Source organism: Nicotiana tabacum, chromosome 19 (genome assembly GCF_000715075.1).
Source record: "Nicotiana tabacum cultivar K326 chromosome 19, ASM71507v2, whole genome shotgun sequence".
NCBI classification, from domain to species: Eukaryota; Viridiplantae; Streptophyta; class Magnoliopsida; order Solanales; family Solanaceae; genus Nicotiana; species Nicotiana tabacum.
The window spans coordinates 151492455-151636633 of record NC_134098.1 but is presented as its reverse complement, the minus strand read 5'-3'; the positions used below and the strand labels follow the sequence as shown (position 1 = coordinate 151636633).

Here is a 144179-nt window from a genome sequence, read left to right as displayed (position 1 = left end):
GCTATGTTCAGAATTATTTTCCAATTGAAATTATGTGGTAATAATATTACTGATCATGATATGTTGGAGAAAACTTTCACCATTTTTCATGCCTCGAATATGCTCCTCCAGCAGTAATATCGAGAGATAGTATTCAAAAAGTATTCTAAACTTATCTCACATCTTCTTGTAGCCGAGCAACATAATGGGCTATTAATGAAAAATCATGAAAGCAGACCTACTGGTTCTTGTCCATTCCCTGAAGTGAATGAGACGAACTTCCACCAAGCTAAGCGTGGAAGAGGGCGTAGCCCCAGTCGTGGTCATGGACGTGGTCGGGAAAGAAACTCTAATCATAGTAATAATAATGCACCAAAGAACCCTCCTCACCACCAGCGGTGGAAAAAGAAGGAACAAAAGCATGAAGCAGTGCAAGCATCAAAGGCAGAAAATGCATGCTATAGATGTGGAGGAAAAGGGCACTAGTCACGTACATGTCGTACGCCAAAGCACCTGGTTGAGTTGTATCGAGCCTCCCTGAAGAAGACAGAGAAAAATATTGAAGCAAATTTTATTTATGAAGATAATTTTGACTTCATGCATTTGGATGTAGTTGATTACTCTGCACTCCCGGAAGGAGAAATAAGTCATGTGATCGGTGATGAATCTGTAGAAATGTAAATATTTTAATTTTTATTGTTTGTAATAGATAGTATGGTTATATAATTGTTGTACATAAATAAAAGTTATGCTTTGACAATGATGTTTACTATCATATTTATTTTGTTTATGTCATTTTGAAGAATATGGATAATCCTCAAATTATGTTTAGATCAAAGACCAATCATGAAGATATTTGTGTAATTGATAGTGGAACAACTCATGCCATATTCAAAGATCAGAAATACTTTTCTTATTTGCATAAGGAAAAAGTAAATGTTTCAACAATTTCTTGTAATATAAGTTTGATTGAAAGCTCCGGAAGAGCCACTATATTTCTGTCTAATGGAACAAGACTTATTATAGATAATGCATTATTCTCCTCCAAGTCCCGAAGAAACTTATTGAGTTTTATAGATATCCGCCGAAATGGGTATAATGTTGACACGATAGATGAAATGAATATGGAATATCTTTGTATTACAAAGAATATTTTTGGCCAGAAGTGCATTATAGAAAAGTTACCAACTCTATCTTCTGGCTTATACTATTCAAAGATTAGTACAGTTGAAGCACACTCTATCGTAAACCAAAAGTTTACTGATTCAAATATTTTTGTGCTTTGGCATGCCCGTTTGGGCTATCCTGGATCAATAATGATGAGTCGAATTATTGAAAATTTGAGTGGGCATCCATTAAAGAACCTGAAGATTCTTACAAATAATGAATTTTCTTGTGATGCTTGTTATCAAGGCAAAATGATCACTAGACCATCACCAATGAAGGTTGGCATTGAATCCCCGACCTTTTTAGAACGTATACATGAGGATATATGTGGACTTATTCACCCACCAAGTGGGTTGTTTAGATATTTTATGGTCCTAATAGATGCATCTTCAAGATGGTCTCATGTGTGCCTAATATCATCTCGCAACCTGGCGTTTGCAAAGCTATTAGCCGAAATAATTTGATTAAGGGCACAATTCCCAGATTATCCTATAAAGGCTATTCGCCTTGATAATGCTGGAGAATTCTCATCTCAAGCTTTTGATGATTATTGTCTATCAATAGGGATAAAAGTTGAACATCTGGTAGCTTATGTTCATACTCAAAATGGCCTTGCAGAGTCATTTATTAAACGCCTGCAGTTGATAGCAAGACCACTACTTATGAAAATAAAATCTCCCACTATTGTTTGGGTCCATGCTATCTTGCATGCAGCATCACTTATCCGTCTTACACCGACACATTATAATAAATATCCTCCGTCACAATTAGCTTTTGGTCATGAACCAGATATTGCCCATCTACGAATTTTTGGATGTGATGTATATGTGCCAGTAGCACAACCGCAACGCAATAAGATGGGCCCATAGAGAAGGTTAGTAATATATGCTGGGTTTGAGTCACCCTCTATTACTCGCTATCTTGAACCATTGACGGGAGATTTATTTACTGCTCAATTTGCAGATTGTCGGTTTGATAAAATAAATTTCCCACAATTACGGGGAGAGAAAAAGGAAATCAAAAGAGAAATTGTGTGGAAAATTTAATCATTATCTCACTTTGATCCCCGTACCCCTATATGTAATCAGGAGGTCCAGAAGATCATCCATTTACAGAATATAGCAAATCAAATGCCAGACGCATTTACTGATTTGAAAAGGATAACTAAGTCACATATCCCAGCAGAGAATGTGCCTATCCGAATTGATGTCCCAGTAGGACCATCTACTAGCATGAGAGCTAGTGAACCTAAAGCACGCCTGAAGCGTGGTAGGCCTTTGGGTTCTAAGGATCGAAATCCTCGAAAAAGAAAATCAACAAATGATCAAAACGATACTATGAAGGGATACCCTGAAGAGACCCACGATCTGATTAGTTCTGAGATTCCTGAAGAAATCAATGAACCCGAGACTCAAGTGAGTGATAAGCTTTTAATAAGTTATACTGGTGAAGGAATTAATTTAAATCGATTTGAAATAGTGGTGGATAATATTTTTTCATATAATGTTGCACTTAACATTATGCAAGATAGTGAGGATCTTGAACCCCGAACTGTCGAAGAATGTCGACAAAGATCAAATTGGCCAAAATGGCAAGAGGCAATTCAATCAGAATTGAACGCACTTGCTAAAAGAGAGGTCTTTGGACCAGCAGTCCAAACACATGCTGGTATAAAATCAGTTGGTCATAAATGAGTTTTTGTGTGAAAAAAGAATGATTAAAATGAAATTGAAAGATACAAAGCTCGTCTTGTCGCACAAGGATTCTCACAACGACATGGAGTCGATTTTGATGAAACATATTCACCTGTTATAGATGCCATAACATTTCGATATCTCATCAGTTTAGCACTACATGAAAAGCTTGAAATACATCTAATGGATGTAGTTACATCTTATCTATACGGTTCACTTGATAATGATGTTTATATGAAAATCCCCGAAGGACTTAAAATGCCTGAAGCAAATCCAAAATCTCGAGAAATGTATTCAATCATATTACAAAGATCTTTGTACGGTTTAAATCAATCTGGGTGTATGTGGTATAATCGCCTTAGTGAATATTTATTGAAAGAGGGTTACATAAATAATGTTATTTGTCCATATATTTTTATAAAGAAAATGGCATCAGAATTTGTTATACTTGTTGTTTATGTTGATGACATAAATTTTATTGGAACTCCAGAAGAGCTCTAAAAGGTAATTGAATATCTTAAGAAAGAATTTGAGATGAAAGATCTTGGAAAGACAAAACTTTGTCTTGGTCTGCAAATTGAATATTTAGCAGACGGTATCTTTATCCATCAATTTGCCTATACATAAAGGGTCTTAAAATATTTTTACATGGACAAAGCGCACCCATTGAGTACACCAATGGTTGTTCGATTACTTGAAGTGAATAAGGATTTGTTTCGACATCCAGAACAGGATGAGGAACTCCTTGGTCCCGAAATACCTTATCTTAGTGCAATTGGTGCACTTATGTATCTTGCTAATGCTACAAGGCCTGGCATAGCATTTTCTGTTAATTTGCTAGCAAGATATAGCTCTTCTCCTACACGGAGACATTGGAACGGGATTAAGCATATATTGCGATATTTAAATGGAACACTTGATATGGGTTTATTTTATTCTAACAAAGGTAGTGTAGATCTTGTTGGTTATGCAGATGCAGATTATTTATCTGATCCACATAAAGCTCGATCTCAAACCGGGTACGTATTTACATATGGAGGTACTGTCATATCATGGCGCTCCACAAAATAATCTATTGTTGCTACTTCTTCAAATCATACTGAGATAATAACTATTCATGAAGCAATAGGGAATGTGTATGGTTGAGATCAATGATTCATTTTATTCAAGGAAAATATGGTTTGGAATGTGATAAAAGATCCACAATTTTATACGAAGACAATATTGCATGCATAGCCCAATTAAAGGGGGAATTTATAAAAGGAGATAGAACGAAGCACATTTCACCAAAATTATTCTACACACACGATCTTCAGAAAAATGGTGACACTGATGTGCAACAAATCCGTTCAAGTGACAATCCGGCAGATTTATTCACTAAATCTTTGCCAGCTTCAAATTTTGAGAAGATGGTATACAAGATTGGAATGCGGAAACTCAAATATTTGAAGCAGGGTTTTTATCAAGGGGAGTAAAATACGCACTATACTCTTTTTTACTTACTAAGGTTTTTCCCACAGGGCTTTTCTTATAAGGTTTTTAATGAGACAACTAGTTATGCATATTACTAAATATGTGTACTATTTTTCCTTCAATAGGATTTTTCCCACGGGATTTTTCCTAGTAAGGTTTTATGAGGCACATTATCTTTTAATGAACATCCAAGGGGGAGTGTTATAAATATATTATATTATGGATGTTCATTTAGTACTCCATTGTAAATAAGCTTCCTGAAGAAGTTTATCCATATGAGACTCCACCGTAAATATGTTTATCTATTTAGTACTATATTGGAAATAAGCTTCCTGAAGAAGCTTATCCTTTCGGTACCCCGTTATGGATAAACATCACCTCCGGTAGAAGATTATCTATATCTGGTACAATGAGCTTATCCTTTCAGTACCCCATTATGAATAAACATCACCCCCGGTAGAAGATTATCTATATATGGTACAATGAGCTTATCCTTTCGGTACCCCGTTATGGATAAATATTATTCCCGGTAGAAGATTATCTATATCTGGTACAATGAGCTTATCCTTCGGTACTCCGTTATAGATAAACATTACCTTCGGTAGAAAATTATCTATATCTGGTACAGTAGCAGCTTACACAACAGCTTGCTTTCTTCTATAAATAGAGGAGATTCTGTTTATTATGAAAATATAAGTTTGAATAATATATCAGTTTCTCTCTATACTTGTCTTTACTTTACAAACTTTATTTTATAACAGTTATAAGTATTTTTCAGCTTACTTGTTTTACTTTGTAAACATCAAAAGTGTTTATAAAGCAAACTAATCCAAAACTTATAAGTTGTTCAATTTTAACATAAGATGTTTTAGCTGATAATACTTTAGGTTTGGCCAATTTCCCATAATATTTTGAAGAACTCAATTTCATTTATGTCCTTCCTCTTTGATACTTTTTAATTTATATTTCTTGTAAGAAGTTCCAAGGACATCTTAGTTACTGTAACATAAAAAATATTTGTTCAAGCACAAACTATTTATTAACAGAAATGTCACGAATTAAACCTGGGAGGCATAGCTGGCACCAGGTGCCATATTTGGCCCAAGCGTACCACTCTGTAACTGTGAACTCTAGAGGGGTAATCTGTTAAGTTTTAAAGTTTCAATGATGACAATTCCATCTTATGTTAGTTTGCAGGATTGCAGGATTCGAAACAAGCAAAAAGGAAAGAATGAGATGCTATCCAAAGATATGATTGCTAAATTAATGGACAAGAAAGATGGACTTCATTGCAGCACATTTATTAGACCTAAATAAAAGGAGTTCACATTGCTAATTAAGGAAGCCTTCGCCAGCAAATATTCTGTATCCAAAAATAAGCTCTCAATCAAGGCTTGAATAACTCCTCAATACAAGCATGTGACAAGGATAGTCACGATCGAATTTGGGCTCTCCCAAGAGCAGGATTCGAAGAGGCACCCCTTGGGTCAAATCCCTTTGATGATCTCGTGCCTCTAATTTCGGTCAAGACTCAACGACCCTTTTCTCTCCTATAAGAAGACTGTTAAGATCAAATGGAAGGCTTGCGCAACTACACACATTGTCTTCTAAGTCTCTCTACTTCTTAGTCTAAACACTGTAATCCTTAGTTTATCAGTGTCTCAAAAGATAGGAAGAATTAGAACACAAAAGAGAGTTGTGTCAAACATTAAGAATTCACTGTTGCCATTTTTCTTTGGTGGAGAACGAGTCAAAACCATATGTATTGTAATACTTTCAATATCTAAAGGGAACCCTTGTGACCCAAGGAAAACTGGATATAAGTACCACAACAGTACCGAACCAGTATAAAATTATTATGTATTATTTACTTTTTAATTACTGTTATCTTTCATTCTGCATTGTGTTTAGTCAACTAAAATCATTGTTAGTCGACTAATTTTTAATAAACCACAATTCACCCCCCCCCCCCCCCCCCCCCCCGTACTTTCAATTGGTATCAGAGCAAGGCTCACAATCTTTGCTTAACAGCTTGTGAGAAAAAGATCATGGGATCTAACACTGTTGTTGGTGCTCTATTTCAAGAAGGAACCTCTCAGTTTCGACCTCCTTATTTCAATGGTCAGCACTTTTCTCACTGGAAAGTGCGCATGGAAACTTACACAGTGTCATATGACATCAAAGTTTGGTGTGTGATCAAAAAAGGAAATCTTCCAATCCCTCCTAAGAAGGATGCAAATGGTCAAGTCATCGTATCAACTGATCCTCTGGACTTGGATGATTACACTGATGAACAAGCTGCTGTCATAACTGTAAATGCCAATGTAAAAAATCTATTGTACAATGCTATCAGTGGAGAAGAGTATGAAAAGATATCAAGTTGTGAAATGGCTTACTTACGAAGGAACCAACAAAGTGAAAGAAACTAGGATAAATCTTCTGGTTCGGGACTACGAGTTATTTCAAATGAAGGATGGAGAATCAGTGGAAGAGAAATTCTCCAGATTTAGCAAAATTCGTGGAGATCTGAAATCTTTTGGTAGACATATCAATAGTGCTGAACAGGTTAGAAAGATTCTCAGGAGCTTACCTACCATTTGGCAGCCAAAAGTTATCGCCTTGGAATATCAAGATGTAGACAAAATATCCTATGATAAACTCATAGGTGATCTAATTGCTTTTGAGAAAACTCACTTGGATAGAAAAATTCAAGATAAGAAGAAAAATGTTGTTTTTAAGGCAACTGTGGCTGAACTAGAAAATGAAGAGGAAGAAGAAGGAGGAGAACAAGACGAAAACATTGCCATGCTCTCTCGAATTGTAACAAGCATGATGAGGAAAAACATGAATAGCAGAAGAGGGAAGCCTAACTTCAAGAAAGGAAGTGTTGCACCCTATATTTTCGTACGTAAGACTGTGTCGTGAGCAAACTAATGTAGGACCCAAAAATGAGATCATCTTTGAAAATATATAAATCAAGTTAATCATATTACCTCGTAAGTTACAAATATTGAAGATCATGAACAACATGTACAAAGAGGGTTGGAAGGTTCAGAAGCTAAAGGAATTAAAGAAAATAATGTTTCGTCGAAAGCCGATAAGTTGGGAATGCTATAGCATGTACTTTTGGGGTGACATCAGGGTGTTTAACATGATAAGGAGGTTATGTTATGAGTTATATTATTCTTATGATAGTCGTGTGTTATTCTTTGAAGTCAAGCGAGTGGTGGAACAAAAGTCGATGAAAGTCATCACAAGTTACGTTCATAAATTTTACTAAAACTTTGGATCAAATGTAACTGCGATTTTCTCCTAATATACTTAGAGTTATGGGGTGTTCCGCCCATAAAATTAAATACTATGAGTCTACTTTCCAACACATCAAACCATTTGTAAATACGATATCGGAGTAAAGAGATATGGGCATTTTTGCAAGACTGTACAAACTATCACCTACTTGCTTAAACGAGAATCCAAAACTGGGCCAGTTCGGGTCGTTCAAAGAGGACTTTTTAAAGGACTATCCCCTACATATATTAGGATGATAATAGGGCAAAATAACCAGACTTAATCTCTGCGAAGCCTACTACGGCCTAGTATATGTAGCGAGCCTACTACGGCCAAGCAGTTACACGTACCGAGCCTTATAGGGCCGGCCATTTATTTTACTTACTTTATTGAAGGAATTGAGTCAGTATCAACAGGTAAGTATATCTCCAGATCATATTTGACTCCCAATTACTTCCAGTTATTATATTATCAGTTCAGTTTCAGTTTTCAGTTATGTTATTGCCTTACATACTCGGTACATTATTTCGTACTGACGTCCCTTTTCTAGGGACGCTGCATTTCATGCATGTAGGTTCAGATAGACATACGGGTAGACCTCCTCAGTAGGTGTTTCCATAGTTCAGCCTGATCGGTAAGCTCCACGTCCTTCAGAGTTATCGGGTCTAGGTTTTCGTGTACATCTTCTGTATGTATGTATATATGTTATGGGTAGGTCGGGGCCCTGTTCTGATCACAATACATCCATCAGTAGAGGCTTGTAGACATATCCTGTCAGTTAGTGCAGTGTGTTGGGCTTGTACGCCTGGTATGTATATTTTGGTGGTTTGTCGGTTGTAGTAATTATGACGGCCTTGTCGGCCCAACTTTATATTGATGTTTAGTCAGCACTAGTTTCCATTCAGTTTTATATTTTGCTTCGCAAATTGTCTTGCAAGGTGGCCCCATGGCCAAATTATGACATTATATGTTCAGAGTCCCTTAGTTGCAATTTGGTATGCTAGGTTAGGTGAGGCACCGGGTGCCGGTCTCGCTCCCAGGTTCGGGGTGTGACAAACTTGGTATCAGAGCAGTTATGTCCTAGGGAGTCTACAAGCCGTGTCTAGTAGGGTCTTGTTTATATATGTGTTATGCACCACATTATATAAGCAAGGAACTATAGGGCATTTAGGAGTTGGTTACCCTTCTTTCAAATCTAAATCGTGTTGTAGAACTGAGTTATAGGAAATTTGAGTTAAACTTACGTGTTGGTGTTTGCATACACAGATGACGGTGACTAGGAAGACTACGGCTAGCCAGAGGGGAGATACAATAACAGGTGAGGGGGCCAGTAGGGTACCCCCAGTAGATAGGTCCCAGTCTGAGGCCCAAGCGAGACCCCTACTGAGCCATTACCGGCTCCTCCACCACATGAGGAGATTCCTAGGGATACCGCACATCTAGTCCCCCCTCACTTCCACCAGATCAGTACTTGAGGAGTGCAGTGCATTTGTTGACACAATTGTTAGCTACCCAGCAACAAGGCATCAGCTAGTGCAGGATCTTCTGAGGGGTCTGGGAGTTCAAGGGTCCGAACGTTTAGTGCTTGAGTCCCCCATAGTTCACGGGGACAGATCAGATGGAGGTCCCAAAGGATTTCATAGATCAACTTCACAAGATCTTTCGGGTTATGCATGCCACAGAGAAAGAGGCAGTTGAGCTAGCAGCTTTTCGACTCCGAGATATAGCCATCCTTTGGTACGAGGGATGGGAGAGGTCCAGGGCACGTGATGCACCTCCAGCAAGTTGGGAGAATTTTTCAGATGCCTTCCTTACCCAGTACTTACCGCAGGAGATCCGACAGGCTCGGGTCGATCAGTTTCTAGCCCTCAAGCCGGGCAATATGAGTGTTCGAGAGTATAGTCTCCATTTTGACTCATTAACCAGATATGCACCATCCATAGTTGCTACTATACGTGACAGGATCCACAAGTTTATAGCAGGGTTAGCCCCAGAGTTGACTGAGGCATCTGCCACTGCTGCATTGCCTGATAATATGGATATCTCTCGATTCAGGCATTCGCTCAGAATATAGAAAGGGGTAGGCGTCGACAACAGGGTATAGAGAGGACTGAGCAAGGGCAGAATAAGAGGGTGAGATTTCCCAGGTCTCAGGAGCAGTCTCAGGGTAGTTATAGGCCCCAGTACTTTGGACGGCCACCTAGGCCTCCGCCACCTCAGTTACTGGGTTACATGTATGACCGCTATACTTAGTCAGGACCAGGTGAGAGCTCACGGGCGTCGATTTTGCAGCGACAGCGAGGTTCAAGGCAAATATGGTCATTTCCGCCGCGGTGTGACATCTGTGGTAGAAGACACTTGGGCCAATGCCGAGCAGGTTCTGATGCTTGTTATACATGTGGGCGTCCGAGGCATATGATGCGAGATTTCACAAATAGAGATTCTGGGGTATGGCACAACCAGCAAGTTCAGCAATAGGATCATCTATGTCCGTGCATCCTTCAGGGCGCGAGTCTCAGTCTTCAGCTGGTAGAGGTCGAGGCAGAGGTAGAGGCTCCAGTTCAGGTGTTAATCAGAATCGTATTTATGCTTTAGCGGGTCGACAGGACCAGGAGTCTTCACCAGACGTTGTGACAGGTATATTGACCATTTTCTCTCACGATGCTTATGCCTTGATAGACCTAGGATCTACTTTATCATATATTACCCCATTTGTCGCGGGGAAGTTTGGTATAGTGCCTGAAATACTAAGTAGTCCTTTTGCAGTATCTACACTGGTCGGAGAATCGATTATTGCTAGACGGGTTTACCGAGGTTGTACGATGACAGTTTGTAGTCGTTAGAACTCAGCTGACCTAGTTGAGCTAGAGATGATGGATTTTGATGCTATCATGGGCATAGACTGGTTGGCAGCTTGCTATGCCACAATTGATTGCCGAGCAAAGGCAGCCAGATTTCATTTTTTGGGTGAGGCAGTCCTTGAATGGGTAGGTAATACAGCGACACCCAGAGGTAGGTTTATTTCCTATCTGAAGGCGAGGAAAATTATTGCAAAAGAGTGCATTTATCATATTGTGCGAGTTAGAGATGCAGATGCTGAGATACCTACACTTCAGTCTATTCCCGTAGTCAAAGAGTATGCAGATGTGTTTCTAGATGAGCTTCCAGGTATTCCTCCAGAGTGAGAGATTTATTTTTGCATCGATTTTCTTCCAGGAACTCAACCAATATACATCCCTCCGTATAGAATGGCACCAGCCGAATTAAAGGGGTTAAAGGAGCAGTTAAAAGATTTGCTGGAGAAAGGTTTCATCAGGCCCAGTACCTCACCTTGGGGTGCACCGGTACTCTTTGTGCGGAAGAAAGACGGCTCGTTGAGGATGTGTATCGATTATAGGAAGCTAAACTAGGTAACTATTAAGAATAAGTATCCACTTCTAAGGATCGATGACTTGTTTGATTAGTTGCAGGGGGCTAGATTCTTTTCAAAGATAGATTTAAGATCGGGATACCACCAGGTCAGAGTTCGGGAGAAAGATATTCCGAAGAAATCCTTCAGGACCCGAGATGGCTACTTCGAGTTCCTTGTCATGTCCTTCGGGTTGACGAATGCACCCGTCGTATTTATGGACTTGATGAATAGCCTATTCCGGTCATTTTTAGATCTGTTCATGATAGTATTTATTGATGATATTCTGGTCTATTCAAGTTTAGAGGATGAGCATGTGGACCACTTGCGAGTGGTACTCCAAACCCTCCGTGATCGTAAGTTGTATGCTAAGTTTTCTAACTGTGAGTTCTGGTTGAAGTCTGTAGCATTCTTGGGGCATATTGTATCCGATGAAGGTATAAAGGTAGATACTCAAAAGATTGAGGCTGTGAAATCTTGGCCTAGACCTACCACTTCGACACAGGTTCGTAGCTTTCTAGGCTTACCAGGATACTACCGGAGGTTCGTAGAGGGTTTTTCTTCCCTTTCAGCACCATTGATGAAGTTGACGCAGAAATCAACTAACTTTTAGTGGACGGAGGCTTGCGAGCGGAGTTTCCAAAAGCTTAAGAACAGGTTGACCTCAGCGCCAGTTTTATCACTTCCAGAGGGTCCAGAGAGTTATGTCGTGTATTGTGATGCCTCAGGTGTCGGGTTAGGATGTTTCCTAATGCAATATGGGAAGGTAATTGCGTATGCTTCAAGGCGGTTAAGGAAGCACGAGAAGAATTATCTAACACACGACCTCGAGTTAGTTGCGGTTGTCCATGCACTTAAGATATGGCGGCATTATTTATATGATGTTCATGTTGATATATTTGTAGATCATAAAAGTCTGCAATATATATTCAAGCAAAAAGAGTTGAATTTGTGACAGAGGCGATGGCTTGAGTTATTGAAAGATTACGATGTTAACATTCTCTACCATCCATGGGAAGCTAATGTTGTAGCAGACGCCTTAAGTCGCCGATCTATGGGTAGCTTAGCACATGTAAATGCCGAGAAAAGACAATTAACTAGAGAGATTCATCAATTGGCTTATTTGAGGGTTCAGTTAGTAGATTCTGATGATGGTGGAGTTATACTCCAAAACACTGCAAAATCATCTCTCATAGCTGAAGCCAAGGAAAGGTAGTACGAGGACCCAGAGTTGGTCGAGTTGAGCGAACGAGTTCCGCAGTAGAAGAATCCATTGTTAGAGCTCAAGGGAGATGGGGTTATCAGATATAGGGGTCATCTGTGTGTTCCAGATGTAGCAGGGCTACGAGACAGGATTATGTCAGAGGCACATTATTCATGGTACTCCATTCATCCTGAGTGGACGAAGATGTATTATGACATTAAGGATGTATATTGGTGGAACGATATGAAGAAAAACATTGTTAAGTTTGTCGCCCAGTGTCCTAGTTACCAGCAGGTGAAGGCAGAGCATCAGAAGCCTGGAGGGCTAATGCAGACTATAGAGCTCCCTACATGGAAATGGGAGGCGATAAACATGGACTTTGTCACGGGTTTACCTCGTTCTCATCGTAAGTTCGATTCTATATGGGTGATAGTCGATAGGCTCACAAAATCAGCTCATTTCCTACCGGTCAGATCTACATATACAACAGAAGATTATGCAAAGTTATATATTAAGGAGATAGTGCGGCTACACAGAGTACCAGTATCTATTATATCTGACCTTGGGGCCCAGTTTACAGCACATTTTTGGAGGTCATTTCAGAGAGGTCTAGGGACTCAGGTGAATCTCAGCACAACTTTTCATCCACAGACTGATGGACAAGCCGAGCGCACAATTCAGACGCTCGAGGATATGTTATGAGCATGTGTGTTGGATTTTAAAAGAAGTTGGGATGAACATCTACCTCTTATCGAGTTTGCATATAATAACAGTTACCACTCCAGTATCCAGATGGCTCCATACGAGGCTTTGTATGGGCGTAAGTGCAGATCTCCTATAGGGTGGTTTGATGTTGGAGAATCTGGGTTACATGGGCCAGACCTGGTTCAACAGGCCATAGAGAAAGTAAAGCTTATCCGGGAGCGACTGTTGACAGCTCAGAGTCATCAGAAGTCATATTCTGACATGCGGCGACGAGACTTAGAGTTCAGGATTAATGACTGGGTATTCTTAAAGGTATCACCTATGAAGGGCGTGATGAGGTTTGGCAAGAAAGGCAAGCTTAGCCCACGGTATATTGGGCCTTATAGGATCATTCGGAGAGTGGGCCAAGTAGCTTATGAGTTAGAGTTGCCCTCAGAATTGGAGTCTGTCCATCCGATTTTTTCACGTATTTATGCTACGGAAGTGCATTGGCGATCCTACCAGAGTGGTGCCCACACATGATGTACAAATTATGGAGGACTTGTCATACGAGGAAATTTCAGTTGCCATCCTAGACCGACAAATCCGCAAGCTACGAAATAAGGAGGTAGCCTCCGTGAATGTTTTATGGAGAAGCAAGAATGGGGAAGAGAGGACATGGGAAGCGGAGGAAGAAATGAAGTATAAATACCCCCACTTATTTCAAACTGAAGATATGGCTCGAGATGGGATGCTACAGCACAACTCTATTCAGGCCAGTAGGTCATCATCAGGTAAGCTCTTATTTCCTGACTTTCAGTATTTATGATTTACGACTGTTTGAGGCAAAGTGTTGTTATTTATAGACATTGGCCATGTGTGGCATGCATAGTATGTTTTCTGGCTGCATGCAAGTTGGTTATTGTCTAGTGTACAGAGGAAACTCTGGCAAAACTTTTCCAAAGTCTCTAAAAGTAAACATTCGAGGACGAATGTTCCCAAGGGGGGAATGATGTTACACCCTATATTTTCGTACGTAAGACTGTGTCGTGAGCAAACTAATGTAGGACCCAAAAATGAGATAATCTTTGAAAATATATAAAGCAAGTTAATCATGTTACCTCGAAAGTTACAAATATTGAAGATCATGAACAACAAGTACAAAGAGTTTGGAAGGTTCAGAAGCTAAAGGAATTGAAGAAAATAATGTTTCGTCAAAAGCCGACAAGTTGGGAATGCTATAGCATGTACTTTTGGGGTGAGACCAGGGTGTTTAACATGATAAGGAGGTTATGTTATGATTTATGTTATTCTTATGATATTCGTGTGCTATGTTTTGAAGTCAAGCGAGTGGTGGAACAAAAGTCGATGAAAGTCATCACAAGTTACGTTCATAAGTTTTACTGAAACTTTGGATCAAATGTAACTGCGATTTTCTCCCAATATACTTAGAGTTATGGGGTGTTCCACCCATCAAATTAAAGACTATGAGTCTATTTTCCAATGCATCAAACTGTTTATAAATATAATATCGGAGTAGAGAGATATGGGTGTTTTTGCGAGACTGCATAGACTGTCACCTACTTGCTTAAACGAGAATTCAAACCTGGGCCAGTTCGGGTCGTTAAAAGAGGAATTTTTAAAGGCCTATACCCTACATATATTAGGATGATAATAGGGCAAAATAACCAGACTTAATCTCTGCAAAAATCCTTCCAAACATTTCCCACAAACCCCAATTGATTTTCTCTCCCTTTCAAGTTCTAATTGGAGGTAAAGCCTAGAGTTTGAAGAACCAAGATAGGAGCTGAGTTATCCAACAAATAAGGTAAGTTTACTTCTCTCTTTCATCCATTCTTTACTGCTGTAGATGCATAGCAAGTTGTTCTATATTTGTAAGAACTCACGGGACAGTGATCAGAAGCCGTGAGTTCGAGTTATTCACTTGTAGCGGACTATTTTGTGGATTGTTTTGTGGACTGTTTGGCGTTGCTGTTGGGCTGCGTGATTTACTATTGTTTTGTGGAGTTTTGGAGGAGGAAGGGTGTGGAGAAACACCACATAAATGCAGGATGTTGGGCTGGTCATTCGTCATAACATTTTTGGGTTGTTGACACTACTACGGTAGTCGTTTTGTGTATGAAGAGATTGGGGTGTGTTGGACTGTTTTGTAGTATTTTTTGGTGTACATAAGGTTGGGAAATAATGTATATATGTTGTTATGGTTGTTTTTGGTGTTGTTGGTGTTATCTTGAATTTGGAGGAAGTAAGGATTATTGGGGAGATGCTGTCCGTTTTAATACAAAATAAGCATGTCGATCGTTATGCGATAGTTGTACCTTTTATAACTTAATGATAGTATTATTATCGTTGTTGTAGATTAAGGTGAGAAGAGGCGAGTTCAACTTGGTGATTGGAAAGATTGTGATAAGGTATGTTAAGGCTAAGCCCTTCCTTCATTTTGGCATGATCTCGTAGCTACATGTGTTAATAATGAGACATAAAGAGAAGTTCGTATTCATAAATTTATTCACATTATTCTAGTCTCATAAGTTACAATATTATTCCTTATCGGGACTTCATATTCAGTTTAGTTTGTCTTTATTCAGTCAAGAGAGCAGAGGGTCTATATATATATATTATTACAGTATTTTCACCACCATCGAGCTATAATCGGTGGGCAGGCCCTATTGGGCAACCTCTGATCAGATGGTTAGTTAAATATACCGAGCCTATTGTGGCCGAGCGCCTATGAGCGAGCCCAGGATGGCCGAGATACAGAGCCTAGTATGGCCGAGTGCCTATGAGCGAGCCTACTACGGCCAAGCAGTTACACGTACCGAGCCTTATAGGGCCGGACATTTATTTTACTTACTTTATTAAAGGAGTTGAGTCAGTATCAATAGGTAAGTATATCTCCAGATCATCTTTGACTCCCAGTTACTTCCAGTTATTATATTATCAGTTCAGTTTCAGTTTTCAGTTATGTTATTGCCTTACATACTCGGTACATTATTTCGTACTGACGTCCCTTTTCTAGGGACGCTGCATTTCATGCATGCAGGTTCAGATAGACATACGGGTAGACCTCCTCAGTAGGTGTTTCCAGAGTTCAGCCTGATCGGTAAGCTCCACGTCCTTCAGAGTTATTGGGTCTAGGTTTTCGTGCACATCTTCTATATGTATGTATATATGTTATGGGTAGGTCGGGGCCGTGTCCCGATCACAATATATCCATCAGTAGAGGCTTGTAGACATAACTTGTTGGTTAGTACAGTATGTTGGGCTTGTAGGCCTGGTATGTATATTTTGGTGGTTTGTCAGTTGTAGTAGTTATGACGGCCTTGTCGGCCCAGCTTTATATTGATGTTTAGTCAGCACTAGTTTCCATTCAGCTTTATATTTTGCTTCGCAAATTGTCTTACAAGGTGGCCCCATGGCCAAATTATGACATTATATGTTCAGAGTCCCTTAGTCGCAATTTAGTACGCTAGGTTCGGTGAGGCACCGGGTGCCGGTCTCACTCTTAGGTTCGGAGTGTGACAGGAAGGATAAGCAATGAAGCTGATAAAAATGATGGAAGGTTCTACGAATGTGGAAAGTTTGGTCACATTCAAGCTGATTGTCCTAAACTAAAAAAGAAACCCAGCAGAAACATGCAAAAGAAGAAATCCTTCAAAACATGGAGTGATGAAGAAGAGTTTGATCATGAGAAAATTGCTAACATATGTTTCATGGCTATGAATGAAAATGAAGATTCAGGAGAACTTGGACTAATGGCAGACAACAATGATGAGGAAGACGACTCAAGAGAACTTGGTCTCATGGCGGACGAAGGAACTAGTGAGGTACGTACTCCCTTATGCTCTAATTGTTATGAACTCCAAGAATTTGTTAATATTGCTCTTGCAGATATAGAAAGAGTCGTGAATGAACTTAGAAGAATCAAGAGAGAAAAGAAAGACTAGGCCTTGAAACTAGAAGTATGTGAGATTGAGCATGATATGCTACATGATGAAGTAAATGAACTTCAACTTCAATTGAATGGATTTCAAAAATCCATGAGTCACAGCTCAGTCAAATCAAATCAGACTGTTCATCACAAACAGAAAATTCCTGCATGTTCCTTTTATGGTAAAAACAACCATTGTACTAACCAATGCAGGAACAGAATTAGAACAGAAAGAGGCTCTGGTAACTCTAACAGTCCATCATGTTTTTATTGTGGTAAAAGAGGTCATACCTCAAATCGTTGCAGGTTCAAAGATAACCAGAGATGGGTTTGGAGACCTAAATCTTCAAATCAAACTAACACTCATCATTCTAACCATTTAGGACCCAAGCAAGCTTGGGTATCAAAAAACAAGTAATTTTGTTTTGCAGGAACACCGCAAGAAGAATCGAAAAGGAAAATGGTATCTTGACAGCGCGTGTTCCAGACATATGACTGGTGACAAATAATTGTTCAAATCAGTCACCAAACTAGATGGAGGAACAATTACTTTTGGAGACAAATCCAAAGGATATGTAATTGGTGTAGGAAAAGTTCCTCTAAGCTCAACATGTGATGTAGATGAAGTCTACCTGATTGATGAACTTGGCTATAATCTTCTCAGCATTAGTCAACTATGTGACAACGACTATGAGGTTCGTTTTAAGAAACATGACTAGTTTATAGAAGATGAATCAGGTTCAACGAGAAAAGGGATACTACATCTCTACTATCAGGAGTGATCATGGAGGAGAATTTGAAAGTAGAGCTTTTGAAATTTTTTGCAACGATCAAGGAATCTCTCACAACTTCTCTTCACCAAGATCACCGCAGCAAAATGGAGTAGTAGAACATAAAAATAGAACTTTACAGGACATGGCAAGAACCATGATTATGGAAAACTCTCTACCTCATCATTTCTGGGCAGAAGCTGTGAGTACAGCATGCCACATCATCAACAGGTGTCTGATTCGACCAATTCTCAAAAAGACTCCTTATGAGCTGTGGAATGGTAAGAAACCAAATATCAGCTATTTTCACACTTTTGGATGCAAATGTTTTATCCACAATAATGGAAAGTGACAATTTGGGTAAGTTTGATCCTAAGAGTAATGAAGGTATATTTATTGGTTACTCTCCTTCAAGTAGAGCATATAGAGTCTACAATAAAAGAACTTTGTGCATTGAAGAATGTATTCATGTTGTTTTTGTTGATACTAACCCTCGCCTAAGGAATGAAAAAATTCCTGAAGATGAGGAAATTTTTTGTGTCCCTAAATCTGTTATTGTAGGAAAGGATCATCAAAATGAGTCAGTTGTTCAAAAGACTCAACCAGCTGAAATACCCACAGAAGATCTCGAACTGCCTCAAGCAGATCAGTCGACTACTGAAGAAAGAGAACCTCTCTCAAACACTCCAAATGAATGGAAAAGTGAACCGGGATATCCTCACAAATTCATTATAGGAGATCCACAAGAAGGAATCGACTATGATGAAACCTTTGTGCATGTAGCAAGACTTGAATCCATACGAATATTACTACTCACAAAGGATTCAAGCTATTTCAAATGGATGTTAAAAGTGCGTTCCTAAATGGCTACATCTCTGAAAAAGTATATGTGAAGCAACCACCCGGATTTGCAAGCGTCACATTTCCTAATCATGTATACAAGTTGACTAAAGCTTTGTACGGTCTCAAAAAAAACCTCGTGCATGGTATGAAAGGTTAAGTTCTTTTCTTCTAAATCAAGGGTTCAAAAAAGGTAATATCGATACAACTCTTTTTTATTAAGCACTCCAGTTCAGGTAATCTTATTACTCAAGTCTATGTAGATGATATTATTTTTGGCAGCCCTAACTCGGTTCTTTGTGAAGAATTTGCTCTTTCCATGAAAGGAGAATTTGAGATGAGTATGATGGGAGAACTGACTTTCTTTCTTGGTCTTCAAATCAAGCAGTCTACTAAGGGGATTTTCATTAGCCAAACCAAGTACACTAAGGAGCTTTTCAAAAAGTTTGGCATGGAAAATGCCAAGTCAATTGGCACTCCAATGAGTCCAACTACAATGCTCGATGAAGACAGCAATGGAAAAAAGGTTGATGAAATCATGTATAGAGGAATGATTGGATCTTTATTATATCTAACTGCTAGTCGAGCGGATATTATGTTTAGTGTGTGCAAATGTGCAAGATTTCAGTCGGCTCCTAAGGAATCCCATCTTTCTGTTGTTAAACAGATTATTAGATACTTAATTGGTACCTCTGAGCTAGGATTATGGTATGATCGTTCTAACAATTTTTCTCTAAAAGGCTTTTCAGATGCAGATTTTGCAGGTGACAAGATTTATAGAAAGAGCACTAGTGGGACATGTCAATTGATAGGAAATGCCTTAGTATCTTGGCATAGCAAGAAACACAATTGTGTTGCACTATCCACAACTGAGGCAGAATACTTAGCCGTTGGAAGTTGTTGCACACAAGTTCTATGGATTATGCATCAACTTCTCGACTATGATTTATCTCTTACATCCACTCCTATATTCTGTGATAATACCAATGCTATCTGTTTATCAAAAAATTCCATGCATCATTCTAGACCAAAGCATATAGAAATTAAACACCATTTTATCCGTGATCATGTTGCAAAAGGTGATATTGTTTTAGAATTTATTAGTACTGATTCTCAACTTGCTGATATTTTTACAAAACCACTTTTGGAAGAAAGATTTTGTCTACTCCGAAAAAGGATTGGCATTGTGCCAAATTTGTAAATCAAATATTTTACCATGCTTTTAAATATTTTACCTTGTTCTAAAATATTTTATTTCCTTAATTATGTGTGGCTTTATTAATTTTGTGTGTAAGTGTAACTATTGCCTTTTCTCAGTACCGCCAATCAGTCACTTCAGAAGCATCACTTCCTTCTGAACCTGCCCGTTCCTTTAACCAAGACGTCCCTTCGTTCCTCCCAAAAGCATCTATAAAACCCTTCCTTCTCCAGTACTCTCCTCATTCTCTTCAAAGCAATCATTCACACCATGGCCAAAAGAAATCCCTCATCTTCTGCTGCAACCAGACGCAATCGAAGATTTTAAAACCCCCTTAACACTGAAGAACCTATGGATGTGGAGTCGTCTATTGACTCAGATTTCCTCAGAACAGACAATGAAAGTAGTGAATCTTCTGAAAATCCTCCCATTAGTCAGAAAAAGGCCGACAAAAGACCAATGGATCAAACCCCCAAAAAGGCTGCATGCAAGAAAGGTAAAGTGGAGAACATGGAATTTGGTCCTGAGGATAAGTTAATCTTCTATGGTCCTAGCGAAAAAGCAAGGTTTGAATCCTACAAGTCAAAATCTATGGCTTATGGACGCTCTGTAAGTCTCTCTCTCATGAAAAATCTTCACTGTGATGTGACTGCTATTTTCGATTTTCAACACCTTTCCTCTCTATTTGATACCATTGGAAACTCTATTTATGAAGAACCAGTAAGGATGTTTTATGCAAACCTTTTTGTGAATGATAAAGATGACTTGGAATCTATGGTTTTAGGCACCATAATTGTTTTGGACTCTTATCAATTTGAAAATATTTTCTCTGCTAAGTTTAGTGAGTTTGATGTGTTTGTACAAAATTCGTGGCCCAAAGACTTTGAAGTTTCTTTTGATGAAGCAAAAACCTTTTTGTCTGATAATCCTCCTGACATTGGTCCCAAGAATCTTAAGTTTGAACATCGTGTCTTGGCCCATATGATTTCTACTACTCTCCTTCCCAGAACTGGGTCCCTTAGCTCTTTGTCCACTAGAGATGTTTTTGTCCTTTACTGTCTCGTTAACAATAAAAGACTTGATTGATTTGTGTGGATTCATCAATACATGCTTGAAAGCATCAGGGATATATCTTCTTCTGATGCATGTTTGCCCTATGGTCTTCTCATCTCACATGTTCTCGAGGTCATGAAGGTAGATTTGGCACCCTTTACATCCAAGCACATTACCAGCACTTATGATAAGACAACCTTCTCAATGATGGGTTACACCCTGGGTGATGATGGATGGGTGAAGCGCGCCAAAGTTGAAAGTATTCCAGTGCCAGTTGAAGTTCAAACTGAACAACCAGCATCTCAGCCGACTGCCTCTCAAAATCTTCAGCAAATTCAGCATTATCTAGATGCGGTAAAACTGCTACTAGTTGAGATGAAGGAACAGGTAGACAAAATCAGGGAGGTTACCAAGGATACAGGTACAGATGTGGCTAAACTCATGATGGATATGGGAGCCACACGGAGGCAAGGATCCAGGGCTTTCAATTCCATGAGTGAAAAGATGGACAAACTTGTCAAAGATGTTGAAAATTCCTATGACTCATTCTGCACCAAAGTGATCAACACTCTCAAGTACTTCCTAGGAAGAAGTTAATGAGACTCTATGTGATGGTGTTACAAACAATTTTTGTTGCTTTTTACTTATGCTTGCTTGTTGGTTTTTTTTTAAAACAATCGTTTGCTTAGGTCTGAACTAGCTAAGCCTCTGCTGAAGGCACTACTTTTGCTGCTCTAATCCCCTAACTAGTATGTATATTATTTCATATATTATTTATTCTGGTCGTTTTTCTTTCCTTTTTGATTGATGTCAAAGGGGAAGAAATATGTAGAGAAGTAAACACCTCAGCAGGAGAAACTCAGCACATCGGGAGACAATATTTATTCAATTATTCAGGGGGAGCAACATATAAAAAAAGGGAAGTCTCATAGTTTATGTTTACTTTATGTTTACTCTCTCTTGATTGTCATTATCAAAAAGCGGAGATTGTTAAATTTTAAAGTTTCAATGATGACAATTCCATCTTATGTTAGTTTGCAGGATTGCAGGATTCGAAACAAGCAAAAAGGAAAGAATGAGATGCTATCCAAAGATATGATTGATAAATTAATGGGCAAGAAAAATGGACTTCATTGCAGCACATTTATTAGACCTAAATCAAAGGAGTTCAGATTGCTAATCAAGGAAGCCTTCGCCAACAAATATTCTGTATCCAAAAATAAGCTCTCAATCAAGGCCTGAATAACTCCTCAATACAAGCATATGATAAGGAAAGTCACAATCGAATCTGGGCTCTCCCAAGAGTAGGATTCGAAGAGGCACCCCTTGGGTCAAATCCCTTTGATGATCTCGTGCCTCTAATTTCGGTCAAGACTCAACGACCCTTTTCTCTCCTATAAGAAGACTGTTAAGATCAAATGGAAGGCTTGCGCAACTACACACATTGTCTTCTAAGTCTCTCTACTTCTTAGTCTAAACACTGTAATCCTTAGTTTATCAGTGTCTCAAAAGATAGGAAGAATTAGAACACAAAAGAGAGTTGTGTCAAACATTAAGAATTCACTGTTGCCATTTTTCTTTGGTGGAGAACGAGTCAAAACCATATGTATTGTAATACTTTCAATATCTAAAGGGAACCCTTGTGACCCAAGGAAAACTGGATATAAGTACCACAACAGTACCGAACCAGTATAAAATTATTATGTATTATTTACTTTTTAATTACTGTTATCTTTCATTCTGCATTGTGTTTAGTCAACTAAAATCATTGTTAGTCGACTAATTTTCAATAAACCACAATTCACCCCTCCCCCCCCCTCTTGTTTCATAATCCTCAACTTAGGCTGACGATGCCTACCTGGGAGCTGACAATACCAATCAAGGCCGATGAGGACACCATGAATATCTACAACCAGCAATACTAAACTAACATGTACACAGGGCTGGCAAGGCCATAATACTGATATACAAAATATACATGACTCGTCTACAAGCCTCTAGAGATAACTGAACTGTATCAAGGTCGGGACAGGGCCTCGACCTACCCATCAAACTTGTATATATAAAATGGACTCCAAGGTCTAGACCTAGTAACTCCGAGGACGCGGAGCTTACCAACCAAGCTGATATTTGACTCAGTCTACTGGGAAGGTCTATCCACATGTCTATCAGGACCTGCAGGCATGAAACGCAGCGTCCCCAGCAAAAGGGACATCAGTACGAATAATGTACCGAGTATGTAAGGTATAAAAATTAGTATATAAAAGACATGAAAAAAATATGAAGTAAAGGACTCAACCTGTAAGTCTGAATAGCTCTGTGAATCATGAAACATTTATAATGTCATGCATATGCGTATAAATGTCATATCATGCATAGGTATATGCGTACATAACATCGTCAAGCCTCTGAGAGCATCCCATCATATCATCTCAGCCTCTGTAGGAGAACTCATTAATGTATGCCAGTTGATCAGGTGGTGGTGTGTATAAAATGCCATAACCTTTTCACGTACCCCATATACATATAATATACGCGTATATAACGTCATCTGGTCATGGGTCAATATACATGTATAAATAAATGCAATGCATAATGAAGTAAGTTAATACGATCTCTCGGAATATCATAAGGTCAATATGCCTTCGGTTAATATCACAAATAAACTTTATCAGCTTACGTATTTTCTGAGACCCATGAACAGACGATATGATAATAGGACATATGGGGAATCAAGAACATAGGCAACCCTAGCACTTCTAAGAATAGAGTCATTTGTGAAAGTTGCATGTTTGCTCGTTTTGTTGTATCATATGGATTATGCCAAAAGGAAAGAAGGGATAGCGTTAACATATCCTATCAACGAAGTTACAACTGTTGCACAAGTTCTCACACCTCTTACGGATGGTAATCTATATCATACAAAGGATTGGTATCAATAACGACTTCATATTCTATAAAGAAGTTCATTTAGTCATTTTATCAAACAACTTATGTGCATAACTTCATAGGGTTTTTTATAGATCCAGTTCAACATATTCTAGCACAATGATCTTCGTCTTCACTTTCCCTCATCCTCACCATGATATCCATACCTTTACAATTCCATTTGGTATCCTAAAACATGTAAAAACAGCCCACAACATAGCTCAACTTCAAGTTTCATAGTTACTAGTTTCTTCAAGAATCCTCCAACAAAGTTCAACCCAACACTTCTACAAACTTAAAATTAGGTTATGGAAGATGAAACTTACCTCAAATATACCAAGAACCATCCGTTCTTTAACTCACTTCAACACCAAGTAACTTCCTAAATCGTCACAACAAGAAGGAAAGGGAGTTAATGGTAATTACGATATTCTTTTCATCGAACTTGCGTGGTTTATCTTTGGATTCACTCTAGGATCATAGGGAACCCTTGGAGAGCATCTAGGAAGGTTTAGGAACTGTTTTGGTCGAGAAATATGAGTTAAAACGACTTAGAATTGACTTATATATAAGCCGGAGTTTTACACCGACTTTATGGGTCCCAAGGGAGCTGCTTGCACAGTCTCGCAAAAATGGGAATATCTCTATATTGCGATGTTGTATCGACAAACGGTTTAATGAATTAGAAACTAGACTTGTAGATCTTCAATTTGGTAGGTGGATCACCCCATAATTCAAAGTACATTGCGAGAAAAGCTCAACTACATTTGACCTAATTTTTAGCATATTTATGAATGTAACTTGCGATGACCTTTGTCAACTTTTGTTCCACAACTCGCTTGACTTCAAAACATAACACATGACTATCATACGACTAAAATAACTCATAACATAACCTCCTTATCATGTTAAGCACCCTAGTCTCATCCCAAAAGTACACGTTATAACATTTTCAATTTGTCGACTTTCGACGAAACTTGTTTTCTTCAATACGTTTAGCTTCTAAGCTTTCCAACCCTGGTACTTGTTATCCGTGATCTTTAATATTTGTAACCTCCAAAGTAATATTATTAACTTACTTTATGTACTTTCAAAGATGATCTTATTTCTGAGCTTAAATCAATTGACTTACGATATACTTTTACGTAAGAAAATATGGGGCGTAACATTTAGAAATCACTTAGCTTTTCAATCAGTTAAATCGAGCAGGATGTTAAATATTCAAACTTGCTAGGAGAGAATGAGAGGAAATGACAATCGCTGCGATGAAATGTCTATGATACATGAGTATTTATAAGTCATCTAACATCATATAATTTAACTTTGACGTAAGTGGACAAAACTATATGCTGCTACGTGCATCTTTTAAACCATACATTTAAATATTTTAGTTCACGAACTGCAAGATTAAGATGTATGAAAGAAGTTTAATATCTTAACAACTCCTCCTTTTTAGAATTGATTCATCACACTAAGAGACATTTGTAATTTCGTATCTTCCAAAAAATATCAATCTTTAATGTCTTGGTAAGAATATCCATTAATTTTACGACCTCAAGCTCCACTTCCTTGTGAAGCGATCTAATCAAATAGTATATTTTTTTTCGATGCGCTTATCCCTTTCATGTAGTACTGGGTTCTTGGACAATGCGATAACAAATTTGTTATTTTCTATATCATAGTAATCGATACTTATTATAAAATGCTTTTAGGTTTTTGAACATTAATGTTGATGGAAGAATTTAATTCTTAAAGGCTATAAAAGTCATCAACAATACATGGTTATATGTGTCTATCAATATGTTACTTTGAGCTTCGTGTGTTCATACGTGTATATGTATATAATATATTATATAAATATATAGGTATAAAAGAGAAGAAAAATCACCAAAATTTCACTATGTCCACCCTCGAGAAAAGGGGAAGAAAAAGTGAGAAGCTCATGAAACCAGACTAATCATTCTGCACATTTTGCTATAAAACTTAAGTACAGAAAGAAGTAAACCAGGAAAGAAAAGTAATGCCTTCATTGATGAATTGTAGTTATAAAGATCATATATACATAGCATAGAGTTGATATTTGCCAGCCTAAGCTCAACATATAGAATCTTACGTTCTTTTTAAAATATTCTATACAAAATTCCCTCATTTCTATGAATCTTAGTAACTTTTCTCGGATCAAATGGATAGGAAGAACGATACAAGAAGAAAGAAATCAGAATATGTTCCAATGAGCAGACCCCAAAATTGTTTGCAATCTATATTAGCAGTAGAGTGATGCAAAAATTTAGACAAAAGTGAGATTCTTCAAGCTTTTGCTACCTCTCAAACTCTTGAACTGATGACATTAACTTCCAGCTGCCTTCAAAAAGTTGTCATATGGACTTGAAGCAGGTAGTGCAAAGAAGTTGGGATGACACTGGGATTCAGTTGCACATGGCGTTGGAGTGACATTGATAAAGGGATTCGACAAATTGGAGTCAGAGCCATGTTTGACGTGAACCTGCAACATACATGAGTTTCAGTGTTGAAACTATAGGATAGAAATTAAAGCATACACATAATTTATATTTGTAGCACGTAAAGCCATTATTTCATGCATGCTTGTAGAGAAGCTACTAGACAAGAAATGTGATCTCCAGTCTGAATACTGTAGTGCACACTTACAAGGAAAACATGAGATCATATTTGTAATGAATCACATTGACCGGTCTCTCTAGCACCAGGGAAATTGGGCACCTGTTTCACACATACCCTTGTTCGCCACCAGCATTTTCAAGGCTCTTTCAAATTATCTTCCAATGAAATTAGACAGCACTAATGATTATCTAATATAAGATGGTGTAGCTCTAGCATGTTACATGGTTGTGATAGGACAAAACTCTCCTTTCTAAAAGTATCGATGCCACCTTAATTTTGATGTGATTATCCTAAGTTTCCTTCTTGCTCAATTGCGCATGGTATGTTAATGCACTTGATTGTGTTGGGGGAGGGGAGTAGTTTGAGCTTCCATTGTCTTTAGATTGCAATTTATGGAAGAAAACCGGGGACCATACTTAATGGTGAGCTTCTCTTCTTTTTCCTTTTTTCCCTTGAAAACATCTATGATATCATGATTCCATCACTTCAATATAATGTTATTACAGCATGTGAAGCTGCTTCTTAGTTATTACTGCTGCATGTGAAGTTGCTTCTTAGTAGGCCTCTACAATACGACTTTGAAGCCTACCAACCTAAAGGTTTCTTTTTATAACAGTGCAAAATGGAATCTTGTTGAAAGGAAAATTGGGTAAACGCTATTCCCTCCCTGTAATAGCAAAGTAGTATGCTTGCAACACTCTCCATAATATGCAGGGTTTAAAACTACATCTCTTCCCAGTCTCATGCACTGAAAATGATGCTCAAAACTATAAGATGGACACATTTCTTTTATACTTACTGGAGTAGATTTCATATCAACGCAGCTGTAAGACGGCTTCATATTTGCCTGGATATAGTCCTGTCCATAAAAGTCAAAAGGATTTTCTCGAGACGCTTGGGCAATCATTAAATGTGACATCTTTTCCTGCTTCCCTGCTTGAAGGGCCTCACAATGGCCTGCCATGTCCTTGTATGTCATATCAGAAGTTGAGACAGAGAGTCTTCCTACTTGCAGTGTTGTATCTGATACCTGCATAAGTTTCGGGTAAATGATTTAGAAAAGTTAAAACTATGTCTAGGGCAAGAGCCTTGCCATACATGATATTATCGCAGTAATTAAAATTACAACCATACGCGATCGAAAAATAAATAACCATAACCAAAGGGCCTTTCCTACAAACCTCTGCTGAGCAACCACCCCTATTTCTGATGAAACCTCCCGTTTTTTTATAGGGCCCCCAAAAAAAACCCTATAAAGTAATTATTCCGGTCACCTCCACTTGAAACCATTGATGTAATTCGAAATTATATGTGGGAAAGAAATGACAAAAATAATCTTTGCCATTACCAGGCCCTTTTGCCGTTCTATTAATATTACCACCAGATTGGAATTTTGGCCCTGGATGAAAGCATTGAAATTCTGTATTTCCTGTACTTCTTCCATACCAAAATACAAAATTGCCAAATTCTTTAGAAGACTTCATCATTTGATTCAGTATATATCAACACTCTTTCAGTTTTACCTTAAGTTCAGATCAAACATGGAATAATCACTCCACCTGCTTCCCTCTAAGAAGGATCAACATCAATTCGCCTCTATTAGATTTTATAACATTCATTTCATGAACTAGCTTTTAAGATTGAGTTAGACCCAGTTTTTTGTGAAGCTTCTCTACTTTTTTGGTATATTTCTTGTATACGGGTATTTATGCCTTTCATTAATGAAATCTTATTACTTTATCAACAAAAAAGGTTGAGTTGGGCCCAAAATTCATTTTCTTAACATGATATTAGAGGGTTAGAGAATACACTTGTCCCTCATTGACTGTGTAGGGATTTCCACGGGGTTATAATATCTTGTTCATTCCACCCATTGCCTTAAGGTTTTCGGTTGAATGTTAAGATTCTTCACATACCTTGTCTTTCACCCCTCCAACCCTACGAATAATATTCCTCATTCAAGAGATCATAAAGCCTAAAGTTTCAGATCTCTTTTTCTTCCACAGAAACTGACCAGAAAAAAACCCAAAACGTTTTTTTGGTGGCTTCATAAGTTTATTTCAGAGAACCTTCACTTCTCCTGTGCGACCTTCTGGAGAACGAGTAACAAGAAAAAAGGAGAGTCTACAAAAGAACTGCCAGGACATCTTTCAGAAGTTCCTAGCAAGAATTACGACAGCCAACTCTTCCTTACGCAATGCCGTGGTTACTGTGTGCATGGAACGAATGGAAGGTATGCAAGCAGAAACTTACTGAATCGAGGAACTGAGTGACAGTTAAGAGGTCTGGAATTTGCAGAGTAAGGTGTGAGTTAGATATATTCTTATTCTCAGTTGGTACGCCATCCTCTAAGATGGGCAGCGTCGGGTCCCCAACCTGCTGGTAGAAAACAGGATATAAGATAATGGTGAGTATTGGATAAAAAGAAATAAAGAGTTAGAAGCAGTGGCTCCAACTACCTCGTCCAGACTTTTATCATCCTCTGAACCGAATTGGTAGATCTGTCCTGAGGTTTCTGAGACTAGCTGAGCTCCCAAAGGACAAACGTCATCAGGAAGGAAATCTTTAAGCAACTGATCCTTTATAGCAGCAGTCTTATTCTGCGCATAAGTCAAATGTCAAAATGCATTCGGCATTGCGTAAGTTATCATTGAATCACAATGAGAACAGATATGATGCTTACTTTATAAGAATTCCTCAAGCTCTCCACTATTATTGAAGCAAAATATTCTGTAGTTTGGTTACTAGATAGTTGTATTGCTGAAAGTGATTTCAGGGCATCATCGTCATCCTCTTTCGAACCATAAACTTTGACTGCCTGCTCTGTATTACCAGTTACAGCTTGCAGTTTACAGTCATCTACCAGCTGAAGAAAAGGATCAACCTGTTGAAGGTATTGAACATCGAATTAGACTAGACAACTTTGCACAGAAAGTATTGTGTAAAATATTTGCAAAATGAGCACATTGAACAAAACATGACTGAGGCTTGTCCTTACTGTTTTATCTGTCAATGCAGCTTTAGCACAAGCAACAACTGGGATAAAGTTGTAGGCTTTAGATAGGAAAATAATCATGGATGTCGCCAACATAAAGAGTGACCTGCGACGTGATGGTGGTAGAGATCCTGCAAACACAATAATGATGGCAAGAGGCAGAGCAGGTGTGTTACTAAGGAATAACATATCATGGTTTCGTCAATACAGCATAGATTAGAAGTATATCAGATCATATGCAGGCATTTATAAAACATCTAGATAACATGCTCTTTTATAAGGATAAAAGGAATATAAAGAACTTGTCAAACTCAGATACAAACCACTGTGTTATACCTTTCCCTCCAATAGAAATGTTCCTCAAAGAAAATGCTAGCTGGAAACTTCGAATAAGAGCCTCATGGCTGGATTTCTGGAAGACGAAATACAAGCAAGTTATCAACAACAGCCTAGTCTAACTTATTAGAAATGTTAATAAGCAAATACAAAGTTTATCTTTCTGATGCAAAGTCAGCATCTAGAGACAAGTTAAACTTAACAAGATGAAATTGATTGATAACAAGAGAGGTGTAGCAATTTAGGAAAAAGGAAGAGACACTTAGTTTTTCCATTCTAGAGCAGCTTTCAATTCATTATATAGCATAATCCAATAACATATACTCTTAACCTCATGCTCAAGTTCTACACAAAGACAAATATTGCAGATTAAGATGGACGTTGGAAAATATATTAGTGATGCAGATTAATATCTGCTACCAAGAAAAGCATCACCACCTTTGTTTGTGAAAATAACACCACCAAGCTGTAAGTATGAGCAATTGATTCATAATTCTCTGGAGTATTTGCAGGAGAGATTGCCTGCACCCACAGTGAAGACAGCAAGAGGCTGATCTGTCGAATTTTCAGCTTGAGAGAAATTCCATCCTGAAACAAAATGAACTGCGGTAAGCAGCAGCCAAGAAAGCATAATCTTGTGGGCATTAGTTTCTCCAACCAAAGGTAAAAACTGTTTGAATTGAAATGCCTACCTGCTCCTCTTCCGTGTTACCAATCTCTTTTCCTTCATCAGTTCCTGGTAACGAATTCCTTTTCACAGTATAAGCTCGACTATAGGTTGATGTTAATCTTTTCAACATGGATTGGTTTTTCACCATTGATTTAGCATTGAATGTTTTTTCCTTTCCAGCCACATTGTCATGAGAGGGAGATTGTTCTTTTTTTAATTTATCAAAAAGCGCAGCTGAAGAAGAAAACACTGAAACGGTTCTAGATAGGGTCCTCTGAATACCAGAAGCCTTTGTTGACCGTGGATGGACAGAGGTAGGACGGGGGCAAACTGAAGATGGGACAAGTACAACAGAAAAGACACGATGTGCCACAAGTCTTGTTTCATGGTCCGGGGAGACCATAGCTAAAAGAATTTGATGGAATAATGCCTCAGGGAAAGCCTGAAAGGTAACAGGAAAAAATGAGAACAAGAAATTTGACAATCAGCCAGTCAAGAGCATCACTAAGAGAAAATAAAGATGCCAAGAATAGAGTCCTGCTTGCCTTGTTTTTATATGAAAGATTTGGTAAGGATGCAATTATCTGAGCAGTTCGATAAACAGCAGCCATTGTATTTCTCACCATAACTGTTACATTTGAAATTGTTTCCAGCATCACTGCCATCACATCAAGAATAGGACCAGCATCTCCTACCTGTTTTTCAAAGGGATCACAGTTTACATTGTCTACACTCATGTAAAATTAGGCACTATATTAAAATTTTCATCTCCCTTCTTGTCAGGCAATGTTGTCTCATCTAGGACGATGTTTCTGAGGATCTCACTAAACAAAATCCTCAAAACTGATAACCTCATTTAGAACAAAGGTAAATAGGGCATAGTGCATGTTTTTGGTGACCTTGAGAAGTGAAATTACATAAATTTAGACTTTCGAAGATAAAAGCATGAACTTCACCTTCTGGGACATCTGTACAAGGCATTCATCAACTGCTGTGTAAAACTTTCTGTTCCATTGAATTACTTCTTCCCCAAGTTCCGAGTCATCAACTGAACAGAGTATGCTCTTGCGGAGATGTCTCATCATATCACTAAACGCACCAACTATCGTCAGAGATGGCTGAGCCTTTGTTGCCTTAGAAAGGGAGCTGGCAACTTCAACAATTTCTATCTGCATATTTGGATTTTTAAGGACATTCTTGTGATCAAGGTGCTTGATCAAAGTAGACAGCAAGAAGTGTGTGTTCTGCCCTGCATTTTAAGGAAATGAATGGAGTGAGTCCAAGGCGTTAAGGTGACATATATGCTGCTTAACCCCCAAGAATTAAAAGAAAAAAGGGTAATCACTGAGGTTAAAGAAAGATCAAACACCAGAATTTTCCATAATAGATTGCATGTCAAGCAAAACAACGAGGGCAACTCCGTGTTCACGAGACCAAAGATCAGCATTATCAAAATAACGGAACAGGGACTCCAGAACACGCCGTACAGTTGTTGCCTCCTTAGCTAACTTCGCCATGTTATGTAAGCACACCTTTGACCAAAACTTGGGGTTTCTCGAATCTTCTCTGTTCACAAAAGAATTGTAATTGGAAATGAGACGATCCACAAAGGTAAAAATAATTAACATACATAAAGACCATGGAAAGAGGAATTACCCAGTTACACTAAGGCCTCTGTCTGTTACTATATTCCTCCAAGAAGTAGCCCTTCTCAATTCATCGGAGGATGACGACATCTGGTGTTCACCAGAAGAAGCCAGTTGGACTCCATGATTCTGCTTATCTTGATTATCATTATTGGGATCCAGCTTCTCCTTAGGGCCTTCACAATTTTCTAAAACTGCACCCGCCACCTGGTAAGATAAATGAAATTAAAACCAAAATACTCTCAATCATGATTCATGTTTGCCCGAGGGGCTGTTCACGAGTGATGTTCGCTGAGGGGCTATTCTTGATTTATGTTGCCTAGACAATGTAATATGCATATTATTTTTGACACCTATAATAGGTATCTTGTTCACTAGAAAAGCAAGCTACATTGAAATAGACTGTCACTTTATCTAACAAAATACCACTTATCACTTTGTCAATTCAAATGGGGCACTTAGCAGATATTCTTATAAAATCATTCGGAACTTTAGGATCAATTTTACATTTGCTACGAGTTAGGAGCACAATATGGATGCTCCAACTTGAAGAAGATTACTAAGAATTTGTAAACATAAAAAGGATCCCTTATCCTATAGTTATATAATTTAGCAAGATTATAGGGCTGATAATAGAGCTGTAATTTCTTGTAAACACCATGTAATCCGCACTAACTTGAGAGAGATCAAACAATTCACTCTCAGAATATTCTTCTCTCTTTCTTCACACATAGTATTGGCTAAATCAAAATTGTGTGATGTAAAAATATATAAAGCTTTTCAATGACCGAATACAAATGTGATCCAATTAAAAAAAATAATCCTAGATATGTAAGATGGTATTTTGAACTAGGTGCAGCAGAAAATCTTTTTGAAAGATAAGAGATTTGTCCTAAACAACACAATAGTTCTAAAATTGGGTATAAGAAGACCTCACAAAATGGAAATACTATACCAATTATCTCAACAACCGATTAACCAGAGAAGCATAGAAATGTCTGCAATAACTTACACTATCGAATTCCGCTGGCATGTGACAAAACTCACCCATAAACCATATCTGTACATGAAAAGTTGAAAAAAGAAACAGAGTTGCTCAGACTGTCCATTACAAATGAAATCAGACTTTACCTAAAGAATCCAGAGAAACAGATAAAGAAACTGACAAAGTAAATGGAAAAGACAAACATCAAAATTAAATAATATCTGAATCCTCATAAGGACCAAGCAGAAGCTGCATGTTATTATTGTTTCTTTTAGTTTATAGATATGTATAGTGTAGTCTTGTCCCACATTGAAAGAAGAGTAATATCTCCTTGTAGTGTATAGCTATAAATAGGGACCTCTTGTATTGTATTTATCATCCAATATCAATAACATATTTTCTCCCATGCCTTCTCACATCGTATCAGAGCATTAGTGAGAAAAGATCGTTGTGCGTCATTCCAGCGTTAACCGGGAAGAAAGAACTTAGTCATCGTGTAATTTTTCCGGTGACCTAAGGCTTGTCTAAGTGAAAGTCACTTTCTATCGGTGTTGTGCTAAAACCAACACCACCACGAGGTAGATCACCCTCCGACTACCAACCCCTGAAATTTTATCCGACAGAAAAGCCGCCACACTCCTCCACGCGCCGGCAACAACTTTTCCGGCGAGGGTTCCGGCCATTTTATCGTGAAGCTTCTTCAGGACAGTGTGCTCTCCTCAAAATTCCGAGTCTACCCATCTAATTCAAATCAAATTACGGCCACTTTTCTATTTTTCCGGCGTGAACAATGACCTTTCTGGCCATTTTTTGAAAATATTTCTTTAGGACAGCTTGCTCGCAAAGGAATTCCGAGTCTATCCATCCCGGTTACAACAAATTCCGACAACTTTGGAATTTTCCGGTGAGCTACAGTGTTTCCGGCAAGCTACAGTGTTTCCGGCATAAACAGTGTTTCTGGCACAGAACAGTGTTCTGTTTTCCTGCTGTAAACAGTGTTTTTCAAGCTATTTCTTCAGTTTTCTCACAGGAGTTACTTATTTCCACTATTTCAAGTTAACCATACTACTACAAATTGTAGCGACATGGGAACCGATGCTTTGAATAGTCGGATGGTTTCTTTAGCAGAGTATATTGAGTTCCTTCAGTATAAAGCATGTAAGCAGACATCTTCTGAGATAGCTTCTGTTGTTCAAACAGGTAATAGCGTGACTTGTTTCTCCCAATCTTCATCCTCTAAGTCTTGGGTCATTGATTCAGGTGCATCAGATCATATTTCTGGTAACAAATCTCTTTTCACTACTATTTCGTATTCTCAATCTCTTCCAAAAGTCACAATGGCCAATGGGTCTCAAACCATGGCAACTGCAATAGGTCAAGCAAGCCCACTTCCTTCCTTACCTTTAGATTCAGTCCTTTATGTTCCCAATAGTCCTTTTAATTTCATAGTTGTTAGTCGCTTAGCCAAATTACTTAAATGCGTTGTTTTATTTCTTGATGACCATATTTTTATACAGGAACGCAGTACGGGGCAGATCATTGGTACCCGGCGTGAATCAAACGGACTTTATTACCTTATCCTTGCTAAATCACATGGTCTCACATCTTGTCTTCCTTCTACAACTTGTCCTGTTACTGATTCACCAGATTTATTACATAAACGGTTGGGACATCCTAGTTTGTCAAAATTTCAGAAAATGGTATCTGGTTTATCTCACTTGTCAGCTCTAGAGTGTGAGTCATGCCAGCTCGATAAGCATACCCGCTCCCATTTCCCTCGGCGTCTTGATAATCGAGCAGAGTCACCTTTTACTTTAGTCCATTCAGATGTTTGGGGTCCTAGTCGGGTCAGTTCCACCTTAGGATTCCGCTACTTTGTCAGTTTCATTGATGATTATTCCAGGTGCACTTGGATATTTTTGATAAAAAATCGATCTGAGCTGTTTTCTATTTTCCACACTTTCCACGCTGAAACTCAAAATCAATTTGAGGTTTCTATTCGCACATTTCGTAGTGATAATGCCCGAGAGTATTTGTCTTCCCCATTTCAGCTGTTTATGAAATCTCATGGGATTATTCATCAAACATCTTGTCCGTACACATCTCAACAAAATGGGGTAGCTGAAAGAAAGAATAGACATCTTATTGAAACTGCTCGTACCCTACTCATACAATCTCATGCTCCGTTGCGTTTTTGGGGGATGTCGTTCTTACATCTTGCTATCTTATTAATCGTATGCCATCTTCAGCTATCCACTACCAAGTTCCATACTCTGTCATGTTTCCCCATTTACCTTTGTTCTCTCTTCCACCCCGTATCTTTGGAAGCACTTGTTTTGTCCATAACCTTACTCCAGGAACAGATAAGTTAGCTCCTCGTGCTCTTAAGTGCGTATTTCTGGGTTTCTCGAGAACACAAAAGGGGTATCGATGCTACTCTCCTGACCTCCAGCGGTACCTTATGTCCGCTGATGTTACCTTCTTTGAAACCCAATCATACTTCACAGGTTCGGGTCATCACTTAGATATTTCTGAGGTACTACCAGTTTCATCTTTTGGAGATTCAGTCACTCCAGCTCCACCACCTACAGCTCCAGTTGTAGCTCCACCACCTATAGCTCCAGTTGTAGCTCTACCACCTATAGCTCCAGTTCCACCACCTACAGCTCCGGTTGTAGCTCCACCACTTATAGCTCTAGTTCCTCCACATAATCCAGTTCAACCTTCTGCAACTCCACCACTCTTGACTTATCATCGTCGTCCACATCCAGCATCAGGCCCAGGTGATTCACGCCCCGCATCAGATTCTGCACCTACTGCAGACTTGTCTCCTCTTAGTCAACCAATTGCACTCCGCAAAGGTGTACGATCCACACTTAATCCTAATCTCCACTATGTCGTTTAAGTTATCATCGTTTGTCGCCACCACATTATGCTTTTATATCTTCTTTGTCCACTGTTTCTATCCCTAAGTCTACATGTGAGGCACTATCTCATCCAGGATGGCGACATGCTATGATTGACGAGATGTCTGCTTTACATGCGAGTGACACTTGGGAGCTTGTTCCTCTTCCTGCAGGTAAGTCTACTGTTGGTTGTCGTTGGGTTTATGCAGTCAAAATCGGCCCGGATGGCCAGGTTGATAGGCTTAAGGCTCGTCTTGTTGCAAAAGGATATACTCAGATTTTTGGGCTTGATTATAGTGATACTTTCTCTCCCGTGGCTAAAGTAGCATCTGTTCGTCTCTTTTTGTCCATGGCTGCTGTACGTCATTGGCCTCTTTATCAGTTAGACATTAAGAATGCTTTTCGCCACGGTGATCTTGAGGAAAAAGTTTATATGGAGCAACCACCTGGTTTTGTTGTTCAGGGGGAATTTAATGGTTGTGTGTGCAGATTGCGCAAGTCACTATATGGTTTGAAACAGTCCCCTCGAGCTTGGTTTGGTAAGTTCAACACAATTATTCAGGAGTTCGGCATGACTCGTAGTGAGGCTGATCATTCTGTGTTTTATCGGAATTCTGCTCCTAATCTGTGTATTTATCTAGTGGTTTATGTTGATGATATTGTTATTACTGGTAATGATCAGGATGGTATTACTAATCTGAAGCAACATCTCTTTCAGCACTTCCAGACTAAGGATCTGGGCAGATTGAAGTATTTTCTAGGTATTGAGGTCGCTCAGTCTAGCTCAGGTATTGTTATTTCACAGCGGAAGTATGCCTTAGACATTCTTGAGGAGACTGGAATGATGGGTTGCAGACCTATTGACTCTCCTATGGATCTGAATGCTAAGCTTCTACCTGGACAGGGGAGCCTCTTAGAGACCCTATGAGATATAGGAGGTTGGTTGGCAAATTGAATTACCTCACAGTGACTAGACCTGACATTTCTTTTCCGGTGAGTGTTGTAAGTCAGTTTATGGATTCTCCCTGTGATAGTCACTGGGATGCAGTTGTTCGCATTCTTCGGTATATAAAGTCAGCTCCAGGCAAAGGATTACTATTCGAGGATCGAGGATCGAGGCCACGAGCAGATTGTTGGGTACACAGATGCTGATTGGGCAGGATCACCTTTTGACAGGTGTTCTACGTATGGATATTGTGTTCCAGTAGGAGGTAATTTGGTCTCGTGGAAAAGCAAGAAACAGAATGTAGTTGCTCGATCTAGCGCCGAAGCCGAATATCGGGCCATGGCTATGGCGACGTGTGAGTTAGTTTGGGTCAAGCAGTTGCTCAAGGAGTTAAAGTTCGGAGAAATCAGCAAAATGGAACTAGTGTGTGATAACCAAGCTGCTCTTCATATTGCGTCAAATCCGATGTTCCATGAGAGGACTAAACACATTGAGATCGACTGTCACTTTGTCAGAGAAAAAATACTTTCAGGAGATATTGTTACAAAGTTTGTAAAGTCGAATGATCAACTAGCAGATATTTTCACTAAGTCTCTTACTGGTTCTCGTATTAGTTACATGTGTAACAAGCTCGGTACATATGATGTGTATGCACCGGCTTGAGGGGGAGTGTTAGTTTATAGATATGTATAGTGTAGTCTTGTCCCACATTGGAAGAGGAGTAATATCTCCTTGTAGTGTATAGCTATAAATAGGGACCTCTTGTATTGTATTTATCATCCAATATCAATAACATATTTTCTCTCGTGCCTTCTCACAGCTTCTTTCCAACTTCAAGAGTCAGTAAGAGGACCTTTTGTTTATAGGTATAGAAGGTTTGGACAGAATAGCAAAGGGCAAGAGTCCTCCAAAGCAAAGAAGCTGAAGATGGGAAGCAACGATTGCTATCTGAATGTGGATCAGTCAAGGCAAGGTGATATTAAAAGCAATAGCCGTACATGATATAGGAGTTCTACGAATTGTATTGATATTAAAAGTCCTTCCATTATATTCTAGCCAAATACAAAACAACACTGCCAGCATAACATATTCTTAGACTCAGCGAGGACGCTGAGTCCGTAAGAGGGGTGTATGTAATACCCCAGACTTTAGACAGAGTCCCACATCGGCAAAACACAAGAGGGATGTTGGGTATATAAGTTAACAAGCCTTAGACCCTAGTGACGCGTTTTAAACCCGTGAGGGCCTAGGCCTAGAGCGGACAATATCACTAGCGGGCTGGGCTGTTACAGATGGTATCAGAGCCACTCTTATGTCAGCCTTGCCGATTGTGGGTCAGAGTTCAACTAAGTTTAGGCAAATCCCAGTTAGGCGGGGCAAACCTCAGTGCCGAATCTAGGCGAATCCCATGCGGTGGGGCAAAACTCAGCGAGGACGCTGAATCCATAAGAGGGGGTGCATGTAACACCCCACACTTTAGACGGAGTCCCACATCGGTAAAACACAAGAAGGATGCTGGGTATATAAGTTGACAAGCCTTAAACCCTAGTGACGCGTTTTAAACCCGTGAGGGCCTAGGCCCAAAGCGGACAATATCACTAGCGGGCTGGGCTGTTACACAAAATGTCCAATACATCTAGACTGAAAAAACATATACTTCACTCAACATGCCAAATGGTCTTTCCAACATGTTCATGGCATAGACACTATCCTTACACGCCAAATAATCCTACCTACATGTTCTTAGCAAACACCAGAAATGACTTATCCAGAAAAACATTTTCCATTATACCAAACACACCAGTAAAGTTTACTTTAAAGTTACAAATTAGTTTCAAATCCAAAAGTCACTTTCTAACTTAGATTTGAACTAAGGAACTTAAAATTTTCAGAAATCCACCATTCATGTGGGGGATCAACCCCCATTATTAGCTACATCAATCTTATATACTTCCAAATTACATTGCGTAGACTCTCCAAAATATTACCGCACCCAGGTCAGATTCTCGAAAAATGCTCTACTTTGAAGGATCCGACACGCATCCGGCAACAATTTCGGAGAGTCCAAGCAACATAGCTTCCAAATTTAGGGATTTATTTACTTTGAGAAACCACATCACCAATCAGATAACCCACGCACTAAAGTGAAACTCACCATGAAAGAACTCATAAGCAACTTACTTATCAAAGCAGTATTTATAATCAGCAGAGGAAGCAGTAGGGGAGCAATTCACAGAATTCAATGGTGCAGGTGTAGGAACTAATTCAAAGACTTCTCTGCATAATCTTTGGGAGGAATCATTTTCAAGTTAGAGAGCGAATAATGAAGTTGTTCTTCAATAAGACACTTCTTATAAACTTCGGTTCCTAGTTTATGGAGCACAAATATACAACAAATGCGGAATGTTGACAAACCTAAAATCGTCAAAAATCTATGTCAATGTCCTAGCACATGCTTTCATAGAAACCTCAGTGTTCACGAGTGTATCTCCACAAATGTGGTTTTCATCAAACAAAGTTCATACATCAGAAAGAGCATAAGGAACTCAACAGGAAATTTATTTGGCAGTTTACCATAGCAGACAGGGCTTGAAGACCAGCGCAGCGCAATTTAAGCACTCTTTCATCCTCACCCATCTCTTGAGCAAGAAGACAGATTTTAGGAATCAGGCCTTCAAAATTAAACATATATGTAGAATCCCTCTGCACAATGCACAGTCAAATTGGAATATAAGCTTTAACTGTTAAGGAGAACTTGCAGATCTTTATCTTCAAGATAACTATCAGTCTATCACCACTATAGGGTAAAGCCAAAAGAAGGAGCTATTGACCTGGTTAATTATGAAGTCAAAAAGAGCTTGGCATCCAACTATGCGCATTTCATCGTGCCTCGTCTGATCCAGCAAAATGTGTATTATACTGAGAAAGCTGCCAGCAAATAGTGGCCTGCAGTGCGTATCTAATAGTTCAGGATTCGTTGTACAAAAAACAGTAGGAAAATCAGCAAACACCATTGTTTAGCAAGAAAGCAATGATCTCCAATAGATTAAAAGGCTAATGGAAAACAGTGAAAAAAACAAATATATCATGGAACTGTGCATATCTCTCAAGAAGGATAAAGTTTTGAAATTTTGTACATGATCGCCCTCATTTCCTAAAATTTTGTTGATGGGAAGTGGAAGAAGCAACAGTAGCAGATGAGGAATACATTCAAATTTTCATTTTCACCTCTTTTTCCTCACTTTCCCTCAGTAAAGTGCATAAGTTGCTATTTGATAATATTCTTTGAGGAAAGATTAGTACATATTCACGACTTTATCCTTTTCTTGATCAGAAACCTCCCCCATCAATGTAATAAGAGCAAGGGACTTACATTTGTTGCTTACAGGATGTAAGCAACTTCCGGTAGATACACATGACTACCTTTACAGACCCAATATTCTCGTTTCTTAGTTCCCGGTAGCACCTTTGCTCAAGAACACTTGTTATCTGTCCATAGATTGAAGTTCATCAGCTCTTCCCAAGCTTTAAATAATGTAAACATATAATCTTAGAGGATATCAAAAATCTTAACAATCTTTGAGAATCCAAATATGACATCCAAATATGACAAGGTTGTAAGGCATACCATCTAAATGCTTATAAGGAGAAAAAGGAACAAGAAATGAATACAAAAATTTATAAAAATCAGAAAGTAGAACTCAGAAAGCAGAATAATTCCATCTTATCAAGCTTGTTCAATATCTCAATAACACAACCTTCGGTATACGAAGTGGATTTTTCGAAGCATATTCACACAATTTGTTGATCATACGATCATTAGGTTCTCCATCCTGTCAAAAATAAAAGATAACTTAGTTCTTGAAGAAACTTAGTCCTTTCAACCAATAACAGATCAACTTATAATGCGGCCAGTGAGTAAAGGAAGCATAGTAAATGTTAAGGAGGTTACATACTACCTCGAATCATTCAAGAAGCTCAAGTGTAAATTTCAATAGTACATCTCACCGCTACCATTGATGGAATAAAATCCCAAAAGATTCAACAACAATAACAGCAACATACCCAGTATAATCTCACAAGTGGGGTTTGGGGAGGGTAGTGTGTACGCAGGCCTTACCCCTACCTGGTGAGGTAGAGAGGTTGTTTCCGATAGACCCAAAAGATTCATACTCTAAATGAACAACATAAACACCTACCTGCGCTAAAGTTTCTTTATCTCTCCAGTCGAGCGGGGGCCATGTTTTGTTATCCACGCCAGCTTAAATTTCATTTCAACTAAGCCAGAACTACAACTGTTAGGGCAATTAATGACCTCTCACACCTTTTACCATGTAATTTACCATTTTGGCTGAATATATATAAGCGAGCAAATTGTGTATAATTAAAAAGCAAGAGCATTGTTAGCTTATAAATGTACAAAATGCTACTTTTGGACCCTAGGAAATAAAATTTAATATTGCCATCAGAATCAGGTAGGAGCTCCAAGGTTCAGAGGTACAAAATCAATGAACTGTTTACATTAACAAAGAAGCGGCTAGATTAGCGAGCAGCATCAAGATTTAAGTCGTGAATGCTCGTGCTGCAAAAATCTTCAATGAAAAGGTGTTCAAACACTAAAGGAGAAGAAAAAGAAGAGTCTTTTCTTTCAGGAAGAATCCTACACCTGCATCAGGCTTCTGGCCGATTTCTATATTATTGATACTCATGGACATAGAGACAGTAGCTGATTTGGCTAACAGAATATGATTTGTACAATTAAAAGGCTTCTAATTTCTTAATGTAAGGAAACATAAAGCTGGGAACATTTTCAGGATGTAGCGTGAACGATGTTTCTGTGGGGCCACTACCAACAACAACAAGGACAAACCCAGTATAATCGTACAAATGGGGTCTGGAGAGGTCAGTGCGTACGCAAACTATACCCCTAACTTGAAGGTAGAGAGGTTGTTTACAATATACACTCGGCTCTGTGGGGCCACTACCAATTCAGGTATCTCTCAAACTTCATAACACTCATTTCAAAATAAACAAATTAACATAATTGGAGACAAACAAATTCAATTCAATTCAATCAAAAAAAAAATGAAAAATTGATGGAATGTTAAAGAAGACTAACCGGAGATCGAGGAAAGCTATCAGAGATCAACTTCTTATAACGCTTAACAGGTTGGCGGGACCTTGTCCGCATTGCCGGACAACACACACAAAGTTGATCACAGGCTGGCATTATTCTATGAGAAATACCCATTTTTTCCAATTTTTCAACAAATTCCCACAAAAAAATATTCCCTCTTTTTCTCCAAAATTATAGAAAACACGATATGGGTTTTCCTGTTCTTGATTCAAATTTCAAGAAACACCCACAAAAAAAAGAATCTTGGGCCAATTCAAGATTGGTAAAAATGAGAGATTAAAGAACTGAGTATGGTAAACGGAAGAAATAAGAGAAGGGAATTGATTGCCAGAGGAAAGAGGGAGATCGGGAGAATTCTCACAGATCTCCAACTTCCCTCAAATGGCAACAAGAATGAGAGAGAAATAAATGGGTATTTTCTTTCCCCTATTTCAACATGAACGAACTGACCTCCCTAAGTTTTGCATGGGACTCACGTTCGTTCTCTAGTTTAGCAAAATTATGTAACGGCTACGCTGTGGTGGGACAACACAAGACCACAAAAAAACAAATACTAATATTACACATTTTGAATTTACAAAATTTGAATAATATAGTGCATAGGATAATAGTAACCATACAAGTAATCTCATCATCTAATCATTGTATATAAATATTGTTGGTGGTACGATTAAAACTTTTATCATTTTTTTAATATTGTGATGAGTTGTTGTTGTTGCTAATGTGTTATACGTGACATTCTATACATTTTTATTTTATTTTATTGGAAAAATGAAAAGATTGCCGAGGTAATATTTTTTGGTAGCCTTTTGGTTATTTGAAATAGTTAATATTGCTAGCTTCTTCATTCCTCTGCAAAAAAGAAAAACACAATTAACGTGGTGATAATTTCATCCAAACCTAAATGGTTGTGTTCTACAACCACAAATAATAATCAAAAAAAAAAGTAGATACGATTAGGATAGCCAGCATGATGGGAGTATTAGCATGCCCAAACTATTAAAGAATATTTTGTCTTATATTTTTACATAAGTAAATAGTAGAAAGTTTTTCTTTTAACTGGGCAAAAGTATTAAGGTAAGAATTGTAATATTACTATTATTATTGATTTTATATATATATATATATATAATGTGCTACTACCGACAAATATTTGTTATGTATTGTAATTTAAAACAATGAAAACTTTTATTTGCTTTAGAAATAAAATTTGCAATATATATCATGCACGACTTTTTTATTTTTTTAGGCACAGATGCTAAACATTGTTGTTTTCGTTAAATGAAATCGCAAACGTATTTTGTACCATGCATAATTCCAAGGGAAATGATGCCAAGGTCGAGAGTTACGGACAAGCTTTATGAGTTGTTAAAAAAAAAAAAAACTAACATCTGATTGAATTGAATAACAACATTAGTAAGTAAATCCTACCAGCCTATTAGTTGTCAATCAAACCTTTGTAGCAATAGAATACCATATCGATGAATGTGAATCAAATAGTTATGATTATAGATTTAATTGACAATAAGTATGTTTCTAAATTTTCTTATAAATGATAAGGTGTAGAACAATATTTGCAATACTACGTGAAGGAACCACTCAATATATTTTATGGAATCAAGCAATACCAAGTATGCATGCACCACAAGGATTAACTATCATAGTTCATTAACTATAGAAATGCTAAATCGTAAATTTACGAGAATGAAATATAATCTACCAATATATGCGATGAATTTTAAAACTTAAGTAGTTCAAAATATTGTGTAGTCTTATAAGGATTGCAGGAAGCATTTGCATGCACCACTTATATATATCTGGAATAGTAAGTGAAAGTAATAACAATAGAAAGATTGAGTCACTAAAGACCCAAAAAGATGTTGAGATGAAACTAAGCTATATAATACAATGAGATGATGAATGGATAAGTATGACACACATGTAAAAGACGACATTATAAATGAAATCTATATAGATAAAAAGAAACATTTCAAAGTATGAAGTTGTTGTACACAAGGGAAATTAGCCACCCATCAAATGAAAGATTTATAGATTTCTAGTATTTTGTGCACCAAAGGAAGTTATTATATTAATCCATTTTAATCATGGATGCCGGCTCAAACTCTTCTTGTAATTGATCACAAAGCTATCAAGCTCTCAGAGAATCATTCATCAATACCGTACATTTTCTCTAATCTCATCAGAACGTTGATTATGCAACAAATTCCTATTATTAATTATTTGAACAACTGAATATAAACATTTCTCGATGAAAGCTTCAAATATTTGTGTTATGTCTTTTGTTTTTCTTTTTAAACCATATGCCTTTATTGGACTGTTATCAATTTGAACGAATGTGTTGTATTTGATTTGAAATTAATGATGTAAAAGGTTAAAGTAAGTTTAATTTGAGCTCGATCACAAACAATACTTATTTCACATAACGAGGGCCTTATTTAGATTAGATTAAAAGCGACACACTTCCACAAATATAGAAGACTATTCAGGAATAATTTAGAAAAAGGACTATTTACAACCGGTCTTGTATTTTATGGACATATTAAGCACAAACATAAGGGACCATAGGTGTCTTTCTCAAAGTTTTATCTCTTAGGAGCTTTTCCCCTTAATTCCACTAATCCACAAATATCATGGATTCTATTAACATATTTCAAAACTTCAATGGGCCAAATTTGAAATTTTTCCTCCCCTTATAAACTTCTGTATATCCCCAACACCCCGCACCCAAACCCCTTCCTTAATCTCTCTCTTTTCCCCCAAAAGGGCTTTTCCCAATTTAAACTCTTCAAAAATTCCTCATACAACCAAAATCTTTATCTCGCGTATGGCCTTTCACGTAGCTTGCCCAATTACCTGGTACTACAAACTTCCCCCTCATTCTTTTATTTTCCTATTTTTTGAACATAATTTTGTTTATTTTTCTCTCTTCCTCTTTTTGTCACTTATTCTCTCTACTCTCTCTCTCTTATTATCCAAGAATACCATATGGGTTTCTCTGTTTTATGTTTTTTAGTTGTTTACCTGGGGTTTGTTGGGGTTTCGCTATTTTGTGGTGTAGCGGGAAGATCTGTTATCTCTCTCTCTATTTATCGATGGAACCCAAATGGGGTTCTTTATTTTGTGATCTTTTGTTGTTTCTTTGTATTTTGCTGACTCAGTTTAGTGTTTCTAATTTTGCTTGTGGGTTTTGGTTATTTTTTGGTGTAGTCGAAGGATCTGTTACTGTCCACTTGGGTTTCCAAAGGGTAAAAATGAGTTCCTGGAAGATGTGGTTAGGGTTGAGGAGTTTCTTAAGGACCCGTGGTTGCTCAAGGCTAAAGAAGGTGCCACAATTCAGGTTAAGGTACCCAAGATTGTTGTTGCTCCGCCTCCTCCCCAGCCGGCAGCGGTAGGTGATGGGGGTGGTGGTGGGGATGGAGAGGAGGCAGCTGCTATTGCTTCAGCACAGACTAAGCGTGCTGCTTTGCAGAAGAAAGCTGCTGCTGCATCAATGGTGGCTGAGGATTTCGCTAGACGATTCGAGTCTGGAGATCTGGAGGTTAGTAATTGTAGGCCTTTTCTTCTTGTATTTCGAGAATGTTTTGGTTTTTTAAATTAATACACTTGTTTTTAGTTCTATTTATCATAGTCAGGATAATTGAAGATATGGTTTCTGAGTGAGATGATCTATTTCCAAGTTACTGTCTCTTTATGTTTTGTGTGGATAATGGCATCACTATTACAACAACAACAACTATGCCTCAATTCCAAACCATTTGGGGTCGGCGACATTAATCCTCATTTCTTTCATTAGCTCAACTCATATCATCATCATTACCTAATGTCATCACTATTGTTGTTACTTTATCTTTTAGTGCCGAGCTTCTTTTGTCTAGTGAGTAAAGAATTAAGACGTTCTAGGTTGAATTAATACTTTAAGGGTACCTGATTATTTAACTCCATATGTTTTAGATTATTAAGTGTTTGTCCAGTGTTCCACTTCAAGAGGAGAAAAGGTACACCAAAGATTTAGCCTGCCCTGATATTTTTGATTAAAAGAGAGTGCATTGATGGTGCTTCCTATAGGATTGAGAAATTCATGGGTTATTTTGTGTTTGAATTATATAAAGTATGAGTCAGCTGTTGAATTCCTTTTCCTTGTGAGAGGCGTTTATCTTTAGTGGAGGCTGTTGGTTAAATGCATTTTAATCACACACTCCAGTCTTTACTTTTTGATCTAGGCTGTAAGTTCTTGAATATATTGACTTGAGAATGTCTGAATGTTCTATGAAGTGGACAGCCGTAGATGTTATGCTCTAAGGGGTCGTTTGGTTTATGTATTGCAATAATTAGTCTCAGCATAAAGACCCCCATAAGATAATACAGTGTCTGGTTGGCTGCATAAAAAAATTAGTCACGGCAACATAACATTTGGTTGCAGTATTGCATAATGCCCACATTAAGTTATAGTGTTATACGAGAATCTATGAATTATTTTTTGGGGAGTAGGATGTGGTATAGGTATACATGTATTAACAATGTGGGATTAAACTATTTAGAGGCAAAAATGCCCTTTAACGTAATTTATGTATAACAATCTTTATTTTCAATCACCACATAACAACAACAACAATAACAACAGACCCAGTGTAATCCCACAAGTGGGGTCTAGGGAGGGTAGTATGTACGCAGACCTTACCCCTACCTTCAAGAAGGTAGAGAGGCTGTTTCCGAAAGACCCTCGGTTTAGGGAAGATAAAAGGAAGGGCAGCAACAATCACACCGGTTATAAAACTGAAGCAAAAATACAAAGATACAAAACTAAAAATGAGTATTGTAATCAGAAGGCCGAAATGAAAGTGATGACAAGTAATCTCATAAATCAAGGTATATGAAAATACATAAATAACGCTAACTCATGTACCAAAGCTACTGTTACAGACAAGGACAACGCTAGGCAACCTATCCTAACACTTTACCTTTATTCTCAACCTCCACACCTTCCTATCCATGGTCATGTCCGCAGTGAGCTGGAGCAACGCCATATCTTGCCTAATCACCTCTCCCCAATACTTTTTCGGCCTACCCCTACCTCTCCTTAGGCCCTCCAGGGACCTCTCACACCTCCTCATCGGAGCATCTGCGTCTCTACTCTTCACATGTCCGAACCATGTAAGTCTCACCTCCCGCATCTTGTCCTCCACAGGGGCCACACCCACCTTATCCCGTATAACTTCATTTCTAATTCTATCCGGTCTGGTATGCACGCATCTCAACATCCTCATTTCAGTTGCCTTCATCTGTTGGACATGGGAGTTCTTGACTGGTCTGACCACCGCTCTATAAAACTTACCTTTAAGTTTAGGTGGAACATTTTTATCACAAAAAAAACCTGAAGCGAGCCTCCATTTCATCCATCCCGCCCCAATACGATGTGTAGCATCCTCGTCGATCTCTCCATTCCCTTGTATAGCTGACCCAAGATATTTAAAACTCTCCCTCATAGGGATGACTTGAGAATCAAGCCTGGCTTCTCCGTCCACAACCTGAGTCGTCCCACTGAACATGCACTCCAAGTACTATGTCTTGGTCCTGCTCAACTTGACACCTTTAGCCTCCCGGGTCTGCCTCCAAACCTCTAACTTCCCATTAACACCGCCTCACGTCTCGTCAATCAGAACAATGTCATCTGCAAATAACATGCACCACGACACCTCTCCTTGTATGTGGCGCGTCAGCGCGTCGATCGCCAAGGCAAATAGAAATGGACTAAGGGCTGACCCCTAATGCAACCCCATCATAACTGGGAGGTGTTTCGAGTCCCCTCCCACGGTCCTCACTCGAGTCTTAGCTCCATCATACATGTCCTTAATAACCCTAATGTAAGCAACGGAAACACCTCTAGCCTCCAAACATCTTCACAGAACCTCCCTTGGCACTTTATCGTAAGCCTTCTTTAAGTCGATGAACACCATATGTAAATCCCTCTTCCCCTAACAAGATGAATAGCTTCTGTAGTCGAACGTTCTGGCATAAATCCGAACTGGTTTTCAGAAATATCCACAATCCTCCTTAACCTTAGCTCCACCACCCTCTCCCAGACTTTCATAGTATGGCTTAGTAACTTGATGCCTCGGTAGTTGTTGCAACTTTGGATATCACCCTTGCTCTTATACAGCGGGATCATCGTACTCCATCACCACATAACAATTCGTTAATTATTAATCACCGCATAGACAATCCCTGTATTATAATTCCCGCATAAATAGTGTGTCAGCTAAACGAACCTAAAAGGTCGGCTAGCCCTTCAAACAAAAAACACTTATCTAAAAACCTTTTGGATTTGATAATCTAAATACCCACTGAGGTGTGAGTTTTTTGGGACATGATAATGGTTAGTATATTTCATTTTATCGTTCCACAAACTCAACCAAATAGACGTTGTCACTTACCAGCTGAATATTCATAATCTAAAGGTGCATTGTTACAGAATATTTAATAACCCATTTTCATTGCTCATTCTACTGATATTCATTTTCTTTTATGGGGAGGGAGGCTGGAATCTTAAAAGGTTACATGATAGTATTCAATTTTCTAAGTAAAAATAAATTTCTATCCTCAGGGATCCGTGAAAGATGTTGGTGGAGATGAACAAGGTCTGTCAAATGTCAAAGTGATGTGTAGGCTATGCTTTTGTGGTGAAAATGAAGGAAGTGAAAAAGCAAGGAAAATGATGTCATGCAAAAGTTGTGGAAAGAAGTATCACCGAGGCTGCCTGAAAGCTTGGGGTCAACATAGAGGTACTATTCTTGGCTACAAGATTTGTCAGTTTTAGTGTTGTGCTTCTGCTAATATGCTCCTTTCTGCAGATCTCTTTCATTGGAGTTCATGGACATGTCCCTCATGCCGGCTTTGTGAGGTAAAACTTTTGATTCTTTTCAATAATGAAAAATAGTTGGTTTTGCTTTTTTAAAAGCTGCCAGTAGATTGTCTATTGTGCCATGAGTTACTTTCTTGTTCTTTTTGTGAATAAGAAGGTCAAATGTTATTGGACAAAACATTGACTTTTATCACCTAACAAAATGTAAAAAGTGAATTTATCAGAGAGATCAACTGATGCCCTAATCTTCTCTGCTAGCCATATGTAGCAACTGAGGTTTTTCATACGTAGGCAATTTGGGTTCTAGCCTGCTGCCTAGCCCTAGAAAAGGTCACCCATGTCAGTTTTGACGCACAAATCTTGGTAAAGGTACACCGATTAGAAAAGAAGATCTTGAGTAAGGTGGGTGTCATAATACTAGAAAAAACATTCTTTCCACATCTTTATGTGCAGTAAATTGAGAAACAAGGATATTACTTTTAAGTCAATGCTCTCTACTGGATCCCTCTGTATGTGTATGATGTACGCCAACCAATGAGATGGTGAAACAGGTAGAATTTGACCCATGGCCCCACCTATAAGCAAACCCATAAGTTACTAACCATTTTGCCACGCGAACTAGTCTTTGTCCTCTAAAAAACAGGGAAGACTACATTCTGCTGGATCAAGTACCCTGCATTCTTTGGTCTTGAAACGTTTGTGGACTTATTTCTAGTTTCTACTATATGCACCATGTCAAAGCCAAATAAGCAGAAAGCAATAATGGCTTCCAATGATAATACCCTTGTCGAAACCCCAATCCCTGGTTGTATGAAGTCAATTAATGTGAAATGAGTCACTGTAGTTCCATGTTTCACCTTTATGGTGTAAAGTTTTTCATGTTTAGTTGGGAGGTCTTACTGAATCATTATATTTTCTTTTTGGTTTTTGTTTTGCCCCCTTTTTTTCTCCAGCTTTCTGTTTGGTCTTTTGCACTTTTAACCTTCTGTTCTTTGGTGATTTTAATTTTAATTTCTGTTTTAGAACTCATTGCACATTAAACCTTCACATTGTTCGGAATGAGGTAGTTTAGTCCTTCTAACCAATGACCTAACCAAATCAAACAGTTAGAACCAATTACCAACCGGCCTTTAACCTTTACCCCTTTCTTTGCTACTCTCTCTTCTGGCACCACGAAACTTGCCCACTGCATCTAGATTTTACCATGGAGGTTTCATGTGGTAGAAAAATGGGTTTGTAGGTTGGGATGTTGTTAGGATTTAAGCAGTATTTTAAAAGAGAAAATTGCAAAAAGAAAAACGAAGCTTTAATCAAAAAGCTAGAAGCAAGAATCAAAGCACAGGCTTCGTCGAGGTGAAGTGTACGAATCATCGGGCAGTCCGGTGCACTAAGCTCCCGCTATGCGCGGGGTCCGGGGAAGGACCTGACCACAAGAGTCTATAGTATGCAGCCTTACCCTGCATTTCTGACCTCCTGGTCACATGACAACAACTTTACCAGTTACGGCTCCCCTTCGAGTTTACGAATCATCAAACATATAAAATTACCTAAATATTTGAATTTAGTACTTATAATATCAAATAGCGATTAACATTATTACTACCTGATTAAAAAGCATTATTATTTTCAGTACCTGTTATACAAGAATGAAAATATATAGGTCAACAACTCAAATTTAATATAATGAAAATAAAGTTTCATAAGGTCACAGAATAAAACGTCAATAGCAACATTGATTTTAATTCTCAATTAATCGACAATAAAAAGAATTAATCAATTGTAAGAAGAATTAGTTTGCAGCAGTACTTGTAAATAGAAAAGGATTAGGGTGCAGCATTCAGTGTCATATTGAATTGCTTTAGTAACTATGGAGAAAGTCGGAAGAGAAGCAATAAAGAAGTTCAAAATCAGAAGTAGTTGAAGAAGGCATTTGCATACTAAGAAAGAGTCACCTTTCAAGAAGAAAACGAAGAAATTTTTTAATTTTAAGAAAATACAAAGAAAAATAGTAAAAGAAGAAGAGGTGTTAGAAACTTGAAACAAAGAAAAAGAAGACAACCATGACAAGCAGAAGACTTAATTGTAGATAGGACTCATAGTACTCATATATAGAGGATCTACTCTTCTTGCCCCCCTTTTCTATTTTCCCTCCATATTTTAAAGTCAGTTTGAAATAAATTGACCGTGAAAACAATTTGTGTCTCACTCTCTGAACCATGTTTCTCCAAAGCGCGTGACATCACACATGAAACAATAACCCCTCCGCTTCGCATCGCTTCATCACTAGCTTGTATTAACACTGGATTCGAGGATGTGTGAAAAGTTTGACATATTGGAGGAAGGGGTGGTAAAGGGTGTCGAAGGATGGTGTTCGTGGAAATGTTAATTTTATTGACCGAGTGACTGCAAGGACTGATTCGGCTCATATCACACAAATTGAAGTTTTTGCTGCATATCGGTGTTGCTATGGAGGTTGCATGAGCAGGGAATGGGTTTATTTGTTGCGGATAGTCGTAATATGAGGATATCGGAAATGTTTTTGATTGTTAGGAGGGAGGGGTGGCAGAGGATGGAACATGCCAGTATCAGTGAATAAGGACTAGATTTGCTCTCACGAGATTGTAGTTTATATGTGCTGACGATATAACATAAATATAAATGTCAAAAGCTATTAACCTATTATCTTTCCTTTCTATTTGAGTGTTTGATGGTCATGGATGACAGGATGTTACTGATAATGTCTTCTTGTTTTCTCCTGTTATGTTAAATTGCAAGGTCGGTTGCCAATCTATTTGAGACAGCATCACATGAAGCACAGTTTCTGTCCAAATATTGATGATCAAACATATTAATTTGGGAAGAGCTCTTGAAATATGAAATATCCTTAAAAAACTAGTGGAAGTGTCCCTATCAAGTAGGGTTATAAATGATAGGACATGCGTACCGCATCATTCTCTAGTGATGATTTGCATTTTTGGCAATTTGATGTCTATGTTATTGTTCAAGTCATGTTCTTATGCTCACTATATTGCTCCTATCTACTGAGTACTGACTATATGCTCCTTGTTTGGTGCAGGCCTGTCGAAGAACTGGAGATCCGAACAAGTTCATGTTTTGCAAAAGGTGTGATGGAGCTTATCACTGTTACTGTATGCAGCCTCCACACAAGGTGGATTCTTGTGTCTTACTGCTCCAGTTCCATATAATGAGAAAAGTAGAAGCACTTACCTATCAAAAAAAAAAAAAAGGAGAGGAAGAAGATAAAAGTATAGTTGTCCTTTTTAAGAAAAAAGAAAGAAAAAAGAATGTACTTAATTGCTTTTGGAATGTGCAGAACGTTAGCAGTGGACCTTATTTATGTCCCAAACACACAAGGTGTCACAGCTGTGGTTCTAATGTTCCAGGAAATGGCCTGAGTGTAAGGTATGTAGTATGAGCAGTTGGTGGAAATTCTCTTGGATGCAAGTTTTGCAATATCTTATTTTGTTAATTGGACACTACGATTAACCGCATTTTAGTTAATGCGCTTATTCGTGTGCCCTTTCCCTTTCTATGTCGTTTTTCTGTATATTCAAAGAGGAGCATCATGCAGGAGTTATATTTGGTTTACATTATATATTATTGTAAGGGGCAATTTACTCAGTTCTCTAGTTTTGGGCTTGTCCATACTCCATAGCACGGGTGATTTCCGTGCTGATGCTTTTTCAAGATTCCACATATGAAGTATTGTGATACCATCAGATACTGCTGTGTGCATGTGATATATGAAAATCATTTAAGGCATGTTGAAATTAAGACTTTAATTTCCTTAATTTGGTATCACTGCAGATTGCATATCCTATTTTTTTTCTAAACTATTGATATCTTGATCTATTTCAGGTGGTTTTTAGGATACACTTGTTGTGATGCTTGCGGAAGATTATTTGTGAAGGGAAACTACTGTCCTGTTTGTTTGAAGGTAGATAGCATGGTGATTTTGATTATCTGAGTTTCTCTTTATTTTTTAATTTGATGGGGTTAATTGTAATATGGTGGTTTACAAATGTAAAATGGTTATTTTGTCAGCTGCTGTTATGGAATGCCTTGTGCTTGTTTCTTTTGCAAAGTAATTGAGTGCTTTTCCCCACGGGTATGAGGAATACAATTAATTGTTTTTTGTACTGTAGGTTTATAGAGATTCTGAAGCAACACCTATGGTTTGCTGTGACATTTGCCAGCGCTGGGTGCACTGCCAATGTGATGGCATCAGGTTTGCTTAATCATGGCCTATAATATTATTAATTTATTGGTTTTCAATTGGTGCCTTTCTTATGAAATGCAATATTGTTTATTGACATATGTGCAATATGGAAGTGCATTAGGTTAGATATTTCTGTTCTGAAATTAAATATCAGAAAGCTATTACTGACAGCATCCTGTACCTTTTTGGCATTCTTTAGCAGATTTTCTCTGTTACTATGTGGAAAGCGTTTTCAAAGTAGTCTCACTGTTCCACATTGGCTTTTATTGTTTCATCAAATCGTTGAATGACATTTTGGGTTGTTTATGCTGCATTCTGCCTTGTTAAGAGTTGAGTCAGTTGACAGGGCACTACTTCTAATTACCGGAAAGCTCCTTTTCTGCCCTTCGCTATACAAAATACCCTGACATCTTTGTGGTTTGAGATTTTGTAGTTGGGACTTCTTTTCTTCTGTCGGTCATGCGATATAAAGCTGTTAACTTATGCAACCTTGCTAGTAGTTTCACTAAAGCTTCGAGAGAGGGACTCCATTGAAACTTTTAATTTGAAGTGAGTATTTGCTTTGCAGTGATGAAAAATATATGCAGTTTCAAGTGGATGGAAATCTGCAGTATGCTTGTCCAACATGCCGTGGAAATAGTTATCAGGTATGTTTATGGCAAGGATTAATTCAACTAGAAAATTTTAAACTAGAACTTTATCATGATAGTTTTCTATTGACCTTCTCAGGTGAGAAATCTTGAGGATGCTGTTCAGGAGCTTTGGAGGAGGAGAGATGAAGCTGATAAGGAATTAATTGCAAGTTTGAGGGCAGGAGCTGGGTTGCCAGTTGAAGAAGAAATATTTTCTATTTCACCCTTTTCAGATGATGAAGATAGTGGTCCTGTAGTAAAAAATGAACATAGTCGATCTCTGAAGTTTTCTCTTAAAGGTTTAGTTGACAAATCTCCCAAAAAGAGCAAGGAGTATGGAAAGAATTCTTCTTACAAGAAATCTGGTAAAAAGAAAGGGCAGCAATTGTCTTTAACCGGACAAAACGAACCACATCCTGATGGTGCTGGTTATGTCAAGAATGAAGAATTGCAGGCTTATGGGGAACTGGATAGCTTTGCTTCTCCTGTTGGTAGCTTGACAGAAGGTATATGCTCAATTAATCAGGCAGGGGTCATAAAGCACAAATTTATTGATGAGGTTACAGGAAACAAGGGTAAGAGGACAGTCCAAATTAAAGGCAGCAAGCCTCAGCGGTTGGATGGGGATGATATTGGGATTCAGACAAGCATGCCAAAGACCTCTAAGGGACCAAAGCTTGTTATACATTTGGGTTCACGGAATAAAAATGTAGCAGGTTCCCCAAAGTCCGATGCTTCAAGTTGTCAGAAAGAGCAAGATTTGACTACTTCAAATGGTATTTTTTTTCTGAATGATGTCTTTGGGTTCCTCTTGCTTTCCGTTTTCTTATTAGATGAAACTTGTTTATAAACTATGATTTCTCCATATAATTTGATGACAGTAAAGATGCTTTTCTACTCGCTTTCGTCTCTTGTGACACGAAAGCTACGATTATCTTAATTGTTCTCTCATCCAGGCTAAAGGTCCTGTCAGCGGGAAAAATGATTATAGTTTTCCTCTGTGCAATATTATTTTTCTTGGAGTTTTTCTTTTTTGATTTGTAAGGGCTTCATGTATAAGTATCCGCAAGTGCTTTATGTGGTAAGAGCACAACTGCGTGATGAGTGGATTAGACGCACGTCTCAGGTGCGGACCCTGCCGCAGGCAAAAGTCTGGTATTTAAGTGGAGAAGGGTAGAGGGACTCCCGTTATCCACCGAGTTTCGAACCTTGGGCCACTGGCCCTCTGGGATTTATCGGTTATCAAAAAAAGGACATAGAAGTTGGCTGAGGAATATAATAAAGTACCATGATTCTTGGGTTGCTTTTTGTTTGTAGAAGCCTGAAGTATCTCTAATGTACTTTTCTTGCATATATATTTTCTGTTCTATGCTTGATTAATTCTCCAATTCTTGTTCAGGTGTGGTTTCCTTCACTATATTTTTCTTGATAGTTTCTTACATGCTACAATAATTCAGATTCTTTCCTCTCCGTGTTGATACTTGCAGCTGAACAGTCTGGAAAGGTGTTGATGACCTCAAAAAGATAAAAAGAAAAAAAATTAACCTAAAGTGGTGAATACCTGAAATCTAACTGCTGTATATTATTTTATTTTTCTGATGCTAAACCTCTTGTGAAATTTAAGAAAGTATGGTTAATTCGTAAACCACTGTGCTCACCATCGAAATGAGAAGGTGGCAGTGCTTCTTTTGTGCCCTAATTTATTTTCAAATCCAATTTCTAAATTACCTCTCTTTCTCTGTTCTGTAAAAATCTTTCAATTCAATTTCTAAATTGCTTGATTAAGGAAGCAATATTTCTTGAGCTCAAGTAGTTAGTTTCAAATGCTCTGTTTTCCTGTTCTTATATGTTCTTCCTTTGTTTATTAGGTAGTGAGGATCTGAGTCAGCTGAGAGAGAATGAGAACTCAGAAAGGAATGACACTGCAGCTAAATTTGATGGCGGAAAAGGTAAAACGTGTTGTAACTTGTTTACTTTCTCTTTGGGGGTTGTGGGGTGGGCATGAAGATAAAGTTAAATTTACTTGAGCATTTTTTTAGTGTTTTATTAGTAACATTTCTTTTGGCTCTCGGTTCTGTGTCTGCAGGACATAAGGTAGATCATATGGACCAAATAAAGGGTCAAAATCCTAGGGGTAAAGAAAGTCACTTAATAAAGATAAAGAAAGTTAGTTCAGAAGCTACCCATTTGCCTGCCAAAGTTGGTGGAAAATTTGCCGATGGATCTGGACCTATTCCTCCGGTCAAGACTTTTGGTATCTTAGGAAAGAGAAGCAATGATGGTAGTGTTATTACAAGGGCTGGAGCTGAAGTTCCTGCCACAAGGGGCAACAAATTGGCTTCCTTGAAACATGCAGAAGCTGGGCCCGCTTCTTGTGATGACCTGAACGACGAGAAAATTAGTACACCTTCAGTATCTAATTCAACGAAAAAGGATCCAAAACCTTTTCTAAAGCTCAAGTTCAAGAATCCTTACCATGAAAGTCAAAATGCCTGGGCTTCTCCTGGGGAGGAGGAGAAAAGCATGGTTAAGGGCCAGAGGTCTAAAAGAAAGAGACCACCAACCTTTGGAGAAAAAGCATCAACTAAGGCTGATGATAATTCATCTCAGTGGTATGAGGATAGTACAATGGACGAGTTCATGGATGCTAACTGGATACTGCAGAAGTTGGGGAAAGATGCAAAAGGAAAGAGAGTGGAAGTTCATCATCCGTCTGATAATACCTGGTAAGTTTATGGTTTGCTTATAATTGTATGCAACTTCAATGGAAATGAATATTCGGCGATAGTAATCACTATAGCTGTGAGAAAAAGGCAATCAATAAAGCAAGGGAATTGGGTCGGGGCAAAAGGATAAAGTAGGATAAAGAAAAGAAACCTGTTGTTTATCAGTTAGAAGTTTCATTTCGGTTTTTGGCTCGCATGATATATCAAATTATATAGGAAAGGATTCATATAAATCTGTGCCACACTTTCCTTTGAGGTGCATTAGTTTGACCTTTCAATTTGTTTTCATTTCAGGCATAGAGGGACAGTGATAGAAGTCTTTGAAGGCTCATCAGTTGTATCTGTTGCTCTTGATGATGGGAAGAAGAAGAACTTGGAACTTGGAAAGCAAGGAATACGCTTTGTATCTCAGAAGCAAAAACGTTGACTGCTAGTAAAAATTGGTTGCTATTAGATGCTAAAGAGGCATGAAGGTTACAGCATATAAGCAGCTGCTGATTCCCAGGGTTGTAACTGATCTTTGCAGGTCAAAGTTTCAATGTTACTGCACCCTGCATCCTGTGCTTGCTGCGAGTTTGCTAACCTTTGCTTACCAGATTTTACATGGAAGGCATTGGTTCTGCTTTTCGTTTCCCAGTGTACAGCTTCACTTTTTATACAATTTTTGAGCCTTTTGGGGTCACTTAGATTAATGTTTATTATTTTAAAGTTTTTGTAAATTTTCTAAGTGATTAGAAATTTCAGCAATTGCGGGCTCCTACTGGTTGTAACTAGGGGTGTTCATTGGTTGGTTTTGAAAGATTTCAAATTTCGGTTTCTTTTTTCCGTCTTAAAAAACATGTTACACCGGTACCATACTGTAATAAATGGTTTAGGTTTCGGTTTATGCGGTTCGGTGAATTTAGTATTACTCTTTAAAATTATATTTTATCTACTAAATTTATAATCGTGATTTATGAAACTGATTATTTAGTCAAGCAACAAAAATTAAAAAAATAAAGAGTGAACAAATGCCTAAAAGTTGAACTACTTCATATGATGAACTCCACTCTAATCTAGGTGTCCTTTAGAAAATATAACTATTGGGGAAGAATCCAATTGAATTTTGTAGTATGATTTCTATATAAGGTCCCCTTTCAAATATATCAACGTACTAAACCTTCGGAACTACTTTGGATGTCCTAAAATGTTATTTCTTCTTCACTGTTATTTTTTATTATAATAATATAATATTTGCTATCTAATGGTAGTACTAATTTTGATTTACATCGAATAGAATCTATTAAAGTGAAAAGAATTTTCTTTCTCAATAATATATTGATGAATCTCAAATCTCTCGCCTTTGAATTATTTATGTTTAGGTCGATCAGAGTCTCCCCACCTTTTAGCCTTTAGGACCCTTGAAAAAAAAAGAAAAGAAGAGAAATTAAGCTTTATTCTTCAGATTAAAGAGCACATAGTCCCTTGATTTTTAAAAATGACAATTTTTCGCTCAAAAGTGAGTCTCATCCTGTAACATTAGGAAAACTAATTGTTTCCAGTAGTAAGTTACTAACTCTAACCATAAATTAAAAGTGACTTACTTTTAATATAATTGTTTTTTTTTCCTTAAATATAAAAGGAAGAAAAAGAAACAAAGGAAAAATAGAGGCCATTCCCTTTACATTTTGAGCTATCCTTTATATACGTATTGTCTTCTCCGACGGCCACTAGGTTCGCCTCAATCCTCAAGAAGTATCCTTCTCTCTATTTCCATGTAGAACCCTAAATCCGACCTTCCCTTTATTTTTATTGTTCTTATGCTTTACTTTTTTATTTTGTTTTCCTGTTTGTTTCTTCAGTTCACACTATTTTCTTTTTTGTCAAAGCTTGTTAGAACGAAACGAGCTAAAACTTGGGAGGAAGGTTTTGCAGTGTAGAAATTTGTTTGTTCTGAGATTTTGGGTATCTGGAATATGACTAAGATATTAAACTGATGAAAACACATAGGAAAAATTATTTAAGTGCTAGTTAGAAAATGCTAAGGAAAAAAAACACAAAAAAACTGAAACTTGATGCAGTTTTTTTCTTCGTTTTTTAGCATATTTTCCCTCCGCCGTGAAGCGCAGAATGATGTATAATGTTGATTTAGCAGTTACACTAATGAACCAAGTTATTTTTGGCTTATATTGAGCTGGGTGGATTTAGGTCTTTATTTATTCCATTAATTATATATTTGTGCAAATGTTTGAAAGCGCATCTATATGGCATATAGCATGTCCCCCTGTGTGATGCAATTTCTATCCAATGGATAGGTACATAAAAGAGCAGCCTACGCTTGATTTAGAGGCAAGATGAAATCTACGGGGCATTGTTTGATTGCTTCTTTAACTCCTTTTCATTCTGTTATCCTGAAAAACCGTGGCAGATTTTCATCAAACTTCCTTTATGGAAGTACAAGCAAACCAAGGACATTGTGTGCTTATCATCAAAAGTCCAAACTCCCCTCTACTTCTCTGATGGGTGCAGAGCGCTATCCTCCTCCTTGGTTCAGGTGCATATTTAAGTCTAATTTACTCTCTTTACATTGTTAATAAGATCCCTTATTTCTTTGTTTAAAAGCCAAAAAAGAAAAGCTCCCTGATATTTTTAAGCCTTTGTACTTAAACAGTGTTGCCCCCATGATGGAGTTGACCGATAACCATTACAGAACTTTGGCCCGTCTTATCTCAAAACATGCATGGCTCTATACAGAAATGCTTGCTGCAGAAACAATTGTCTACCAGGCTGGCAATTTGGTAAAGTTCTGCTCCATGGAAAGACTCTGGTGCTTCTCTAGTCAACTATAAAGTATTTTTTTGTTTCTACTCTTAACTAGAACTAAGTAAAAAGAAGAGAATTATGCGAGCTTCATCTAACGAGATTTTAATGATGTTATTCAGAGGTGGGATGAGGTAATTGTGTGTAATCAGGCATGCATTTTCCATTTCAAAGAATCAGGCATGATATTTTTACAATCAAAAATCCTTTGTTCTTGTTCTAGACACAAGAAATGAGAAAGAGTAGAACATTTACCATTTTTTAAAATTTCCTTCCAAAGGCGTGGACTGTCGCAGCCTCCGTGGCTTTGGTCTAGTGGTTAGAGCGCAATGCCTAATGTGTGGGTTAGGCGATGCAGGGGATTTGAACCCTGCTGCAGAAAAAGTGAAAAGAAGAGTAACCGAGTTTGGGGCACTCCCTCTGCCCGAATTTTTGTTATCAGTTAGCATTTGGCAGGCTACATGAATTGGGACAGTGCTATATTAAGTACACTAATAACAACTTTGCTTTAATCCTAAGCACCATGCGCTAGCAAGTTAAGGCTCAAAATTACTGGGATTCAAACTAGTGTAAGATTTTCAGGTTAAATTTTTTACTAAATGTGCATAAATCAAAATATTCGATAATTTTATTTTATCCATTTTTTTCAAGTCTAGTGACAGTGAAATAGTCAAAAGTCGCTTTCTGCAATCTTGATCCTCTGGCTGCTCTACATGATGTAAACTGACCATTGACAAAGAGAAGTGTACAGTTAATGTTTTTATAGATGGTGCCTGACACTTATATCTGATTACTAAATCAATGAATTGGACTGTTATTTTTTTCAATTACTATAAAAAAAATTGGGTTTTCTTTTGAGAGTCAAGTTAGCCAAGTTGGTTGGTCATTTGCCTTTCTCTAAAGTAGGACTCTTGTCCCAGTTAGATGGTCACGTAGAAAAGTATCTTTATTTTTGGTGTAAAATAGTGGGAAAGGAGAACTAGATGATTATATTATTGTAACCTTCTCCAAAAGGAACTTTCTTGTACTGATAGGTCATTGCTTGGACCTCTAAGCTTGTCACTGACTAATGCTTTTGTGTTTCTACCAGCCATGAGCCAACGAGATCTGATATTTATGTGATTTTTTTAATATATCAGGATAGGTTCTTGGCATATGGCCCTGAGCAACATCCGATAGTGCTTCAAATTGGGGGAAATAATCTGGAGAACTTGGCCAAAGCGACACAACTGGCAACTCCTTATGGCTATGATGAAATTAACTTTAAGTTCGTTCTGCTTTTCCACTCTATGCTATAGGTTTCTAGCTTTTATTCAGACCCATAACTGATACTCTTTCTCTATTATCTAACAGTTGCGGATGTCCTAGCCCTAAAGTAGCTGGACACGGGTGTTTTGGTGTGCGACTCATGCTTGATCCAAAGGTTCATATTTGTTTGCTTGATACATCAGAATCATTATTTTTCTGTAAAAGTTGCTCTGACATATGCATAACTTTTACAAGGAAAGTTTGTTGCTGAGGCCATGTCTGTAATTGCTGCAAATACAAATGTTCCAGTGAGTGTGAAATGCAGAATTGGAGTTGATGACCACGACTCGTACAACGAACTATGTGAGCTCTTCAACTTTCACTCACTTACAGGAAATGAGAATCAAAATTTATTTCGTCAATCTCAATCTTTTGAATTTCACTTGTTGTTCCCTTCTCTTGTAGTGTTCATGTTTGTTTAATGCTCTGACCTTGCTTCAAGAAAATCATCAAATTGTGCTCTTTTAGTTTGTTCATAATAGACTTCCAAGCAGGTCTTTGCTGTCCTTGTAGCTGCTTGGACTTTCGAGTAGATCTTACAAAGCTGACAATAACTTGTAAATATGAACTAGAAGCAAATTGCATGACCACTTAACTTGGAGCAGAATCCATGTTACACTTCAGGTGGCTATATTACACATGCTCCTTTTGTTCCCTTTGGGCATAATGTATTTGTAGGTTTGTGGAGACTGGAGAAGAGCACCTCTATACTTGCACACTCTTTGATGCAAGTTACTTAACCATTACTCTCCCCATGCTCGATCTGAAATTATATGTGTCATCAGACATATAAGAAATAGAACTGGAGACCATGATTTAAGCGAAGAAGTGCTGGTTTGTCTCTACAAGGGCTTACGCTTTTGAAAAAAATGCTACATAGGATATAATACGCGCCGTTGCCTTATCCAAAAGTTCCTACCCAGAACTTTCTCAATTAGGTTAGCTGATAGCTCTACATAGTTTTGCATGAACAGAATTCCAATTTTCCCCCTCTTAGTATATATAACCCATTAGGCATTTCATGCATTACCGACTAAATGATTTAAATAAGAGTTTTGATCATTATCACCTAGACGATACAGATAAAATGTTCATGTTCTATAACTAGATGCCACAGAATTAGGTATCTAGTTGATAAATGATCATTTTCAACTAGATGATTTAAGTAAGAGTTATGATCATTATCAGCTAGATGATACAGATACAAAGTTCATGTTCTATAAGTAGATGCCACAGAATTAGGCATCTTTGCTTCTTGCATGTTCATATATATTTTGGGTGTTACATGCCCCCTTTGTTGGCATTCTTACATAATTTGCCAAGTCCTAGCCAGTTGCATGTTTAATTTGACTGAGTACTTGAATCTCGTGCATATTTGCCATATTTGTCTACTGTTGCTAGTTAAGATGTTTCTTATGTTTGTATGCACTAGGGCTAGCTACGATGACTGCGTCATTTTTGTTGAAACAGAACTATTAGAAAGAAAAAAAAGAAAGAGAGAAAGAGAATAATGTGAAAAGTGTTGTCTGTTAACTGATTAACCTTCCAAATGAGTCTTACCCTGTTAGTTAACATGGGTTAGTTCCACCAGTTGGGGTGGTAAATAGTGCTGCTATCTTCTCCATAAAATAGAAAGAAATTAACTTTTCACTTTCATGTGTACAGGTGATTTTATTTACAAGGTTTCTTCTCAGTCACCAACTCGGCATTTTATTATACATTCCCGGAAGGCATTACTGAATGGAATCAGCCCAGCAGATAATCGAAAAATTCCCCCGCTCAAGTATGCAGTTTGCAATAGCTTAATAATCCAACAAGGATTTATGACAATGAAACAAGTGAAATTTTTATATATCCCTACTTAATCATTTACTGGTGTATCTGTAGCCAAGACTGAACTACTACATGCCTATCTTTAGATCTTAATAATTGTTCTGGATCACTGAAACTCAAAGATCTTAATGATTGTTCCTAATGACTACCTAAGTTGGCCATTGACAGGTACGAGTACTACTATGCCCTCTTGCGTGATTTCCCGGATCTACAATTTACGATAAATGGAGGCATAAATTCTATTGAGGAGGTAAGTGTCTCAAACCTAAAATGGAGTTAACGTGTACTAGTTTGTGAAAATGTTGTTAAAAATGGTAAAATCAGATGTGCTGAAAATAATAAGTTCTCCACTATCCCTAGACTGTCGACAGGATTAATTCCTTTATTTTTAGCAAAATAAGCTTCATTAGGCTGGATTTGTCTTGACAGAGTGCAGGATATCTGATCCATTTAAAATACCTAAACTTGCTGGTCTTATAGTTCCGTAGCATCTATAAAGAAAACTATGATATTCTCTTGATAAACTTTTTCCTCTGAAAAATAACCTGTCAGAGGAATTATGATCTTTTTCCGTAGCATTTGTATGATCTTTCTTAGTGTAAAGGCAAAATTCTAGATATTATGCCCACGAGCGATTCAGGGGCCCTATCTTGTGCCAATTTAGGCTTGGGAATTCTTGCTGAGAACTTTAAAAGTAAATGGTTTTTAGTCTTTCTTGCACTTGGGAATTCTTGCTGAGAACTTCTAAAGTAAAATGGTTTGTAGTCTTTCTTGCACATTGGTGTGTAAGCTTTGTCAAACTTCATATTTGCACATAGGATTTCTATCTGGTATTACTTTACCCTTTTTCTGGTTATTTCATTTTTAGGTTAATGAGGCACGTACAGAAGGAGCTCATGGGGTTATGCTGGGACGTGCAGCTTACAGCAAGTATGAAAAGTGTCAATACTTGTCACTGTTTCAATAATTTGTCGAGATATTATTGTGGCTTTGTTCGTTTGATAGATGTCTACATATTTGTATCACTATTACAGCTAGTCTCTTTTATCCACTACTTGACACCTGAGTATGACCTCCCAAATATTGATGGTTTATGGATTCTGTAGGTTTTTCATATTCTCCTGTAATGTCCTTGTAGATCTTTCAAGTTGAAAATTGTAAGTTTGAGCTAAGCATTAAATTGCAAAATAAAAATTGGTCTCTGGAGAACTTGAGAGACTATGCCTACTGGTTTTTCTTTTTGTTTCAATGAAAGGTGATAGTTATTTGAAAGGCGGCTTTTACAACACGTGAATCCTTAAAGTTGTAAATAAGCTGTGAACTGTACAAATTAATTGTTTTAAGCTACTGGATAAATTTGTCAGTGTGGATCCATGGGAAAGATTGATTCTTGGTAAGTAGAAGCTTTTGATCTTTGTAATGTTGGTTTGGGAAAAAGAAGAGCAACCTTTTGTCCCCTGTAGGGGAATATGCGAAAAATGTCAACAGTAATTGACTAGTGGACATCACGTGATAAAGTAGAGATCTTATGCTTGTAATTGCATTGGTGATTTGTTGGTTCGGTGGGTTGATGTTGTGATTCTGATTCTAGTTTTTAGTTCAGTAAAGCAGAATGACAAACCCCATCACAGACGTTTTGAAACTGTAACTGCAAACCTTGACATCGAAAATGTTTATTTCTCGTTTTCTTGACATGTTACTACAACTCATGCTTTTGACAGTCCATGGCAGATTCTGGGACTTGTTGACAGCGCTGTATATGGTGCACCTCTCCGTAGCATAACCCGGCGCCAGGTTCTCATTGCCATCTGCATTCTAGTTTTTTGTTTGACATCTTCCTACTTAAATAGCTTATGGTTCTTTATCACTCATGTCTTCATGGGAGCAGGTTCTTGAACAGTATCAGGTCTATGGTGATTCAGTCGTTGGAATGTATGGGGGGCTTAAGCCAAGCATGCGGGATGTTGTCAAGGTAGGGTCACTCTTCATTTTATCCTTTCGAGCTGTTAACTTTAGCTGTGTCTGGAGTTTCGCAAGCATAAACACATTTCTTTAAAAGCTTTAGCAAGCGAGTTTTCTTTTGTCCTGGACATTGTCAGTCTACTGATGCATGGTTTGGCTTGTTTCCCTCATTATTTCTGTCATCATAGTATTCTACTATATTCTATGTACTGCATTGAATTTCGCAAGCATAAACACACTTCTTTTAAAAGCTTTAGTAAGCGAGTTTTCTTTTGTCCTGGACATTGTCAGTCTACTGATGCATGGTTTGGCTTGTTTCCCGCATAGTTGCTCAGTCACCATAGTATTCTACTATATTCTATGTACTGCATTAATAAAATCTTTTGTTTGCTTAATTTAGCATTTTATGAGGGCTTTGTCTCTGAAAATATTTTACAGCCGTAATCATTTAACTTTTCCCTGTACAGCCTCTGCTCGGTCTATTTCATGCAAATCCTGGAAATGGTCCATGGAAGCGTAAGGTTGATGCTGCTTTCAAGCACTGCACGGTATGTCATTATTGACTGAATTATGATATTTGGAAGTGCTCTCTTTAATAGTCATGACAGTTGAAAATGTTCTTTCTATTTACCGGCCATTCTTGTTCATAGTGGTTGAGAGAGTCCTCTTCATGCCACTAGGTCCAGAGTTCGAGCCTGGCACCCTGATAAACAACAAGAAAATACTCTTTCTATTGCCATCTTCTAGCTGTGGTACAATTATTTCTTTCACCTAGTATGATATTTTGTTCCCTTCTAATGACAATCGCTGAAGTTTCTGACTCTCTACGTTTCATTTTTCCGACATGAATTGGACTTTACGTAGTTTAGAGAAAATAGTTTGGATGAGTTATAATATCTCTTTATGGTAGAGACATAATAAAATAACAATGGGAAGATGTGAAAATGGTATAAAGATGTTGCACTAAAAATTGAGCACTACAAGGTAGAATTGCTACATATTGAATTGGCACTCTAATTCGTGGAAATAGCTATTCTAGGAAAGGTGTCATTCACATGCATTTCAAGCACATTCATCTCTGAATGCAAGAATGACAAAAGATGTTTGATGTGCATATACGGCCATCCAGGAGCAAGCTCTGTTAAATTTTGTTAGTTGCTGGCAGCTCAGCTGTAAACATTCGCATATATCAATTTATGTGTTTAAAATTATTTCTTATGTTGTCCATACCTTTCTGTTCCTTTTTAAACTGATTTTAAACCTTGTAGACAATCAAATCCCTTTTCGAGGAGACATTGGTGGCAATTCCAGACTGGGTCCTTGATTCCCCCATTACAGAAGTACCGTCTGGTAGTACGGATAAATTCATCAAGGCGAAGAGTTTGTTGCCTCCTCCATACACAGTTAATGAAGAAGAATTACTATATGCTTAAATATACGTGTTTTTTCAGTATTATGTATTCTAAGTGCCTCATATTTTTGGGGAGACCAACTCTCTCCAATGTAACCAGTTAATTGTAAAAGTGAAATGATACAAACTCACTGCTGCTATGAACCGGAAGCAGGTGCTATTGACATATTTTTCTAATTTTCTTTTATATATTACATATCGAGAAATGGAAAGGAACAGTGAGAATCAAAGTCATCTATTGTGTAAAAGATTGAACCAATCCCCACTGAACTGTAAGTCTTGATAACATTAGATTCTTGGAGTGACACATATCTTGGAATTTTCATTTATACTCAGTAACTATAGTCATGGCATCTCATTTATTTAACACATTCGTAATTTATTTTGTCTGCAGATTTTGGTTCCATCATTCCCTTTATTAACTTTTTTACTATTATTTGTTGGGGATCATTTTTTGGAGTTTCTCTAGAAGTAATATTGTTGTAGTTTGAATCTTTATAAGTTGTGCTAATAGTGTTTACTTGAAATAGTAGTTTCTACTTTACAAGGAACTTTGACTTTGAAGTTGCTTGTTGGTTTAACACTTTCTCTTCTAAAAATCGTTGTGAATGAAAAATCATAGTCCAAGTAACAAGTGTCAGATTGATCCAATAAAGAGTTCCAAATGTTGAAGTGTTTTACAGTGGTGGACTTTTGTAATAAGGTAAATTTCTTTGGTATTTATTTAAATTACCAAAAAAGAAATACCAAAGAAACTACTATTTGATACAGTTTTGGCCGCCTAATATTAAAATCGCCAACTTCAAATAGAAAGTGTACTAACAATTAGATCACATTAACCATAAATTCCCGTGTAGGAATATTGTCCATGTTAACCCTTAAAAAGCCAAACTTCATGATGATCCGATGCATTTTCTTTTGATGAACTTGTATAAGTTAGAGAATTTTAAACCTTTACGACGGTTTATCATTTTTGTCTTTCAATGTAGACTTAACTAATAGGGCATGGTGAAATAAAAAGATCCGTATGGATGAACTTGTTAAAGAACTTCTAATATTACTATATGATTGATATAAGTTGAATTTAAACGAAAAAGTTAAGTTGAGTTTAACAAAGAAGTGAGTATTTATACAGCCGATTTTATTTAAAATATTTTTTTTTGAATTTTAACAGCAAGAATGATTTTGAATCTCTGTGATCTCAGTTGTGAAATTAATGCATGATTATGTGGGAGGCTTGTCTAGAGAATACCTTCGTTGCCGAAAATTGAACTCGGGTGAGAGCCGAGTACCCTAACCAACTAGACTACATGATGTCTATGGCCTTAATATAATTAACTAATGTAAATGGAGAAGCTAAAACAATAGTCGAGTTTAGGTTGTTTTGGTTGCCTTGTGACTAAAGCTACTAATTCCTCAGCCTGATTTTGTTTCACACTATTTGATTTTGATTGAGCATAGAGTTAAAGCTATCATCTTGAATTACTTATGTCTAAGACAAGTAATAATGGCAGAAAATATAAAAGTAATGTTTGAACATTTAAGATTTGACTAATTTAAGATAATGTGGCGTTTTCCTCACATTATCAATTTTCGGTGCACTACTATTACCACATTTTATAGGTTTTCCAATCTTCTTTCCATTACAAAAGGTTGAAAGCAAACAAGTGGCTAGTAGTAAGATAAGAAGGCTTCTAAGAAACATTTCTTTTTCTTTTTTTTATTCTCTTTGTTCTCCTTTCGAAATTAAACTTAATTAGGAAATAAGAATAAAATGAAAGAGGACTTGTGCTTCCTCAACTTGAAGTATCATACATATTTATAGAGGGAGAAAATGGAAAATGACTTGGAGAAAGAATGAAAAGGTTTCTAAAGAGGAAAAATAATGGTCCTTAATCAGAGAAAGTGTTGTTTTTTAGCACAAAATGTGAGAAGTCAACACTTTGATTATTCTGGTATATCTCAACTAGGACATTGAAAAAGGACTAGCATTTTCTCCCAAAAATGGTTTCTTACTTTCCTTGTGCTTGTTGACATCACACAAGCATGAGTTAAGTGTATGAGAAACGGCCAACTTCCTAATTCATCTAGCTAAACCTAATTTTATTTTTTAAAATATTCAGTACTGTCCGGAACCCCCTGGTTGGACTATTCAGATTCGCGTTGTAAAATTAATTAATACCCCTTATAGAAGAGGATTCAATTATTCTTAAGATTCGAACATGAAATCACTTAAGGATAAAAGAACTTTTACCATTTCAACAAACTCTTGCGTGGTAACTAAACCTACTATAAGATGGTTTGGAAAGAGTAGTTAGCTTCTCCAACCATATAAATATAACCATATAATTAATTGAAATTTCATTTGATAGCCTTTAAGCGGGAAGGAAAAAGTTGTTAAAGCTAGTAATCATATTTTTTTAGTGAAAAAGTACACTAAAAATAAAAATAAAAACCCTAACAATTGGAAAAGAAAATCCAAGTATCCGACATGCAACCCGAAGTAAGACTTATTTATCCATTTCAGTCCATTGACTTATTTATCCATTTCAGTCCATTTAATTTTATTGGATGTTTTATGATATTGACATATTTTGTCACCTCTAATTTACGTTCAAAAAGGTTGAGAACTTCTTTTTAAAAAAGAAATAAAAGGAAAGTTCTATGTTTAATCGTATTTTTTCTTTTTATAAAATACTAATTTTTGTGTCTTTTTTGTTTTAGTATTGGAAGCTTGGGAAAAAATAAAGAGGAGGATGTTGTTTCAAATATTTATGTACACGATGCCACCTTGAGGGGAACAACTAATGGATTAAGAATAAAGTCTTGGCAGGTATATGATTTGGTTTCCCACTGTTTATTAAGTCTAATCTAATTAATTAATATAATAGTCATTCACTATCATGTATTTTGAGTTACTAACAAATTTTCATATCACCACTTCTCATTTGGCAAACCACCTGGGAACTAAAACTGTAAATCTAAGTCTAGTTTTGTTGAAAAACTGGTTAATAATGTTAATTACACCTCACTTTATCTTAGTTTAATTTATTTCTTTCTTTGATCTGATCTTATTAGTGTGTAACAGTTTCAGTAATCAGTACTTTGCATTTTGTGGTTTTTTGAATGATCAAGTAATTTTGTTTCTTATGGTTGACAAAACCCTATCATTTAGACAAGATTAGGATATATACATGCAGCAATATCTTAAGCTGCACCAGATCAGGATATACATATTCTCCTCTTATCTTATTACTTAACCATGGTTAATTAATACTCCCTCCGTCCCAATATATTATTCGTATTTCAAAAGTCAAATAAATTATTCTTTGACCGTAATTTTTTTAATTATATGTCTTTTAGATATTTTGAATTATTAATCATATACTGTGACTTATAATACTTTTTATATAGTTTCTAAATATATAAATTTTATTTCAAAAAACTTAAACATTTTATATTCAAATGCACGGTCAAAATTAAGACGTTTGAATCTCGAAAGCAAAATATGTCATATAAATTGGGACATAGGGGACTATGATTTTGTATAAATACCCGATGTAAGTAAGTTTTTATAATATTCATATTACGAAAAAATTCTTTTAATTTATTTCAATATGTTTATACTTATAAATATGACATGAGTTTTTTTTAATTGTCTAATTCTAAAGGGAGGACGTGGATATGCAAAAAACATTCTTTTTCAAGATATAGAGATGGTGAATGTGACCAACCCCATAATCATAGATCAATTTTACTGTGACCAAGAAAAACCATGCAAAGAGCAGGTAATTAATTAAGTCATGTGAGTACTCATGTTAAATTTCTTTTTAGAGTAAGTGGTAATATTTATATTTTTTTTGTGTGTGTTTTTTCCTTTTTTTTTTAAATTTTCCAGAAAGAAGCAGTGCATGTGAGTAATATAATGTACAAAAATATTAAGGGAACGAGTTCCACGCATACTGCAGTTAAAATTAAACTGCAGTAAAACTGTTCCATGCCAAGGGATACAAATGGAAAATGTGGACATACGTTACCTAGGAGGTCCAACTGTTAAAGCTTTATGTGCAAACGTCAAATACACAACAAAAGGGGTAGCTTTCCCAAAATGCCCTTCCGAGCGCCCGTGGGTATTTTTATGGAATTAATAATATTTTTATCCTTTGTATACAATACATGTCCCTTTATATCATTTTTACAATCCCTTTTGTTCTTGAGAAATTCATTATTGGCATATGTCCAATAGAAAAGTTATGTTATACAAGGGGAGTAGAAGGAAAGGAAGTACAATTTTAGAATCAAGTTGGCTAGGAATTATAACTGCTACTGTATTATGTATTTGTCAGTATAAGTTCATGTGTTGTGAAAGATTATTTTTCTCCTATGTATTTGAGTGGTCGCAAATAATCAAGGAGATGGAAGAATTTCTCTTGCATAAAGTATTTCCTCATCAATAATCTAAATGACAATATTCTGCCTAGTTTACAACAAAGCAAAAAAAAAATATATATATATATATATATATATATATATATATATATATATATATATATATATATATATATATATATATATATATATAAACACGATTTTACTAGTATATAATAGTATTCATACAACTTTCAAAACTTTTACAATTTAAGTTCATTGAATTAGTCAAATCTTAAATGTTCAAACATTACTTTTATATTTTCTGCCATTATTACTTGTATAAGACATAAGTAATTCAAGATGATAGCTTTAACTCTATGCTCAATCAAAATCAAATAGTGTGAAACACGACTGTGATGTCTTCGATTGCCTTGATCTTATTAGGGTTGATTTCGATCCCCCCTTCCCTCAACATTTCGTTGTCTTTTTGTTTCACCTTGAAGAGGTCCGACTTCCTAGTCACAACCTTTATTGCTCCGGCATGTGCCTTTACGAAGGAGTATGCAAGCATGGCGAAGGAATCGATGGAATTAGGCGGCAAATTGTGGTACCAACAGATTCAATCTCACCGTCTTCCAAGTCATTCCCTTTTATTGCGCATGTATAAGAAGTGGCGTGCTCTTTAGGGTCGGTGGTCCCATTATACTTAGGAATTTCTGGCATTCAAAATTTCTTCGGATTGGATTTCGGAGCCGCACTTGGAGGGAAAGGCTTCTGTACGAATTTCTTTGAATCCATACACTTTAGAATCGGCGGTGCCCCCGGTATTTAGTCAACCCGGGAGTTGTATGTCTCTACTTTCTTGTCATTTGCCTCGATTTTCTTTTCTCCCGATTCAATCCGTTTAGTGAGCTCCTCGAGCATTTTCATAACGGCGGGGTCAGTCCCCGATTCGTTGGCATTCGACCTTTCCGGCACATCCTCCGTCCTGTGGACGACTTATGGTTCGATCCTACTCGGTGTTCGGTGTTGATTTTGTCGTTGTGCTATAGCGGCTTGTTGAGCATGTAATATTTCGAATATCAATTGGAGGCTAACTCCACCATCTTCTCCGCCCTGCATACCTCGACCACCTGATCGAACTTCCCTGCGTACGCTACCTTCGGGATCAACGCCCAAATTTGCATTTAGGGCGACATGTGAACTGACATCGACGGGATTTGCAATTGGTGCTCCCTCGAGGTCAGCCTGAGGCGCCTCGATCCCTGGGGCGGCTATATTGTCATTTTTTTCGTAAAATCCGAGGTCGTTGTCACCATGTGTAGGCGTTGCTTGTGAGTTTGACATGTTTATCCTGAAAATAAAGATTCTTACGAGAACAAGCGTAAAGCAGTGTGTGTTATTGGAATCAGTATTAAGCAATCACTATTATCCTTAAAATTGGATAACAATTAAACTTATAATGTGGTTCTAAGGATACGTGATTTCACTTAATACCAATTGATAAATATGAAGATTAATAACAGAAATAAACTACAAAGTAAAGCAAACCAGTGTTAGAATGGAACTGAGCCCTCAAGTTTGGATACCCTCGAATTGGTTGATGCAAGAACAATTAAAATATAACAAGCTTATGAACAATAGTATAAACGAGAAAGAGAATTATATTGTTGTGGTATCTGTGAACAATGTGTCCTACAGATGATTAGAATCCCCTTAACCCCTCCCCCTAAATAGTAGAGGAATTCCACTTATGGTATAATTCTAATTACAAAAGGAAATCTTATGATTAGCTAATTAACCATTTCTGATTTGATCCGTTCCGAGATATACGCCATGATCCTCGACCAGTCACGGATATCTCGCCTTTCTGTTAATCTTCATGGTTTAGTCTGTTCCATTACGAGGTCATCCTTCGATGCGACCTCCCGGTCTCGGTCAAATAGTAAAATCGGGTGGTCCCGGTTTTAACCGGATACACTTTTCTTATACCAATTCCGGTGAATTACATTTCCCAGAAAAAAGAAACAAGTAATTAATTAAAGCACAATATTTTCCCAGAAAAATTATTGCCAATTTATTTTTAAACCTGTTTCAATATAACAATGGTGAATATCAATATCTTTAGTCCAAGAAATGTGAATCCCATCAGTGTTGGGGCTATCAGCTGGTGCTGTAAGTCTCAATCTTGAAACCTCAAAATGCTCACTTTTAGAAATTGTCAAGTGCATCTTCTGTGGATTCTTGAACTCTAAGTTTCTTACTGTCACATTTGTGCAATTGTTAAAGAACATAGCCTGTCAATTGAATATATATATTTAGTAATGTTCATTGCTGAATTTTAAATATGCTGATGATATACGGTATTACGGTGGAAAAAGTGATCTGATCCTTTTCCTCCGCGTATAGTAGAGCTTAGTGCACTAGACTATCCTTTTTATATATGTAAAAGGCGGGATTGAAACTTACAGTTGGAGCTATTAGTGTTTTCGCATTGCATGGCTGCAGAAAATAGAGAAAAAATAATACTATATTAATTACTTGACTTGAATAAAAAAAACACACTTATTTCTTTTACATTACACTAATACTCACAATTGTTTTATCAATTTTGCAAGAGTGTTTCCACCATACTTCTCCATTGCCATCGATGCTACCTACACCTTCAACTGTAAAGTTTTCCATGTTTTGGAATAAAAGCCAATGTCTTCTATCTTGCTCATAATCTGATATATTTTTTGAAGCTTTGAGTTCTCCATTTATCTAAATGACAAAAAAATATCAAGAACGAAATTGGAAAGGTAATTAGGAAAAGAAAATTACTAATAAATTATAAGTCAATTCTAATTTAACTAGATATTTTTTTTTTGCTTGTCATGAATTTGAACTCACCATCATTCTAAGGCCTTTCTTGCAAGGACCATAAAATTTAATTGGTCCAACATAATATCTCTTGTGCCTTGGCACCAAAAGCACAACATTTTCTGTTTTGCATGCCTTCTTCCAAGCCTTTATAAATGCCTGAAATTAAAACTGATTATTTCAGTATCATTTTCTACTAAAACAAAAGTCTGCTATAGTGGAACTGCATGCAGATTGATACCTCTTGTAGATAGAATTTTCACAAAAATAAAGCAAGCAAGAAATATAAAGTTAGTTAAAAAACGAAAAAGAATTTACCTCTGTATCATTTGTGAGTCCATCACCTTTGGCTCCAAAAGCTTGTGTATCAATAATTGCTTGTGGTGTTTTCCTCACATTATCAATTTTTGGTGCACTACTATTACCACGTTTTATAGGTTTTCCAATCTTCTTTCCATTACAAAAGGTTGAAAGCAAACAAGTGGCTAGTAGTAAGATAAGAAGGCTTCTAAGAAACATTTCTTTTTCTTTTTTTTATTCTCTTTGTTCTCCTTTCGAAATTAAACTTAATTAGGAAATAAGAATAAAATGAAAGAGGACTTGTGCTTCCTCAACTTGAAGTATCATACATATTTATAGAGGGAGAAAATGGAAAATGACTTGGAGAAAGAATAAAAAGGTTTCTAAAGAGGGAAAATAATGGTCCTTAATCAGAGAAAGTGTTGTTTTTTAGCACAAAATGTGAGAAGTCAACACTTTGATTATTCTGGTATATCTCAACTAGGACATTGAAAAAGGACTAGCATTTTCTCCCAAAAATGGTTTCTTACTTTCCTTGTGCTTGTTGACATCACACAAGCATGAGTTAAGTGTATGAGAAACGGCCAACTTCCTAATTCATCTAGCTAAACCTAATTTTATTTTTTAAAATATTCAGTACTGTCCGGAACCCCCTGGTTGGACTATTCAGATTCGGTGTTGTAAAATTAATTAATACCCCTTATAGAAGAGGATTCAATTATTCTTAAGATTCGAACATGAAATCACTGATTAAGGATAAAAGAACTTTTACCATTTCAACAAACTCTTGCGTGGTAACTAAACCTACTATAAGATGGTTTGGAAAGAGTAGTTAGCTTCTCCAACCATATAAATATAACCATATAATTAATTGAAATTTTATTTGATAGCCTTTAAGCGGGAAGGACTTTTCTTCTTCTTAGATTTGAAGTTCAGTTTACTGATGTATATATGTGAGCGTGAAATGTAATTCACCGGAATTGGAATAAGAAAAGTGTATAAGGTTAAAATCGGGACCACCCGATTTTACTATTTGACCGAGACCGGGAGGTCGCATCGAAGGATGACCTCGTAACGGAACAGACTAAACCATGAAGATTAACAGAAAGGCGAGATATCCGTGACTGGTCGAGGATCATGGCGTAAATCTCGGAACGGATCAAATCAGAAACGGTTAATTAACTAATCATGAGATTTCCTTTTGTAATTAGAATTATACCATAAGTGGAATTCCTCTACTATTTAAGGGGGGGATTCTAATCATCTGTAGGACACATTGTTCACAGATACCACAACAATATAATTCTCTTTCTCGTTTATACTATTGTTCATAAGCTTGTTATATTTTAATTGTTCTTGCATCAACCAATTCGAGGGTATCCAAACTTGAGGGCTGAGTTCCATTCTAACACTAGTTTGCTTTACTTTATAGTTCATTTCTGTTATTAATCTTCATATTTATCAATTGGTATTAAGTGAAATCACGTATCCTTAGAACCACATTATAAGTTTAATTGTTATCCAATTTTAAGGATAATAGTGATTGCTTAATACTGATTCCAATAACACACACTGCTTTACACTTGTTCTCGTAAGAATCTTTATTTTCAGGATAAACATGTCAAACTCACAAGCAACGCCTACACATGGTGACAACGACCTCGGATTTTACGGAAAAAATGACAATATAGCCGCCCCAGGGATCGAGGCGCCTCAGGCTGACCTCGAGGGAGCACCAATTGCAAATCCCGTCGATGTCAGTTCACATGTCGCCCTAAATGCAAATTTGGGCGTTGATCCCGAAGGTAGCGTACGCAGGGAAGTTCGATCAGGTGGTCGAGGTACGTAGGGCGGAGAAGATGGTGGAGTTAGCCTCCAATTGATATTCGAAATATTACATGCTCAACAAGCCGTTATAGCACAACGATAAAATCAACACCGAACACCGAGTAGGATCGAACCATAAGTCGTCCACAGGACGGAGCATGTGCCGGAAAGGTCGAACGCCAACGAATCGGGGACTGGCCCCGCCGTTATGAAAATGCTCGAGGAGCTCACTAAACGGATTGAATCGGGAGAAAAGAAAATCGAGGCAAATGACAAGAAAGTAGAGATATACAACTCCCGGGTTGACTAAATACCGGGGGCACCGCCGATTCTAAAGGGTATGGATTCAAAGAAATTCGTACAGAAGCCTTTCTCTCCAAGTGCGGCTCCGAAACCCAATCCGAAGAAATTTTGAATGCCAGAAATTCCTAAGTATAATGGGACCACCGACCCTAAAGAGCACACCACTTCTTATACATGCGCAATAAAAGGGAATGACTTGGAAGACGATGAGATTGAATCTGTTGGCACCACAATTTGCCGCCTAATTCCATCGATTCCTTCGCCATGCTTGCATACTCCTTCGTAAAGGCACATGCCGGAGCAATAAAGGTTGTGACTAGGAAGTCGGACCTCTTCAAGGTGAAATAAAAAGACAACGAAATGTTGAGGGAAGGGGGGATCGAAATCAACCCTGATAAGATCAAGGCAATCGAAGACATCACAGTCGTGTTTCACACTATTTGATTTTGATTGAGCATAGAGTTAAAGTTATCATCTTGAATTACTTATGTCTTATACAAGTAATAATGGCAGAAAATATAAAAGTAATGTTTGAACATTTAAGATTTGACTAATTCAATGAACTTAAATTGTAAAAGTTTTGAAAGTTGTATGAATACTATTATATACTAGTAAAATCGTGTTTATATATATATATATATATATATATATATATATATATATATATATATATATATATATTTTTTTTTTTTTTTCTTGCTTTGTTGTAAACTAGGCAGAATATTGTCATTTAGATTAATGATGAGGAAATACTTTATGCAAGAGAAATTCTTCCATCTCCTTGATTATTTGCGACCACTCAAATACATAGGAGAAAAATAATCTTTCACAACACACGAACTTACACTGACAAATACATAATACAGTAGCAGTTATAATTCCTAGCCAACTTGATTCTAAAATTATACTTCCTTTCCTTCTACTCCCCTTGTATAACATAACTTTTCTATTGGACATGCCAATAATGAATTTCTCAAGAACAAAAGGGATTGTAAAAATGATATAAAGGGACATGTATACAAAGGATAAAAATATTATTAATTCCATAAAAATGCCCACGGGCGCTCGGAAGGGCATTTTGGGAAAGCTACCCCTTTTGTTGTGTATTTGACGTTTGCACATAAAGCTTTAACAGTTGGATCTCCTAGGTAACGTATGTCCACATTTTCCATTTGTATCCCTTGGCATGGAACAGTTTTACTGCAGTTTAATTTAACTGCAGTATGCGTGGAACTCGTTCCCTTAATATTTTTGTACATTATATTACTCACATGCACTGCTTCTTTCTGGAAAATTTAAAAAAAAAGGAAAAAACACACACAAGAAAAATATAAATATTACCACTTTAAAAAGAAATTTGACATGAGTACTCACATGACTTAATTAATTACCTGCTCTTTGCATGGTTTTTCTTGGTCACAGTAAAATTGATCTATGATTATGGGGTTGGTCACATTCACCATCTCTATATCTTGAAAAAGAATGTTTTTTGCATATCCACGTCCTCCCTTTAGTATTAGACAATTAAAAAAAACTCATGTCATATTTATAAGTATAAACATATTGAAATAAATTAAAAGAATTTTTTCGTAATATGAATATTATAAAAACTTACTTACATCGGGTATTTATACAAAATCATAGTCCCCTCTGTCCCAATTTATATGACATATTTTGCTTTCGAGATTCAAACGTCTTAATTTTGACCGTGCATTTGAATATAAAATGTTTAAGTTTTTTGAAATAAAATTTATATATTTAGAAACTACATAAAAAAGTATTATAAGTCACAATATATGATTAATAATTCAAAATATCTAAAAGACATATAATTAAAAAAATTACGGTCAAAGAATAATTTATTTGACTTTTGAAATACAAATAGTATATTGGGACGGAGGGAGTATTAATTAACCATGGTTAAGTAATAAGATAAGAGGAGAATATGTATATCCTGATCTGGTGCAGCTTAAGATATTGCTGCATGTATATATCCTAATCTTGTCTAAATGATAGGGTTTTGTCAACCATAAGAAACAAAATTACTTGATCATTCAAAAAACCACAAAATGCAAAGTACTGATTACTGAAACTGTTACACACTAATAAGATCAGATCAAAGAAAGAAATAAATTAAACTAAGATAAAGTGAGGTGTAATTAACATTATTAACCAGTTTTTCAACAAAACTAGACTTAGATTTACAGTTTTAGTTCCCAGGTGGTTTGCCAAATGAGAAGTGGTGATATGAAAATTTGTTAGTAACTCAAAATACATGATAGTGAATGACTATTATATTAATTAATTAGATTAGACTTAATAAACAGTGGGAAACCAAATCATATACCTGCCAAGACTTTATTCTTAATCCATTAGTTGTTCCCCTCAAGGTGGCATCGTGTACATAAATATTTGAAACAACATCCTCCTCTTTATTTTTTCCCAAGCTTCCAATACTAAAACAAAAAAGACACAAAAATTAGTATTTTATAAAAAGAAAAAATACGATTAAACATAGAACTTTCCTTTTATTTCTTTTTTAAAAAGAAGCTCTCAACCTTTTGAACGTAAATTAAAGGTGACAAAATTTGTCAATATCATAAAACATCCAATAAAATTAAATGGACTGAAATGGATAAATAAGTCAATGGACTGAAATGGATAAATAAGTCTTACTTCGGGTTGCATGTCGGATACTTGGATTTCTTTTCCAATTGTTAGGGTTTTTATTTTTATTTTTAGTGTACTTTTTCACTAAAAAAATATGATTACTAGCTTTAACAACTTTTTCAAAGTGTTTACAATTGAATTAATTAAAGTGTGGGAATATATGGACTTCTAATTAATTCTCTACCATATTGCATAATTACCTGATTCCATGGCCAGGTCCGCAATGTATGTATCTTGCTCTAACATTTGTGGAACCATTTACTATTGATATACAATCATCACCTAACCATAAAAACATCATCCATTAATTAATAAGTAGTTACAAAATCACTAAAAAAAAAGAAGCAAGTAATTAATTAAAGCACAATATTTTCCCAGAAAAATTATTGCCAATTTATTTTTAAACCTGTTTCAATATAACAATGGTGAATATCAATATCTTTAGTCCCAGAAACGTGAATCCCATCAGTGTTGGGGCTATCAGCTGGTGCTGTAAGTCTCAATCTTGAAACCTCAACATGCTCACTTTTAGAAATTGTCAAGTGCATCTTCTGTGGATTCTTGAACTCTAAGTTTCTTACTGTCACATTTGTGCAATTATTAAAGAACATAGCCTGTCAAATGAATATATATATTTAGTAATGTTCATTGCTGAATTTTAAATATGCTGATGATACACGGTATTACGGTGGAAAAAGTGGTCTGATCCTTTTCCTCCGCGTATAGTAGAGTTTAGTGCACTAGACTATCCTTTTTATATATGAAAAAGGCGGGATTAAAACTTACAGTTGGAGCTATTAGTGTTTTTGCATTGCATGGCTGCAGAAAATAGAGAAAAACTAATACTATATTAATTACTTGACTTGAATAAAAAAAACACACTTATTTCTTTTACATTACACTAATACTCACAATTGTTTTATCAATTTTGCAAGAGTATTTCCACCATACTTCTCCATTGCCATCGATGCTACCTACACCTTCAACTGTAAAGTTTTCCATGTTTTGGAATAAAAGCCAATGTCTTCTATCTTGCTCATAATCTGATATATTTTTTGAAGCTCTGAGTTCTCCATTTATCTAAATGACAAAATAATATCAAGGACGAAATTGGAAAGGTAATTAGGAAAAGAAAATTACTAATAAATTATAAGTCAATTCTAATTTAAGTAGATATTTTTTTTTTGCTTGTCATGAATTTGAACTCACCATCATTCTAAGGCCTTTCTTGCAAGGACCATGAAATTTAATTGGTCCAACATAATATCTCTTGTGCCTTGGCACCAAAAGCACAGCATTTTCTGTTTTGCATGCCTTCTTCCAAGCCTTTATAAATGCCTGAAATTAAAACTGATGATTTCAGTATCATTTTCTACTAAAACAAAAGTCTGCTATAGTGGAACTGCATGCAGTTTGATACCTCTTGTAGATAGAATTTTCACAAAAATAAAACAAGCAAGAAATATAAAGTTAGTTAAAAAACGAAAAAGAATTTACCTCTGTATCATTTGTGAGTCCATCACCTTTGGCTCCAAAAGCTTGTGTATCAATAATTACTTGTGGCGTTTTCCTCACATTATCAATTTTTGGTGCACTACTATTACCACGTTTTATAGGTTTTCCAATCTTCTTTCCATTACAAAAGGTTGAAAGCAAACAAGTGGCTAGTAGTAAGATAAGAAGGCTTCTAAGAAACATTTCTTTTTCTTTTTTTTATTCTCTTTGTTCTCCTTTCGAAATTAAACTTAATTAGGAAATAAGAATAAAATGAAAGAGGACTTATGCTTCCTCAACTTGAAGTATCATACATATTTATAGAGGGAGAAAATGGAAAATGACTTGGAGAAAGAATGAAAAGGTTTCTAAAGAGGGAAAATAATGGTCCTTAATCAGAGAAAGTGTTGTTTTTTAGCACAAAATGTGAGAAGTCAACACTTTGATTATTCTGGTATATCTCAACTAGGACATTGAAAAAGGACTAGCATTTTCTCCCAAAAATGGTTTCTTACTTTCCTTGTGCTTGTTGACATCACACAAGCATGAGTTAAGTGTATGAGAAACGGCCAACTTCCTAATTCATCTAGCTAAATCTAATTTTGTTTTTTAAAGTATTCAGTACTGTCCGGAACCCCCTGGTTGGACTATTCAGATTCGCGTTGTAAAATTAATTAATACCCCTTATAGAAGAGGATTCAATTATTCTTAAGATTCGAACATGAAATCACTGATTAAGGATAAAAGAACTTTTACCATTTCAACAAACTCTTGCGTGGTAACTAAACCTACTATAAGATGGTTTGGAAAGAGTAGTTAGCTTCTCCAACCATATAAATATAACCATATAATTAATTAAAATTTTATTTGATAGCCTTTAAGCGGGAAGGAAAAAGTTGTTAAAGCTAGTAATCATATTTTTTTAGTGAAAAAGTACACTAAAAATAAAAATAAAAACCCTAACAATTGGAAAAGAAAATCCAAGTATCCGACATGCAACCCGAAGTAAGACTTATTTATCCATTTCAGTCCATTGACTTATTTATCCATTTCAGTCCATTTAATTTTATTGGATGTTTTATGATATTGACATATTATGTCACCTCTAATTTACGTTCAAAAGGTTGAGAACTTCTTTTTAAAAAAGAAATAAAAGGAAAGTTCTATGTTTAATCGTATTTTTTCTTTTTATAAAATACTAATTTTTGTGTCTTTTTTGTTTTAGTATTGGAAGCTTGGGAAAAAATAAAGAGGAGGATGTTGTTTCAAATATTTATGTACACGATGCCACCTTGAGGGGAACAACTAATGGATTAAGAATAAAGTCTTGGCAGGTATATGATTTGGTTTCCCACTGTTTATTAAGTCTAATCTAATTAATTAATATAATAGTCATTCACTATCATGTATTTTGAGTTACTAACAAATTTTCATATCACCACTTCTCATTTGGCAAACCACCTGGGAACTAAAACTGTAAATCTAAGTCTAGTTTTGTTGAAAAACTGGTTAATAATGTTAATCACACCTCACTTTATCTTAGTTTAATTTATTTCTTTCTTTGATCTGATCTTATTAGTGTGTAACAGTTTCAGTAATCAGTACTTTGCATTTTGTGGTTTTTTGAATGATCAAGTAATTTTATTTCTTATGGTTAACAAAACCCTATCATTTAGACAAGATTAGGATATATACATGCAGCAATATCTTAAGCTGCAACAGATCAGGATATATATATTCTCCTCTTATCTTATTACTTAACCATGATTAATTAATACTCCCTCCGTCCCAATATACTATTCGTATTTCAAAAGTCAAATAAATTATTCTTTGACCGTAATTTTTTTAATTATATGTCTTTTAGATATTTTGAATTATTAATCATATACTGTGACTTATAATACTTTTTATGTAGTTTCTAAATATATAAATTTTATTTCAAAAAACTTAAACATTTTATATTCAAATGCACGGTCAAAATTAAGACGTTTGAATCTCGAAAGCAAAATATGTCACATAAATTGGGACAGAGGGGACTATGATTTTGTATAAATACCCGATGTAAGTAAGTTTTTATAATATTCATATTACGAAAAAATTCTTTTAATTTATTTCAATATGTTTATACTTATAAATATGACATGAGTTTTTTTTAATTGTCTAATTCTAAAGGGAGGACGTGGATATGCAAAAAACATTCTTTTTCAAGATATAGAGATGGTGAATGTGACCAACCCCATAATCATAGATCAATTTTACTATGACCAAGAAAAACCATGCAAAGAGCAGGTAATTAATTAAGTCATGTGAGTACTCATGTCAAATTTCTTTTTAGAGTAAGTGGTAATATTTATATTTTTCTTGTGTGTGTTTTTTCCTTTTTTTTTTTAAATTTTCCAGAAAGAAGCAGTGCATGTGAGTAATATAATGTACAAAAATATTAAGGGAACGAGTTCCACGCATACTGCAGTTAAATTAAACTGCAGTAAAACTGTTCCATGCCAAGGGATACAAATGGAAAATGTGGACATACGTTACCTAGGAGATCCAACTGTTAAAGCTTTATGTGCAAACGTCAAATACACAACAAAAGGGGTAGCTTTCCCAAAATGCCCTTCCGAGCGCCCGTGGGCATTTTTATGGAATTAATAATATTTTTATCCTTTGTATACATGTCCCTTTATATCATTTTTACAATCCCTTTTGTTCTTGAGAAATTCATTATTGGCATATGTCCAATAGAAAAGTTATGTTATACAAGGGGAGTAGAAGGAAAGGAAGTACAATTTTAGAATCAAGTTGGCTAGGAATTATAACTGCTACTGTATTATGTATTTGTCAGTGTAAGTTCGTGTGTTGTGAAAGATTATTTTTCTCCTATGTATTTGAGTGGTCGCAAATAATCAAGGAGATGGAAGAATTTCTCTTGCATAAAGTATTTCCTCATCATTAATCTAAATGACAATATTCTGCCTAGTTTACAACAAAGCAAGAAAAAAAAAAATATATATATATATATATATATATATATATATATATAAACACGATTTTACTAGTATATAATAGTATTCATACAACTTTCAAAACTTTTACAATTTAAGTTCATTGAATTAGTCAAATCTTAAATGTTCAAACATTACTTTTATATTTTCTGCCATTATTACTTGTATAAGACATAAGTAATTCAAGATGATAACTTTAACTCTATGCTCAATCAAAATCAAATAGTGTGAAACACGACTGTGATGTCTTCGATTGCCTTGATCTTATCAGGGTTGATTTCGATCCCCCCTTCCCTCAACATTTCGTTGTCTTTTTATTTCACCTTGAAGAGGTCCGACTTCCTAGTCACAACCTTTATTGCTCCGGCATGTGCCTTTACGAAGGAGTATGCAAGCATGGCGAAGGAATCGATGGAATTAGGCGGCAAATTGTGGTACCAACAGATTCAATCTCATCGTCTTCCAAGTCATTCCCTTTTATTGCGCATGTATAAGAAGTGGTGTGCTCTTTAGGGTCGGTGGTCCCATTATACTTAGGAATTTCTGGCATTCAAAATTTCTTCGGATTGGGTTTCGGAGCCGCACTTGGAGAGAAAGGCTTCTGTACGAATTTCTTTGAATCCACACCCTTTAGAATCGGCGGTGCCCCCGGTATTTAGTCAACCCGGGAGTTGTATGTCTCTACTTTCTTGTCATTTACCTCGATTTTCTTTTCTCCCGATTCAATCCGTTTAGTGAGCTCCTCAAGCATTTTCATAATGGCGGGGTCAGTCCACGATTCGTTGGCGTTCGACCTTTCCGGCACATGCTCCGTCCTGTGGACGACTTATGGTTCGATCCTACTCGGTGTTCGGTGTTGATTTTGTCGTTGTGCTATAGCGGCTTGTTGAGCATGTAATATTTCGAATATCAATTGGAGGCTAACTCCACCATCTTCTCCGCCCTGCGTACCTCGACCACCTGATCGAACTTCCCTGCGTACGCTACCTTCGGGATCAACGCCCAAATTTGTATTTAGGGCGACATGTGAACTGACATCGACGGAATTTGCAATTGGTGCTCCCTCGAGGTCAGCCGGAGGCGCCTCGATCCCTGGGGCGGCTATATTGTCATTTTTCCCGTAAAATCCGAGGTCGTTGTCACCATGTGTAGGCGTTGCTTGTGAGTTTGACATGTTTATCCTGAAAATAAAGATTCTTACGAGATTTGATCAAAAACAGTTACGCAGCATAAACATGTCAAACTCACAAGCAACGCCTACACATGGTGACAACGACCTCGGATTTTACGGAAAAAATGACAATATAGCCGCCCCAGGGATCGAGGCGCCTCAGGCTGACCTCGAGGGAGTACCAATTGCAAATCCCGTCGATGTCAGTTCACATGTCGCCCTAAATGCAAATTTGGGCGTTGATCCCGAAGGTAGCGTACGCAGGGAAGTTCGATCAGGTGGTCGAGGTACGCAGGGCGGAGAAGATGGTAGAGTTAGCCTCCAATTGATATTCGAAATATTACATGCTCAACAAGCCGCTATAGCACAACGGCAAAATCAACACCGAACACCGAGTAGGACCGAACCATAAGTCGTCCACAGGACGGAGCATGTGCCGGAAAGGTCGAACGCCAACGAATCGGGGACTGGCCCCGCCGTTATGAAAATGCTCGAGGAGCTCACTAAACGGATTGAATCGGGAGAAAAGAAAATTGAGGCAAATGACATGAAAGTAGAGACATACAACTCCCGGGTTGACTAAATACCGAGGGCACCGCCGATTCTAAAGGGTATGGATTCAAAGAAATTCGTACAGAAGCCTTTCTCTCCAAGTGCGGCTCCGAAACCCAATCCGAAGAAATTTTGAATGCCAGAAATTCCTAAGTATAATGGGACCACCGACCCTAGAGAGCACGCCACTTCTTATACATGCGCAATAAAAGGGAATGACTTGGAAGACGGTGAGATTGAATCTGTTGGTACCATAATTTGCTGCCTAATTCCATCGATTCCTTCGCCATGATTGCATACTCCTTCGTAAAGGCACATGCCAGAGCAATAAAGGTTGTGACTAGGAAGTCGGACCTCTTCAAGGTGAAACAAAAAGACAACGAAATATTGAGGGAATTCGTATCTCAGTTCCAGATGGAACACATGGAACTACCACCTGTCACAGACGATTGGAATGTTCAAGCCTTTACTCAAGGTTTGAACGAACGAAGTTCGATGGCATCACGACAACTAAAGCAGAATTTAATTGAATATCCAGCAGAAACTTGGGCTGATGTACATAATCGGTACCAGTCAAAGATTAGGGTCGAGGATGATCAATTGGGGACCCCGTCCGGTTTCGTTTATCCAAACAGACCCATCGGCAGAACTCAAAGGGATATCGACAGAGAACCCTGGTTGAACAGAGAGCGGTATCAACCATACAACGCAGATCGTAGAAACAGTGGCCCAGGACACAATCCCATCCGGAATGATCAAAGGAACGATCGAGGACAGAGCTCTCGATGGCTCATGAGAAAAAGTGGCTTCGATAAACATGCTGATCCCACAGAAGCACCACGATTATCAGAATACAACTTCAGCATCGACGCATCAAGTATTATGTTAGCCATTGGGAGAATCAAAGATACTAGATGGCCCAGACCCCTACAAACCGATCCATCCCAAAGAAACCCCAATAAAATATGCAAATACCATGGTACACATGGTCATAGAACTGAAGACTGTAGACAACTAAGGGAGGATGTGGCCCGTCTATTCAACTAAGGTCACTATCGAGAATTCTTGAGCGATCGAGCTAAAAACCATTTCAGAGACAGGGATACAAACAGGAAAAACGAGCAGGAAGAACCACGGCACGTGATTCACATGATCGTTGGTGGGGTCAATATTCCACAAGGGCCCGTGTTCAAACGCACTAAAGTATCAATCACCAGGGAAAAAAGAACTCGAGACTACGTGCCATAAGGCACTTTATCATTCAATGATGAGGAAGCAGAAGGAATCTCACATCCCCACAATGATGCTTTGGTAATCTCTATCCATATGAATAAAATTCAAGTTAAATATGTTTTAATAGATCCAGGAAGCTCGGCCAATATTATTTGATCGAGGGTCGTGGAGCAGCTCGGCCTACAAGATCAGATCGTACCCGCAACTCGGATTCTCAATGGCTTCAACATGGCGAGTGAAACAACTAAAGGTGAAATCATCCTACCAATAAATGTAGCTGGAACTATTCAAGAAACAAAGTTCCATGTGATCGAGGGCGCTTTGAGATACAACGCACTGCTCGGAAGACCCTGGATTCACAACATGATGACGATCCCCTCAACCCTTTACCAAATGTTGGAGTTCCCAACACCGGATGGAGTAAAAACGGTGTATGGGGAATAACAAGCTGCCAAAGAGATGTTTGCGGTCGACAAAGTAATACCGGTATCGGTGCTTTCGTCAACAAAGGGATCGGATTCCAAAGGAAAACACGAAGCTAAATAGCAACCACAACCACCAGTCTCGACTCAGTCGGAGAAGCAGGAAACGGACGAGGACGATGACTACTGGACCCCTCGATCCTTCATAATCCCCGAGTATTCCGACGCCACCAAATTGACAATCGAAGAGCTGGAGCAAGTCATACTGATCGAGCATCTACCCGATCGAAAGGTATACCTGGGTACGGGGTTAACCCCCGAGCTCAGTGAAAAACTCATTAAATTTCTTATCAATAATATGGATTGTTTTGCTTGGTCCCACCTAGATATGACAGGGATCCCGCCGGAGATCACTACACATTGACTGAGCTTGGATCTGAAACTCCGCCCGGTAAAACAAAAGAGAAGGCACCAGTCCGAGGTAAAACATGCATTCATCAAGGACGAGGTAGCCAAACTTCTCAAAATATGATCCATTCGGGAAGTAAAATATCCTGAATGGTTAGCAAACGTGGTCGTAGTCCCTAAAAAGGGAAATAAACTTAGAATGCGTAGACTATAAATATTTAAACAAAGCATGTCCTAAATACTCTTTTCCTCTGCTGAATATTGATCGCATGATCGATGCAACGACCGGCCACGAGATCCTTAGTTTTCTCGATGCCTACTCCTGGTACAATCAAATACAAATGAACACTAAGAATTAGCAAAAAAACATCGTTCATCACTAAGTACAGAACCTATTGTTATAACGTAATGCCATTTGGACTAAATAATACTGGTTCCACTTATCAACTCTTAGTAAATCGAATGTTCGAAGAACAAATAGGTAAATAAATGGAGGTTTATATTGACGATATGCTAGTTAAGTCCCTGCGAGCACATGACCATTTGACACATTTGCAGGAAACCTTCGATATACTAAGGAAATACTACATGAAACTCAACCCGGAGAAATGTGCATTCAAGGTCGACTCGGGCAAATTCGTCGGCTTTATGGTATCAAATCGGGGGATCGAAATCAACCCTGATAAGATCAAGGCAATCGAAGACATCACAGTCGTGGACAATGTTAAGGCCGTACAAAGATTAACAGGGCGCATAGCCGCCCCAGGTGGATTCATATCGAGATCTTCAGATAAAAGTCACAAGTTCTTCTCACTGCTCAAAATGAGGAACAATTTTGCATGAAACCCGAAATGCCAACAAGCATTGGAAGGATTAAAGCGGTACCTCTCGAGCCCGCCGCTGCTTCATACTCCGAAAGCGGACGAGCAACTCTACTTGTACTTAGCAGTCTCGGAGATCGCGGTAAATGGTGTCCTAGTTCGAGATGAGCAAGGTACGTAATTTCCTATTTACTATGTTAGTCGAACTTTAGGTGAGGCCGAGACCCGGTACCCACACTTAAGAAAAATTAGCGCTTGCCCTAATAAGTGCCTCTAGGAAATTAAAACCATATTTTCAGTGTCACCCGATCTGTGTGGTGACTACTTATCCCTTTCGCAATATTTTGCATAAGCCCGAACTTTCGGGCCGATTGGCCAAATGGGCCGTCGAGATCAATGGGTAGGATATCGAGTATCGACCCCCAACGACCATCAAGTCTCAAATCTTAGCGGACTTCGTGGCTGACTTTACGCCAGCCCTCATACCCGAGGTCGAAAAGGAACTATTATTAAAGTCGGATACATCATCGGGGGTATGGACCCTCTTCACAGAGGCGCTTCGAACATGAAGGGATCCGGGCTAGGCATCGTTTTGAAGCCGCCCACGGGTAATACAATTAGACAAGCTATCAAAACTTCCAAGTTAACTAACAATGAGGCCGAGTATGAGGCAATGAGGCCGAGTATGAGGCCATCGAGGCCAAATGTGACTCACTGCTTGTGGTAAACTAAGTCAACAGAACCTTCGAGGCTCGAGAAGATCGAATGCAGAGGTACTTGGACAAACTACATGTGACTTTACATCAATTTAAAGAATGGACCTTACAACATGTACCTAGAGAACAAAACAACGAGGTCGATGCCCTTGCAAATTTGGGGTCATCAGTCGAAGACAACGAGATTAGCTCGGGGACTGTCGTACAACTTTCAAGGTCAGTAATCGAAGAAGGCCATGCCCGAAATCAACTCCACAAGTCTAACCTGGGATTGGAGGAACAAATATATCGAGTACTTAAAGAACGGGAAGTTTCCATCGGATCCTAAGGAATCGAGGAGTCTACGTACGAAGGCCGCACGATTCACATTGGCCGAAGATAGAACACTATATAGATGGATGTTCGATGGACCATTGGCAATATGTTTGGGACTAGGAGATACCGATTACGTCCTATGAGAAATCCACGAGGGCACATGCGAAAATCATTCTGGTGCCGAATCAGTGGTTCACAAAGTCATTAGAGCAGGATTCTATTGGGCCGATATAGAAAAGGATACAAAAGAGTTTGTTCGAAAGTGCGACAAATGTCAAAGGTATGCGCCGATGATTCACCAACCCGGAGAGCAACTCCACTCAGTCTTATCCCCATGGCCATTCATGAAATGGGGAATGGATATCGTCGGCCCTCTACCATCAGCCCTATGTAAAGCTAAATTTATTTTGTTTATAACTGACTATTTCTCTAAGTGGGTTTAAGCATAGGCTTTCGAGAAAATTAGAGAGAATGAAATCATAGACTTCATATGTGACCACATTATATGCCGATTCGGGATGCCTGCCAAGATCGTATGCGACAACGGAAAGCAATTCGTCGGCAACAAGGTGACAAAGTTTCTCGAAGATCACAAAATAAAAAGGATCATGTCGACGCCATATCATCCTAGTGGGAACGGACAGGCCGAATCGACAAACAAGACCATTATTCAAAATCTAAAGAAAAGATTGAACAACGCTAACAGAAAATGGAGAGAAATATTGCCCGAAGTCCTGTGGGTGTATCGAACAACGTCAAAATCCAGTACGAGGGCAACACCGTTCTCTTTAGTATATGATGCCGAAGCTCTGATCTCGGTTGAAGTCGAGGAACCTAGCGTCAGGTTTCGATACGCAATAGAAGAGTCAAATCACGAGGCTATGAATACAAGCCTAGAATTGCTAGATGAAAAACGGGAAGCCACCCTCGTTCAAATGGCCTCACAGAAACAACGAATCGAAAGGTACTACAATCGAAGAGCTAATCTTCGACACTTTAAAATCGGGGACTTGGTTCTGAGGAAGGTCACCCTCAATACTCGAGACCCAAACAAAGGAAAACTTGGCCCGAACTAAGAGGGACCGTATCAGGTCCTCGATATCATCAGAAGGGGATCCTACAAACTTGGCACGATGAACGGTGAACAATTACCAAAATATTGGAACATATCACTCCTTAAATGATATTACTGCTAAGGTACGACCTTCTCCATTTTCGTTTATATTTTATACTAACCATTTGCAGGTGTTTAATCGAAGGCACCAAAGGATTCTTCAAACACAAAGTCCCTAGGTCTAAAAGCACGCGTTGCACTCTTTTTCCCTTAGACCGATTTTTATCCCAAATGGGTTCTTTTCGGTGTTTTTAACGAGGCAACCATTATTCGTGCTAACTTAGAGCAATTCAACAGTATCCGAAGCTCCTTTACAATCAACCTCGAATACTGGAGGGGGGGGGGCATCACCCTCGGATAGTTACAAGAAAAATACTTCGTGTCGACAGGGTCTCGATAGGTAAAGGACCAAACGGTCAAATGAACTGTGTCCATGTAGATTACTCGAGCCCTAATGGCAAAACATGTACGCATGTATAATCTATTGAAAGAAGTATTTTTCCTTACCAGATGTTCCATGCTTTAGAGAAATTTATACTTTACAATTTCATACTTATGATTTATTGTGAAAATTGGCTTAAGGGCCAATCACAACTAAAGTTCAAGCAATTTACCCTATACTCGGGGACTGCCGTCCAAAATATCGACATGATCGAATTACTAAACCTCGAAATCGTAATACCTTATAAAAGCAATCCTCGATTTTATAGGCCACGACCACCCCACTAGGGGACTGAGACTTCGAACGAGTTCGAAGTATAACAGGTAAACAAGCCTAAGGGGCAAATCCCAAACTATAGGCTACAGCCAAATTAACATGGTTCGGAGACGTCCGAATTTCGTTATAAAACAGGCCCTCAAATATTCTCATAACTGGTTTAAAAAGGTAACCCTCAGCTGAATTACTAAGGGTCTCGATAATATCGACCCTCGAAAAACCCTAAGGGGTAGCGAATTGTTCGAACTCCCGGACAATTTTGTGCTAAGGCATAACAAAGCAAAGGACTTCGATAACACCAATCCTAGAAAAACCTAATGGGTACAAATTTATCTCGTGCTAAGGCATTACAAATTTTTATGATTAATATTTCAAGCCGAAAAAGGGGAAAAGCCATTCTTTTGAGGCAATATCGGCCTAATTCAAGAGCCTAAGGGCCATTTTATTTTTTGATTTCGAGAAATCGTCCTTACTCAACTAAAACCAAAGGGGCATTCTACTTCGAGTTCGAGTAAGTACTCACTCGATTTTAAAGACTACACTGGTCCGACTTCGGTCTAGTTGCCTAAAGTCCCAAATTTTTGAGCAAAATCTCCATAAGGCATGAAAGCATGAATGAAATAGAATTTTCACGAGGCATTAAATAGAATAAAGACAAGTCAAAGAGAAAAAAGATCTTTTATCTATACGAAAATATTTACAAGGACCAATCAGGGTCCCGCACAAAAAAGAAAAAAAAGAAAAAAAGCCTAAGATTCCTAATTTTCCTCAGAGGCAACTTCTTCTCCATCGAGTCCTCCCCATTCTCGGACTCGCTCTTGCTGCCATCATCATCATCGGAAGAGGCCAGCGATCTAACATCAGCTTCATTCTCTTTAGCCTTTATTATCTCATCGATAAGATCGGAACCTCGAGCATGGATCTCCTCGAGGGTTTCCCTCCGAGATTGGCATTTGGCGAGTTCATCAATCTAATGTGCTCGAGTTTGAGCGGTCTCAACTGCCTCTCTCGCTTGGACTTGAGCGGCGGCCACGATCGTCTCTACCTCGTCCTTTACCTTTTTGGCTTCAGATTTGGCTTTGCAAGTTCGGAAGCCAATCTAGCCTTGAGCTCCTTTATTTTCTTTGCCTGAGCTAAGATCTTCTCCTTCATGCATCGAAGTTGACTTTCGACCGACGACAATTGGGCTTGAGGAGCCTCTTTTTCAGCAGCAAAGCGGTCCATACTTTCTTTCCACCCCAAGGACTCCACCTTCATCATGTCGACCTCCTCGCAGAATTGCTCGATCCTCTCGACCTTTTGCTGCAGCTGTGAGATTGAAATGTTAGCCACCGTTTCCGAATTGAGCCCATGAGCTTTTAAGATTTTCATTATCCGCTCGATCAGGTTGGTCTGATCTTGGCGAGCCTTGGCCAACTCAGCTTGGTGGTCCTTGATCTCCTTTTCTTTTTACCCACTGAGAAGTTTAAGGGCATTTCTCTCCTCCGTGAGCCCTCGGAGGTCGGCCTCACATCATCTCAGCTCTGCTCGGGACTTTGAAAATGCCTCCTGATGGAGCGCCAAAGCCTATACGGAAAAAAGAAAGGAAGTTAGACTGGAAGAGAAGAAATAAACTATGTATGATATCGACAAAGGGAGTTGAGACTCACCCAATTCAAGGCTTGTTGAGCTTCATCGAAGAGACTCGATGCTTAATTCAGGTCGGTAGCATCCTCGACCCCGATAAAGTAGCCACGGAAGGGGTCCTCCCCTCCATGGGCCCCGTCTACTTCGGGAGTCCTCATAGCTTGGGCCTCCGGAATTGCCTCCTCAGAAAATGCAGTGAGAATCGGCGAGTCTCCAATATCTATTGCCCCAAGTGAGCCACTTGGAGCGTTCTCCTCGCTGCGAAGGGCCTCGGAGTCGGCCCCTTCAGACATACCCGCCTTTTGCTCATCTCGGCGGGAGGCATCTTCGATAACTCGAGGACTTTTCCCGAGTCCTTTTCCAAGACCCCCTCGACTCGAGACGAAATCTCCTCAACCACCACCGACTCAGCGGCCTTTGGGGCCTCGATGGTTTTCTTCACTCGTGCCACCATTTCCGAGCCATTATCTTTATCTTCTTCTTCTTCCTCCCTTAGCTGTTGAATCACATTTGCAGGCAGGACAACAATGTCTTTATTCGGCTTACGAACCGGATTCTTCTTAGGTTTTGGATCCTTGGAGGTTGAGGTCCTTTTCCTCTTCTTATCCTTCGCTAGTTTCGGAACCGGGGTCGAAGTCTCCTCTTCATCAGACGGGGGCCTCATGACCGCATCCTTGCCTAGGCCTGTACACGAGAAAATTGAATAAGTAGAAGAAGGGCATCTTAATTAAATCATCAACTACACAAAAAGTGAGCTTACCATGAGTCATGGCCTCCCATCGACCCTTTGCTAAATCGCGCTATGAGCGCTCGGCGTATGTAAAGATCGTGGCCAAGTTTCGAACCTAGCTCTCGAGGTTGGGAATCGCACGGGGCATCCAAGCGACCGCTACATCATGGAAAAAGACATCAATGAGAAAATACAAATGAACAAATATTACATGGAAGCTAACAGTGAGACGATACTTACGATCCATGTTCTATTTCTCAGCTGGGATTAGGTCAGAAGTTGTCACACGAATGAACCGGCCCATCCAGCCTCAATCCTTGTCCTCGTCTATACTCGAGAATAGCACATTGGTAGCCCAACGTTGGAGTTTTACTAACCCACCTCGATAGAGGCGGGGGCTATACAAACTGGTAAGGTGATCGAGGGTGAAAGGGAGCCCCTCGACTTTGCTCACGAAGAATCGGAGCAGAATAATAATACGCCAAAAGGAAGGATGGATTCGACCTAGGGTTATTTGATATTGACGACAAAAATCAACGATGACGGGGACGAGGGAGCCCAGCATGAAAGGATAAGTGTAAACACTTAGAAACCCTTCAACATGGGTGGTGATGTCTTCTTCGGGGGTCGGGATCACCACCTCTTTACCCTCCCAGTTGAAGTCTTTCTTTACCTTCTTAAGGTATCCCTCAGTTATCGAGCATATATACCTCGACATTGGCTCACATCGACCAGGAATCGACGAGGCTTTATCGGTCTTGAAATCGGAGTTTAGCACGCACCCCCTAGGAATGCATTCCTCAAGACGGGGTTCCACCGGCATTTTTCCGCCGGCCGGTTGAGAAAATGAAGCAACTTCTTTTTGTGGTACTGTATTCGACGTTTTTGCCATTTTTGTGTAAGTTTGAAGAAGAGGAAGATAATAGGACCTAACGTTTGAGAAAGAATTAACAGCAAAACCTGAAGATTTGTAAAAGGGAAGAACTTAGGAGATGTAAAAGCTTTGGAGATTAGAAGGAAGTAAAGTTTGAATCAATGAGGAAGGGTCTATTTATTGGATTCACGGCGACGGTTCAGAGGCACTAGTGGCCGACCACTAACTGACACTCATTAATGACTTGAGAAACTGTACCGACGGAACGTTTCGGTCACTCCCGTCGCTTACGTCACGAGGATGATGTCATGATAGGTCGAGGTAGAAAATTGAAGGCTCAATTTGTTTTTTGTCATTTTACTCCTAAAAATGAGGAGACTATCTGTATACGATTAAAATCGGGACCACCCGATTTTACTATTTGACCGAGACCGGGAGATCGCATCGAAAGATGGCCTCATAACGAAACAGACTAAACCACGAAGATAAGGTATTGAGTTCAGAATCAAGGTACATGTCGAGATCGAGGCTAGTAGCTATCGAAGCCAAATGAGACAGACATCGAGCAAGATCGAAGATAGCACAATAGCAGAAAGGCAAGATATCCGTGACTGGTCGAGGATCATGGCGTAAATCTCGGAACAGATCAAATCAGAATTGATTAATTAGCTAATCATAGGATTTTCTTCTGTAATTAGAATTATACCATAAGTGAAATTCCTCTACTATTTAAGGGGGAGGGGTTCTAATCATCTGTAGGACACATTGTTCACATATATCAAAGCAATATAATTCTCTTTCTTGTTTATACTATTGTTCATCAGCTTGTTATATTTTAATTGTTCTTGCATCAACCAGTTCGAGGGTATCCAAACTCGAGGGTTGTGTTCCATTCTAACACTGATTTGCTTTACTTTATAGTTCATTTCTGTTATTAATCTTCATATTTATCAATTGGTATTAAGTAAAATCACGTATCCTTAGAACCGCATTATAAGTTTAATTGTTATTCAATTTTAAGGGTAAACAAAAAGTACATCATATACCCGATGGCAGATCTAGCGCATAGTTTATGGGTTTCTCAGAAACTTGCAGTAACTTTTGTGCAAATCGTGTATTCTATTAAGAAGTCCATTAACTATCTATAATTATTTTAGTGTGAACTCAATTACTACACTTGAAATCGATGTAAGAACCCATAAAGTTTAAGTCTTGATTGAATCCGCCTCTGCTAATATACGTGAGATTTAATAGCGTACGTTACATGAAATTAAAGTAATTTAATTTATTTTTTTTGTCCAAAATATAATGTTCGTAACATGCATGTTACTTAAGGCAGCAATATTAGTAGGGAAAATTAATTAAGGCAGCAATATTAGTGTGGGAAATGATTATATAACTGACCTATGAACGTTGATTCGTGGTATTTACTTCGAGGTTCGACAACAAAGTCAAAAGATTTGTAGAGAACTCGGGGAACTAAGCCCAAGTCAAAGTTTGCAAGAAAAAAAAAGCTATTTCTTTTGGCAGGTTAAAAAATAAAATATCATACACTTATCTTTATTTTACTGGCATAAACAAACAAACTATGTCGACTATAAATAGTTTTACAAAATTAAAATATAGTTTAAAAAACTAATTTTAAGTTGGTAGGCAGCCGAATAATCCTTGTAAGAACTTAAAAACCGTGGACCAATTTGGTAACCCTCTTAGGTGACATGAGCAAAAGTATCTTTTCCGCATCGAACTTGATTAAAAAGAAAAAAGAAAACGGTAAAAACGTAGTCACTTCAATGTTGTTACTTATGATCAAAATCAATGAGTAGTGACACTTTATTTTTACATATACTTTAATTACTAAACTATAGATAGTTACTGTATATTCTAGTTAAAGGTCTACTGGAAACAATCTCTTTATATTCACAAAGTATGGATAAGATTTGCGTACGCACTACCCTCTCCAAACACCACTTTATAGGGTTATACTAAGTTTCTTATTATTGTAGTTACTCTATATTCTCATATCAATTTATCACTCAAGCATAATTATTCTTGATTTAATGTAAACTTGATACGTTTTCTCCCAAAATAAAACTAGATATACCTAAGTGAACACTCCAGAAGTTTATTTTCCTTTACAATAATCAGAGCAAAAGGATGTTTTCTTTGACCTTTCGAAAAGTTCTTGAATATTAGGAAACATCCAACCCAAACTAAGTCGTTCCTTTAGACGTTTACCACTTGGGTCATTAAAAAGGAAAAAATATTATTGGGGTTTCTTTTTTCCTTCCCCTTTTGGGATGAGATTAGGGAAGTTGGGGAGGGGTATGTACATGTGGGCCATTTTGTTATGATGCCATTAAGAGAATTTTAAGCACTAAAGAAGGGAATTTGGTAAGGAGTGTTGGGGAAGTTAGCATTACATTAGGTCTAAAATTGACTATTTTTGTGAAGGAATTAGAGTAAGTTTGAGGAAGATAGAAAATGGGAAACTTGTTTTTGAGTGTGATTTGTGTTGGGCTAGAAGTCTCTTATTCTCCTTTGACTTATGCTAGATAAAAAGCAATTAGATATGCGTTTGGATTAGGGTTGATAATGCTAGCTCAAGGCAGTGCATTTAGAACTTCTAATTTGAATTTTACAAATTTATAACGAGTTTGCTATGTCTTTGTTCAAGTTTAAATCTTTTTCTTGGGATAAAAAAAATATTGATAAGGAACGCTTCTCTTTTTAATGAGCCTTATGCGACGAGAATTTAGATTAATAAGATCTTAATACGGATACCGAATATCGAATGTAAACAACAAAAAAAATATTTTTGCGGCCAAAGCGCTTTTGATGTATGTCAAAGCAAATGGTTACACTTATGTAAGCATGGGTTTATTTTCACTTGTATTCAATTTGGATTTTTTCTTTTCTGTCTCATGTTATTTCTTTGTCCCACAAAATGTGCTTTTCCCATTGAAAGATACAAATTAAGCAAATAATACAATCGAATGACCATAAGATTAGAGTTATAGACCTCATACAAAAATAATTAGGAAAATGATTTCCCCAAAAGCCCCCTCGAGATACATAAATAGACAAATTAAATAAGCATATGCTACAATTTCACTTCTACAAGGCTAGTAGCTCAAACGTAAAGCTACTAACTTGTATGTTACGGGTGTAAAATATATGATTTTCAGATCAAATACTTCCCTTATCTCAGCCTTTCCCACAAAAGAGAAAAAAAGCTACATAAAAACATTTAATTAAAAAGAAAAGAATAAAGTCGAGAAGTCTTGAAATTCAAATGACGGATATCGATTGAGAAAACACCAAAGCTCCTTTAATTCGTCCATTGTTGGGATCGTTGGCATCAAACAAATGAAAGTGGCATGTGGTTTCACCATCAGAACATATACAATTAATTTTAAAAAACTGAAAATATATATTTTTTGGTTGTATTTTATAAAGGACGTGGCCGGTGGTTTCACCATCTACAAACTAACATAATAGACAAACACCATCCTACCACAAATTGGCCTTTCTCAAACTTCAACCCCAAAAATAAATATAACAATGAAAACCCAAAAAATCTAATAATACACAAACACACACACAAACTCACATTTATGATATACATATATTTTTTGTAGGAAGAGAGATAACTTGAGAGTAGGATATTATATATGGGGAAGAAAGAAGAGGAGGTGGCAATGGAGAGAAGTGAGGAGGGTTGGGTGGTGGTGAAACCAAAGCCCAACAACAAGTTTGGAGCAAAAGCCATAGATTGGTTAGAGAAGGTGATTGTTAAATTAATGTACAATACTGCTTCTTCAAAGGCTTGCCATTTTCTATCAGGTGACTTTGCACCTGTTGAGGAAACACCTCCTTGCAAAGATCTTCCTGTTAAAGGCTACTTACCTGTAAGTCTGTCCCCTTCAATAACATTTCCTTATATACGCGGATAATGCAAAGAACTTTTATATTATCAATATATTAGTATGTAATTTGTTTTAATTTTTATGTTATATACTAACATGTTATATGTTATAGTAAGTAGTTAACCTTATTTTTCTTGTTATTAATTTCACTTTTATAAATATTCTTAAAGATAGAATGAAAGCAAATAACCTCAAAAAGTTTTGAATTTTTAATTAACTTGGACACGTAGCACTTCATAAAGATCCCAAGAAATAAATCCTAACCAAGTCTAAACAGGACATTGTCTAGTAGTCAAAGCATAGAACAAGGGGGAAAAGGGAAAATTTTGATGACGAAAAATATTTTATTTTAATTTCATTTTTAACATATTTACTCAAGTTACTTTTTGCTCGTCCCTAGAGCGGTGAGAGCTCATTTAATGAAGTTATGAATCTTAATCATTCAGATCTCAGATATTAAATGCGTTTGTTTTTAAAATTTAATTCTTAATTATTCAGATCTTAATCATTAAGTGTGTTTGTTTTTTTACTTCTCAACCGCTTAATGAGTGTAAATAGATCTGTAAAATTAAGATCTATAATAATGACTTAATTTCATTAAGATGCTATCATCCACATTCATTACTAACTGCCGCCATCGCCTACCATTATCAACCACCACTACCATCACAATCCTCAACCATAGCCGCCACCACTACCACCACCCATCACCCCAACCACGACCACAACCATCATCCTGACGAGCGCAAAACACAACGCGAAATTGATGCTCGCTAGCCAAAGATAATATAGTTTAATTATCGTCTTCACATGGATTTGATTTAAATAATGTTTGAGCTATTTCTGGCTTATTTGCTATTCAGGATTATATACACTTGATTTTTAGTGATTATTACTACAATTAACTACTAAATTAAGATTACTAATAACTAAATCTAATCATAGAGAAGAGAGTTGAACTAACAGGTTGTAAACAATATAAGAATTAAGGGTTGCGACCAGAAAGGTGTAAGATATATAGCTATTCAGGATCTAACTCCATTTAAATTCACTTCTAATGTTCTAATGATACTCACGAATTCACTCGATGATTAGTTCAATCGTGTAGTCAAGACTCCTTTATCGAGGTGAACTAATATAAGCATTGTGAAAATATGCAAGCATGCGTAAATGGATTAGTCTTCAGGAAAATGTCTCTCAAATATTCTCCTAACTTGATTTATTCAACAATTCAACAAGCTCTTTCGATTACTTAAGAGAATCACTTAATTAAACCAAATAAAATAATACAAAGATAATCACCAAAATATTCCTCTTTCGATTAAATAAATCGGGGAATACAGTTGCAACAATTCAAAGCTCCATAAATGAATTCAAGCTAAGAATTAGAGTTAAAATCCACAAATATTTATCAAAACACCATATCCATCAAACCCTAAGGGAAATTACTCCATAATCATGGAAGAAGTCATCACAAATATAATTAAAGAGTAAGAAAGAATCTAACGTTACAATCCAAACTCCCATATTGAATTGATGAAAAGATGATGAAATCTTGTATCTTGTAGCCTCCAGTGCTCTCCTAAAGATTCCAAGGTCAAAAGTCCCTTCAAAAATATCTTTTTGGTATATTTATACTGTCACGACCGAAAATTCCCACCTTTGGACCTTGATGGCGCCTAACATTTCACGTACTAGGCAAGCCAACGTTAGAATAATATTATCCATTTTAAAATAATTTTTAAATTTATTAATAACAAAGAATTAAATGCGAAAGTAAAGTTTGAAATGTAGTGAATAATTTATAAAATAACGATGTTTAAATACCATCCCAGAATTGGTGTCACAAGTACACGAACTTCTAGAATAATACAAATAAATGTCTGAATAAAATAAAGCTATCTGAAAACAAACACACAGCTAAAGTAAAGTAGACGGGGACTTCAGAACTGCGGACGCTGTGTAGTTATACCTCAAGTCTCCTCTGGTAGCAGAAATCCGGGCAAGTCTATGGTATGCCGCTAGGACCAACTCTGAAATCTGCACAAGAAGTGCAGAGTATAGTATCAGTACAACCGACCCCATGTACTGGTAAGTGTCGATCCTAACCTCGACGAAGTAGTGACGAGGCTAAGGCAAGTCACTTACAATAATCTGTACGCAATAATAGTAATAACAACAATAATAGAAATAAATCAGGTAACTCATTTTTAACAGTTGAAGTCAATTCAACAGTCATAACCAATTATTATTTCCATCAATTTCCGTTGCAGCGTGCAACTCGATCACACAACATATTCTTTTTCAATCCTCCCATATATTTATTTTAATCAAGTATATATAGACTTTTAAATAAGTCTATTTAATCTTTTAAATAAGTCTGTTGCGGCGTGCAATCCGATCCCCCAATATGGACTTTTTATTAAGTCTGTTACGGCGTGCAATCCGATCCCCCAATATAAAATTTTTAATAAGTCCGTTGCGGCGTGCAACCCGATCCCCCAATATGAAATTTTTAATAAGTCCGTTGCGGCGTGCAACCCGATCCCCCAATATGTATATATATTCCTTTTCCTTTCCGTTGCGGAGTACAACCCGTTCCCCCAATATAACTTTAAACAACTCATAAATATAATAAAAATTACTCTAATAAATATCACGTCCAATGAGAAACTATTAAGCATCAAGACATACAATAATTATAATTTATCTATGAGCAAACAATGGCAATTATTAATTAATTATGAAAATCGTGGAGAAAATAGGCAGTTAATATTTAGTATGCTAAATTTCAAATAACAATTAATACACATAAATCAAATAGCATGTAACAATTATTGCAGGAATTCAAGAATTAATATTTGACAAAGAATATGAGAGAAATAATTATTATAACAATTAATTCATGATTTAAAATGATTTATGATTTTTCAAATAATTATGCAAACAATTACTTTGACGACATATAGACACCCGTCACCTCGCCTATACGTCGTTCACATGTATTTCACATAACAAATTGTTTAGGGGTTCTATTCCCTCAAGTCAAGGTTAACCATGACACTTACCTCGCTTTGCAAATTTTCAATCAATTACTCAACCACAGATTTTCCCTTTGAATTTGTATCCAAAAGCGTCAAATCTATTCACAAACAATTCGATATACTCAATAGGAATCATAGAAATTAATTCCATATGAATTTACCAATTTTTCGGATAAAAATCTGAAATTTATTTTAATATTCGACAGTGGGACCCACGTCTCAAATCCCAAAAAAACTTGCGAAATCCGAACACCCGTTCCGCTACAAGTTCAACCATACAAAAATTATCGAATTATGATGTCAAATGGACCTTCAAATCTTAAATTTTCACTTTTGGAAGACTTTATAAAAATATGATTTTGTTTCCTCATAAATTCACGGATTCATGATATAAATGAGTATGTAATCATGAAATATAATCGATATAGGATAAAGAACACTTACCCCCAATGTTTTCCCGTAAATATCGTCCAAGAATCGCCTTACCCGAGCTCAAAAATTGGAAATGATTGAAAATAGGTCGAAATCCCATTTCGAGAACTTAAGTTCTGTTTTTCAGATTATTACTCATCGCGATCGCGGAAATTCGTTCGCGATCGCGTAGAACAACTTTTGCCCAGGTTCATTTTACTCTTCGCAATCGCGGGAATGGCTTCGCGATTGCGAAGCACATTTTGGCTTCCCAGATTTTTAACTCTACGCGATCGCGTAAAGGGTCATGCGATCACGGAGTACCTTTTCTCAACCTTACACGATCGCGTACTTACTTGTGCGATCGCGTAGCACAATTGACGTGCCTAGCTTCTGCCTTCCTTCCTTCTACGCGATCGTAGCTTATCCCTCGCGTTCGCAGTGCACTGGGAGTTTACCTTCCGCGATCATGTGCCTATCTTCGCGAACTCGAAGGGTAAAACTCACAACTTACAATTTCCTCTTCGCGATCGCGAAGAACAATGCACAAGGTGATAGCAGAAAATCATCCTTTAGCCTATTAGAAACTCACCCGAGCCCTCGGGGCTCCAAACCAAACATGCACATAAGTCCTAAAACATCATACGAACTTGCTCGCGTGATCAAATCGCCAAAATAACACCTAGAACTACGAATTGAACCCCAAATCGAATGAAATTTTCAAGAAAACTTTAAAAATTATATTTTCACAACCGGACATCCGAATCACGTCAAATCAATTCCGTGTCTCGTCAAATTCGACAGACAAGTCATAAATATTATAGTGGACCTATACCGGGCTCCAAAAACTAAAATACAGACCCGGTGTCAATAAATCCAATATCGGTAACTTATTAAAAATCATTAAGCTTTCAAACTTTTAATTTTTTATTAAAATTCCATATCTCGGGCTAGGGACCTCGGAGTTCGATTCCGGGCATACGCCCAAGTCCCAAATCACGATACAGACCTACCAAAATTATCAAAATACTGATCTGAGTCCGTTTGCTCAAACTGTCGACCAAAGTCAACTCAGTTGAGTTTTAAAACTCTATTTCACATTTTAACCCATTTTCACATAAAATCTTTTCGAAAATTTTTACGAACTGTGCACGCAAGTCGATGAGTGATAAGTAGTGCTTTTTGAGGTCTTAGAACACAAAATTACTTATTAAATTTAAAGATGACATGTTGGGTCATCACATTCTTCACCTCTAAAACAAACATTCGTCCTCGAACGAAGTTAGAAAAAGTACGTGAGGTGGTGAATAAGTGTGGATATTTACTCCGCATGGCAGACTCGGAGTCCCAAGTGGATGCATCTACCGGTTGACCTCTCCATTACACTCGAACTAAAGGATAACTCTTAAGCCTCAACTGCCGGACCTGCTGGGCTAGAATAGCCACCGGCTCCTCTTCGTAAGTCAAATTTTTGTCCAAATGGATTGAGCTGAAATCTAAAACATGGGACGAATCACCATGATATTCCCGGAGCATAGACACATGGAACATCGGATGAACCGCTGATAAACTATGTGGTAATGCAAGCCTGTAGGCCACTTCACCCGCCCTTTTAAGAATTTCAAAGGGACCAATATACCTAGGGCTCTCTTTCCGAACCTCATTACACCTTTTATAGGTGAAAACCGGAGCAATATTCTTTCTCCAACCATGACTGCAACATCACGAACTTTACGGTCGGTATAACTCTTTTGTCTAGACTGAGCTGTGCGAAGTCGATCCTGAATAATCTTGACCTTATCCAAGGCATCCTGTACCAAATCGGTACCCAACAACCGAGCCTCTCCCGGTTCAAACCAGCTAGCTGGCGAACGACATCGCCTTCCGTATAATACCTCATATGGAGCCATCTAAATGCTCGATTAGTAGCTATTATTATAAGCAAACTCTACAAGTGGCAAGAACTGATCCCAAGAACCTCCAAAGTCTATAACACAAGCGCGAAACATATCTTCCAATATCTAAATGGTGCGCTCTGATTGTCCGTCTGTCTGTGAATGAAATGCTATACTCAACTCAACCCGCGTGCCTAACTCACGATGTACAGCCCTCCAGAAGTGTGAGGTAAATTGTGTACCTCGATCTCAAATAATAGACACAGGCACACCGTGAAGGCGGACAATCTCACAAATGTAAATTTCACCTAACCTTTCTGAAGAATAGGTAACTGCCACTGGAATGAAATGTGCTGACTTGGTCAACCTGTCCACAGTGACCCAAACTGCATCAAATATTCTCTGAGTCCGTGGGAGTCCAACAACAAAATGCATAGTGATACGCTCCTAATTCCACTCAGGAATTTCTAACTTCTGAAACAAACCACCAAGTCTCTGATGCTCGTACTTAACTTGCTGACAATTCAGACATCGGGCTACATATGCAACTATATCCTTTTTCATTCTCCTCCACCAGTAATGTTGCCGCAAATCTTGATATATTTTGGCGGTACCTGGATGAATAGAATACCTGAAACTGTGTGCCTCTTCAAGGATTAATTCGCGAAGCCTGTCAATATTAGGCACACAAATACGACCCTGCATTCGTAGAACTCTATCACCCCCTCCCCACAACAACCTGTTTGGCATCACCCTGCCGTACTGTGTCCTTAAGGATAAGTAAATGAGGATCATCATACTGTCGCTCTCAGATATGCTCATATAAAGAAGACCGAGCGACTGTGCAAGTTAGAACCCGATTGGGTTCTGAAACATCTAACCTCATGAACTGATTAGCCAAGGCCTGAACATCTGCAGCTAACGACATCTCACCAACCGGAATATACGCAAGACTGCCCATACTCATAGACTTTCTACTCAAAGCATTGGCCACCACATTGGCCTTTCCGGGGTGATACAAAATGGTGATATCATAGTCTTTCAACAATTCCAACCGTCTTCTCTGCCTCAAATTAAGATCTTTTTGTTTGAACAGATACTGAAGGCTACGATGATCAGTAAATACCTCACACGAGACACCGTAGAGATAATGCCTCCAAATCTTTAACGCATGAACAATGGCTGCCAATTCTAAGTCATGAACAGGATAATTCTTCTCGTGAACTTTCAACTGCCGCGACGCATATGCAATCACCCTTCCATCTTGCATTAATACTGCATCAAGCCCAATGTGAGATGCGTCACAATATACCGTATACGATCCTGAACCTGTGGGTAATACTAACACTGGTGTCATAGTCAAAGCGGTCTTGAGCTTCTGAAAGCTCAACTCACACTCGTTTGACCATCTGAATAGAACACCTTTCTGGGTCAGTCTGGTCAATGGGCTTGCTATAGATGAAAACCCTTCCACGAACCGACGATAATAACCTGCCAAACCCAGGAAACTCCAGATCTCTATAACTGAAGTAGGTCTAGGCCAATTTTGAACAACCTCAATCTTCTTAGGATCCACCTTTATGCCTTCTGCGGATACAACATGCCCTAAAAAGGCAACTGAGTCTAACCAAAACTCAGATTTTGAAAATTTGGTATATAATTGATTATTCTTCAAAGTATGAAGTATACTCCGAAGATGCTGCTCATGCTCCTCTCGACTCCTGGAGTAAATCAAGATATCATCAATGAATACAACCACAAAAGAATCCAAATAGGGGTTGAACACCCGATTCATCAAATCCATAATTATTGCTTGGGCATTATCCCTCGCGTTCGCAGTGTACTAGGAGTTTACCTTCTGCGATCGCGTGCCTATCTTTGCGAACGCAAAGGGTAAAACTCACGGCTTACAATTTCCTCTTCACGATCACAGGAATGGCTTCGCGATCGCGAAGCATAATGCACCAGGTGACATCAGAAGCTAAAAACCAGATTTTCTAAGTTCAAAATCATCCCGTAGCCTATCCGAAACTCACCCGAGCCCTAGGGGTTCCAAACCAAACATGCATACAAGTCCTAAAACTTCATACGAACTTGCTCGCGTGATCAAATCGCTAAAATAACACCTAGGACTACGAATTGAACCCCAAATCGAATGAAATTTTCAAAAAAACTTTAAAACTTATACTTTCACAACCGGACGTCCGAATCACGTCAAATCAACTCCGTGTCTCTCCAAATTTGGCAGACAATTCATAAATATTATAGTGGACCTATATCGGGCTCCGAAAACCAAAATACAGATCCGGTGTCAATAAATCCAACATCAGTAACATCTTAAAAATTATTAAGCTTTCATACTTTTAATTTTTCATCAAAATTCCATATCTCGGGCTAAGGACCTCAGAATTCGATTCCGGGCATACGCCCAAGTCCCAAATCACGGTACAGACCTACCAAAATTGTCAAAATACTGATCCGAATCCGTTTGTTCAAAATATTGACCAAAGTCAACTCAGTTGAGTTTTAAAGCTCTATTTCATATTTTAACCCATTTTTCACATAAAAATCTTCAGGAAAATTTTACGGACTGTGCACGCAAGTCGAGGAATGATAAATAGTGCTTTTCGAGGTCTTAGAACACAGAATAACTTATTAAATTTAAAGATAATATTTTGGGTCATCACATATACTAGGGTTGTTCCAAATCGAACCAAAACCGTTATTGAACCGAACCGAAGGCTTATTGGCTTATTGGTAACATATTATCGGGGTAATGCATGGTGAACAGATTGAGATTTTATGATTTATGACTTAAACAGTTTGGGGACGGATTACTCAATTTTCTTATCGGATAAACCGTTAACCCGTTAAGAATTTTTATATTTATACTTTTACCCCAATGTATATAAAGTACTATTAAAACCTAAATGGCTAAATCCTTTCTAATTCTCAATAGAACTGTCGTATGTCCGTAGCTAATGGTATTGGCAGTCGTCTTTGGCTTCTAATCAGGAAAAGCTACTACAACTAACAAAGATTGTTTGAACTATGAATTTGGCGTTTGGTATTGATTGTTCAAAAATTTTCTATTTGGTTTAGCCGATAAACAGCCCGATAACTGTCCGATAATTGTCAATCTGATACCAATCCACCCGTTGTCTTATTGGATGGCTAGCGGATTAGTACATTTATAATCCGATAATCGATAAGCCGAACCGCTAAGCGTAATTATCCGCCCGATCCACCTGATAAACACCCCTAATTTATACCATGTAGGAACGGGCTCGGACAAAACTACCTTTTTCAAGCCAAAACAGAAAAAATTACTCTCAGAATTTTGTGCACGAGTGCCACCCCCATGCGTGGCGCTAGTGGGGAAGTTCAGAGAGCCGTTTATGACAGAAAATAGCACAAAGCACTGCCCCGCCCCGCCGCCCCGCCCCATGTGGTGCAAATGTGCATTTTTTACACAGTAAAATTGCTTCTTCGATTTTTGATATCCAGACTTGGTCCTTGACGCCCGAACACGATCCTGATTTAATCCTTTGGGCTTTTACTCAGACTTCAAAGCTCCAACTTGTTCGATTTAGCTCCATATTATCTTTTTAACTCAGAATCACTTCCTGCAAGGCATAAAATACATAATAAGTGCAATATACTGACATTTAAGCTAAAACACAAGTAAAATACAGTAATTGAAGTGCAAACTACGACTAAAACACGTGTTTCTAGTCTACCATCAACAACCCAAACTTAAACCATTGTTCGTCCTCGAGCAATCAAACTACACGTCACATAAAAATGACATTCTTATCAGACAACTTCCCTAATGCATCATGCCAAGAATATTTAAAGTAGACTAAGCACCATATCATAGCATCCTAGCCTCTAGACTCGACTCACACACGCCACGTATTTCAAAACCTACTCACTTACTATAACTTAGAGGCTAAAGACATTACCTTTTCTTGGCAAATCATGTACCCTCACACCAAAGATAGATAGTGGTTCCACACACACTAAAATTCCAAAATACATAGGAACTTAAGATAGAAAGAATTCACTCACTCTCAGAATTAAAATTCATATACCACAGAAGACACATCATATGCTTGTCCGTAGTGTAATACTCTACTAATTGAGCTCATTCAGTCAAGGATCAAGTAGGACTTTGATTGGTTATAATGTAGGCTGTGGGATGAGTAAGATACATTTGGATATAGTGACTACACCTTCCTGAGCACTTTAATATATATATTAGCGGTCTAAACCCCACACTTATGTTGAACCAAATCCCAACCTTCACACATAATAACATCAAGATCCCAATATTTTTAAGCACAGACAAGACGAGAACTACCACTAGCGAGGAATCATTTTTTTTTCTTTTCAAAGTTCTAATTTTTTTTCCAAGCAAACTCATTTTTTTTCTTTCAATTCCCTACAAGTGGATCTCACAATTTTTCAAACAATGCACCTTTCTCCTTTTCCAATAGTTTCACTCAAAAACCTGACCATCCATCAACTTAGCTTTTACAAGTTTATAGCAAATTCAAGTGCTCAAGAGAGGTAAAAAGTTCAAACATATAGTCAATTCAAACAAATGGGTCAGGCTTGTAGTGTGATTGCCAAAGAAAATAGGATGATAGACTCAAAGGGGCTAAATAGGATACACAATAATTAGGCGGGTCACGGACATATATCTGGCTCAACAAAGAAATGCCTATATCATTTCCTAGACTGAACGAGACTTTTATTTCGCTTTGCAAACACACAGGGCAAATTCTAGCCATCAACTGACATGTACAAAATATCAACAAAAAACCTCACACACATAGCACATAACTTACTTATGACCAGATCTATCCTGACTCTCTAGTCAAAGGAGTAGCAAAGTCAAAATCAAACAATTTAGAACACTTATACATGACTCAAGAACTGAGCTTAGGTGTCACAACTAAGGCACTTGCTAATCTCAAGGCACAACAAAGTCAAGAGCAGTTATCTCCATTTAACACCATCACAAGACTTCCTCATTCCTAACAAAAGAAAAGGCTAACTATACCTGATTCAAGCAAAACCCTTGAAAAAGAACAATGACACAAAACAAAACCAAGGAGAAATTGTTACACTACCTAAGAAAAATAAAAAATATATATCTTCGACTTTGATCCCTCAATAAGGCAGTCGAAGAAATCCATCATCGGGAAAAGTCATAATTTTTTTTTCCAATTAAAAAAAACAAAAACAAACATACATATTCATATTTACATCCCCTACCCCACACTTTGAATGGTGGCATGTCCCCATGACACACAAATAAAAAGCAAGAGGTAAAGAAAACTCCCCTGATTTATGTAGTCAGGGTCTGAATCGAAGACGGGATCTCCTTTGCACGCCCGACCCAGTGCACACATCCATGCTGAGAGCTTTTTTTCTGCCTTCTTTGGGTATACCCCACACTTATCCGTTTTACTCACTCCTAGTTACTCCTTTAGAGCCTCCCTTACTCCTTCCATCTTGAAGATCACCCTTTCTTCTCCCACTCTGAGCATAAGCTGCATGTCCTGAATGTTCAAAATTGCTCTGCCAGTAGCTAAGAAGGGTCTTCCTAAAATCAGAGGGACCTCCCTATTCTCCTCCATGTTCACCACAATGAAGTCCACATGGAACACAAATTTGTCCACCCGAACTAGCACATCTTCTACTATTCCTTCAGGTATGATTGTGGTCTGAACCGCCAGCTGCAAGGACACAGGTATCGACCTGATTTCTCCAATTTCTCCCTCTACTTTTCTGAAAATAAACAAAGACATAACATTAATAGAAGCACCTGAATCACACAAAGATTTTTCAAACTTAGTACTTCCTAAAGAGCAAGGTATAGTAAAACTCCCTGGATCTCCACACTTTGGAGGGAGCTTGTTTTGCAGAATGGCACCAAAATGCTCTGTGAGCTTGACAACCGATGTCTCTTCCACTTTCCGCTTTTTGGACAATATCAACTTAAAAAATTTAGCATAAGCTGGCATCTATGAAAGCATCTCTGTGAATGATTCACATGAACCTGCTTGAGCACTTCTAGAAAGCAACCCGAATTGTTTGTCCAGCTTCTCTCTTCTCTGCTTATGCGGGAAAGGTAGAGTAGGCATATATTTACTTACTTCAGTCTCCTCATTTTTTGCATTCTCATCTTTCTTCTTCTTCTAAGCTCTAGTCTTCCCCTTCTTCTTCGGACCATCATCTACCATCCCTGCACCTTCATGAATGTTGTCATTTTTCTGCTCCACCACAATCTCCACCTGTCTTTCAATCAACTCATCCTTTTGTTTTGCCCTGGGATCCTCCAATACGTGCACACTCCTCAAAGACACTGCATTTATTGTCTCTTTTGGATTTCTTTCAGTATCAGCAAAGAGAGTTCCTGGAACCCTCTCAGACAATAGTTCAGCTAGTTTCCTCACTTGTCTTTCCAAGCTTTGAATGCCTATGCCCTTATTCTTTTATAGCTGCGCCATGGGTTTCAAGCCTCTCATCTGTCTTAATAGTGAAGGCCTTCATCAGATCTTCAATGCTAGACTGATTAGACTAGGGAGGATGATATTGCTGCCTCTGCTGGTTTTGAAAATCTGGAGCTCCATGTCCCTGGGATCTGGAGTTATTTACTGCCATGTGTTTGCACTACCACCTGGTGAACTCCAAGAGAAACATGTGTGCCTCTGCTCCATAGAGTTAAAATTGTTACCACTTTGGTAGTTGCCTCTGTCAAAGCTCTCCACAACATTTACTACTTCAGCTGAAGCTTGGCACTCATGTGTAGGGTGTCCCATTCCATAAAAGTCACATGCTGCTTGCGTCTTACTCTGTAGCTTGGTCAATGTTAGCTTTCTTATCTCCTTGCCCAGGGTGTCTAGTTGGGCTTGCATTGATGTGTTAGAGTCTACCTGGTGAACCCCAACAAATTTTCTTCTGTCATTACTCTCAGCAGGCCATTGGTTAGCATCTTCAGAGAGCTCGTCAAGAATTGCAACAATCTCCTCAACAGTCTTCTTAATTAAAGGACCTCCAACTGCAATACTCAGAGTTCATCGTGAGGAAGGTGTCAGTCCATCCCAAAAGTCCTGGAGATGCATCCACAATTCAATCCCATTATGCTGACACTTTCTCGCTATCTTCTTGAATCTTTCCCAAGCCTCAAAATTCGTTTCAGTGTCCTTCTAGCAGAAGTTGTGAATTTCCCTTCTGAATTTTACTGTTTTTGCAGTTGAGAAGTATTTGTCAAGGAATTGTTTAGTCATATCTTCCTATGTCCTGATCGACCTAGTTGGTAAGCTACGAAGCCAGTGATTTGCATCATCCTTCAGTGAAAAAGAGAATGCCCTTAAGTAGACCGCATTTTTTGATCCATTGTACTGGAATATGTTCATGATTTCTTCCAAGTCCATCAAGTGAGTGTTAGGATCTTCATTCACCTTTCCTCTGAAGATACATTTGTTTTAGATGGTTTGAAGCAAGCCTTGCTTCAACTCAAAATTATTCGCTGCTACGGGTGGAGGTATGACACTGGACATCCCCTGATTGTAGATTGGTATGACATAATCACCCAATGCTCTACCAGGCCTGGATACCATATTTTCAAACTGGTCTTCAACCAAAGGTCGGTTTATATTGAATCTTCAAACCCCACCATCTTCGATAGTCTCATTAGCAACTCTATGGGCTACCTCAGCTGCTATTCGTGCAACTTCTTGTTGTGCTGCCTCTATTGCAACTAAATCTACTCCATCATCACCATTCTTAGCCATGTGTTCTTGGGTTGAAGGTTGACCCAAGATTTTTCTGGTGAATACTTTATCTTTCCTCAACTGTCGCAGACACTTTTTCACCTCTGGATTGTATGAAATCAATTCTTTTGATAAAGATCGAGTCATACACCAGAAGAGTTAACCTTTTGCCTGCATACAGAAAAGAACAACTGTGAAGAATAAAATAAAATAATTTCCTGAATTAGCACCAAAAACTATTTTGAACACTATTAATTGCCAATCCCCGGCAACGATGCCAAAATTTGACGAGCGCAAAACACAATGCGAAATTGATGCTCGCTAGCCAAATATCGTATAGTTTAATTATCGCCTCCACATGGATTAAATTAAAATAATGTTCAAGCAATTTCCGGCTTATTTTCAATTCATGATGATCAACACTTAATTTCGAGTGATTACTACTACAATTAACTACTAAATTAAGATTACTAATAATTAGACCTAATCACAGAGAAGAGAGTTGAACTAATGGGTTGTAACAATATGAGAATTAAGGGTTGCGACATGAAAGGTGTAAGATAGCTAATCGGGATCTAACTCTGTTTAAATTCACTTCTAATGTTCTAATGATTATCATGAATTCACACAATGATTAGTTCAATCGTGTAGTCAATATTCCTCTCTCAAGGTGAACTAATATAAGCACTGTGAAAATATGCAAGCATGCGTAAATGGATTAGTTTTCAGGAAAACGTCTCTCGAATATTTTTCTAACTTGATTTAATCAACAATTCAACAAGCTCTTTCGACTATTTAAGAGAATCAATGAGTTAAACCAAACAAAATAATGCAAAGATAATCACCAAAATATTTCTCTTCGATTAAATAAACCGGTGAATACAGTTGCAATAATTCAAAGCTCCATAAACGAATTCAAGCAAAGAACTAGAGTTAAAATCCACAAATATTTATCAAAATACTACATCCGTCAAATCGTAAGAGAAACTACTCAATAATCATGGAGGAAGTCATCACAGATATAATTAAAGAGTAAGAAAGCATCAATCTAACGTTAGAATCCAAACTCCCATATTGAATTGATGAAAAGATGATGAAATCTTGTATATTGTAGCCTCCAATGCTCTCCCAAAACTTCCAAGGTCAAAAGTCCCTTCAAAAACGTCTTTTTGATATATTTATATCATGTAGGAACGGGCCCGGACGAAACTACCCTTTCCAAGCCGAAACAGAAAATACTTTGAGAATTTTGTACATGGGCGTCGTGCCATGCGCCGCCCCATGCGGGGCGCTAGTGGGGAAGTTTAGAGAGCCGTTTCTAACAGACAACAACACAAAGCACTGTCGTGCCGTCCTATGCGGCGTGGATGTGCATTTTTTACAGAGTGAAATTGCTTCTTCGATTTTTGACATCCAGACTTAGTCCTCGACCCCCGAACGCGATCCCGATTTAATTCCCTGGGCTTTTACTCATACTTCAAAGCTCCAACTTGTTCGATTTAGCTCCAGATTATCTTTTTAACTTGGAATCACTTCCTGCTAGGCATAAAACACATAATAAGTGCAATACACTAACATTTAAGCTCGAACACAAGTAAAATATAGTAATTGGAGTGCAAACTACGACTAAAACACTGGTTTCTAGCCTACCATCACATCCTCAACCATAACCATACACTCACCCACATCAACTACCACCACCAACCACCCCATCACCATTAATAACCATAGCCGGTACCGCCCACCATTATAAACTACTACCACCCACCATTATAAACTACTACCACCCACCATCACTTTTCTCAATCACAACTACCACCACCATCACCCACCATTATTAACTATCATCGCCCAACACCACCACCACCCACCATTATTAACTATCACCACCTACCACCACCATCCTAAACCATAATCGTTATCGCTACCAATCACCAGTAGTTACTACTCAGAATATTGGATAAATTAGTATTTTATTTGAATTTAAGTTTATTAATTTTTAAATAAAGATAAATTCTATATATTCAGATGTTTAAAAAATAAACAGTGTTAATCATTTAATATTCAGATCTTAAAAAATATCTTAATATTCAAATGTATATTCAAATTCAGATATCTTAATTTTAATATATACACATGAGGTCTAAATCTTGATATTCAAATATGTATTCAGATTCACACGTCTTAATCTTAAAAAAAGCAAATGAGGTCTGAATTGAGCACTATATTATTTTTATGGTAACAGACCAATAGCATGTTTGGCCAAATTTCTAAGATTAATTTATTTTAAAAAGTAATTTTCTCAAAGTGATTTTAAAAAATACTTCTAGTGAGAAGCAATTTGTGTTTGAGTAATTAATTTATAAAAAGTACTTTTTAGCAGTAATTAGAATTTGACCAAATTTTTAAAAAATATTTGTAAGTGTATTTTTCTCAAAAATACTTTTGAAAAGAGCTAATTTTTTCTACTTCTCAAAAACTGCTTCCGCCTCTATTCAAAAGTACGTTTTTTCTTTTAAAAGTTTCACCAAACATCTTAACTTTGTGGAAAAAAATAATTTTGACCAAAAAAACTTTGGCCAATCAGTCTACAAGACTGGCCGACCTCTTTCCTTTTCAATCAAGTGACTTTTTCTTCTTGTACTTATGATTTTACGAAAATAAGTTAGATAGTTAAATGGAAGAGGAAAGCTCCACAAAAGCCTTTTTCTTTTACATTGTCCAAAAAGGTGAAAATGAAACCACCAGAAAGCTATGAAAAGTCAAGAAGACGAGCAGGCATTACTTCGTAGTCTTGTTCTTTCTTCTTTATAAATGTGGACATTGCATCTGGTTTACGGCCCAGATTAATTATGACAAGTTTATGTCATTTTTCTTAAAAACTTTTACCTATATCTAAGCAAAACAGATAGGTCACGAAAACGAGTATGTGGCAGCAAATAATCCTTGACCTTTGAAAATAGTACTGCTTATTTTTGTACTCTATTTAACAAAATCCTTGATATATAAAACACAACATATATAAAGCATGATTTATAGCATGTTTGGCCAACCATCTCAAAAGGTTAAAAGTATTTTTTTTTCCTCAAAAATATTTTTTTTCCTAACTTAAAGTATTTGGCCAAAATTTTTTGGGGAAAAAAATACTTTCGGGAAGAAGCAAAAGCAGTTTCTGAGAAGCAAAAAAAAAGTAGCTTCTTCCCAAAAGCAGAAGCAGACCCAGTTTTGACTTTCTTCTTACCAAAAATACCCTTAACAAAATATAGTATATACCAAAATAACCGTTAAACCTAATACTTAGGATATTAATGTATAAATATTTTTTATTATTTTTAGAATAACTTTCTAATGTATAGTGACTTTAGGGGTGAATGCTTTTATATTTGTTGAATAATTTTTAATATATTTAACTTATATTAAAAGAATTAAGTACTTTTAAATTTTATTTTCATATTTTACTTAAATAAAATAAAAAGATTTAATTATTGCCTGTAATAACAAATTTTTAAGATTATTTATTTATTTATAATATTAACTATTAAGTAAATCTATTCATGTCCTTATTCGTAATTTGATACTTAAAAGCACTTTCTGAAAAGCTTGGCCAAACACAAATTATTGCTCAAAAGTACTTTTCAGAGTGATTAGCCAAACACAAACTGCTTCTCTCCAAAAGTACTTTTTTCAAAAATACTTTTGAAAAAAATACTTTTCCAAATAAGCTTATTTCTCCAGCTTTGCCAAACAGGCTATTAGTCATGGATATATAAAATTTGACGGGACGTTCCATTTGAGATAAATAAAGTAAGAAAAAAATTTCACCCGTAAAAATATACTGGCTTTATTGTTGTTGACATAAAGTAAGAAAAACATTTATGAAGTGTGTTTATTATGGCACAAAATACTTTTCTAAAAAGATTTTTCATGATGAATCATTTTTTTTTGCCGAAAAGTATTTTCCATGCCAAGAGGAAAAAGAACGACATATAAATATCCAATTTTTACCATATGTCACATATTTTTTTATCCAATGGGCAGTCACGCTCACTCATGAGATTTAAAAATAATCTCCAAAATTAAAATACTTTCTGGAAATTTCTTTTTTCTCCCTCTGAAAACGCACCTGAATTCCAAAATTAAAGGAAATGTTCCCTCTTTTTGTTTTTATCCCCAAAACCATTTTACAAATGTTATCTTAGGAACCCTCGGGTTTCATAGTTGGTTTTGAGGGTGGTATCATTCATATGGATGGATGACCTATAATCGAATTACCTTCAATACTTTTTTTGTTGAGCTTGTCGCACAGGGTTTGTCTAGTGCGATTTATATTCTGTGTGATTTGCAAGCTATTACACATGAGAGATTTACCCGGTGCGTACAAAGTACTCACCCGAAAGGCACAGGTTATAACGACTGCGGGTTCCCTCTTGCCAAAAAAAAAAAAATGTTATCTTAGGAAACGAAAAAATAGAAAAGAAGAGCTGGAAATAAGGGTGACAAATTGACAGTTACTCCAGCGAAGCTCTGCCTCGCAAATTCGAAGAAATTAGCGACACGTGGCAGCAGCATCTCCACCAGCTTAACGGTATCAAGACCAAACGCAAATATGTATATTCATCAAAATAGTAGATGAATTATTTAATACTAAGAGACGCATAGCATGCAATTACGCATATATCAATAAGCACAGAGATTTCAGTGTAAGAGAGAGACAGAGGTAAAATGGGGAGGAAAGAAGAGATTAATGGAGTGACGAGAATAGAGGGAGGAGTAGTGGTGGTTGACCCAAAGCCCCAAAATGGACTAACTGCTAAAGCCATAGATTTGTTAGAACGGGTGATGGCGAAGCTGATGCACGACTCCAGTAAGCCACTTCCCTTTCTTCAAGGAAATTATGCACCCACTGATGATGAAACTCCTCCTTTTAAGAACCTCCCTGTTAAAGGCCATCTTCCGGTCAGTTCACTTATTCCACGAGACACTTTTCCATATTCCACCTCCTTCTGTTTAGTTACACTGTTACGTACTTTGCAAACTACTTTAAGCAATTTTCGGAATTAAATCTGGTATAAAATTGTTACGTATGCAGTTTAAAGTCAGAAAAATTCTGTTTGATTGGGCATAAAATTTAAGAAAGTTTGTGGTCTAAAATAGGCTATATACATTTGTGTGACTATTTAAATCATCTCATTGAGAGTAACATAGAAATTAAATTATTTCTAAATATAAAAATGTGACATTCTTTCTGATACAGACTAAAAAGAAAAGTGTGCCGTATAAATTAGGACTAGTAAATACTAAATAGTTTGAAATTACTACTGTAATTTATTTGATCGGGTATCTGTGACAACGGGAACTGTGAAACAAAGTAGCTGAAATGCTTATCTTATTGAACTAATGAAAATTTATTCATAAAACAATAGATGGCAGGGAAAGATCAATGGTCTTGTTGAGGGATTTCAAAATGATAAATTCCTAATAAAAGTTATTAGTAGTTGTAACTGTGAGCTGCTCATAGAAAATAGGTAAATATAGAAAATCCAAAAATTGGAAGGAAGTAAAGGGCAGCCCGGTGTACAAAGTATTCCCGCATTCACAAAGGGTCGGAGAATGGACGTATCCCAAGATGTGTGATGTAAGTAGCTTATTCTGATGCAAGGATCAATGGCTGATTCCACAGCTCAAACCCGTGACTTATAGGTACTTGACCGTTGCTCCGAGGCTTCCCTTCAAAAATTGGAAGGAAGAGATTATAAAAATTTGTTGTCGTGAAGTTTATGATAAAGAGGGAACTGCTTTAATTTAGAGTTCCATCTTTCTAGGAGGTGATTACTTAACACTTTTAGCTAGTGAAATCGTGGAACAATATTCTATAATATGTGACTATGTTGTTAGTGAAGATTTAAGTGGCATCCGACTGTAATGGAAATTTAAGATTCTTAAAACGGCAAAGGGCCAAATATACCTCTCTGCTTTCGAAAATGGTCTAAGAATATACCTCGTTATATTATTGGGTTATCTATACCTTTGCAGTCATACTTTTGTTCATACCCCTCATTTAGACGGAGGGACACGTGTCATCGTCCTGTTGGTCAATTCTAAATATCACTTAATTAATTAAAAAGACTCATTACTCATACACGAAAAATATTATTTTTTTTTTGTAAAAACTGAAAAAAATTACAAAAAAACTGCCTTAGAAAAAACTGAAAAATATTTTTGTAAAAACTGAAAAACAAAAAGCTGAAAATCAATTTTCTAAAGTATTTTTTTTGTAAAAATTGGAAAAAGCTGAAATATTTTTTTACTAAAAACTGAAAAAAAATATATTTGTTTTTTCAGTTTTTACAAAAATATTGCTTTAAAAAATTGCTTTTTAGTTTTTTTTTTCCAGTTTTTACAAAAATATTGTTTTAGAAAATATTTTTCAGCTTTTTTTAAAGCAGTTTTTTTTTTTGTAAAAACTGGAAGAAAAATCAGTTTTTAGTAAAAAATATTTCAGTTTTTTCCAGTTTTTACAAAAAAAATTGCTTTAGAAAATTGATTTTCAGCTTTTTTTAATAGTTTTTACAAAAATATTGTGTTAAAAAATATTTTTCAGTTTTTTCTAAGGCAGCTTTTTTGTAAAAACTGAAAAAAAACAATTTCCTTTTTTTTTCAGTTTTTAGTAAAAATAATTTCAGTTTTTTCAGTTTTTACAAAAAAAAAATTATTTTTCGTGTATGAGTAATGAATCTTTTTAATTAATTAAGAGATATTTAGAATTGACTAACATGACGATGACACGTGTCTCTCCATTTAAATGAGGGGTATATTTGAACTCAAAGTATGACTGTAGGGTATAGATAATCCAATAGTATAACGAGGAGTATTTTTAGACTATTTTCGAAAGTAGAGGAGTTATATTTAGCCTTTGACGTTCTTAGAATATATAATAGGATATCATCGTTAAGATAAACCAAGTATGTTTTCACCATTTAGAAAAACAAGTTTGTTGAAGTTAACTTATAGCAGAGTGTAATAGACTCTCGGTTACTACATAGTAGCAGAATATGCATCTTTGCTCGAAGAGCTTGTTGAAACTGAGCTTTGTAACTGTATTCTCAAAGTGTGCTTTTGAGAGGCCAATTCATGACCCATTTGTTCATAATAAGGACCAAGAATGCAACCTAACATGATTGTAAATATGAGAGTATGTGACATGCCAAGAACTTCAGCTGTAGCAATGAATCAACTGATTATTGTCAGCTCTGAAGGGTGAAAAAATAAGATGAATAACAAAGGGTTTTACTTCATACAAATACTAATCAGTTGATATTTCATCCTTTGGTTATTTCTGCACTTCCATTTGTCCCCATAATTCTTTCAGGTTTGCATTATGAAAACCGATTGGGGTGAACAGATTATTGTTTCCTTAATCTCTAGTATAAAGGAGAACATATCTGAAACAACTTTAGTTCTTAAGATCTTCCTTTTATGATGGCTTAATCTAGTCGTCTTCACAGAAATCTAATAATCCATGATGAACTTTGCATGATAGGAGTGCCTAAATGGTGAGTTTGTCAGGGTTGGTCCAAATCCAAAATTTGCTCCAGTTGCTGGATATCATTGGTATTTTCTTTGCTTCATAACCTATTTCCATCACTGTCTTTTTGTTCCTTCTCTTCTTCCCCTTTCCTATTCCAAAACAAATACAATCTTTGAGGTTACATAATAAAAGAATTCGTCGTTCTTGTTCATTGACATATATATTATATTCTTCTGCGCTCTTTGCTTGTAAAGAGATTCAGTAGAAAAATTGCTAGTTCTGAGACTCATCCTTGCTTTTTCTCTGTGCAGGTTTGACGGTGATGGGTACATCTTTTGCAGTCTTGACTTTTCACTTTAGCGTACATAGTAAATTGTCACAAATCATTTTGGAAAAGAAGTGCCACTAGTATTCTACTCTTTCACTCGTTTTGAGCAAGATCAATGTCTTAATTTTGTCTGAAACTGGATTAGATTATTGCATTTCATGTGATTAATCTGCTACCTGGTATTATTTAATGAGGCAAGGAATTCACACTTGATAATCTTTTAATGTTTGAAGAACTCATTCATGTTGTTTTACTCTTTTCTTAACTGATAACTTCATATGGTTTGTCGACCTTGTGTATTGCTCTTCAAAAAATTTGGCTCAATAATACTGTGTCATTTTAACAAGAGTCAGGTATGGTATACAGAGGGAGATGCTTGTTGCTAGGGATTCCGAATAAAAATGATTGATGATTGGTTCATTTCTTAATATCAGGGCCAGCTTTGTTCATTATCTTGTCTATCTACTCTCTCGTCTAATTAAGAGACAGCATACCGTGAAAACATTTATTTCGTGAATCGTCTTATGATGCAGCATTAGTCATGCTTTATTAGTTCAAGTTGCTTGTTTGCCCTTTTCCAGTGACAACAAAATATGTTTGGTGTATCTATATTTCTATGTTTCATGCTGCTTTTGATATGTGGAGGAGACATGTTGAATGTGAAGGAAAATATCCTTGTTATTGTATGACATCGAAGAAAACTATTACCTTGATTAACTTTATTTTTCCTTCAGCATGATTCATGGCTTGCACATTAAGGATGGAAAAGCAACATACGTCTCACGTTTTGTGAGGACATCTCGTCTAAAGCAAGAAGAGTTCTTTGGAGGAGCTAAGTTTATGAAGGTGTACATTTGTTTTGAAGTTCTTACTCTCAAATTTCCTTGTCTTGTTAATCTTTTATTCTGTGTAACTTCAAACAATATACATTTGAAGTTTATTGAACTTAATGTAATCTTCTTTCTGTTTTTTTTTTTTAATGAAACCATTTAGCTGCTCTCGCATGATTAAGGATCCTTTATCTAGAAAACTAGCATAAAGTTTTCACTAAGTATTTGGAAAATCAACATGTGACATTCTGTTGTTGTATGACATACTCTGTTATCCTCATCTTATCGAATAAGGACTATTACCAAAAGTAGGGAAAGGGAAGAAAAGGAAGATATAGAATACTGGATGAGAATGTAACAGTTCAAGCATGTAAACAATGTTGTGAAGGAATAATGAAGAAATTTTACTTCTTTTGGGACTCGATTGACGGAGAATGTAAAGACTTTGGTAATCTTTTCAATATGAGCAACAAAACTAGAAAAATTAAAATTGCCAAAATTAAATGTTGGAAACTTTCCTTGGTGTGCTGAACAGTGACACTACCAAAATTTTTATGTTGGTGAGTATCAATTATTGTTGTGCTTTATTACTCTACAAGTTTTGAAAGCAATTTTTACAAAAATAAAGTTCCTGTTAGACAATCAGAAAGCAAAGTAGATATATCGGGGGAAGAGAAGCTGGTTGAAATTTGATGATTATTGAGACTGCTCTCCCAGATAAAAGGATCATTATTTGTATACTCAGCTTTAGCAGATGGAATGATTGGAAAGAGACAACTTTCGGCATTTTTGTCTTCATATTAGTACTATGGTAATTTTGCAATTAAAATGATTTTCCACTGAAATGACCTACTCATAGTTCTTGGTCTGCTTGTTCTTAATTTAACCTGTTATGAGTAAAAAAAACCATACAGAATGGTTCTGAATATCCAATCACTTACCTGGATTCACCTCATAGCTAGCTACTTTCTGATGTTAGATGCATTCTTATTCAATGTTAAATAATGAACTTTATTGTCCTCGACTTGATACTCTGTCAAGCCGCCATTTCTTTGTATATTAGTTAGTCTTTACAACTCCATTTGCAGATTGGAGATCTTAAAGGACTGTTCGGGTTGTTCTCAGTATACATTTACATGCTCAGGGAAAAGCTGAAAGTTTTGGACACTTCTTATGGAAATGGCACAGGTAGGTCAGCGAAGTTTGAGGTTGTATGATGTTGTTATCTTGCTGGTTAGCTTTGCAACAACATTTTTGTTATGAAGGAACTGAATCTCTTGAAGAATGATATGCATAGATGTGTATTTTCTTGTATGCCTGTCTGAGACTTAGGAAGAGGAAATGAGCTTTTTTCACCTTCTTTCAGCTAATACAGCTATGATATATCACCACGGGAAGCTTTTGGCTCTTCATGAGGGTGATAAACCATGTAAGTCTCTTCTCCATTTGATCTATTAACTGAGAAATTTAAGCTATCTATATTCTAATTGCTTGCTAGCCTGAATATGTTGTTAATGGTTCTTTGACATCTTATAGTTAATCACTTTTTTCCATTTATATTGTAACCTTGTAAGTCTCAGAAATTATTTTATATGTATTCAAACTGCCAAACAATGATTTGATTGTTTTTTATTGGCAACTTAAAATTGTTATTTGTTATTTTTGATTGTTTTCCTTCTTCATATTGGCAAAATGAAAATTCCGTTCACAGATGTTGTTAAAGTTCTGGAGGATGGAGACCTTCAAACTCTTGGCATGCTGGATTATGATAAAAGGTTGCAACATTCCTTTACTGCTCACCCGAAGGTTGACCCTGTAACTGGTAAGAGAACTGCCTACAAATTATGCAAAATAAATAGGACATTATTGTTGCTTCCAATCCTTTAATCATAGAGAATGCTATGCTAAACTTTTAAGAAACAGAAAAACGATCAACTGTGGGTATCACTCATCATTCCCCTGTATCCCTTCCATTTCATATGCTGGCTTCCTCCATTTGATGCTATTACTGTGTCAGCTGCATTTTGTTCAAGCGTACGAGAAACCAAATATGAATGTAAAATAAAGCTTGATGATTTATTTATTCCTATATTATTTTGGAATTCTTTTGGATAGGAAATATAGTTTGACTTGGAAATATTTGCATACAGGGGAAATGTTTACCTTTGGATACTCGCAGACACCACCTTACGCTACATATAGAGTCATATCCAAGGATGGTGTCATGCAAGATCCTGTTCCAATAACTATACCAGCATCTGTTATGATGCATGATTTTGCTATTACTGAAAATTATTCAATTATGATGGATCTTCCGTTGTACTTCAAACCAAAGGTTTGCCACCTTTACAGCTTCTTTCTATTAATTTATATTATGGAGAGTAGCTTTACTCTCCTGATACCACTTGAAATTTTCCTCGTACGTTCTTAGTCAAAATTAATTATGAAGGGAGTTCAGCTGATTAATGAGTTATGTATTTTTAGGAAATGGTGAAAAATAAAAAGCTGGCATACAGCTTTGACCCCACAAAGAAGGCTCGCTTTGGAATTCTTCCACGCTATGCAAAGAATGAATCCCTAATCAAGTGGTTCGAGCTTCCTAACTGCTTCATATTCCACAATGGTATGAAATTTTGAAATCTCAATTTTTTTTTTCCGGTTTTTATATCTGAAATATTGGAAGTTCATGTCCCTTGAGTTCCCCTTGATTGGAAAACTGAACAGACTCTAGCCAGGATTTAAATTTATATAATTGTTCAGTTCAATTGACTTTTGTAAGGAGCAAGTTTCACTTCAATTGATAATCCCTATTATGGAATATCTCCACTAAACTGGTTACAGAATTTTTTTTATCATGTAGAGCAGGTTTATTTCCAATGAAGTTTTTCACTTTGTGCTTTGCTCTTTCAGCCAAAATCCGCATGTTTTCCACAGTTGTTGGATGGTTAGATAATATCTGCAGGATATTCGTAACTCTTAATGATGATAAATCTAGTCCGAAATTAACTTCATTAAGATTTGAGTGAGAAAGCCAAAAAAAAATAAAAAAAAATGGAAATGCATCTTTTGGCTATGCCTAAGAAGTAAGCCTTTGATTGAAATCATGGCTTGGTATGTGCTACTGGCCTGTTACGAGTGCATAATATAGACATTACAACTTCTCTTATTTTTCTTGGCAATAGCTTCTTGCAAATCTTATTGTGCTTGCTCACTTCACTTCACTCAAACTGGCATGTGGCCACAATTAATTTCTGTGAGATAGCCTTTCACTGATACTATGCTGGCCTGCTGGGACTTGGGATAAGAAGAAAACTGAGAATTAACCCATAAGCAACTTACGGTATAAGTGAAACTTATAAAGGAACGGATTAATCTGCATACAACTGTTCTCCTGAGAGAAGTCGCTCGAGTAGGTTTTTAATTAATTCCTTTGGTGGAAATGGAATTTGAGTACCTTAATAGAAATTTCCCCTTTGCTAAAGTACCAAACTGAAAGAAAGATAGAAGGTGATTCACCAAGATTGTAGTGTCTCTAGTCTTGATGTTTGACCTTGGACATCTTTCCATAGCGACGTAGGTGGATACCTTAAAACGCCTCATGCTGGGTCTACGCTGCACAAATCGACGTAATTCCCCATTCATCCGAAATAGTATTTTAGTAAAGAAAAGCATTCTGGGCTGACTACTACATGCCCATCTAGTGCAGTGGCTTTGAAGCAAGTTACCTTGACCATCTTTCGAAGTTCTAAATAATTTACTGATTTAAGGCTGTAAGGGCGGACTGCTCTACATTCAGCCACACCACAGTGACCCCGAAACGATCTTCTTCTAGTTGTGGGATGAAATTCGACAGCCAATTGCTGGCTCTGAATAACCAGAAAACAGATTTCTACAAAGCAACCGAGAACATAGCCACCAACCTGCGGAGTTCATTAAACCCGCTTCCTGATATACTTCTATACAGCTTTGAAGAGATGGATACAATTTGTACTCAATGTAGATGGTTTGCACTTCTCAGATCGTCTCATCAGACATAATGACTGCCTGGCTTTATGTAACTTCTGTTATAGACTGCAAAAACACAAAAATGTTATTAGCACCATTCATAAACTTCAACAAGTCACAAGATATAAATGCCAAAGTCTTACGAACCGATCTAAACTGAGTTTTGTTTGATTGCTTTACCAGCCAATGCTTGGGAGGAGGGAGATGATGTGGTCTTGATCACTTGCCGTCTGCAGAATCCAGATCTAGATGCGATTAATGGAACTGAAAAAGAACAACAGCGTGACGGTTTCACAAATGAGCTGTAGGGAAACTGTAACCTCATGATCTTAATTAACTTTAATATCTTTGAATGTTCTTGATTTTAGTCGTAATTGTCAGGTATGAGATGAGATTCAATATAAAGACCGGTCTAGCATCACAGAAGAAACTGTCAGAGTCTGCTGTTGATTTTCCACGGGTCAACGAGAACTACACTGGAAGGTCAGCTGTTAAAACATTTTCAGTTTAATTCTGAAATTCCTACACTACATAAAATATCCAGGATGTGGGTTAATGGATGTTAAAGTGCTGCATAGGAACACCTTCAACTGCTGGCGATCTTTCTTGCTTCATCTTTTTTTCATAGTGTTGAGAGAATGCTTGCCTTAATTTTAGTGATTTGATCATCTCATTTTCATTTCTTATCATGTCTGCCTAGAGGTTTGATTAGATAATCTTCCTTATGCCGTCATAATGATAGTAACTTTTGCAAACTTTAGGAAGCAACGCTATGTATATGGAACCATTTTAAACCACATGGCCAAGATCACAGGAATTGTCAAATTTGATTTGCATGCGGAACCAGAGACTGGAAAAACAAAGCTCGAAGTCGGTGGTAACGTTCTTGGAATCTTCGACCTTGGACCTGGAAGATTTGGCTCAGAGGCAATATTTGTTCCCCGTCAGCCTGGGACAGAATGTGAAGAGGATGATGGGTACTTGATATTGTTCGTACATGATGAGAACACTGGGTACCTCATCTACCTCTCTCTTTCGTTGCATAAACAAAATACACAACTATTATAACTTGGACCTTTTCTATGTGAGACCAAAAGATAGAGATTTTGAGTGTCTCTAGGTTGAATTTACTGTTTTAAATCAAGAATAAAGTGGGAAAGGAAATGTAGATTTCATCTCAAAGTTTTCTGCTTCAAGCCAAGTATTAAGTAAAAGAGCACAATAATGCAACTTGCCTCACAATTATGATTTAAAGATTGTGGCATGTCCTGGAAATCTTTAAGATGCCGTGTTAGGCAACCTCCTGCTGAAAGTTTTCCAAAATTTTCACAAATCCTATCAAAATAAAAGAAAGTCCCGTTCAATCAGTCAAACACACGGCAATGTCGAACTAGTCTTCTGTATATTCCTCTCTATTTGGGTCCACTTTATTGCAAAACTGGCAAGTTGTCTATAAAGCAATTATGGGTTCTCTGCATTCCTACTCGGACATAATATAAGATTAGCATAAGCCTAAAATGGTTCTCTGTTATTCTCGTAATTTCCTTAAGATACAAATACTCAGAGAGGAGAATTCTCCATTGAAGAAAATCTCAGTCCTAAATAGGTGAATGACCAATGTAATGCCTTCCCTTTCAGGGGAGCAATTGTGACTTCAAAGTTCATTATTTTGTGCCAGAAACTTGAGATATTCTCTGACCAATTCCATTATCTGGTTCATTATGCAGAAAGTCATCAGTGAACGTAATTGATGCTAAAACAATGTCAGCCGAACCTGTGGCAGTTGTTGAATTACCCAAAAGAGTTCCATATGGATTCCATGCCTTCTTTGTCACAGAGGTGAGTTAACATAACGGGTGTGTTTGGTATAACCTAGAAAATATTTTCTTGGAAAACAAGTAGTAATTTTATTCATTTTCCGGTGTTTGGTATGCGTAAACTTCCAAACACATAAACCTCCAAACTCATAACTTTGTAACTTGTAAAATTTCGAACATGTAAACCGAAAGATGAAGAAACTAAAATTGAAAATATATAAAAAAAATATTTTTTTTCGGTGGAGGGGGTAGGGGCGGGGTGCAGAAAAACGAAAAAACAGAAATTTGAAATTACAAAAAAAAAAAGGGTAAAAAAAAAGCTTTTTTTTGTACGGGGTGGGGGTGCAGAAAAACTAAAAAACATAAATTTAAAATTACAAAAAAAAAAGTAAAAAAAAAAAATTGTGCGGGGGTTGGGGTGGGTGGTGCAGAAAAACGAAAAAACAGAAATTTGATGCGGGAAAAAATCTTTTTAAAGGGCATCTAAAAAAAAACTGAAATTTGAAAAAACAAAAGTCTTTTATGAGAGAGGGGGTGGGGTGGGTAGGCATGGGATGGGGTTAGGGGGGTGTGGGGTGGGTTGGTGAAGGTTGAGAAGGAGTTTTGGAAAATATTTTCCTAAGGAAAACATTTCCCTCCAATAAGAGGAAAATGAGCTCATAAGAAAAATATTTTCCAAAATATTTAAACCAACCAAACATGGGAAAATTGGAAAACATTTTCCGTCTTTCGTACCAAACACACCCAACATTCTTTGACATTTTCTGTTGATTGTTGGTTAATTTTTTCTATGTAGGATAAAGTGACCTTAGCTTTTGATCCGGGTGGTGTCCTACCTAGATTTGCAGTTTTCTTTATTCACTAGCCTTGCTTAAACTAGGATTTGGCTAAGTTAAGATTTTTGCTGATAAATAGTTGCTAAAAGTTTTTTTTAGTTATTACCATGATTAATTTGTTAGTATGTATTAATTGTAGACTTACAATTTGCTGCTTCTGAGGACCCTCATGGCAGCAAATTCTAGTAGTTTTGACTCTCTTTTTACTTGTTCTCATTCTTACATTTTGGTCTATACTCGGTCCCATTATCTCAATTCATCATACTTTGTACAGGAACAAATACTAGAGCAAGCCAAACTGTGAGAAATACTTGTGAGGAGTGGATCAAGCAAGCCAGACTTCCGGCAACATGCAGCTCTATTCTCAGTTGTCGTCATCAATTCTGTGATTTATGTAACTATATTCATACTACCTGTTATAAGCATGTGGCTACTGGTGACTAGAACATAATAAATGTATGTCAAGTTTTCTGGAGGTATACATGTATCTACACTCATTTTATACACATAAGAATGGAATTGTTAAACTTCAAAAATACACATTTCCTTCCAGAACTGGTATCATTGATGTCTGAAGATTAAACAAATTAACCTAAAATAGAGTCCAAAAGAAAAGGCCAGAATATAAAGAGGGACAACTGAACTATGCGTTCATTTTTTACAGCAGCAGGCTGCAGTGCAATGTTAGAAAGCCAAATAAAGCTGCAGCTATAGCTGCTAGCAGAATGTACCAGAATTTCTCATTCAATATGTTTGGGAGAATATAGTTTCCTCTTTATTACACTCCCATATCCTTTCTTCCGTACATTATCAATGAAAACAAAAACTGAGTGCTTATTCTAATCACAGAGTTGTCTTGTATGTTGGTTGCTATCTAGTCTCCTAGTTTCAATGGTTAATAAATCACTTTTTAAATAAAAATTACAAAATTCCTTTCATGTCCTTATTAGAGAATAGGGTGTTAATTAGAAATTAAGACATATATTAGGGATGCAAAATGCAAAAGATAATGCGCGGTGGAAGCTTGTCAGTTTATAATTGGTACCCAAAAGTATCTTAATCCACACACAATTCGGGTATCTATTTACGCCGTTAATCCAAAAGACATCCTCCGAATACAAACAAAACAGGGGAAACGTGTTCATGGTATCTCCGTCAGTCGTTAAAGGAATCAACAGAGCGAAACCTCCAATATCCACTTTAAACAGACTATATAATCATTCATAATAATACACACACACACACACACACAAAAGAGAAAAAAACCTTTTCTAACAATCAACTGAGTGGGTGGAGAAAATGGGGAGAAAAGAAGATGATGATACAGTAGAGAGAAGTGAAGGAGGAGTTGTGGTAGTGAACCCCAAGCCGAAAAAGGGAGTAATTGGGAAGGCCATAGACTTGTTGGAAAAAGGAATCATAAAGTTAATGCACGATTCCACCAAGCCGCTTCACTATCTTCAAGGGAATTTTGCACCTACTGATGAAACTCCTCCTCTTAAAGACCTATCCGTCTCTGGCCATCTTCCGGTCAGTTCACTAGTTTAGTTATTTATTTATTATCATTTGTTTGTTTTGCTTAGAGTTTGATTTTTTTTTGTTTGTTTGTGATTCTTGAGTTATAGTTGCTGAAATTAGGTGCTTATTGGACCCAAATTTTGAACTTTATGCAGTTCCAAATTGTAGTACAGCCCATTTGAGTTGCTGGGTTTGAAATCAATTATTTGTACTTATTTGGTTGATTTTTTAACACATATACAGAGTTTGAGCTAAAGCTACTGGATTAGGATGAACTCATAGCTTCTATAGTACATCCGCCCCTGCCTACACCTCTTTGGATAGAGGGGTTGTTCTTTGAGAAGAAGGGTGTTTGAAGTTTGTCTGTCTAAACGAAGGATACAAATTTGGTTGTTACAAGCTTGCATTTTTTGAGAAAATGGTAGGGGAAGAAGTAGGAAGTACTAATTTGATGCTCATCTTTTTCTATCATCAAGGAAAGAGAGGGGAAAATGAGGAAATGCCAAAATCTTGCGAGTGCAAATCCAATAATAGGTTGGTTTTGGTCAGCATGTTTCAGCTGAAACCTAGTTTGATCCTTAATGGGTTCTAATGAAAATAGGAAACTCCTAATAATATTTGTCATTGAAGTGTGTGCTGTTGTGAATAATAATAAGAATAATTCAAAATTTCAAGGGTAATAATAACTCCCATGACATGGTCGAAGTATTGTGATAAAAATTTACAGTTTGCGTGAGTTCATCTCTAATGACTTTGCTAGAGTCCTATGCCATCAGTATATTAGGAATTCTTGATTAGCACAAAATATATGTTTTGTCTGATTAACGACCAAAGCGGGGGAGACTTCCTATGTGTTTCTATTGACGTAAAGAATTCACTTTTATCATCCTTGGTGCAGGGAAACATTTGCCTATTCTTTTCATTGCTGTAAAATTTCTAGGGAATCTGCAAGATGTCTTTTGTCCAAAACTCGAATAAGAAACTGGTTAAAGCCCTATTTGATAATGTTCAGAGCAAATTTCTTGACAGTTTTAGCGAACGTAGCATGTAAATGTCAATACATTAGGTTATGCAGGATATGATTTACTGCATGGAAGATTCACGGGACCTTACTGCAACAGAAATTAAGATATTATATAATTAGCAGGTAACTATAGTTAACAGCATTAGCTAAAGTAACAGCTTCGGCTAAATAGCTTATTAAAGTTCAGTTGTGCAGTGGTGTGAAGAGCAAGCAATTAACTTGCAACTATACTGCATGAAAGATTAAGTGGCATCTTGTTGTTTTATTCTTCATTTCATTGTTTGTATTTTTTCTCTTGGGCTCATATCTAACTGTTGGTTTGCATTTGCTGGGATTGATTTGACAGAGGCAGGAGCAGATTTATTTTCCATTATTTTTATTTCTCCTTGAATTAAAAGCATAAGGAATATTGTCCGATTTACTGCTCAGGATTTACATTTTGTGCTTGTTGCCATCAACTTTACTCTTATGATGCCTAGTAATATGAACTTCTATTACAGGAGTGCCTTAATGGTGAATTTGTTAGGGTTGGTCCAAATCCAAAGTTTGCTCCGGTTGCTGGATATCACTGGTTCGTCGTTTATCCTGAACCTATCGTCCTCAGGACTTTCAAATTCCTTTTCTTCGTAAATATCCTCCTGAAAAATATCATAAGCTTTTCTGGGTTCCTTTTGGTTATTTGTTTCTTTCTTGCCATTGTATCCCTGTAGCTCATTAAAATGAACATCATACTTTTCTGTAGTGGAACTCCATACTTTTTGCGAAACAGAGATTCATTTTCTGATTGCATTGAGGCTTATTCCCACTTTATTTCTATGCAGGTTTGATGGGGATGGGTATGTCCTTTACAATCCTGACTTTGCAATTTGGAGCAGTAATAACTTATTTTCTCATTGCTTTGAACAAGAAGTGGAGCACCTCTACAACTCTAGTTTTATTTGTTCCAGCTACCTATGTGTTTCTTGTCTCCAGCTTAAGCACTTTGAAATAGATTACCGCTTATTATGTGACTAAGCTTCCCTTTCTGATAAGAGTGGCAAGTAACTGAAAATTTCAGTTGGCATTTTGTAACTTTAGATAAGAAGGCCCTTGTACTCTTTTCTTAATTGAACAACTCAAATGGGCATTATAGTCTCTGTAGACAGACCTTGTATTCACCAGAATAGGATTGATACCATTTTTCCAACAAAAGAAAGCTTGAACATGATAGCTAGGGTATGAATCTTTAAATTTATCATAACAGGACGAGAAGGATTGACAAGGAATTAAATATTTGAATTTGATGATAACAGGAAAGAGAAGGGCTGAGCATTAGGATGGCAAGACAATGAATTTTCAGATTACAGGGACGGGTTTTTTAAACTATTGCTTGTTAAGAAGCACATTATGAGGTGGATCAGGACTATTTAGTTTGTAAACTATGTCAATTAATTCATAGCAGTGTGTTTTTGCTGTCTTGTCTAGTTATATTAGTGTTAACCATGATGTTTGAAGGTATAAAAAAGGGACAAGGTATACCTAAAATCATATGGAAAGGTAAGTTGTGCTGAAGGACCTACAATCTCCCGGAATCTATGAATACTTAGCCAGGAAAGGAACACAACAGAAGTAAAAGGCCCATAAAGGTGATACCAACTAATTAAAATTAATTTTTAGTCATGAAGGTATGCTTGCATCAGGGTCAGATTCAGTCTTTTAATCTATTTAGAGTTGCTAGGTCAGTAGATATTGTAGAGAACCTCTAGGGTTAAAGAACTCCAAGTTATTGAACCATATGGAGCAATGGTGAAGATTCATATAGCTCACTCCAACTAGTTTGGAACTAAGCCGCAGCCCGCAGCAGCAGTAGTTGTAATTGTTCCTCTTTCTTTTGTGCTGCTGCTGCTTAATCTTTTTACTTTGCACATAATCTGATTAAATTGCATCGATTATTCATTTGTCCTATATTATGACAAAGCAATTTTTAGTCTGGTTTTTCCTATTCCATTTTATCAGTTACTTTTTCTTTTTTTAAAATTTTTTAAGATGAGTTATGTTGAAGCTTAATAACTATCATGTCTTTATAACTCTTTCACATGGAAAGAAGTAATACGATCTCAAACTTTTAGCCTTTATTCAGCATGATTCATGGCTTGCGCATTAAAGATGGAAAAGCAACTTATGTGTCACGTTATGTGAGGACATCACGTCTAAAGCAAGAAGAGTTCTTTGGAGGAGCTAAGTTTATGAAGGTGTGCATTTGTTTTGAAGTTCTTACCCCTAGATTTTTGTTCCCTTCAAGCTTCATATAACAATGATTGCAGTTTCTTGTACTAAAACTTCTTCACATGTGTTGATGCATTCAGCAACTTCTTCACATAACTATGGATGCCTTTTTTAAAAGATATTTCATCATATTGTGGATGCTTCATTAAGTAGCTATTCTGCAAGCTATTTGGAAAGGGGCAAAACAATTAGTAATGTGTTGTTGTTTATTGGTTTTCTGGAATTAGGGATGATGACCAAAAGAATGATGCTGTTCGAACGTGGTTTGTCTTTTAGGGCATAACATCAGTTTGAAAAAATGCCCCAGCAATTAAAGCACTTCAGAAAGCTTTTTCAACTCTTTTATGTATCTTCATAATGGAGACGGTCTATTTTAAAGAAAATTGTGTCATTCTTTTCCCTTTTAGTTTATGATCACTGTAAACTGAAATGATGCATTTGCTGGCATGCCTTTGTCATAGATCTCTATTAACTTCTAAAAGAAATTGATAATTATGGTGCCCGAGCCAGCTTACGCGCACCTCGACTATTTCTACGGGTAACTCTTAAAATTTAAGTACCAGTAATTCAGAGGAAAGGAATTAAGACATCCTATTGGTGTTTATGACCTGAAGTTGATTCACCCCATTTATCTTGTCACTTTCTGCTGTTAGTTTTCTTCCTTAAATATTCTTTCCCAAACCAAATGGGACTACTGTGTCAAGCTACCATGCATTATGCTTTATAAAACCCTTCGCTTTACTACATCTGCAGATTGGAGATCTTAAAGGGTTGTTCGGTCTGTTCACCGTTTATATGCAAATGCTCCGAGCAAAGCTGAAAGTATTGGACATCACCTATGGAAATGGAACAGGTTAGTTGGCTGGAATTTTAGCTAGTCTATCTATCTTCTCTTGACAAGACTTTCCAAGTATAATTTGTTAACGATGGCAGGAATACGTCTTGATTCATAACAATATTTATGTAGTCAATATGACAGTTACCAGCTGAAAGTAAAATTTGTTTCCTTCTCCAGCTAATACTGCTCTAGTATATCACCATGGGAAGCTTTTGGCACTTTCAGAGGCTGATAAACCTTGTAAGCCACTGCTCTGTTTGACCTGTTCAGTAATATGACATATCTATGATTTTTGATGTGCAAGCCTTTGAATAGGTGTTCTCTTCGACCTTTTTCCCATTTTTTTTCCTTATATCAAGCACGATTATATAGTGATATTGTAATCTGAAGTCTTGGTTATGGGCAGACCACAAGTATTAGTAGTTAATATTGTTTCACTCAATGATTTAGATTATAAGTATAGATTCTGCCTTTAATACTGAGTGTACACTGCACAGATGCACTTAAAGTTCTGGAGGATGGAGATCTTCAAACACTCGGCATGCTGGATTATGACAAAAGGTTGGCGCATTCCTTCACTGCCCATCCAAAAGTTGACCCTGTAACTGGTAAGAGAGCAGCAGACCTAGTTCTGCATTGCCAATAATAAGCATGTCACTATTTATAAATTCAAAAGATTTGTCCTTAAACTTTGCTACCCAAATATTTATAGATGAAAGAATTACCAGTACATGTATTCTTCTAACGATTGTGATTGCGACTGCAATCCTTTCAGCGCATGACCTCCTTTAATTGAGTCATCTGTTCAGCCTTCTTTTCTCATTTGCTGACACCTCTTTTCCTATATGCCTGGCTTGCCAATCTGATAGTGGTGATGTAGATTTGTGATAAAACCTAAGAAAATTGCTATTTTCCTCTATAACGTAGTACTATTTTATCAAAACAAATTCAACAACTGAATGCCAAGGCAAATTGATTTTGAAGTTGAGGATAGGATAGTGAACAGAAGATGGAGCAGCATTCCCATTGGGCTGTAAATACAGGCGAAGAAAGATGGTTGACCCAAGATTAGGGTTCCCATTTTAACTGCCAACTCTGCATAAGCTATCCAGTGACAACAACAACAACAACATCAGGGTCTGGGGAGGGTAGTGTGTACGCAGATAGTTAGTGACAGTCAATCAATATTACCTCTGACGCAGTCACCTGCTTATGTTGTGTATCTGTGATAGACTCTTAGTTCAAGGTTCAGTGTTCAAAATTGAGAGAAGAAGAACCATAAATGGATCATTAGTACAAGTTTGGAGCATGAATTATTTAGCCATTATTTTGGTAGAACACTCTGAGTTTGACTTTGAATATTTGCATGCAGGTGAGATGTTTACCTTTGGCTACTCTCACAACCCACCTTATATCACTTATAGGGTTATATCAAAGGATGGAATCATGCAGGATCCGGTCTCAATAACAATACCAGAGCCTGTCATGATGCATGATTTTGCTATAACTGAAAATTATGCAGTTATGATGGATCTCCCTTTGTGTTTCCGACCGAAGGTATGAGACTTCTGTAGCTCACAATTTACGGATTTGTCTTGTAGTAATATCAGCTTTCTCTCTTGATGGGAAATATGATGTAAGCTTTTTAAGAGAGATGAAAAAGCCTTGGCTCCAAAATTGAAGCAGAGAGAGATGTTAAGTCTTGTTACATCAGTCCACCTCCGTATTGGAGTCCTATAGGAGAGGACTTCAAGGAGGTTTCTGGTTTATGGACTTCTGTTTTAAGAATCAGCTATTGTTAGGTAAATGCTTGTCGAAAATTTGGTAATAAAACTTCATGATTGGTAGTTAGTATTAAAGTCAGCATTATTTGGGGTATACTAGTGCTGCTACAGATGTTACTTATTGAAATTCATCTCAAGTTTACATTCCTAACTTTTACTCTTGTATCTAAAGTATATTATTAGAAAGAATGGTAGTCAACAAAGCGTTTAAAGAACCATAAGAAAATGAATTGAACTTCAAAATACATACCTTAAAACTTCTTTAAACAGAAAAAAGTTAAGATATTGATCCTATAAGTGGAGTAAGAGCTTTGCTTTAGATACTAAAATGTTCAAAGATGGATACCACAAAAACACAGTAAATATAGCATACAAGTATTGGACAATAATTTTACACCTGCAAATATAAAATGAAAAACCATAGCTACCACTATATGCTAGTCCTCCAACAATCACTAATTGGGTTAGGTCATTTCATGAACATTCCAGCAGCAATTTGTAATGTCAGTTTGGCATCCAAATTATACTTGTCTTTTTATAATTTAGTAGCAATACTTATTTCCACATTCAATCATAGATGAGATATATAATTCTGATTATAATTTTATTAAATATATTATTACTATTTTAAGACTTTTGAAACCACCATAATTTAAGAAATACTTATTCTTTAATTCAATATTTCTTAAAGTCCACTGTAGTATGGTCTGAATAAGCATGTAACCAGTGAATTATGTCTGAGGTTACCTAAACCAGCTTAAGTAACATAGACCAAGAAACTTATGTAAAGATGCTGTAGTTTTTACCTTTTGCATGACTATCATCTGTTTTCTTTTTGTTCTTTGCAGTGTTCAGTTTCAGTTACTTTTCTTATCTAGGCCTTAAACAGAATGTGGCATTTTATTACTCAAGTTATGTGACATTGCCTGGTTCATTCAATATGAAATGGATGTTGTGAGAATACACGAGAGAAAAATCTATTTTGTAATAATGATACAATGAGCTCTATATATAATACATATTCTACTTCTACTACATATGGGACCAGGACATATTCTACGCCTACTACATATGGGACTAGGACTATTTACACATAACTATCTAACACTCCCCCTCAAGCCGGTGCATACAAATCATATGTACCGAGCTTGTTACATATGTAACTAATACGAGGACCAGTGAGGGACTTGGTGAAAATATCTGCAAGCTGATCATTCGACATACAAGGCACTAGACTCCCCCTGAGCAACAAAACCAGGTGATTGCTGATAAACAAAAGTTGACCGAAAAGTTGCCGGAAAAATTTGAAAATAGTGAGACTAAGCCGAATTCTACACTACAAAATAGGTTCTGAAACACCACCAGAGTACACAATTTTTTTCTGGAAAATCACTGTTCACGCCGGAAAATCACTGTTCACGTCGGAAAAAATAAAAGTTATCAGAATTTGATGTATTTTATATGTGTAGGCTTGGAATCACTGGACGAGTAAGTTGTCCTGAAGAAGTTTTGTCAAACAATGGTCGGAATGGCTCACACGCACCGGTGGCACGTGGAGACGCGTGAGGTTTTGTCGTCTTACTTTTCCGAACAAGATGGTAGTGTTGGTTTTCGCACAACACTTGCCAATATGGAGATAACGCAAATCAATCTTAAGTTGTCAACCGGAAAGACGCACAGTGATTGACTTTTTTGTTCCGATGGGACTGAAATTTCTGGGGTTTGTCGCACAAGGGTTTCAGATCTGATGGTAGTACTGGTATATGCACAGTACCACTGTAGCAGTGATGAACCCTGAGAATAAGACGAAGTTGCCGGAAAATTGCATGGCGACGAGATCTTTCTTCTCGGATGTTGCTGGAATGACGCATGACAATAATTTGCTAACGGAAGCTCTGATACCATGTGAGAATGTACGGGAGAAAAATCTATTTATTAACAATGATACAATGAGCCCTATATATAATACATATTCTACTCCTACTACATATGGGACTAGGACATATTCTACTCCTACTATATATGGGACTAGGACTATTTACACATAACTATCTAACAGATATCTTGAATGAAATGGATGTAGTATATTACGTTTCTTTGTACATGGTCATTTGAATTGACGAAACCACAGCAATACATCTTTTTTTTGATAAAGGGAAATCTATTTTTTGAGTTATATTTGTCCTACTTGGGTAGTGTGAGAGATTTTAAAGGAGTTTATAGAAGTTGTGGGTTACTCCATCAGTTGCCTTACGTTTTGGGTTGGATGCTCATATTCCTTCGAATTATACCAAAGGGAACCTTTAGTAAATTCGTTCTCACATCCATAAGTCTGTATTAAAGTCCATGTGCGAATTCCAAAATCTGATTACACGTTTGGGAGGGTGTTGAGTTTATATTTGTCCCAGGATTGTATTTTTCATGCATAGTGTTAAGATTTTTGGATTTATTCTTAGATATGAATTTTCTATTCAGGAAATGGTGAAAAATAATCAGCTGGCTTTTTCCTTCGATGTTACTAAAAAGGCTCGATTTGGTGTCCTCCCACGATATGCGAAGAGTGAGGCCCTAATCAAGTGGTTCGAGCTTCCTAATTGCTTCATATTTCACAATGGTAAGCAACTTTGTGGTCTTTCTTGAAAAGTTAAAATTTAGCCTATTCTGAACGGAAAAGCTGTAGCTAGCCAATAGCCGCATACGTACATGCAGTGATTAATAGGTATGAAATTTGATTGATAATCCTGTAAGGAAAATAATCTGTCAATAAAAAAGTATATAGTAAAGGAATTTTCCTTTTGGAACCTGTAAATTAAGTTTTTGAGTTTGAGTCACCAGAACCACATTAGATGTTTACAGACAAAATATGTCTTGTTTTTAAAATAATTTGGATGGTTGAAAGTTGAAACTTGGAATTGTTATTGCCATGGAATGCAGGAGGACTCTTCAGTAGTAACTTTTGATCATCTGAAAGCTTAAAAGCTGTAAATATAAATCAGAGGGCCAATGATATAAGCGGAACTGCCACCTTAAAAAATTTATGTAGGGTAATTAGAATTCAGGACAAACATCTTGAAGATGTCAGTGGTCCAAAGATAAGTTGCAGTGTAGTCCTTGTACTTATAATTGGTAATTGTCCGTTGTGATAGGTATAGGGTCAACACATTCTCTACATCAATATCTTGCTGCAGATATCTGTTTTCTGACTGGTTTATCATTTTGATTATTTTACCAGCCAATGCTTGGGAGGAGGGAGATGAAGTCGTGTTGATCACCTGCCGCCTTCAAAATCCAAACCTAGACATGGTCAATGGAGTTGTTAAAGAAAAGCTTGAGAATTTCACCAATGAGCTGTTAAGAGACTCTGACATTGATTTTTAAAATTGACCTTGTTTATATCTGCCACCGTTCATGATTTTGGTTTTGTTTTTTACAGATATGAGATGAGATTTAATATGAAGAGTGGTGCAGCTTCACAGAAGAAACTATCGGAGTCTGCTGTTGATTTTCCACGGATCAACGAGAATTACACTGGCAGGTCGGTTGTCTCTATATATTAATTTATCAGGCAATTTTCGGTCAACGTAGCTTATGTTTTGCTGTACAAAATGCTGGGTTATGAACTCCTTCATATGTCATTTGCTTCAACTTTTGTTTGTGAGTGCTATGTGCATGCTTTCCCATGTGCATTATCAGATTTGTTCCTTTTGGTTTTGATTGCTTGATCTGGTTTTTCTAGAGGTTAATAGGAAGACCTCTCATTTATGTGGTATAATTATAGTAGCTTTGTTGAAATTTAGGAAGCAGCGGTATGTATATGGAACCACTTTGGACAGCATTGCCAAGGTAACTGGAGTCATCAAATTTGATTTGCATGCTGAACCAGAGACTGGAAAAGCACAGCTTGAAGTTGGAGGAAATGTTCAAGGCATCTTTGATCTAGGATCCGGCAGGTTTGGTTCGGAGGCTGTATTTGTTCCGCGTCAGCCTGGGACAGAAAGTGAAGAGGACGATGGCTACTTGATATTCTTCGTACATGATGAGAACACCGGGTACCTTGTCTGCCACTCTCTTACTTGCATCTATCATAAACATCACTATTAGTATATCTTCTCTTTCCCGTTTAAGACCATTATGTATTGGTATTCTCCTGGATGTTAAGGTAACAAGCGAAATTCTTCTGTTCTACTGTTTAAATTGAAATAGAGTGGCAAAGACGGTCAGTTTAGACCGCTTGCTGTGTCGAACAGTTCAACCCATGTAACTGAAAGAGCATAACTTCTCCTACCTCTAAGATCTGTTATGTGTGCGTGTAGAACAATTGCAACTACAATATACTGAAGCAACATGAGATTCAGATCATATGATGCTAAGTTGTCCATTTCTTTTCCACCTTGACATAAGCATAGCTAGAAAAAACGGTGTACGTGAGCATTCACTATTTAGTTAAAAAAATCTTCTTTGGACTTCCCTTAGTTATAAAATTGAAAGCGGCACATATCCCTATTTCCCTTGTGCGTTGTTTGGTACACCTTCTCGTCTGTCAAATATTTTCCTATCTTAGTTCTTAGACGCATAAGGAAAAATTAGCAAAGTTCGTAACTGAACTTAAAACAGAATCACTTTGGCTAAACCATTTTTTTTATAAATTTGTGCAGAAAGTCAGCTGTGAATGTAATTGATGCAAAAACAATGTCAACAGAACCTGTGGCAGTGGTTGAATTACCCAAAAGAGTTCCTTATGGATTCCATGCTTTTTTTGTCACTGAGGTGAGTCATCCCAATTACTTTTGGTTCTTTGCCTTAAATTTCTTTCTGTAACAATATAGCAAAACTCAAAATCAGGACAGGAGTACTGTTTCCTTTTCTGGTTAATTACCCCCCAAAAAAAAATAGAATGCTTGGTGCCCCTGGACATCGGCACTGCAACCAAAAAACTACCTCTTTTTAGTGAATCTCCATATTATGTTTTATCCTAATAAATTTCCTCAGAAACTTGCTTCCCATTTGAAACCGAAATTTTAAATATGACTTCTTTTTCTGCGAAACTAGTTTCCTAACAAGTGAAGGTTAAAGAACTCCATTTGTATCTCTCTGCCCTTCCCCGGTGAGCATTCCCGGTTGCCATTAAAAATATTTCAGTATCTGCAAATACTGAGCTTCAGTATTTGAAATAATGGTGACATATTGAAAACTTGTTTGAGTAGTATTTCAAGTCAAATATTATTATCCGCTCAAATACTGAGCTTCAGTATTTGAAATAATGGTGACATATTGAAAACTTGTTTGAGTAGTATTTCAAGTCAAATATTATTATCCGCTCACAAATTTACAACTTCTTGTTTAAGTGAAATTCATGTCAAACATAACTTGAACTTCCAAATACCTCTTTCAACTTCAAATACTATCTTTTTTTAATTCAACCAGATACTGTCCAAGCGCCTACTAGATCACCATTCTGCTTGCTGCAGTGGAAGTATGTAATTAGAGGGAATTTAGATACATTATTAGAAGAAATCTCATACCTGCAACTTCTGTCAGCTCAACCCTTTAAAACTTTTGACTGTTTCTTGTCACTTTCCTGTTTAAACTTGATACTCATTCTCTGAATTCATTTATTGTGAACAGGAACAAATTCAAGAACAAGCCAAACTGTGAGAGTGATCAACAACATATATTACCTCGTTATCTTATATCATGTTTGCATCTATAGTGCTGTTATAAATAGCTATAACTGGCTATTTAGCCATTGATAACTTGAAACATAATAAATGCATTTATGTTAGTCTGTAATTACAACCCGCAAACATTTTCAGTAAAGACTTTGGCTCATGGAAGAGACACGTGTATGGGTCAAAATTCGCCTAAGGGCACTCGACGGTTAGTGGTGTTGCTAAAAGTAATTTGGCCGAGGTCGACTAGTAACTAATAGGACTCATCGCCGAGCAACCAATCATGACCGAGGTCTAGTATCAGATGAGTAGTAACGGCTAGTTTAGTAACAGGACCTTTAAGAGAATATTCCGTTGGATATTCTTTATACTTGTATTTTTAGGGTTAATTGGGGGCATGTCCCTATAAATAGAAAGGGAGAATCCATGATAAGGGCGATGGTTGATTACTCTACCCCTTTTCTATCAGATCCAAGATAGACTCCGATATTCTGGTATTTGTCGGTCATTCACCATTGTTAGAAGGAGGAATTATCCACCTCATTCAATGTTGGGTGAATCATTCTCCTTATTTACTCTAATGTCTTTTATTGTTATTGAATGATTGATGTTCCTTTTCCATTATTGGCATTGGAACACTAAATGCACATTGCATTTAACTCTTTTTCAACGCTGTTTAAATATTATTCACGTAAATCGATTATAGATATGAAATTATTATTAATTAGGCTTAACCCCTCATCACGTAAAATCAATTAGTCTAACCAAAGGTTTATAATTAGTCGATTATATTTTTTGGTCAAACAATTTGGCGCCGTCTGTAGGGATTTCTTAATTAAAATTTTAGTTTCTTCTAGATCTATAACTAGCAAAAAAAGAGCAAGATCCCCTACTTTCTTGTATACACATACCTAACATGGCAGGTAACAGAGAAGAAAGGATGAAGGCAATGGCCGATCTCACCACCAACCTCTTAAACACCATCAACGAGGTTTCCGAAACGAAGGGTAAAGATATAACGCCAAATGCCTCTCCCAGGCGAAGTGGCTCACCCCTTCCTCATGGTAGTATCATAACGTCCCACGGTAAGGGAGCTTCCATTTCCACAACGGAAGAGGTGCCATCGGCAATAAAGAAACTGCTCGAGGCTTGGTTGACAAATACGTTGACCAGCATCCTCGACAAACCCGCCCAAAAGGCGATCAGAGAAAATGCAAGAACTTGCGTTGCACCAATAACGGTCGAGCAGCACGGCCCTCCCCCTCCCATAACAGGTATCACTCACAATGTTAATAATGCAGATGACGACACCCTCACAGCCATTCTGAGGAAGATGGAAGAAATGAAAAACGAAAACAAAATGCTTCGAGACCAAATGAAAGAGCATCAAGAAAGGGTAGACAAAATACCGGGCGTCCCAAAACTCTTACCAAAAAGAGATGCCGGTCGGTTCGTTGAACAACCGTACAATGATGAAGCCGCCCACATGCTATACCCAAAACTTTCAAAATGTCGCCGTACCTGAAAATATACGACGGTACAACCGATCCTGAGGATCATGCGACTCACTATGTCACCGCAGTAAAAGGCAACGACCTCGCCAAAGAACAAGTATCCTCCATCCTGTTGAAAATTTTTGGCGAAACCCTCACCGGGGGCGCATTAACTTGGTATTCACAGCTGCCCCCGCGCTCCATTGAAACGTTCGAAGAGATGACCGACAAGTTCGTGACAGCCTATGTCGGAGCTAAAAAGGCGGAGGCAAGAGTGAATGATATATTTGCCATCAAACAATCACCTGGAAAAGGACTAAGGGACTTTTTCGCTCGATTCAACCGTGTAAGGATGACCTTACCAAATGTATCAGAAGGCATGACTGTAGAAACTTTCCAAAATAGGTTAAACAAAAGTGGTTCGAGGGCGACTAGGAAGTTGCTGAGTCGGCTCGTGAAATATCCCCCAACCACTTGGGATGAAATATACAATTCTTATTGCGCCAAAGTCCGTGCTAACGAAGACGACCTGAATGGACCAACCCAACGGTTAACCTCAGTACAGGTCGAGCCTAGAAAAGATCGAAGAAACGATACAAGGGATCTAGCAGTTCCACGACCCAACCGAGAAAGGCATCAGCCATATACTAGAGGCGCCATCATGCCGCCCCCGTCTAAACCAAGGATAGGGACTCACCGGAGCGAGAGGGGTATGCCCCATTTACTATCTGCTCACAATTTTTGTGTATCACCTTCAGAAATAGTCTACGCATTGGAGAATCTCGGCCCAAAAGTGAAGTGGCCACAGAAGATGAGGTCCGACCCAAACACCAGAAAGTCGAACGCCTTCTGCGAATTCCACCAGGAACGAGGTCATAAAATTGAGGATTGCATCGCCCTAAGGCAGAAGGTCGTGAACATGCTTCACCAAGGGCACTTGAAAGAGTTGCTGAGCGACCTAGGAAGGTCCAACTTCTCCCGAGGACGTGAACAGCACCAGGGGCCGCCAAAACTACCTTCACGAACTCGCACCATTCAAATGATCATCGGGGGTGGCGATGACGCATCGATCAACAGTTTAAAATTCACCATAACCCGAAAACGCAAACGGTCGATCACTCATGAACGGTACGATGAACTCGAAGAAAGTATCATCTTCGATAAGTCAGACACCCACGGTTTGGTTTTCCCTCACTATGATGTTCTTGTTATCACGTTACGAATATTAGATACAGATGTGAGACGTATTATGGTGGACGATGGGAGCGGCGCGTGCATTATCCACCCTCGAGTGCTTGCACAGATGAAACTCGAGGATAAGATAGTGCAACACTGCATCACACTAATCGGTTTTAACAACGCAGTTGAACGAACATCTAGAGAAATCACACTCACCGTCCTGGCCGGCGGTGTCACTCTGGAAACCACATTCCACATCATGGATCAGGACACGGCGTATAACACCATAATAGGTCGACCTTGGATACACGCCATGAAGGCCATCCCCTCCAGCTTGTACCAGACATGCCAGGTATCCCGAAAGAGGTCATGACGCACAAGTTGAACGTCAACCCAATCTACCCCCGGTAAGGCAAGTTAGGCAAAAATTCAACTCCGCAATAAACGATGCAGTTCGCGAGGAGGTTGAAAAGTTGCTGAAAAACAGCTCTATCAGAGAATCAAAATACCCCCAGTGGGTCGCCAACGTGGTCATAGTAAAAAAGAAAAATGGGAAATGGCGGATGTGGGTAGACTTCACAGATTTGAACAAGGCATGCCCGAAGGACTCATTCTTGTTACCCTATATCGACCAACTCATCAACGTAACAGCCGGGCACGAATTGTTGAGCTTCTTACACGCATACTCAGGTTATAACTAGATCCTCATGGAAGAGGAGGACCAGGAGAAGACCACCTTCATCACCCACCAAGGAACGTATTGCTACAGGGTGATGCCTTTCGTACTGAAAAACGCGGGGGCGACATACCAAAGGTTGGTAACAAGAATGTTCAAGGACCATCTCGGTAAGACCATGGAGGTCTACATAGACGATATGTTTGTCAAGTCCAAAAGGAAATAAGATCACATCGACCACCTGAAAGAGGCCTTCGACATACTCAGGCGATATGGGATGAAACTGAACCCTGAGAAGTGTGCGTTCGCCGTAACCTCAGGAAAGTTCCCGGGCTTCCTGGTATCACAAAGAGGCATCGAGGTCAATCCCGACCAAATCAAGGCCATAGAAGGAATACCAAAACACTTAACCAGTAAAAAACAGGTTCAGAAGCTGACCGGCCGCATCGTCGCCTTGTCGAGATTCATCTCACGATCATCTGATAGATGTCACAAGTTTTTCAGCGTGCTCAAGAAAGACAACGACCTCTTATGGACATCCGAGTGCGTTCAATCCCTGAAGGAGTTAAAAGCCTATCTATCATCGCCGTAGTTGTTTGCCAAAGCAGAACCAGGGGAACGTCTGCTCGTCTACCTCGCCGTATCCGAAGTAGCGGTGAGTGCAGTCCTGGCCTTGGCCTTGGTCATAGCTTCACGAAAGCTTAGACCTTACTTTCAGTGCCATCCAATCTCGATAGTCACAACTTTCCCCTTGAGAAGTATCTTGCATAAACCCGAGCTATCGGTAAGGTTAGCTAAGTGGGCCATAGAATTAAGTGAGCATGGTATTACATACCAACCACGGACGACGATAAAATCACAAGTCCTCGTCGACTTTGTCGCCGACTTCAGCGCAATAATAATGCCTGAAGTCGAAGAAGAAGAAGCCCACGCTTCTCCGCAAGCACAAGATCTATGGATTTTGTACACCGACGGTGCTTCCAAAGCATCGGGGTCCGGACTGGGACTTGTGCTCGAAGTCCCTACAAGCGAAGTGATTCGCTAGTCCATAAAATTCCCAGACATGACTAACAATGAGGCCGAGTATGAAGTCGTGATTGCAGGATTAAGGCTAGCACTCAAGTACGGAGCGAGGCAAGTCATCCTACGCTGCGATTCTCAGCTCGTCGTCAACCAAGTCACCAGGACTTTCCAAATCAAAGAACGAAGGTTGCAAAAATATCAGGTCGAAATCCTCAAGATATTGCCCGAGTTTGATGAATGCCAGCTCGACCAAATCCCTCGGGTGCAAAACACTGAAGCCGGTGGCCTCGCCAAATTAGCGGCAACCACTAAAACCATAACCGGAGAAGGAAATGTGGTCACCCTCCTCCACTCATCGATAGATCAAATCGAGGTAAGGACTATAAATCTAACTTGGGATTGGCGCAACCGTATTGTTACATACTTGCAGGATGGCGTACTCCCAGATGATAAAAAAGAAGCTAAGAAACTTCGGATGCAATCAGACAGGTACAACATCATCCAGAACGATCTGTATAAGAGGACGTACGACGGCCCCCTAGCAAAATGCTTGGGCCCGAATCAAACTCGGCGTGTTCTAGAAGAAGTTCACGAAGGCCACTATGGGGCTCATTCTGGCAACCGAGCTTTGGTCAGATGCCTCATACGAGCAGGATACTACTGGCCTACTATGAAAAAAGAGGCCGCAGACTTCATAAAAAGATGCGAGCAATGCCAAATATGCCCCAATGATCCACCAAGCAGGCGACAACTCCACTCGATCACTTCCCCTTAGCCTTTCATCAAATGGGGAATGGACATCGTAGGCCCATTCCTTGCAGGACAAGGTAACATATATTTCCTTTTGGGTTTAACTGACTATTTTTCTAAATGGGTAGAAGTAGGAGCATTCGCTCAGATATGCGACCAGGAAGTGATCACCTTCATATGGAAGAACATTGTGTGCCGCTTCGGCCTCCCCAAAGAGATCAGCTGCGACAGCGGACCCCAATTCACTAGAAAAAAGGTTGTTCGAAAAGTGGCATATCAAAAGAATACTCTCCGCCCCATACCACCCCACGGGCAACGGGCAAACCGAGT

The 144179-nt window shown here is 37.4% G+C and overlaps 8 protein-coding genes and 2 long non-coding RNA genes across 36 annotated transcripts; 7 read left to right on the top strand and 3 right to left on the bottom strand.

Annotated features, from left to right (window-relative positions):
• The first annotated feature begins 6779 nt into the window (after positions 1–6779).
• On the top strand, positions 6780–17569 carry LOC142173791 (uncharacterized). Its single transcript, XM_075239444.1, has 4 exons — positions 6780–7221; positions 16445–16746; positions 17282–17348; positions 17439–17569. The coding sequence occupies exons 1-4, from the start codon at positions 6780–6782 to the stop codon at positions 17567–17569; spliced, it is 942 nt and encodes a 313-aa protein (XP_075095545.1).
• Positions 17570–25639: 8070 nt separating this feature from the next.
• On the bottom strand, positions 25640–42521 carry LOC107772297 (protein SEMI-ROLLED LEAF 2-like). Of its 2 annotated transcripts, none has more exons than XM_075238914.1 (19): positions 41883–42521; positions 40522–40596; positions 40137–40252; positions 39595–39709; positions 39338–39466; positions 32939–32986; positions 31937–32133; positions 31650–31846; positions 31237–31529; positions 30826–30975; positions 30303–30722; positions 30049–30198; positions 29611–29686; positions 29278–29405; positions 28963–29163; positions 28739–28879; positions 28533–28655; positions 27079–27309; positions 25640–26142 (listed from the first exon to the last, which is right to left on the bottom strand). In XM_075238914.1, the coding sequence occupies exons 1-19, from the start codon at positions 42012–42014 to the stop codon at positions 25987–25989; spliced, it is 3078 nt and encodes a 1025-aa protein (XP_075095015.1). In that variant the 5' UTR covers positions 42015–42521; the 3' UTR covers positions 25640–25986. The 2 variants fall into 2 exon arrangements, with proteins under 2 accessions (XP_075095015.1, XP_075095014.1); XM_075238913.1 differs by having other exon boundaries at positions 28533–28658; positions 41883–42295.
• A 2100-nt stretch (positions 42522–44621) lies between these two features.
• On the top strand, positions 44622–57125 carry LOC107830271 (uncharacterized). Its single transcript, XM_016657785.2, has 13 exons — positions 44622–44777; positions 45129–45459; positions 48523–48700; positions 48770–48819; positions 51857–51949; positions 52115–52203; positions 52660–52738; positions 52947–53029; positions 53589–53667; positions 53750–54428; positions 55521–55601; positions 55739–56378; positions 56673–57125. Exons 1-13 carry the CDS (start codon positions 44746–44748, stop codon positions 56803–56805), a joined length of 2547 nt encoding a protein of 848 aa, XP_016513271.1. The 5' UTR covers positions 44622–44745; the 3' UTR covers positions 56806–57125.
• Positions 57126–57994: 869 nt separating this feature from the next.
• On the top strand, positions 57995–66013 carry LOC107830269 (uncharacterized). 6 transcript variants are annotated; one of them, XM_016657779.2, is made up of 14 exons: positions 58025–58134; positions 58673–58911; positions 59029–59155; positions 60317–60444; positions 60531–60600; positions 60686–60788; positions 62151–62268; positions 62487–62568; positions 63187–63248; positions 64040–64112; positions 64207–64290; positions 64748–64828; positions 64961–65032; positions 65549–65687. In XM_016657779.2, the coding sequence occupies exons 2-13, from the start codon at positions 58712–58714 to the stop codon at positions 64985–64987; spliced, it is 1155 nt and encodes a 384-aa protein (XP_016513265.1). In that variant the 5' UTR covers positions 58025–58134; positions 58673–58711; the 3' UTR covers positions 64988–65032; positions 65549–65687. The 6 variants fall into 6 exon arrangements, with proteins under 6 accessions (XP_016513267.1, XP_016513266.1, XP_016513268.1 ...); XM_016657781.2 differs by lacking the exon at positions 64961–65032 and having other exon boundaries at positions 57995–58112; positions 58786–58911; positions 65549–66013; XM_016657780.2 differs by lacking the exon at positions 64961–65032 and having other exon boundaries at positions 57999–58134; positions 58786–58911; positions 65549–66013.
• Positions 66014–68394: 2381 nt separating this feature from the next.
• On the top strand, positions 68395–69850 carry LOC142173905 (uncharacterized). Its single transcript, XR_012703260.1, has 3 exons — positions 68395–68524; positions 69363–69479; positions 69590–69850. It is a non-coding gene; the product is annotated as an uncharacterized LOC142173905 (long non-coding RNA).
• Positions 69851–71814: 1964 nt separating this feature from the next.
• On the bottom strand, positions 71815–73515 carry LOC107825814 (polygalacturonase-like). The gene is made up of 5 exons (XM_075239826.1): positions 73243–73515; positions 72955–73083; positions 72658–72825; positions 72532–72564; positions 71815–72359 (listed from the first exon to the last, which is right to left on the bottom strand). Exons 1-5 carry the CDS (start codon positions 73441–73443, stop codon positions 72129–72131), a joined length of 762 nt encoding a protein of 253 aa, XP_075095927.1. The 5' UTR covers positions 73444–73515; the 3' UTR covers positions 71815–72128.
• Positions 73516–76162: 2647 nt separating this feature from the next.
• LOC107825799 (polygalacturonase) lies at positions 76163–79817 on the bottom strand. Of its 2 annotated transcripts, XM_075238911.1 has the most exons (9): positions 79522–79817; positions 79234–79362; positions 78937–79104; positions 78811–78843; positions 78431–78638; positions 78225–78306; positions 77702–77810; positions 76746–76862; positions 76163–76640 (listed from the first exon to the last, which is right to left on the bottom strand). In XM_075238911.1, exons 1-9 carry the CDS (start codon positions 79720–79722, stop codon positions 76392–76394), a joined length of 1296 nt encoding a protein of 431 aa, XP_075095012.1. In that variant the 5' UTR covers positions 79723–79817; the 3' UTR covers positions 76163–76391. The 2 variants fall into 2 exon arrangements, with proteins under 2 accessions (XP_075095012.1, XP_075095013.1); XM_075238912.1 differs by lacking the exon at positions 78811–78843.
• Positions 79818–80718: 901 nt separating this feature from the next.
• LOC142173904 (uncharacterized) lies at positions 80719–82402 on the top strand. Its single transcript, XR_012703258.1, has 3 exons — positions 80719–80852; positions 81691–81807; positions 81919–82402. It is a non-coding gene; the product is annotated as an uncharacterized LOC142173904 (long non-coding RNA).
• A 14302-nt stretch (positions 82403–96704) lies between these two features.
• On the top strand, positions 96705–126166 carry LOC107817468 (carotenoid 9,10(9',10')-cleavage dioxygenase 1-like). Of its 15 annotated transcripts, none has more exons than XM_016643297.2 (14): positions 96741–97131; positions 117827–117897; positions 118126–118140; positions 118877–118988; positions 120061–120160; positions 120339–120401; positions 120684–120794; positions 121123–121307; positions 121457–121595; positions 123161–123281; positions 123359–123460; positions 123739–123990; positions 124705–124816; positions 125905–126166. In XM_016643297.2, the coding sequence occupies exons 1-14, from the start codon at positions 96895–96897 to the stop codon at positions 125932–125934; spliced, it is 1650 nt and encodes a 549-aa protein (XP_016498783.1). In that variant the 5' UTR covers positions 96741–96894; the 3' UTR covers positions 125935–126166. The 15 variants fall into 15 exon arrangements, 12 of the variants coding, with proteins under 12 accessions (XP_075093746.1, XP_075093751.1, XP_016498783.1 ...); XR_012702648.1 differs by having other exon boundaries at positions 96797–97131; positions 123739–124583; XR_012702650.1 differs by having other exon boundaries at positions 96804–97131; positions 118126–118222; positions 123739–124583.
• Positions 126167–126693: 527 nt separating this feature from the next.
• On the top strand, positions 126694–138893 carry LOC107817469 (carotenoid 9,10(9',10')-cleavage dioxygenase 1-like). Of its 6 annotated transcripts, XM_016643301.2 has the most exons (14): positions 126694–127160; positions 128673–128743; positions 128994–129008; positions 130292–130403; positions 131191–131290; positions 131453–131515; positions 131773–131883; positions 132648–132832; positions 135535–135673; positions 136292–136409; positions 136493–136594; positions 136857–137108; positions 137715–137826; positions 138685–138893. In XM_016643301.2, exons 1-14 carry the CDS (start codon positions 126930–126932, stop codon positions 138712–138714), a joined length of 1641 nt encoding a protein of 546 aa, XP_016498787.1. In that variant the 5' UTR covers positions 126694–126929; the 3' UTR covers positions 138715–138893. The 6 variants fall into 6 exon arrangements, with proteins under 6 accessions (XP_016498787.1, XP_075095007.1, XP_075095009.1 ...); XM_075238906.1 differs by lacking the exon at positions 128994–129008 and having other exon boundaries at positions 128673–128750; XM_075238908.1 differs by lacking the exon at positions 128994–129008 and having other exon boundaries at positions 126695–127160; positions 130281–130403.
• The last annotated feature ends 5286 nt before the right edge of the window (positions 138894–144179 follow it).

Coding starts and splice junctions, on each gene's coding strand:
- LOC142173791 (XM_075239444.1), top strand. CDS start 6,780: ATGAAGGATGGAGAATCAGTGGAAGAGAAATTCTCCAGATTTAGCAAA. Junction 7,222..16,444: donor TGCACCCTATATTTTCGTAC/GTAAGACTGTGT, acceptor GGAGTGTGACAG/GAAGGATAAGCAATGAAGCT. Junction 16,747..17,281: donor CGGACGAAGGAACTAGTGAG/GTACGTACTCCC, acceptor TTTGTTTTGCAG/GAACACCGCAAGAAGAATCG.
- LOC107772297 (XM_075238913.1), bottom strand. CDS start 42,014: ATGGGTATTTCTCATAGAATAATGCCAGCCTGTGATCAACTTTGTGTG. Junction 31,530..31,649: donor ATCTATTATGGAAAATTCTG/GTGTTTGATCTT, acceptor CTTAAAATGCAG/GGCAGAACACACACTTCTTG. Junction 29,406..29,610: donor CATTTCTATTGGAGGGAAAG/GTATAACACAGT, acceptor TTGTGTTTGCAG/GATCTCTACCACCATCACGT.
- LOC107830271 (XM_016657785.2), top strand. CDS start 44,746: ATGGCCTTTCACGTAGCTTGCCCAATTACCTG. Junction 54,429..55,520: donor AGATTTGACTACTTCAAATG/GTATTTTTTTTC, acceptor TTTGTTTATTAG/GTAGTGAGGATCTGAGTCAG. Junction 56,379..56,672: donor CATCCGTCTGATAATACCTG/GTAAGTTTATGG, acceptor TTTTCATTTCAG/GCATAGAGGGACAGTGATAG.
- LOC107830269 (XM_016657776.2), top strand. CDS start 58,712: ATGAAATCTACGGGGCATTGTTTGATTGCTTCTTTAACTCCTTTTCAT. Junction 60,445..60,530: donor TATGATGAAATTAACTTTAA/GTTCGTTCTGCT, acceptor ATTATCTAACAG/TTGCGGATGTCCTAGCCCTA. Junction 63,249..64,039: donor GGACGTGCAGCTTACAGCAA/GTATGAAAAGTG, acceptor TGCTTTTGACAG/TCCATGGCAGATTCTGGGAC.
- LOC107825814 (XM_075239826.1), bottom strand. CDS start 73,443: ATGTTTCTTAGAAGCCTTCTTATCTTACTACTAGCCACTTGTTTGCTT. Junction 72,826..72,954: donor AGAAAGGCCTTAGAATGATG/GTGAGTTCAAAT, acceptor TTTGTCATTTAG/ATAAATGGAGAACTCAAAGC. Junction 72,565..72,657: donor GCAAAATTGATAAAACAATT/GTGAGTATTAGT, acceptor TATTTTCTGCAG/CCATGCAATGCGAAAACACT.
- LOC107825799 (XM_075238911.1), bottom strand. CDS start 79,722: ATGTTTCTTAGAAGCCTTCTTATCTTACTACTAGCCACTTGTTTGCTT. Junction 78,639..78,810: donor AAACACTAATAGCTCCAACT/GTAAGTTTTAAT, acceptor TTCATTTGACAG/GCTATGTTCTTTAATAATTG. Junction 77,811..78,224: donor GGACCTGGCCATGGAATCAG/GTAATTATGCAA, acceptor TTTTTGTTTTAG/TATTGGAAGCTTGGGAAAAA.
- LOC107817468 (XM_016643297.2), top strand. CDS start 96,895: ATGGGGAAGAAAGAAGAGGAGGTGGCAATGGAGAGAAGTGAGGAGGGT. Junction 120,795..121,122: donor GAAGGTTGACCCTGTAACTG/GTAAGAGAACTG, acceptor ATTTGCATACAG/GGGAAATGTTTACCTTTGGA. Junction 123,991..124,704: donor GTACATGATGAGAACACTGG/GTACCTCATCTA, acceptor TTCATTATGCAG/AAAGTCATCAGTGAACGTAA.
- LOC107817469 (XM_016643301.2), top strand. CDS start 126,930: ATGGGGAGAAAAGAAGATGATGATACAGTAGAGAGAAGTGAAGGAGGA. Junction 132,833..135,534: donor CTTTGTGTTTCCGACCGAAG/GTATGAGACTTC, acceptor TTTTCTATTCAG/GAAATGGTGAAAAATAATCA. Junction 137,827..138,684: donor ATGCTTTTTTTGTCACTGAG/GTGAGTCATCCC, acceptor TATTGTGAACAG/GAACAAATTCAAGAACAAGC.